The sequence below is a fragment of the Haliotis cracherodii genome, unplaced genomic scaffold (assembly GCF_022045235.1).
Source record: "Haliotis cracherodii isolate W230 unplaced genomic scaffold, xgHalCrac1.p SCAF_2, whole genome shotgun sequence".
NCBI lineage: Eukaryota > Metazoa > Mollusca > Gastropoda > Lepetellida > Haliotidae > Haliotis > Haliotis cracherodii.
In genome coordinates, this window is record NW_027266275.1 from 52621832 (window position 1) to 52739969 (window position 118138).

Below are 118138 nucleotides of genomic sequence, written 5' to 3' on the forward strand. Positions count from 1 at the left end.
TGCCATGCACTTTAGGAATTTAAAAGGATATCACTCGAGTTGTTGAAGTAATCAAACGATAATACGACTGCCAATGGATGTTCTTTAATCACGAAGCAATGGTGAGTACATATTATTATTTAGGTATATCGCATAGTAATGCAATTACTATATAAACGAAGCAGAAAACTTAGAAAAATGAAAAACACTATCAATTTGAATATCGTAGGTCTCATGGGAACATCACTATGAGGGTAATAACGCTAGTTCAAATTAAACACAGGAGGTAGTTCTCACAGTGGCACACTTGCTCTGTTGTATTTACAATATTGTCATCGATCTTCTGTTTGTATTACTTGTCTTGGTTCCAGCCACTAATGCCTACGTCCACTTTTGCCTACAGTTACTATTGCCTACAAAAAATAAAGCAGTGTGGAATAATGCCTACACTATGAAAACAACATACCCATGCTAGGAATGAACTCTTCCAATATTAGATTTCTTTGAGAAGCGATCTTAAGTTAGATGGGCGGCGTACGTATACGTTTTTCAAACACCCATGTGATCGATGGTCGAAATGTAAATAAAGTAATTTTGTTTGGTGAATGTTTTTTTTAATTTGAGAACAGTTTGGTGGCTTATCAGTAAACATATATATATATATATATATATATATATATATATATATATATATATATATATATATATATATATATATATATATATATATATATATTTGAAATAGATCGGTTAATCATATTAATTATTCATGTAATGTAGTAATAAATTACTGATAATACAACAAGTTGATGCGTTTAGTAATTAATATCCAAAGCATGATACATGAATTTGCTCCTGGGATCTATTTTCAACATTAGCATTTTAAAAAAAACATAAGACTAAAATATTATGATACTTCAAACCAAACCAAATCCGACATTATGGATGTCGTAGTCACGTTAATGTTGTAAAAAAAAGTTCAACATGGAAACACATTACAAATATACCTAGAGGTCATCTTGATAAATGTATAACTGCACATGTATAAACATGCATACGCAGACACATAAATTGTTGTATGCAAGTTGTTTAAGACTAAAGCAATACAATATCAATGTGCATGGTATATCTGGCAAAGCATCGGATATCTAACAGATAATGGCAATAAACAACAATCTTCATTTTCAGCATATGCATGACATTATCAACATGCTTATAAACATTGTGATAGAATCAAAACAATACTTGTCTGTGTCCATTCGACATCAAGATCAATACAGTTTCAGAAACAACAATCACAATGTAACCATCGTTCATTGTCACTACATATTTAAACAGCATCATCAGACAGGTAGACGTAAGGGTGAGGGGAACCAGGGGAGTGGCTGTTGGACATTCCAGGGAACTCAACTGCCATGTTCTCGTCATCAACTTCACGAAGACTCTCATAGACTCCCACGCCCACACCATCGTCTTCTCCATAACTGATCATCCGTGAACGTGATTGAGCTGATGCTGTGTTCAGGCTACTGTGGGTTTCGGCAACAGTTACATTCCCACCATCGAGGGGTGAAGGGGAACTAATGACACGCGAATTCTGAGCGGCTGAGGTGCTGTGCATGCTCTTTTCAGTTTCAGTGATGACGTATCCGGGTGGTGCGATTGCCCCTCTGCGGATTGGATCTCCGCCAGGAACTTCTACTCCATAGCTTCTGTCACCGCTCGAAGGAACCAAAGCACTTGAGTTATCAGACTCATCAGTGATGACTGGAAATTCACCTTGGACATTCACATTATAAAACGGAGCACTGGTAGCAGGAAGGATATCTATGGACGTGTCAGGATGTCCATCCTGGATCTCAACCTCGTAATCTCCATCGCCAACAGTGCTGGGAGGAGAACTTTGTTCAAAACCCGCAGGAGAGTTAGGTTGAACTTCAACCTCGTAACCCGGTCCACTGGTACCTGGATCAATATGAACGTAGCTGTTTGGTCGTCCACCATGGATTTCAATTTCGTAGTTGACACCACCGCTAGTTCTTCTTTCATCCACTGTGGGATCGTCACCTTGAACCTCTACCTCGTAGGTTGGGCCACTGGTTGAAGGAACGACATCTACGGTACTCTGTGGTCGCCCGCCATGAATTTCTATCTCATAGTTGACACCTCCGCTTGTCCCCTTTTGATCAACTGTGGGATTGTCACCTTGAACCTCTACCTCGTAGGTTGGGCCACTGGTTGAAGGAACGACATCTACGGTACTCTGTGGTCGCCCGCCATGAATTTCAATCTCATAATTACCACCAGCATGGCCGTCTGATGTACCAACGCTTCCTGAACTTGCAAAGGAACCATTTTGTCCAGTTCCCTCAGGGTAGCCACCTTGAACGTCCACCTCGTAGCTCCCTCCGTCCCCATAGGTTACCACTCTTTCCATATGGGTATAGGCGTCCTGACTAATCCTGACATCCTGGGCATCATGTATCTCGGTATTAATGTTGTCATTTTCCTCGTCCTGTGATTCCTCTTGTTCTGAGTGTTCTGCTAAAGGCTCAAGAGAAGGCTGAACAGAAGGGTATGGATACTTAGACCCAGACTCTGTGTCGGGTTCAGGCTGGGGCGTAAAAAAATATGTATCAATATCTCCTCCTTGCACAACCTGAGATGAAGACGTTTGAGATTCAGATGCCACCGCTGCTGAAAATGCAACAGTGTCTGAGTTTTCGTTGATCAGAGCCTCAATGACGGGTAAGGGCCCATCGTTGACGTCCGGTCCCACCTGGATGGTCACTTCAGAGGACCCAATAGCACGTCCACGAATTACCTCTGTTTCGATGACAGGATTGTCGTCATCAACAAAGGGGTACGGGTCGTGACTGACGGTTGCATTAGGAGCAGGTGTGGTCTTGGCAACAACTGCATAAAGCTCCTCCACTTCTGTCACCACCTTAGCATCAGTCGTTCCAACTATGGAGATGCTGTTATCGAAGACAGGATTAATCTTCTTTTCATCCTGAAACAAATGAATAAGAAAATAATGTTTCCAAATGTTACATTATGTAGATAACATTACATATTCATGGAAGAATGCCACAGAAAAACGTATCAATGTAATGTGTTTATTTCTGTCTTTATTTATGAGCACGAGTGATAATTTATAACGCGAACGCCAGGCAATGATCAGTCTCGATTATCTGCCGAAACAGATTTCACTGGTGGTAAAAGGCAAAACAGCATATCTCAGTATTGTATCCATGCAAAATCTGTGTTTTAAATGTTTGGTATATTTACAGTTCGTTCGTTTGAGTCAGTAAGATCAAGATCCACATGGAATTGTTAAAATAAAAAAGTAAAGTTATATAACTTCTCACTTTACCTTCTCGCCGATGAGATATGTCACTGAAAAAAAAGTCGGTTTGCATTTTAAAATACCGCCAACGCACACTTGCTTGAAGGGCACAGTTTGAGGGAGGCAAAGGTAAGCGGGGTTATCCCTCTGTCAGCAATATTAAAGCGCCTAGTGAATACCCGAATCTGGACCAGACTGAAAGCAACGACCCACCCTGGCGGGATATTATGACACACAGTCAACCAGTTCATGGGGAGGATATGTGTTCTCAAACGAAAGTAGGGAATATTCGAAAATAACAGATGATTACAGAAATACAACGAGGTAGTTAGTGATAGTTATGTATGGATAAGAACAAGAAAGGACGAGATGTAACATGATCAATAACGGTGGCGGTGTAATGTAAGGTTGCAAACAACCAAGGAAGACAGGGTGTGTAGTCAAAACATGAACGTTGACTTGATCATACGGCGCGGCATGGTCCGAATCAATCTCAAAATGACAATTTGATGGAGTCTTGCTCATTCCTCTTGCAGCGCATGGCCAGTACAGCTAACGGGTGGCCTTTGACGGCGTACACGTCACGGACTGAGACGCAGTGAACATATGGGCTATGTCTCGCTGAGTTCCTCCAGTTTGAAGCATGCCAAAAGCCTTTAGACGTTCGTCGAGTAGCGAGTTTACGTGTTACTGTGGATAATGACCACAATAATGGATCAGGCCGATTTGAGACCTTTCACTGAAGTGTCCAGGACAAGTCAAGAATGACCCCTAGCCACGTGAACAGGGGAATTGCATGGTGTGGATGCAGTGTTTATGGTGTGTTGGGGCGTTCTATCTCTGCTAGCCGGTTTTCTGATAAGAAATCATAACATAAATATTTCACAATCCGCTACTATGTTAAGAGAGTATACTCATACGCAAAAGAAACGCAAGTCGTTTTAAGCAAATAGGTAACAAACACGGAACCATAAATTGATATGAGTTTTAGAATGTAGTGAAGCCTGATCTTGGTGTTATCAATATTTTTGGTTGCATTTTGGAAGCCCCGAGTAAAAACGCAACATAAAAAACGAATCGCCAAAACGCACCATTTCAATGAATATGTGGGTATCATGCTCCCATTTCTCGCGAAATCGAAAATGCACGAACTGTCACGAACTGTAGTGGGTATAAAACTGTGGCCGATTCTTGGACCTACCATTCCTTGGTCAACAATACCACGCCTAACACAAATTCAGAGAAACCAGGCTATGGGACGTTTGGAAGCTGGAGAGTCTGTCCAAGATGTTGCCCGTCATTTCAACGTTAACATAACCACAGTTTACCGTCTCCTGCATCGATACAATGCTACACAGACCACAGATGACCTTCCTCGGCGCGGTCGTCCTAGGGTCACCACACCTCGACAAGATCGGCAGATTACCCGTCAACACCAGCGACATCCGTTCCTAACTGCAAATGAAAGTGCTCGACAGACCATAGGAACACATAATCGACACATTAACCGGGACACTGTGATCCGACGTCTCCGTTCCAACAACCTCAGATGTCGCCGACCAGCACGTCGTCCTGTTATGCAACCACGGCATCGAAAAGCACGACTTCAGTGGGCACAGGGTCATCGCAATTGGCGTCATCGTGAGTGGAGGCGTGTCATCTTCTCTGACGAAAGTCGTTTTGTGTCTCCCATGCAGACGGAAGAGTCAGAACTTGGCGGCGTCGAGGTGATCGTTTCGCTGACAGAAACGTTGTGGAAAGGGATCCATGGGGTGGACCTAACGTCATGATATGGGCAGGGATTGGGTTTAATGCGAGACTTGGACCCACGTACTTTCTGAATGTTGGTCAAGGTCGGGAACACGGCGTCACTGCTCAGCGGTATATCGACCAAGTGATCAGACCCCACGTTGTTACATTTTTTGCAAAACATCAACAAAACATTTTCCAGCAGGACAACGCTCGTCCCCATGTTGCCAGAGCTACCGTGGCCTTTCTGCAACAACACAACATCCGTGTCCTACCGTGGCCAGCCCTCATCCCTGATCTGAACCCCATCGAACACTTGTGGGATGAGGTTCAAAGGCGTCTGCACAATGTGCCCCAAACTGCCAATGAACTACGCACAGCTGCTCTGGGTGTGTGCAGGAGGATCCCTAGGACCTTCACAAATCGTCTGATCCACTCAATGTACAGGATATGTGTGGCAGTGATCAATGCTAATGGTGGTCACACAAGGTATTGACTGACATTTTGGGTATTGACCCGAAACTGCGTAAGCCTTTAACATTTGAAAAAACAAACAATTATGTCACCTGCCTTTTACTCCATTAAACTATCTTCAGTCAAATTTTTTTCAATCTTGCCCTATTAGTATTTCTTGTCTTTGATGTTGAAAATAAATAACATGTATACTGCATACTCGACTTGCGTTTCTTTTGCGTGTGAGTAGGTCATGTGAAGAATTATTTTCAACCACCAAGTCAGCAACGTGTGGTGATAAGGTTTGTTTTAGATATTATACACATAAAACGATTGCGCAATATAGTTTGTTTCACGTTTGAGATCTGTGTCATCACAATTACTTACAAGAATAATGCTACTGTAACAAACATTCGTCTACATTTGGTACAGAAGAGAGTGCCATCATCAACTTTGACCGAAGTGCTTAATTGAACGATTTAACAAGACTAGATATGGTGTGTTTGTTGTTTTACGCCGCAGTCAGCAATATTCCAGATATATGACAGCGGTATGGCATCATGAGAATCTATTTACGCAAGTGGGATACGATAACATGTATCAACCAAGTCAGCGAGCTTGACCTTCCGATCCCGTTTGTCGTTTCTTACGACAGGCATAGTCGCCTCTTACGGAAAGCATTGGTTGCTGAAGACCAATTGTCTACCCGGATCTTCACGGGTCTTAACGAGACAAGAAGCCATTTCCAGTGTTATCATCTCACTTGGTATTTATTAATTTATTTTCAAATTTAAAAATATTTTCAAAGTGGGAGCTGTAGCAATTGCTCACAGTCTCCCTGGTATTTTTCAAGAAAACAAAAAATGCATCTACCTGGTGTCTGTGGCTTTTTCTTTCCACTGAAAAATATGAAAAATAAAGTCAATGGTATAATCAATCATGAATATATTGAATAGATCTAGAATATGTCTACCACATGGCTTTTATGTATTGGTTGTTTCTACCAGAGGTTTTTCTATGTTTTACTTAATGAAAATACATGCCTGTGTATATTCATTGTACTGACCACAAGGGATTAATCTGCTCAGACTCCTTAGTATCGATAACGAATAGAGCAATATTTCTACGATTGCTTCATTGCTATATCAATGAGTAAGCCTATGACGGAAGAACAAATCGGGTAATATCTTACAAACGCGTTGCTATGATCTGACGTATCATAAAATACATAATTTGGAATATGGAGACCGAAATCTTTTTTCAGCTACAGCTGCAAAACCAAATACGTTTTGTTAACACTATGAGCCTAAATATTCTTTATTCTAAAACATCTTGCAACAATGTATTTTTGTGGCATATTTTTTTCGACGGCCGAAGCATTATTATTTTTATCAAGCATTTTCTGAGACACTTTGGCAACGAGTAAGTAGCGGAGAAGTCGTTGTCACTCACGAGGCTTTGATGCAACAGCAACAAAACAACAGCAGCAGGATGGCCATGAGAATCAGTAGGATAATAATGATGACAACTGCCAACACGGGGGTCCAGTCCAGCCAGGTCGCCGCGCCTCCAGCAGGCTAACAGGAAGATTGAATGCAATTTTACAAGTGTTAAAAAACAGAGCTTTTGTCTCTGACCGGCCATTGACTATTGAATTGGCAGTTAAACACTTCTTGGCAACGACAAAAGTCTTCTGTTTTTTCCTATCACTGAATTTGATGACAGAACAATTGTCGAAAAACATGTATCGCAAGTGGGTGTTGGCGCCGACAGAAGGCATTCGAGTTCAGTCGGCTTATTCCGCAAGCTAGACGATACATCAGTCAGCAATGAGTACTGATATTGCACAAATTCATTGTAATCAGTGTTGCACCAGGTCCCGATGGTGATATTTCATATAATTCTGAGGACACGCTTTTCGAAGTTGGGTACTTTGAATTGCAGGCAAAAGCTCAAGATCGTTGTACAGTGAAGTTCACGACTGTGTTGTGTCATGATGTTTGTGATAATCACGTGCACGATTAGTTCTAATATGGGTGAGGTGAGGTGAAATGGGGTTTAACGTCGCGTTCAATATTGCTGCACGTATATAGTGACGTGCATGCACGTGTGTGTGGCTTCGCCCCGATTATGTTCCTAGGTTTGTCAGCACCATACCTGTGCACCGAAGGACAACGAACGTCTTCTGTCACAGCGACATGGAAGTTAATTTAACAATAAGCTATTTACAAACATCAAGACACATAGTTAATCTGTTTATGAACTATACGGTACATAAGCCATATCAAGGTAGTAAATGTTTCAAAATTCAGAGCTGCTCTTGCTCAGTTGAGATGCTCCTCCCATCGGCTGCGAATTGAGACCGGTCGATATATTAAGGAAATTAGAGAACAGAGACTGTGTTTGATGTGTAACCAGAATTTTATTGAGGACGAATATCATTTTGTGCTTGTATGCAATGCTTATAATAATTTAAGAGCTGAATACATTCCTCCTAAATATTTTACAACCCCTTCTAAAAATAGATTTAATGCTCTTATGTCATCCACTAACTCTAAAATCATACGAAATCTAGCAGTCTACGTTTACAAAGCTTTTCGACTTCGTTCATTACATACAGTCTAAATATTTATTTGTGTATATGCATGTGTATGAATGTGTATGAATGTGTTTTCTCCCTCTCTCTGTAAATACTTCTGTGTAATAGGCCTACGGCCTAACACTTTTTGTGAATAAACAATATATATAACTTTCATATGCGGATCTCATTGAAGAAAGGTCTTCTTACCCCGATAGACTCAACGAAGAAGGAGTTAAACACCGCCCCTGATTCTCTCCTCTTCTCTTGGAGCAAAAGTAAAAGTTGTGATGTTGACAGCAGAACATATCCTCCCGCTGGAACGGCAGTCGCCGCCACCACGATAACGTCAGATCTACAACATGCACAACGTCGCTGTTAGACATCATCACTGCCTTCATGGATCTGGAAATATCATTAATTCAGATCCAGGGAGTGAGTGAGGGTGGTTTAACGCCGCTTGTAGCAGTATTCCAGCAAAATCACGGACACCAGAAATGGGCTTCACAAATTGTACCCACGTGGGGAATCGAATCCGGCGCTTTAACCACTAGGCTACCCCACCGCCCCTCAAATTCAGAGAACGGTAATCGGACATATACGAAATACTTTGACATGTTTGTTGCATTTCTGCCCTTGACCTTCTGATAACAAAACCATTCCCCCCGATTTGAATATTTTAGTTCGCCTGGCTTGGTCAGTTAACTCAATCGAATTTAGCTTTTCGCCATATAGGCGATGTGCATAAACATTTGTATATAACATAATGTATTTGCAGAATAAATCCATGATGTATCTACCTGAATTGTAAATCAAGTTATCTGTTTGTATCGCATAATTCAAGTCAATACTGGATGCTATGACACTCAGTATAAAGGACGCCCAAATATGGCGCATACGGTGTGCTAAAGCATTGTTCGGTTGTTCGATTATTGTTTAACGCCGCACTCAACAACATCCAAGCTGACGATGACCTGTAAATAGTTGAACCTGGACAAGACAAACCAATGATTGAAATTATGCGCAAAGTCCCACGACCTCGGGGTACAATGACTGATGCCATCAACCAAGACACCGAGACTGACCACCCGATTAATTTAAATCATCCTTAAGCAACCATAGGTCACTGGGGATCAGGATCAAACGCGGGTAGCCAATGGCATTGCAGCAACTGACCACTGAGCATCACAACCTGTCACACTTGCAGAATGTCACCCGGATAAGTCTTGTAAGAAACGCTACAGGTACAAGATACAAGATCGCTGCTACAGGCGTTCAAGGTTCTCGATTTATTTCCATTTAGTTTCTTTTCCTTTGGTTATATAATATTGATACAAACATTTAAAGTTCAACCCCTTGGCGGTTAAAGAACAAGCGGTTGTTCATGTTGATATGAGGTGAGGTGAAATGGGGTTTAACGTCGCGTCCAAGATTATTGCACTTATGTAGCGACGTGCATGCATGTGTGTGTGTGTGTGTGTGTGTGTGTGTGTGTGTGTGTGTGTGTGTGTGTGTGAGAGTGTGTGAGTGTGTGTGTGTGTGTGTGAGCGTGTGAGCGTGTGAGCGTGTGAGAGTGAGTGCGTGTGTGGCTTTTTGTACTAGTCCCGACGGATGTCGTTTAAATGTGGTGGCCCACGGAGATACCATGCCGCAGTTAAACATGAATACCCCACTCAGACACAGTATGCTGACTCCGGATCGACCACTCCTTATTTTAGCCCCTTAATGCCGATCACCAGGCAGGGTAACAAGAAGTACCATCTATTGGGCGGACGCTCTACCACTCTTCATATAGATATGAATATATACAGTAGTTAGGCTTTTTTGAGTGCGTGCGGGCGTGCGGGCGTGTGGGCGTGCGTGTGTGTGTCATTTACCTCGTGGTGTCCACCACTTGTCCGACCACGTGATTTTTGATGCTGAGGATGCTGGCGTGACTTATACCAGGGAAGGACATGAGTAACCTGCAAAAAAAAACAATCGTCAGTGTTGCCACACAACTTGCGAATCCTGGGTAAATTAAGCTAAAGATGGAGGCGAACAATTTTTTGGACAATTTCAATCTTAGGTCAGGCCTTCCGCCCTCCATGTTACTAATTAAAAGATAAGAAAATGAAAACATTTCATGTTGGGAAGCCGCGAATTGTTTCAAAATCCCTGATGCGGCGTCAATCAATACTCACACACTCATTGTTGGCAGTCATACCTGATGATTTGTGACCGGAAAACTTTCACCTCTGATGGTTCTAGGTTGATGACCAATTTAACCTCGTTTCCTGCATTTGTGACGAACACCTGGTAAAATATTTTACATGACAGCCGTCAAGTAATTCACAACATCTGCAGATTGCAAATATCAACGTCTGATATCCACATGGCGGTTACCTTTGGTAGTTAAGCACCTCAGGTATTTGTGACATTTAAACGCGTCCATACTCTGAGAATAACCGAGGAGGAATCACAGATATTCTGTCCCCAGTGAATTAATATTGATGGTTGATAATTTAGAAAAATAGGACTGTTTGTTTGTTTGTTTGTTTGTTTGTTTGTTGTGTAATGCTGCACTCAGCAATATTCAAGCTATATGGCGGCGGTCTGTAAATAGTAGAGTCTGGACCAGACAATCCAGTGATTGACATCATAAGCATCGATCCACGCATCCCGTTAGTTGCCTCTTACGACAAGCATGGGTCGCTGAAGACCTATTCTCTACCTAGATCTTCACAGGTCTCAAGACAATGAAAACGATAGAACAATTGTCATGAACTAGCCACTCCGACGAATAAAAAAGTGCAATGCTCAAGTAGAATTCCTGAATAAAATTGCACCGAGATCCTTGGCCTGTGGGTAATATAAGGTATAAGTAGAATCACATAGATCCATGGTATACTGACATATGTTGTAGCTGTAGAAAGCAGCAGGCTGTCAGACGCTTGTATTGTGAGCGAGTAAATCCTTGTGGTCACTTCGTTTAAGAGGCGCTTATTGGCCACTCTCCCGATCATGTCGACAGTGAAGAAACCACCGTCGTCGTTGCCGCCGATGATGCTGTAGGTGATGGCAGCGGACCCCGCAGCGTCCACATCTGTTGCTGTCACTTGGACAATACGCTGATCATAGGGGGCATTCAAAGAGATAACTGAAAACAAAGATGTGGTTGAACAAAATTTACAAATTGACAGCTAATTTAAGGTTTTAAGCAGACACCTAGATGTAATGTTTCTTCTAGTAAATAAACAGAAATGACACAAGGGATTTATATATATTGATTATTTGACATCGTACTCCAGCAACCTCAGCTTCCTACATACACAGCTTTTAGATAACCCGAATAAAAGGTAACAAGCAACTTTTTTTATAAGGTAAGAATATATTTTCTATGTCTTTTTACGTGCTTTAACGATGTGAATTGTTACAGTTGTTTGTTTGTTGTTTGTTTCAATACCGCACTTAGCAATATTTCAGCTATATGATGGCGGTCTGTAAATAATCAATTATGGACCAGACAATCCAGTGATTGATATCATAAGCATGCTCCATGTAATTGGGATGCGAAGACATGCATCAACCAATTCAGCGAGCCTGACCGCCCGATCCCGTTAGTCGCCTCTTACGACAGCAAAGGTTGCTTAAGACCTATTCTAACCTAAATCTGCTAGGGCGGAATTGTATCAATAATGCTTTGAAACAGACTAGCTGCATCTTAAAGCAACCGTTTGAGGTGAAACACGTAAACAATAATATGCATTGATGACAAAAGTAGAAAACAAAGATTATAAATGGGCTTACATCCGAAGTAGTGGTTGTTGGCTGCATCAAGGCTGTTAAATCCCACAAACACTGGCGCGTTGTCATTGACATCACGCAACGTCACCCTGACCGTGATAATGCTGGTGTCGATGGCGTTACGATTTGTTATTAGGAAGTAGTCGTTGTCCGCATTGGTTGCCCTGATGTCGAAAGAGTAGGTACTTCTTATCTCACGATCTACTGCCTGGCTGAGCCGTATAACCCCTGTATCTCTATCAACCGCGAACTTTCCATCACCTCCAGCTGAAAAGACAAATGTCGCAAACCCGAATTAACTCTCTCTCTCTCTCTCTCTCTCTCTCTCTCTCTCTCTCTCTCTCTCTCTCTCTCTCTCTCTCTCTCTCTCTCTCTCTCTCACCAACAATGTAGTAGTAGATGGTAGTGTACAATTCCGAGTCGTCATCGGTTGCCTTCACACTTCCGATGGCTGCGCCTACGGTGGTATTCTCCCACAACAAGATGTCCATAGGGATTGTTTTCCCATTCTGTAAACATAAATGGAGATTTTACACACTTATAAACAATACTGCACATATGTTATATCTACTCTGTCCATTAAAGGCACCTGTCTTCATTTCAACTAATACTACTGTGTCTATTGTCCATTGAGTACACGTGTCTGTATTTCAACTAATATTACTGTGTCTATCGTCCAATGAATACACCTGTCTGTATTTCAATTAATATTACTGTGTCTATTGTCCATTGAGTACACCTGTCTTCATTTCAACTAATATTACTGTGTCTACCGTCCATTGAGTACACGTGTCTTCATTTCAACTAATATTACTGTGTTTACCGTCCATTGAGGACACTCGTCTTTATTTCAACTAATATTACTGTGTCTATCGTCCATTGAGTACACGTGTTTGTATTTCAACTAATATTACTGTGTCTACTGTCCATTGAGTACACGTGTCTTCATTTCAACTAATATTACTGTGTTTACCGTCCATTGAGGACACTTGTCTTTATTTCAACTAATACTACTGTGTCTATCGTCCATTGGGTACACGTGTCTTCATTTCAACTAATATTACTGTGTCTATCGTCCAATGAATACACCTGTCTGTATTTCAACTAATATTACTGTGTCTATCGTCCAATGAATACACCTTTCAGTATTTCAACTAATATTACTGTGTTAATCGTCCAATGAATACACCTGTCTGTATTTCAATTAATATTACTGTGTCCATCGTCCATTGGGTACACGTGTCTTCATTTCAACTAATATTACTGTGTTTACCGTCCATTGAGTACACGTGTCTTCATTTCAACTAATATTACTGTGTCTACCGTCCATTGGGTACACGTGTCTTCATTTCAACTAATATAACTGTGTCTATCGTCCATTGGGTACACGTGTCTTTCTTTCAACTAATATTACTGTGTCCATCGTCCATTGAGTACAGTTGTCTATTTTCAACTGATATTACTGTGTCTTTTGTCCATTGAGTACACGTGTGTTTATTTCAACTGATATAACTGTGTCTATCGTCCATTGAGGACACTTGTCTTTATTTCAACTAATATTACTGTGTCTATCGTCCATTGTGTACACTTGTCTTTATTTCTACTAATATTACTGTGTTTATCGTCCAATGAATACACCTGTCTGTATTTCAATTAATATTACTGTGTCCATCGTCCATTGGGTACACGTGTCTTCATTTCAACTAATATTACTGTGTCTACCGTCCATTGGGTACACGTGTCTTCATTTCAACTAATATTACTGTGTCTATCGTCCATTGTGTACACGTGTCTTTATTTCAACTAATATTACTGTGTCTATTGTCCATTGAGTACACTTGTCTTTCTTTCAACTAATATTACTGTGTCTATTGTCCATTGAGTACACGTGTGTTTATTTCAACTGATATTACTGTGTCTATCGTCCAGTGATTACACGTGTTTGTATTTCAACTGATATTACTGTGTCCATCGTCCATTGAGTACAGTTGTCTTTTTTCAACTAATATTACTGTGTCTACCGTCCATTGAGTACACGTGTCTGTATTTCAACTTATATTACTGTGTCTAACGTCCAATGAGTACACTTGTCTTTATTCAACTAATATTACTGTGTCTATTGTCCAGTACATATGTCTTTATTTCAACTGAAATCACTGAGCCACTTGCACTCATTTCAAATTCGGGGATGTTGTCATTGACGTCAATGATTTTCACGTAGAGATGGCGCTCTGACCTCAGCGACAAGACTCCCATGTCCTTAGCGATCAGATGAAGCTGAGGAAAGACAGAATAATAACTGTAGTCATTTACACCATAATGGTAACAAAGGATATCGATTGAATTAAAATATTGAAAAAATAACAAATGATCTTTTCTTTTCTTTTTTTTTCTCCATAACTATATGGAGGAACATAACCTTCCCGACTGCTAAATGGTACCCGATGATATGGACTGAGAAGAGATAAATTATGAATATCATCAAACATGTATTTCGAGAAAATGAATTAATTTGCATAACATCTTTGCTGCAGAAAGAAGACTGCAGTAACGGCCAAACAGGATTGTGTTATACATCCTCTCACTTATTTTTGAGGACCCGTGAAGATCTGGGATTGATTTCCTCTTCAGGAACCCATGCTTGTCGGAAGAGGCGACTAACGGGATCCAGTGGTCAGGCTCGCTAATTTAATACTTACGGGACCGAAGGTCAATGTGAACTTGTCATACTTGTGCATTGTTCGTCCATTACTTTAAAGTTTTTCACCGAAACGGTTGCTTTAACATGTATCTCGTCTGTTTCAAAGCAATTTGAAGCAATTCCATCCTTGCAGATCTAGGTCTTAAGCAACCTATGCTTGTCGTAAGAGGCGACCATTAGGATCGGGTGGTCAGACTCGCTAACTTGATTGATGCATGTCATCATTCACAGACCGCCGTCACATAGCTGGAATATTGATGACTGCGGCGTTAAACAGCAAATAGACTTATTTTTGAGGGATTAAACTGTTAGGATTTCCCAATACATTTGGTCCCGTGATGAAATGTCTTGAATACCCATCCTTCAGTTATAAAGAAACATACCGTGTATCGCTCTACTGTTTCGCGGTCATATATTATCTCTGCTCTGATGACCCCAGTGACTCGATTGATGCTGAACTCCCCTGTGTTGGAGACAGTGGTGTTGCCGTCTTGAAAGTAGTATTCCACGATGCCGTTACGGCCGCTGTTGTTATCGTCTGCGTTTGCGTCAAATACTAGCATACCAAGGTACTGGCTCTGTGATGGTAAAATGAACAGAAAGTTATTGTAAAGACACCTTTGACGTTTGATGATTACAAACTCGTTAGCGTGAACATTAATCCACTCTACGGCATCTTGAAACACAATTTTACATTAGTCGTTCAATTTGAGGAATAAATGAGTGAATGAAAGAGGCTTACCTCCGCTTTAAACAGTATTTCTGTCATGACACGGCAATCACATACACATACACACACGCCCACACACTTCTCCACACATATTTTCTCCACAATGAAATACACGAGCTTCGTTTGGCATTTCAGCTCTGCATTATGTTTCATCACTATATTATAGAGTGTCTGCACTGACCTCCAATACAGATAATGACATGTTATTATAGAGTGTCTGCACTGACCTCCAATACAGATAATGACATGTTTTTATAGAGGGTCTGCACTGACCTCCAATACAGATAATCACATGTTATTATAGAGTGTCTGCACTGACCTCCAATACAGATAATGACATGTTATTATAGCGGGTCTGCACTGACCTCCAATACAGATAATGACATGTTATTATAGAGGGTCTGCACTGACCTCCAATACAGATAATGACATGTTATTATAGAGGGTCTGCACTGACCTCCAATACAGATAATCACATGTTATTATAGAGGGTCTGCACTGACCTCAATACAGATAATGACATGTTATTATAGAGGGCCTGCACTGACCTCCAATACAGATATTGACATGTTACTCTAGAGGGTCTGCACTGACCTCCAATACATAAATTGCCTTGTATTATAGAGGGTCTGCACTGACCTCAATACAGATAATGACATGTTATTATAGAGAGTCTGCACTGACCTCCAATACATAAATTGCCTTGTATTATAGAGGGTCTGCACTGACCTCCAATACAGATATTGACATGTTACTCTAGAGGGTCTGCACTGACATCCAATACATAAATTGTCTTGCATTATAGAGGGTCTGCACTGACTTCCAATACAGATATTGACATGTTACTCTAGTGGGTCTGCACTGACTTACAATACAGATATTGACATGTTATTCTAGAGGGTCTACACTGACCTCCTATACAGATATTGACATGTTATTCTAGAGGGTCTACAGTGACCTCCAATACATAAATTGTCTTGTTATTCTAGAGGGTCTGCACTGACCCCCAATACATATATTGCCTTGTTATTCTAGAGGGTCTACACTGACCTCCAGTACTTCTATTGTCATGTTGTCATTAGGTGGGATCGTCCACACGGGTGGAGAGTTGAGGGACTCCACCACAGTGATGACGATGCGGGAATATCCCTTCAAGCCATCTGGACCGCCGTTCCGGTCAGTGGCGCTCACGTTGAAGGCGTATATTCCAATGCGTCCACGAAGGCTCCTTTCAACGAGGATTTGTCCAGACTGGGGACTCACACTGAAGAGGCCTGCAATAATGATGAGTCTACGTATGTTGTGTTTATTAAATGGAAGGAAACATGTTATGTTCGCTCACGCACAGCTGGTTAATAGACATTAAGGCAGCGAGCTGTCAGAAATCAAAATGAACACATGTAGTACACTCCCGTGTCTTAAAGAAGAGGCATAACATAGTAAATCTGCTGTAGTCGTCAACTCGAGAAATGACAAGACAGTAGTGACTGTTGTAGGTTTTACTCTTGGCAATATTCGAGCAATATCTAGGTGGCTGATTAAGGCCATCGCCATATCGTCCTGAGAAATCCACGATACAGGAATATTGTGATACACGAAATAGCGATAACACGCAACGACATGGTGATAACACCACAAGACATGGCGATAACACGACACGACATGGCGATAACACGACACGACATGGCGATATGGTAACGTGATATGGCGACATTGCGTTATGGCGAAATTGCTCGGTTGCTATTTGTGAAATAAGTACACTGAACCGCAAAAGAAACGTCACCATGGATAGATATATGAGAAACCTTTGTCCAAACACTGTAAACATACTTTGAGAGATATTGAAAAGATGAAACTTGGCAAAACTGATCATCAAGGTTTCAAGTTGTCATTTAAATATTTGGGTAATTTTTGTGAAAGTTTCTAAATTTTAACATTACCTTGTCCGGAAAAATGAAATTTGATGATAAAAAAACAAAGCAGATGACAGCGTATAACAAGGATATAATAATTAATAAAGATCATCTAAAATTCTACCAACTTGGTTAGTATATATACATCTATGGATTCGAATTGCCATCCTGAGGTTTTGCCTCCCATATTCATGATTTTGTTTAGGTTGGTTTTATTCTGTGCTGAGAAGGGTCAATATCAGCACTGAATACAGGAGATTAAACGGACTTATACAATTTGTATAACACACTGACATAATAAAACAGTGAACACTAAAAGTTCTCAGTTTTCTTAAAAAGTGAAGACGTGATTGACACTTATTGTAAACAGTTTCCGTATTTCGTGAAAATGTCAGTTTGTTGTCGATGATAGTTTCCAGACTCTTTTGCAAACTCCCTCGTATCTCTAGTGTTTTGTTTTTATTTCTCCCTTCGAAAATCTATTACAAGTTGTCCCAGGTCTGTCATGTGATGTACCATGCTTTTTGCTCAGACAACAAACACTTACTTTGTGTGCTAATTGCGTGAGTGGCGGGTGCTGCAGACATAGCAGGACATATACTTGCCCTTTTTGCAATTGTCCGATTGCGATCAATGCGCAAATGTGTTATGGAACCCCGACCACAAAGCCAGGTTCTGAGAGTTTTAGTTACTATGGCAACGGAATGGAGGGCCTCTGAATTGAAACACTTATTTGTTTAGATTTTTAGGGTCAGGGGCTGACCTAGAATAAGCAGACGTCATTTTGTAAGGTCACATTTTTTATTGGTTGTCAGCTGCATATTATCTGAAAAAGAATCCGTTCTCTTGTTTCCAAAATCTTATGTTTTGGGATGATTGTAATTAAAAGTATAAGTTTAATTTGAATGATGGGTTTTGGTTATTGGAGTGACAACGAACATAACAGAGTGTACTCTTATCATAAACGGTTTTGCGGTCTATTGAGACTTACTATGTGTTTGGTTATCGCTCCATAACCTAAAACACCATTCAAATTTAGCCTTAAGTCTTAGAAATTACTTCACAATGGAACAACACACGGCTGGGTTGTGTGCGGCTTTTCTTTACTCCAGGAAAAGACTGTTGTAGTATTGTTTGCATTGTGCAAGGATTGTCGACCATATGGCAGATATAGATTTGACGCCAAACATATGCCGGTTCGAATTGTAATTGATTATCGTAAATGTATTATGCAGTTTTATGTGAATATACACGGTTATATGTTATACAAGGTTATACAAACACACAGAAAAAGTAGATAAACTGATTCACCTTAGAGTCACAAGTGCGACCTTCGAGAGTGTCGTCATTCAGTACATAGCGACACACAAAACAATGATCACACACAAACAAAGTCCCACTAAACAATGATACACAAACTCACACCAAATACATACTCTGATACATACATACACGGATACATACACTCACACCACATACATACTCTGATACATACATACACTGATACATACACTCACACCACATACATACACTGATACATACACTCACACCACATACATACACTGATACATACACTCACACCACATACATACACTGATACATACACACACCAGATAAATACAATGATACATACACTCACACCACATACATACACTGATACATACACACACCAGATACATACAATGATAAATAAAATCACACCACATACATACACTGATACATACACACACCAGATACATACAATGATACATACACTCACACCATATACATACACTGATACATACACACACCAGATACATACACTGATACATACATAAATCACATACATACACTGATACATACACTCACACCACATACATACACTGATACATACACACACCAGATACATACACTGATACATACATAAACCACATACATACACTGATACATACATACACCACATACATACACTGATACATACATACACATTACATACATACACTGATACATACACTCACATCACATACATACACTGATACATACACACACCAGATACATACAATGATACATACACTCACACCACATACATACACTGATACATACATACACCACATACATACACTGATACATACACACACCACATACATACACTGATACATACATAAACCACATACATACACTGATAAATACATACACATTACATACATACACTGATACATACACTCACATCACATACATACACTGATACATACACACACCAGATACATACAATGATACATACACTCACACCACATACATACACTGATACATACATACACCACATACATACACTGATACATACATACATACATACACATCACATACATACACTGATACATACATACATACATACACACCACATACATACACTGATACATACATACACCACATACATACAAATGATACATATGGACTTTTGAAAAAGCATTACAACAACTGCAGGGCCCTGAAACGTTTGCAACCATAACTGTGAAAGAAATGGAAGTCCGTTAAGCATGGAGCGGCTGCTGGAATTGACACGACCCCTAATAAACACATCATGTATTGGAGAACTTGACTGTTTCATGCCTTTCTACCTTTTATACATACCCCCTTCGATCTAAAGAGAGGTGTTATTGTAACCTTATACAAAGGGGGTAACAAACCCGTCCAAGTCCAAACAGCTATGAAGCCATCACGTTGCTTCCAACAGTGTAAAAGTTGTTTGAGAGGGTATTGCTCAGTCGTCTCGAAAGGTTAACTCAACTCGCTCCCTTGCTGAATTGATTTGTACTTGATTCAGCAATGATGTCAGTTCTTCTTCGTGAATGTGTTTACTGTGCACGTGAGACAATAGCATAATATTTTTTCCCTGCCTTCTGGATGCAGAAAAAGCGTTTGATTGTGTATCTCATTCAGGACTCTTCTTAAATGTTATGCCCATTGGGATTAGGCCATGGTATGTCCATGTATGTGATATATGATTTTGTTTGTTTGTTGTTTAACGCCGCACTCAGAAATACTACAGCTATATGACGGCGGTCTGTAAATAATCTGGACCAGTGACTGACATCATGAGCATCGACCCACGCAATTGGGATACGATGACATGCATTAACCAAGTCAGCGAGCCTGACCACCCGATCCCGTTAGTCGCCTCTTACGACAAACATAATCGCTTTTTACGGCAAGCATAATCGCCTTTTACGGCAAGCATTGGTTGCTGAAGACCTATTCTACCCCGGATCTTCACGGGTTGTGTGTGGATATGAAGAGCTGAACAAGTGCTATTAAAGCAAATGGTTTCCAAGGTTACAAGGAACAACGTGGTGTTTTATCGCCATAGATGTATCAAATCAAATCTACATTGATGGACTACTACAAAAGTCTAGCACCTCACAGGGCTATGATTCATGATCTGAACTGTTCCGCCCTGACACAAGCAAATGGCACCACTTTCAGCAAGTCTCGACCAGATTTATGATGGCCTGTCATGAATATAGATGTAAATGGTGCTTTCGATACAGTGCCAGTAAACACAAAATATTTGTCTTTAACGAGACTACGTCACAAAACACATCACATGATTCACATCACACAGACAGTCACACACATACATGAGCCATTGTGTTACGCCATGTCGTGTAGTGTTATCGCTATTTCGTTTTCGTGTCGCGATATCGCAATATCGTGTCGTACTGCCGTTTGTCGCGATGTCGCGTGTAAATATCGATATCATAATGATAAATATCACAGTGGAGGACTCCAAGCATGGGCTTCATACACTGTATCCAGGTCGGGAGGCCAAACCAGGTCTTTGGCGAGACGATCGAACGCTTTACCCACTAGGCTACCATCTCCTGGACTGGACAGTAGGCCCGATCAGACATGTGTTTCTTTGGACGTTGTTTGTCCTCGTCCTCATCTAAATCTTTGACAAATTTGAAGATACCAACTATACTCTGAGCTGCCGTCATTTTCGATATAGAAAGAATTATGTGAATATTAATACGAGCGAGGTTTCTCTGATAGGGTACTTTTGAGTTAGTGATAATGAGAGTCAACTGTCTATACAAATATGGATCTGTCCTGTTGTTTACCTACCCCCTGTGTCCCCCGAGCCGGCCACCTTCCGAAACACAATCTGTGCGTTGATACCGTAGTCCCTGTCTGTAGCAAACACCTGCAGGATCGGGGCACCTATGTCTATAGACTCGATGATCTCGGCTGACAGGTCTTCGTTACTGATGAAGATTGGCCAGTTGTCGTTGACGTCCAACAGTGTCACGTAGACCTTCAAAAATCAGACAAACTGTGAGATACAGATAATGTAGTCCATGGAAGCAATGAGAGACGTCATACAACGGTGGTTAGGTATTAAAATCAGAGAAAGTGTCAAAACCCACGAAAAAGGGGATGGTGCTCAGAAAGATCCGAACAAAGGATCCTAGAACCTAAAATCCCCAAATCTGTGTTTGGGTGAGTTTAGACGCTCGACCACACATTTAAACATAACTGACAGTTTTATTCATTGTGACAAACCCGTCGAAGAATATAGAGCCGTAGCAACTATCAATATCACTTGACGTTGACTGCCCACAATAACAATATATGGATAGACAAATGGGGTTTAGCACCTGTTCAAACATAGAGCAAGTATTTTGTTTCTAATCATTTGAAAGAGGATTTACCTTCAGGATTAGATCTGCTTTCCAGAAAAACGATTAACTAACTACCTTCGTGATCATGGCAAATAACGCTTCGTACAGCAAATGTGGACTGTGTGTAGTATTCACGTTCCCGTGAATTCAGCTTCACGTGGTGTGCAGTATTCAGATTTTCGTGTGTGGGGTATTAGCTTGGCGTGTTTATACTTTTAACGTTCACGTGTGTGCAATACTAGTATTCAGGTTCACGTGTGTGCAGTGTTCAGATTCACGTTTCTGTAGTATTCAGCTTGACGTGTTTATAGTATTCACGTTCCCGTGAATTCAGCTTCACGTGTGTGTGCAGTATTCAGATTCACGTGTGTGGAGTATAAGCTTGGCGTGTTTATACTATTAACGTTCACGTGTGTGCAATACTAGTATTCAGGTTCACGTGTGTGCAGTATTCAGATTCACGTTTCTGTAGTATTCAGCTTGACGTGTTTATAGTATTCACGTTCACGTGTGTGTTGTATTCAGCTTAACGTATGTAGTATTCACGTACCGGGACACTGTACCGCCTGCGGACAGTCTCATCACTGGGGCTGTCATACACATTAACACGTGTAGGTATTATAGGTTCCACCTCACGATCCAGCTGAACCCCGGGAGCCAATACCATCACACCCTGTAATATAATAACACAATACACAGTCACACGTGTAGCTATGACAGGTGCAACCTCACCATCCAGCTGAACAACTGGAGCCATGGGCAGCACACAATACACAGTCACACGTGTAGCTATGACAGGTGCAACCTCACCATCCAGCTGAACAACTGGAGCCATGGGCAGCACACAATACACAGTCACACGTGCAGCTATGACAGGTGCAACCTCACCATCCAGCTGAACTATTGGAGCCATGGGCAGCACACAATACACAGTCACACGTGTAGCTATGACAGGTGCAACCTCACCATCCAGCTGAACAACTGGAGCCATTGGCAGCACACAATACACAGTCACACGTGCAGCTATGACAGGTGCAACCTCACCATCCAGCTGAACAACTGGAGCCATTGGCAGCACACAATACACAGTCACACGTGTAGCTATGACAGGTGCAGCCTCACCATCCAGCTGAACAACTGGAGCCATTGGCAGCACACAATACACAGTCACACGTGTAACTATGACAGGTGCCACCTCACCATTCAGCTGAACAATTGGTTTGCATGTTGGTTTCATAGTACCACCATACCATGTTAATATTTTGAGATTACACCTTTTACTTCTCACAATGTACCCATGTAAGTGAATAGAACCCGGGCCTTCTGCCTAACGAGCGAACGCTTTAACGCTTTATTTGGCTACCCCTACGCCCCAGGAAAGTATGAGCACAGACACACATATATGTAAAACATTTACATATGATGAGGGAGCGAGTAATGACTAAACGCCATTTTTAGCAGTTTTTAAATTTAATTGCGGCAAGACAGCTTAATATCGGACGAAAGCCGTTGCCGTTTTCTGAGCAAATCTTGAATTCGAATCCTCGAAACCACCAGATACTGGAAACTAAGGGACGTAACTCTTACACTTAGTTACGTCCACTTTGGAATTACTCAACAATTCTGAGAAATCAAACCCGCACTAAACGGAAATAAAAGTAAAACCTGTATAACCAAGAATATAATTCCTCCTCGAATTTCTCTTTCCTCAACATTGCTGATTAAAATATAGGCACTCACCGAGTAGGGGTCGATGGTGAACCTGGTGACGTCTTTCGGCAGCTCGAACCTGATTTCACCATAGTCTCCCTTGTCCATGTCCGAGGCGAACACCTGGAGCAGGCTGGTCCCCCCGGTGGAGTTTTCCGGGATATTCACTTGGTAGGTGTTCTGTATACACACGTACAGGAAACTACGTCGTGACCGAGTGCTATGTGTGACGGGTTCGGGTGACGTTCCACAAAGACACCCTTCTTAACATAACGACTACTGAACATCTTTCTTTGTGTATCTGAGCTAGCTCGTATCATTGCAATAACTTTATCGAACAGGCCCGTTCCAATATGTGTTCTTAGTGCTACAACGATCCTCACTTGCTTCAACTATAATTTACGACGTTCAGGGCGTCTCTACTCCGTTTTATTTCTTATTTCCAATGTTTTCTGAGTGGGGGTCTGTCAGTCGGAAAAAGTGAAAAGGGGAAAAATAGTTTCCTTATTGCAGAGTACCTATTGTACTATATTTGACAATTTAAGCATGGTGGACTATTGAGAGCAAGCTGAACCCAAAAATCGAAATTTGAACACATTGTTGAGAATGATGTATTTTTTTAGGAAGGCACGTGACGCTAAAAAAGAAACTATCACCTTAATTATATGTCATGTTGTAATTATATAATGTAAAATACATTCTTACCATTGGCCTATTTCAAGTAATAAAACACAGGTTCGAATCGGTTCTAAAATCTCTTAATTTTAAAATAAATATGTAATCTTCTGACATGCAGTTTCGGATAAAACGGAACCGGATACTACAATGCAAATTTACGAACAAGGGATTTTTTTCCCGCAGGTTTACGTCTGGATAGTTTCTTAAATATGTTTTTTGTATTTATCAATTAAAATAACAGATGGGCCTGATACAGGATACGATATTGTAAATTTACGAACAAAGGTAAACTTTCTACACATGTTTAAATCGAGCGTTTCTAAAATATATATTTTTTGTATGAAATTAGAATGAAAGACGGACCTGATCTAGTAAAGTTAAAATTTTACAACAAAGAAATGTAAAATATCCTTTCCTTATTGAAGGAATATTCATATTTTAAAAGCATTCGTACAATAAATTCCTACAATATTTACATTTATATATATCTCATAGATATCACGCAAATTCCAGAACTATTTAATATTATAAGCATTGATTAAACTGAGATGTCTTTAAACAAATATGAATCAAAATGTTTTGGATCTTCTTGAAATAAGGAGTAGATCGAAGCACACACTGGTGTTTATTCTTAACAGTGGTAACTGCCCGATATGTTTTAGCTACCGAAAGGTTTATATGTATTTTTATGATGTATGAAATGACAAAATATACGTACGAATACATGGAACCACTGTTACCAAATTGGTTCAATGCGTATAGGTTGATGAAAGGAAGCTTGAACAGGCAGTGTTGGTTGGAGCCTAGCGTTTTGTAGTACAAAGACACTTAACTCTCTTATCGCTAGGAGAAGCACCGAGGGTTGTAGTCAGGGGTTTTTAAAAGTGGGAGTAATTTATGTCTACTTTAACGACAAACGTTGCATCAACTCCGAACTTAACAAGTAACAGAGAAGCCCATCTGTGTGATTGCTACTGTCGCAGGTTTTCATGCCAGGTACTTTATCAAACATCCCAGCTCCCCGCTTTGCATAGTAACTATAGTTGAGGCGAACACAGAAATAACAATAGCAAAGAGCTGCTTCCATTCCAAGTTTCAACAGTTCATTTTAAGAACGCATACTGTTATGTATATATATACGTAAATGGTTTTCAAGCCATTGTGAAACTTAATACTTTTTCAAGAAGCAGCATAAAAATACAGATGGACGGCAATAATTCAGGATAAATAATTGTATTCTTTCGGCAGGAGTGAAATTTGCAGGCGGTGGAAGATGAGGAACACAAATAAGCAGTACTGTGGATAGGAGCCCAAGGCCCATTCCGTAAAACAGCAAAACTCACATACTTAATGTAACATAAATGTAATTCCCACACTATAACAAACGACTTGCGACACGCGAAGCGCTGAGAAGGCTTTGTGAAACGATCAATGATCTTATATCCATAGATATATGCTTTCTCAGTAACTGTGGCCGTATCATACACATGTATATGTTTACGTAGTAAGATATGATGGTATGATAGTAAAGTATATCGTCGCTTCATCAATGTTTCAGCTCTGTGTCTATTGAAGTCAAGAAACTACAGAGTTTACGTAGTAAGATATGCTGGTATGATAGTAAAGTATAACGTCGCTTCAAGAAACCACAGACTTTACGTAATTATCTACATGCGATCAAACGTGATCGTAATCACGGAACTAATTATATCATAAAAATATATCTCGTGTACGAAATGGAATGGAAAATATTGTTGTCATCAAGGATGGGAGATGTTTATAACAAATGTGACATTAGATTAAACTCAGCACGAGAACAACCAATTCCTTCCACCAAGCACAACAGTTCTGTATCAATTGCTACAGAGGGAGGGACTGAGGGAGGGAGGAAGCGAGCGAGTTGAAACTCACCTGGCTTGGTATAGGGCTGTTGTCGTTTGTGTTGATGATGTTGATGAACACCTGTGCTGTGCCAGTGCGCTGAGGCTGGCCATTGTCAATGGCCCGGACCGTGAACTGTGTCCGTTCGATTCTTTCGTAGTCAATTCTACTCCGTACAATCAGTACACCTAATGGATATTGATTAATCGGCAATATATTAAAAAACACCCTGCTGTGAGATGCACGATACCGTATACCCATAACTTAAAGTTTCAGGTACCCATTTAAAACTTTTTGTAATAAAACCTTTTACAATAGCAATATTTTACATTGGAGAATTTATAACAAACTTAGGGTAAAGCTTAAGGAAACATTATTAATTTCATATTTTGGGGATTTCATTTCTTTTATAATGTCCAAGAAACACACACACAACTACCCAGAGAACCAAAACAAAACAAATCGACGAACCATGTCTTCTGAAGGGACACGAGTTGCCAGAACTTGACAATTCGTACTCCTCAATTGAAGACAAGAGCTACAGTATTTGGATCGGCAAAATCGCACAAATCACCTGTTTCCGAAATGATGCTGAACAGGTTCTGGTCCCTCTCGACGATGTCGTACTGCTTGATGGCGTCGTCGGCGTCCTGTGCCACAAGGGCAACGACAAAGGTGCCAATGGGTTGCTCCTCTTCCACAGAAAGATCATACCTGGACCGCTGAAACGCTGGGGACTGGTCGTTATATTCCTTGATTCGAATAATCAGTATACCAGCTGTAAGAGGATAATAATAATAATCATAATCATAATAATAATAATAATAATAACAATATAAAAAAATGATAATAACGATATATGAGGGATGCAGTGATTTGAAAGGCCATTATATATTTCATATCAAAAGACACCAGGGTGAGATTCTCCAACATCATTCTTCCAACTTTTTTAGTTTGTAGACAGTAAAAAAAGCAATGTCTTAAGTCTAAATCGTACTGATAACAGCTTCAGTAGCCATTAGTGATGTCGCTTGATCTCACCCAAGCGATATCTATTGTGAGAGCCATATATCTCCTTTTCCCCTGTCAAGAGATGAGAGAAACATTATTATTCACGAGACATATGGCATAACCTATTTATTATATACTTTTTGTGTAGGTACTGGAAAATTAAATTATTTCATTACAAATGTAAAACCTTGAATCGAAATTCTCCCTACCTATCACACAGGGACGGTTCACCACCCCTTGTATTTGCAATTAAGAAAATAGTTTCGTGTTTGCAAAATCTTAAAAAAGTACAAATTCTTTATCATAAATTTAGATAATTATGATTATATACAAAATCAACTTTAACAAAATATATATTGAAAACTGGGAGAACGCTGTTGAAAGCAAAAGAATACACGCTGGTCAAGTTACAAAAATGGCGTTTTGCGAAACGATCAGTCTCGATTGACGAGTTAAATGAGAATTTGCTTTGTCAATGTGGAACTCACGTAAACAGGACGTCAACAGTTAGACACTTTCCATAAAGGGAGACTATTTAATGAGAGGTAACTCTTGTATGACAATAGTTCCGTCAAAGCGTTATGTTCACTGCAGTGAAATATCAAGTGTTATATTCACTGCAGTGAAATATCAAGTGTTATGTTCAGTGCAATGTTATGTCACACTGAAGTATATAATAAAAGTATTTATCTGTTAAACTTTGGAATGTCTATGTACATGTTTATATTTATCTATATGACAGTTATTTGAATACCACTTCTATTTTGCTAAGTATGTTTATTAAACTATTCTGTACAATGTATGATGTAATTTATATAGGGGAGAGATATTCATATCGGGTTAACCTTGTTTATAAATCCCCATCCAATATACATATGATTGTAGAAATATATATACTGTTTAACTTATATAGTTCAAAATACAAATGCATTGCCTCTTCAACATTCTACGCTATAATATTTTCTGTTAATGTTTCTCAATAAAAACATTACAAATTGGAATTTACATCTCTGAGTCCAAAGTCATGTATACATGCCATACCGGTACACACTACCTGACATGAGCGTTTGAAGTTGTCATGTATGCCTACATTTTTTAAGTTTGGGATAACCCCCAAACCTTCTCGCGCCTCACAAGAAGATTGGACTATATGGTCCCCAGTGAGCTGACAATAAGTGCACGCTGATCCATTGGTAATATGAAGCTCTTTGAACATGCTTAACAATTATAGACTTGATAGAAAAAATATCAAATCAAATCGAACATCCCCCCACAAGTCACAAATTCTGCTCCTGGAAGAAAAATGGCTTTATACATAATTTACCCTTCAGAATTTAAGGGTTACTTCGAACGACAAACATAATAGAACTTGCTTCTACGATGTTTTTATAACAAACGAATTGAACATTTTTTTACATTCATTGTGTTCCTTGCATCCTGGTATTTAGATACAGTAGATGCGTTGTTAATAATAACATCCATTTCCAATTGCGTTTTCTTTTACAGAAATGTTAGGCTTCCAAACCAGGTAACCATCTTCCCAACTCAAACGTGAGATCATCTCGGCCAGAAAGTCAAGGATTGACGGATTTATTGCTAGGCCAAACAACAACACGTTGGTTAATCTTGACAAAAGCTCCATAGTCCTTGTCATAAGAGACAATAACACATTATATTGCACTACTCTTACAACACCTAATTGGTGATGAGTGAGTGAGTGAGTGAGATGGGTTTAACGCTTATTATACCATCCATGTTACAGCGGGAGATACCAAGAAGGAGTTTCAAAGATTGTAGCCGTATCGGGAATCGAACCCGCGCATGATGATGACCTTTTAAATCTAACGCTTACCCACCGCCCACGAAGACATTTCTAGAAACAAAGAGGTTTAGGGCATAACGGTAAACTCACGTGTTCCAATCTGTGGTCCCGTAGTTGGCGTTTGAGAAACGTCGGTGACGGTCATGTTGTATGTGATAACCGAGGTGCGGTCACGGTCTAAACGTTGAGCATTTACGCGCACTACACCGGAAGTGGAGTCCAATTGAAACAAATTCTGCAAGTTAAACAGTGTGGTCAAATGCTCGCTGAAAATCAGCAGGACGAGTAATCTGCACCTATAGTCACTACTAATATATATACACGCACGCACGCACGCACGCACGCACGCATTCAAACACACACACACACACACACACACATGCACGCACGTCGATATATGAATGCACGCGACGTCAACTTGTTTGAGTGGGGTTCCTATGTTAAAAAGCTGCGTCATGGTATCTCACTGGGCTAGCAACCATCCAAAACATTTTCAGGAATGTACATACATATATAAAGAAAACAAAAAGGTTTGAGTGAGCAATGTGAATGTACATACGTTTCTCTATTTCTTTTCTTTCCTTTCTGTCATTTAATTTATTAACTGTGAATAAGCATACATGTAAATCTATGGGAGAGGGCGTTCTAAGTTGTGATAACTTTTGCCCAATCCTTTTCATGAGAATAAAATACGTTTAAACTAAAAAAAGAAAGAACTGGGCTAGCACTATACACTCAGAATAACAGCAGCCCAACACGCATGTGCAGACATGTTGCTACATAAGGAATAATGTCTGCTGGAATTGCTGCTTGCCACAGAAAACACTTCTTACTTTGGTCCTCATAAAAAATATAAGAACAAAAAAAATTATTTTTCACATTGGGCGGCAGGTATTAATCAATTTGTTTTGTTGGTTAATATAGGAGAAAGAGACAAACCATGAGAAGAGCGTAGTGTACAAATCACCTTGAAGGCATAGTCATTGGGATCAACGTTTACTCCATCTGGTGAAATTGCTTTAATTTCTTCAACCAGTTCAAAACTCAGCTTTGCATCTTCGTCCGGATCTTTTGCAAGGATGGTTGTGACATACTCTCCCTTCTGAGCATCTGTATGTACAGGAGAGGTGAAGTGAAACATTACATTATACAGTAGAAAAACAAATGGACGTGTTGGCTGCAACTGTATGTACAGGAGAGGTGAGGTGAAACATTACATTATACAGTAGAAAAACAAATGGGTGTGTTGGCTGCAATTGTATGTACAGGAGAGGTGAGGTGAAACATTACATTATACAGTAGAAAAACAAATGGGTGTGTTGGCTGCAATTGTATGTACAGGAGAGGTGAGGTGAAACATTACATTATACAGTAGAAAAACAAATGGGCGTGTTGGCTGCAACTGTATGTACAGGAGAGGTGAGGTGAAACATTACATTATACAGTAGAAAAACAAATGGGTGTGTTGGCTGCAATTGTATGTACAGGAGAGGTGAGGTGAAACATTACATTATACAGTAGAAAAACAAATGGGTGTGTTGGCTGCAACTGTATGTACGTACTGACAAAGTAAAACACTGAACCACATAAATATATGTCACGAGCAGAAAACAACTGGGGCGTGTTTGCTGCAACTGTATGTACGAACTGACAAAGTAAAAACACTGAACCATATATATATGTCACTAGCAGAAAAACAACTGGGGCGTGTTGGCTGCAGTTGTATGTATGTTTGTGTGTGTGAGAAAGAGAGAGAGCATGTGTGTGTGTGTGTGTGCGTGCGTGCGTGTGTGAGTGTGCCGCACGCATGCCAGTAAGTTAAATTCACTGACGCTTTCACCTGAACCTTTCGAGACGTGCTGCGGAAAGTCAATATGTCTTGCATGTGAAACACATACTTACTCTCACTGATTTCTGCGAATTGCACCAATGATATAAAGTAAGGTAGTTTGTTGTTCTGGTCGATGATGCTGATTGTCACTGTGGTTGTCCCCGTCTTTTGAGGATTTCCCCCGTCGCGTGCTAGTACCTTTACAGACAAAACGTACCTTTGTTAAGCATCACCTGTTTTGTATTAAACATATGTTATTGCCATAGATGGCGTTTCTTCAGATAAACCGAAAAAACCCGCGATGTTACAAAGGCCATGTGCATGTAAGGTCTGAGCATAGATTATGCGATATTTTTTATCATAAAATACTAAATGTGTAAGAGAAATGGGGCTTGTCTTACTCTGAGAATGTACTCCTTCTGTACGTCGTAGTCAAAGGCGGCATTTGTAGCGGTGTGAATAGTGCCGTTGTACATGACAAACCTGCCCTGGGAACCCTCTTCGATGTTGTACTCAACTTGGCCGTTTTCGGACAGACTCGAGTCTTGGTCCGTAGCCTCTACTGTGATCACAGACACATCTGCCAATACACGGTAGAAGAATGAATGTGTGAGCTGGCCTGAACACCTCTTTGAACAGTAAGTCAGGAAGTGACAGCTTAAAATAGGGGGAAGCCAAAATATAAATCGCCTCAGACGATCACTACTTGTGAACGCAACAGCATTGCCGTGGGTGCTGACAAACCATACTCGGGACGGAACTGGAGTTAGAACTTTCGATCAGCGGATCCTGGCACAGTCAAGAGACACAACACTGCACAACGAATTGTACAGACTTCGACGACCACCCGTGTCGATAAAGAATAAGTATGGTTTTAGCTATGCTGTGACTCTTGGTGTGCACTCTTTGGTTTCATAGCGATGAGTCATATCAAGGCATATCATCTTAATGTGGAAGAAAAGCCAGAAGTGATGAAGGGTTCAGACGCTTACCACTTTCGTGAAACCCACGAGCACGGGTATAGCACTGACAATCCTAAAAAAACATAGGTTTCAGGCACGTCTACCAAGTCAAATGTGCCCCTTTCACGGTCATAAGAACACGTTAATCTGTAGCATGCAGACAGCAGTGTCGTTACTTACCTCCCTTTGTCTCTTCTCGTATAGCCGTAAAGTACATGGGTAGGATAAACTTCGGGGGGAAATTATTCTGGTCCTGAAATACACCGAACATGCAATAAACTTACAAGTGGATACTTCTCTATCTAAATGGCCTGCTATTACCAGAAGGACAAACTGCATATGTGATGTTATTACATCCTGCCGTAATACATTATCAATTTCAAAAGTTTTATCTGAAAAACATGAAATCAATCGTCGTGGGCGACGTTTCCGACACACAAAAAATGTTCTAAATGGAGATGTCAGCTGTATTGTGCTTCTTTCCATCTAACTAAGAGTTGGAACATGTTTCCCCAGTGAAAAATACTTGGATATTTGGCTTTTCTTGTAAAATGACATATTTATATCATCGAATGACCTGTCAAAATGGATATGTTTGTGGCACGAGCCATGTCATGTCATTCTTTCAGAACACACAAAACTATATGCAAATGTTTAAAAGTTATGTATTTTCTTACTGATCTTCATGATTTTACTGAGAGAAACATGTTATTGAGGCAGGTTGAAATTAGTTAGGGCATATACACCCTGTGCGAAGCTGCCCGCTTCATATTGCTAATGCCGAGCACTGTCCGACTTATACGCTTGCTTTGAGCTGGAAAACAAACTATAAGTGGTCCAGAATGTTGGTTTATTAGACGTTAAGTCCTCTCTTTTGGCTCATTCATGTGTATTTCACGCATAAGGGTATGTGATTATTGTTTTGCCTACTGTACTGACTCCAAGGCTTTTACCTTGGCCTCAAAAAGAAAGTGTGCAGTATGCAGTGATGTTTTTTTCGACAGTGCTTTATACTATATATAATTTCCAAATAACTACTAGGCAAAGTTGTTTGAGATTTCATATAAATTATGCAGGAGGCCATTTTGTCATCACTAAATACATAACACATTATTTATATTTTGTTGCAAGTCCGTGCATCTAAAGATGTATCACTTACAATGACGTTGATTCTGACGTCCGTTGTCACTGTGTTTACGGTGTCGTTTGCCAACACAATAAGGTTGAACCTACAATGAATACATGGTTCACAGAAACAACAACAAACATAAATATAAAACAGGGTATTCACCAAGAAAAAACGTTTTATTCCATGGAGTAAATTGTTTCAAATGTAAAAAATTGAAAATAATATTTATTAAAAACTTCCGAGGTATATATTTGTTCTTGTCACTGGTGTGTTCCGTATGACTTCAACCTCTGGCATGCTCAAGAACTTTCTTGAAATGATGCTTCAAGCGATTTGATTGTATACGGTTATGTTTGCATGTTACAATAAAGTGGAAGCTTTTCCGGGTCTACTCTGACGTGTAAATAATCAATCAGTTACCATATTCTCACAATTCATTTAGGAATCAAACTCACCATCCTTGATCGCCTGGAGTGAATCGTCTGAAAATCGTCTCTTTGGCAGATATTAGCCCCGTGTCCGGGTGGATTCCCCAGTACTGTGATCCCGGGGACAGGGTGTAGCTTATTTTCCCTACAGTATCTGTATCTTCAGCCTGAGAGATAAACCACAGTTGACAGACGGAACTGATCTGCCACATGCCTAAAGTACAATTTTTACGTAGCTCTCACAAAGTATACTTACTGTTTACAAAAGCCGCACGTTGTCGTAAATGCTTACTGACCGCTGTTCTAGAATAGTAATACTCAAAACGTATGGTTAATAGACTTTGACGGCTGTGATTCTGGCAATTTTACTTCGGTTGGATTTAACACCTCTTGGAAGTGACTTTCTATTCTAATATCAGATGTCCGTTTAATGCGGGGAATTATGTTTGTGAAAAAACGAGGATGAATACAGACAAAAATAAGATATTACTTTTGGGTAATGCCTCCCTTTAAATAAATAGGAACGACAAAACCCTTTCCACATTTATAAAAAATATCTACCAAAAGCTGAGTCGATTATGCGATTCCGACTGTATTCATCAGCATGTGTTTATGAATCACTATCAACTAGTGATGATACCATGTGATCGCGAATATTGCCCCATCCGTGGCACCCGTCACAAACACATGCAAACGAACACGGGAACACATGTCCAAGTCAAAACAGGGAATCACACTAGACATCACCTCTGTCACCGATGCGTCAAATTTGAATGTGTCCTCCATACGCCCAGCATAAAACCCTTCGATAGGTCCACCGTGGGCTCCAAATATTGTAGCCTTGATCAACAGCTTCCGGGTAAAAGTCGTATGACGCTTTTTTAAATCTTGGTAATAAGAGCATGGTCACGATGAACGCAGAGGAACAACCACAGACGTATCTCTCCAGACAAAGTGCGTCACTCTTACATTGAAAACCCCGTGCACTTCATACGTTTGAGGCGCCGCGTTTCGCTGTGCAGTTGCGTCCCTTGGGCACGCCAGAAACCTATGATTGTGGGTTCCAATCCCGGTTCGCCCCAATTATGTTTCTAGGTTTGTCAGCACCATACCCGTGCTCGTGGGTTTCACCGAAGATGTAAACGTCTGAGACCTGCATCACTTCGGGCTTTCTTCCCACATTAAGCTGACATGCCGCGATATAACTGGAATATTGTTAAAAGCGGCGTTAAACCCAACCCACTCACTCATACGTTTGAAGCACAACGAGTGTTACAACTTTGTTATATTATCAATTACTTGTTTGCCTGGCACAGACTCGATTATTTGCAACCCACGTAATGCGAATGTAATATTAGTGAAGGCGGTATTAAACAAGAGCTGCATAAAGGTAACACAACATTAGTAGGTGCGTGTAAAAGTGGTAAACACGGTACATACTTTAACACGAAGTTCGTTCACCAATAGGACTTCCCCTTCTTTTATGTCGCCCACATATGAGTTCAGGGTAAAAACTGGCTGGACATCGTTCTCGTCTATGACATGGATGACGAGCTCGGCCGTTCCTTGTCGCCCCTTGGGTGATCCTAACTCATCACGGGCAATAATGGTGAAGTCGTAACGACGTCGTCGTTCGTAGTTGATGCAGTCCCCCCCTTGACCTGGCGTCCTACAAGGACTAACTCGGACCTCCGCAGATCTTCCCCGGCGTGTGGGCTCTATCTGGAACCTTTGACACCACACACAAACTACACACAGGTTGAAAGATAGTAACGATATTTTGTGTTTTCTCTATGAAAAGCAAAAACGTATCGAAAAATACAAGCTTGCAATATGAGCGTTTTAAGTCTCATAACTTTTTCTGGCTTTCTAAAGATTTCACAGATATACTGATTATTTTAGAAGTGTAGGTTCATACGTACCGCTACATTTATCTTATGGTGCCAGGTTAGGATTAATTTCGTACTTCTGGAGTCAATTTAATTCAAAGTGAAAAAAGAAGTAAGCTCCATTCTTTTAAATTCGAATTGAGGTCCGTTTGGTTGCTATAACTGTCCTGTCGCTGGAGTTGAGAGGAAAACTAGAAATGGAGAGTATGAACAGTCAATGTTTATGTCATCTTGTTATGGTTCAAGAATCACCTTTCAGACTCGCTACCCAGTAGTCTGTATGTTATCCCCGTCGTGCCCATGGGTCCAGAGTCTGGGTCTATCGCCTACAAAGACATCATTCAAAAGTACGACATCGACATGACGGAGTGGGTTGTATTTGACATAAGAAGTGAGGTGGGGTGAAAAGGGGTTCACACAAAATTATTGCACATTTCTAGTGACTGTGTGTGTCTACGTGCGTGCGTGCGTGCGTGTGCCTGTGTGTGTGTGCTGTTACTAGTCCTGACTTTTGCCAGGTTCTGTATAGTGCTAGCTCATTGCGATACCATGCCGCAGGTTAATTGTAATATCCCACTCATTTTACACATTTTACTGACTCCGAGCCGACCAATCCTTGTTTCATCCCCTTAATGTCGAGCACCAGGCAACTTAACAACATCTCTCATCGTGCCCATCTCCCAACTTGTGTGTTTAAATGTTTATATTTGTAATTTACCTTTCACATGCTTACTGTTTGTGTTATATTAGACTTCAATGTCTTCTACGTTAAATTTGAAATCATTATGTTTATTTGATGACTGTATGTTAAAAGGAAATACTAACGTTCCGCAAGAAAATGAAATTGAACCTGGATCATATATATGGAATACTGTAAGGGACATTATCGCCTACTCAAGATTCCCCATAGAGAACTCCATACATATGCCCTTCGGTAACGCTTATCGTTCACTCACCTGGATGTAAGTGATGATGGGATATGTGCCAATGTCTTTCTCCATCACAGAAACGTTGTAAACATTCTGAGAGAACTTCGGAGTGTTGTCGTTGACATCTAAGACATAGATGGACACCTTGGTCGATCCGGTGTTCGGCTGGAAGCCACCTTCTGCAAACCTGTTCTCGTACGCAATTATCTGTGCAGGGAGTGAACAGATGTGAGGGATGAATTAATCCAAGCAATGCTAGGTATAAATATTCCGCAGGAATAAAAATTCATATTTACAAATTGACCGAGAGAAGGAAATACAGTCCTCATTCCGGGTATACTGATCCACAGGGACCAATAACCCTGGTATATAATTTCCTCCAGAACAAATGTTCAGAACATATTCTCACACAAACACACATGAACTTCAACAATCTGAACAAAGAAAATACATGATGTCATATACAAGTCCGCTGAATAGTTCCCTTTTAGCAGTAAACAGAGCGCGGGTGGCCCTATCGTCTGTCACTGCAATTCATCGCGCTGCGTCTCTTAGGCGCGTCAGAGAGCTATGAACGTGTGTTCGAATCCCGGTTGCCACGATTTCCTGGTTTGTCAGCACGACGCCCATGCTCGTCTGATTCGCCAAAGCGGTAAACGTCTGAACCTGCATTACTTCCGGTTTTCCTCACGCATTAGGCTAAAAGGCCGATAAATATCGGACATATTGTTCAAAGCGGCTTTGAACCAAACTCTTTCATAATAGAATACACTTTTCCATATGTGGGATCACTTGTGTGGTTTTACAAACCCATCTACGGTTGGTAGGAATGGTACTTTCAATGAATAGTAGCTATATTGTTGTGTAGATCATATCTAAATCGAGTTATGCCTATATGTGTGTTTTCTATGCTATTTGATATCGGTAAGACTAAATCTTGTCCTGTGATAATTGCACATATATGACTATATTACACCACGGATAATGTTTCTCTAGATTAGCAGTCCAATGACACTAATTAATGTAGACAACATTAGCATGGACTTTCAATCCTAGGATATTTCGTAGGACAGTGGCATATATGACTGTGATGAGCCAACACTTAACTACAAGGCTACAAAGAAAGCCACAATATACGTACTCGGAGTTCGAACAGTCGGTTGCCACTCTCGTAGTCAATCTTCGACGTGTCTTTGACTTTGATTCCCCCGATATTACGACCGGTGCCATTAACTGGGAAGACTTCGAAAACATCTTGGTAGTTGACGAGTCGCACATCGTAGCTGTTGGCTGGATACTGGTAACACAGAACAAACGCAAGCTCCCATAAAATATCTTGACTCTCAGATGAAACCAGACAACTCGTCTGCATGCTGGTCGTACTTCCAAGCAGATTGATTGTACTTACAGCTGCAATGGTTTATTCCGTGTGACCAAATAAATATATACATCTGTATAATGGACCATTTATTAGGGGAGGGGTCTCTAGGGACGGTAAAATATGTAATAATCATATTTGGAGAGGGTCTTGTTTAAATGTACATTTCATAAAGGTGTGGTTTAACGTCGCGGCCAAGATTATTGCACTTACATAGCGTCTATGTGTGTGTGTGTGTGTGTGTGTGTGTGTGTGTGTGTGTGTGTGTGTGTGTGTGTGTGTGTGTGTGTGTGTGTGTGTGTGTGTCTGTGTGTGTGTGTGTGTGTGTGTGTGTGTGTGTGTGTGTGTGTGTGTGTGTGTGTGTGTGTGTGTGTGTGTGTGTGTGTGTGTGGCTGTATGGACTAGTCAGGACTGATGTCGATTTATAGTGCTATCACACTGAGATCCCATGCCAAAGCATGAATAGCCCACTCAGACGGTATACTGACTCCGAGACGACCAATCGGCTGTTTAACGTTTTAACCCCTTAATGCCGAGCACCAGACAGGGTAACAACAAGTATCATCTTTTATTTTGGTATGACGCGGTCGGGGGTCGAACCCCGGACATTCCGCTCTCCGGGCGGACGCTCTACCATTAGACCACGGAGGCGGTCTCATTTCATAAAAGAACAAAATATGACAAGCATTCCTTACTTAATGTCCGGGCGAAAGCGGGATAAATTTGTACCGTTGTATAGCACATATCCCATAAAAGATATAATTATCAAATTATTATCACGATGATGTATTTGCCACTTTAGTTGGTGCTTGAAACAACATTGACTGAAGGTGGCTTTAATGCTGTGTGTCATTCTAATTAATCGTATACATTTGCCATTCATTTGTTAACCCCAACACATCCCTTTTCTCTACCTACTTTGAGTTTCAGTGACTATTTCCATCTGGTTCTTTCTGCCAACGTTATGTGAACGTCATAGCCCAACTTACGCCGTCCAGATCCGTTATTGTGAGGGCGATGCCTGGTACGGCTGTGCCGTCGGGGATGTCTTCATAGATGGAGGTGTTGTAGTTGTCGTTGCTAAAGGAAGGGATCTGGTCGTTTAGATCTTGTACATCAATCTGTATCAATGCCACAGCCGTTGTCTCGGAATTGTTTCCTAGACTAATTGGTATAGTTGTGTTGTCGAGTTCTTGAGCCTTGAAAGAGAAAGATATTCATAGTCAGCGTTATTTGGAGGGAAAGATATAATCTTACACCATCCTATCCCTGTCTATGGGGTTTAGTAGATATATTACAGGAACACGACATGTGCATCATATTAAGCTTACAAGTAATAGATATCAAATAGGATGCTTCACCATCATACAGACTCCAGATCATCCTTCAAAAACCTGACCTGTTCAACACAGTAAATAATTAAAAAAAACACATTATTACTGGGGGTGTTTAAACATGCTCCAAATTGAATACTCTAATGTATCAAGTGTGCATTCATGGTGTCTTTTGTTTGTGTTGTGTTCCTTTGACACCGTGACAGCTGGCCATAAACTGTTTTAGGGGTATCAATTTATTGGTTTCAGTACAGGATATGTTTTAATATTTGCATATTGTTAAGTTCACTGAATACCATTCAAACACCGTTATGTATGCCAAGTATAACAATACCTTGATACAAAGTTTGAGGCCCGCGATGACGAAAGCATTCTCCCGATCAATATTTGTCTTCGTGTATATGGTGCCGTTCAGGAAGTCCACGGTAAAGATGTTGTCAGCATCTGCATTAACAAGAAGCATTACATTGTCATAATTGAGTGAATGAGTGGGTTGGGTTTAACGCCGCTTTCAACAGTATTACAGTTATATCACGGCGTGTCAGCTTAATGTGGGAGGAAGTGATACAGGTCTCAGACGTTTACCACTTCGGTGAAACCCACGAGCACGGGTATGGTGTGACAAACCTAGAAACATAATCGGGGCGAACAGGGATTCGAACACACAATCATAGGTTTCTGGTGTGCCTAATAGACGCAACTCTGCAGATCCAACCGCGGCGCCTTAGACGACCGGGCCACCCGTGCCCCCTGCCATAATTGACGCAGTATTGAGTCCAACTGTGGTAAAACATCTAAAGCTGTATGTCGGTGGTGGGCAGACCTACATAACTGTTAACGTATGTGTTTCTGCCATCACCTTTTCTGGCCGAGGTGTCTTCGGGACACCGGGTGACGTTATAGCGAATCGGGCGCCTATCGTTAGAGTCTCCATCTTCAGCTTGTACTCTTTCGATAACAGTACCCTGAAACACAAACGGTGTCATCAATGAAAAGTGTTCTTGGAGATGAATTTAAGATTAGTCCGTTCAATTTGATAACCATGTCACTTCTGCACTGTTGCATAAGAGTGTCACTTCTATTCTATTAGAACATAGAAACAAGGGTAATGAATGTTGTTCATCCGAATGGTACGGCTTATCTGGATGGTATGATATCGTTACAAATTTCCGACCTAACAAATAACGGGTACAGATTAATGGCCTGCGTATACATGTAGTCATTTCTAAAACAATTGCCCAGGAAAAAGCAGGGTCCACACTAACGAGTTTTCACTTTTCCTTGATATAGGCGGCTTCACTGTAAAGAAACCTTACAGACTTCAATGTGCTTCACCGTTCAGAAAAAAACTCGTTTATTCGGGTGGTGCAAGGGAAATCGACACCAATTTGGTTTTTGATTAACAAAAAATGGGTAAAGAAGGTTGTTCCTTTGTATTTCTACATACGTCTTCAACAATAACGTCCAGAAGGTGGGGTTCCGGATTAAAGAGGTTTCGTTATACATTGTGTATTGTATTCAGTGGAATGAAGGCTGAGACTCACTATGTCTATGTTTTCTTTAATTGGGACATTCTCCGGGATGTAGGTGAACCTCGGTGGTGCATCGTTCACATCAGAAATGGTAATCTCAAAGCTCTGCATACGCGCCAACGTGCCATCCTGTAAACATGGACCTATATGTGAACTTTATACTGGTGTTTCCCACAGTTGGTAATACAAGTAGTATACATGCATAAGGAGCTGGTTGGTATAAGAATATAGAAAGTACCGACGGCTTGGGATATGGGTGTCCGTTGGACCTCGCCTGGACCCAAACAGTATCGGACTAAGTCCACTCCTCCAAACCTCAGCAACAATATACGCTGCATTTAGCAGAGATTTCTAATGAAATGTGTATCTATCCTTCACCACAAAGTCAAGGGTATGGGCTACTACGATTCTATCCTTCACCACAAAGTCAAGGGTATGGGTTACTATGAATCTATCCTTCACCACAAAGTCGAGGGTGTGGGGTACTATGAATCTATCCTTCACCATAAAGTCAAGGTTGTGGGTTACTATGAATCTATCCTTCACCACAAAGTCAAGGGTATGGGGTACTGTGAATCTATCCTTCACCACAAAGTCAAGGGTATGGGGTACTGTGAATCTATCCTTCACCATAAAGTCGAGGGTATGGGGTACTGTGAATCTATCCTTCACCACAAAGTCAAGGTTATGGGGAACTGTGTATTTATCCTTCACCACAAAGTCGAGGGTATGGGGTACTATGAATCCATCCTTCACCATATCGTCAAGGGTATGGGGTACTGTGAATCTATCCTTCACCATAGCGTCAAGGGTGTGGGGTTCTGTGAATCTATCATTCACCACAAAGTCAAGGGTGTGGGGTACTGTGAATCTATCCTTCACCACAAAGTCAAGGGTGTGGGGTACCGTGGATCCATCCTTCACCATAGCGTCAAGGGTATGGGGTACTGTGAATCTATCCTTCACCACAAAGTCAAGGGTGTGGGGTACTGTGGATCCATCCTTCACCATAGCGTCAAGGGTATGGGGTACTGTGGATCTATCCTTCACCACAAAGTCAAGGGTGTGGGGTACTGTGGATCCATCCTTCACCATATCGTCAAGGGTATGGGGTACTGTGAATCTATCCTTCACCACAAAGTCAAGTGTATGGGGTACTGTGAATCTATCCTTCACCACAAAGTCGAGGGTATGGGGTACTGTGAATCTATCCTTCATCATAAAGTCAAGGGTGTGGGGTACTGTGAATCTATCCTTCACCACAAAGTCAAGGGTATGGGCTACTGTGAATCTATCCTTCACCACAAAGTCAAGTGTATGGGGTACTGTGAATGTATCCTTTGCCATAAAGTCAAGGGTATGGGGTACTGTGGATCCATCCTTCACCATAAAGTTCGAATACTTAAATGCATTATTTTAAGACATTATTGATATTACAATGTAACACTTTCTAGAATATCTATATGCAATGTTTTAACACAAGTATTACAAAAATCCAGAACATCCACATCTACATGGTTACTGACCCTAGTGACCAGTGGCAACTGGTAGGTTGATCGTGTCTCATAGTCCAGGGATTTGCGCAGTCTGATGCTGCCCAGCCACCTCTTGTTGCTACTCTGCAGCATGACTGGCTGGAAGGTCTCACACGCTTCCACGTACTGCCAAGTAAATACATTAAATCAGTTTCACATGTTCCAGTTGAAAGTTAATTGAACAAACAACGCTGACTATTGCACCCCTTTCACTGTTATATACATCGTTTATCCAAATATACGTATCTCTGTACAACGTAAGTGAATGTAACGTAAGTATTATCCTGCCACATCAAGCTGACAGGCGTGGTATAACTGAAATGTTGTACAAAGCTGCGTTAGACCAAACTCACTCATTCATCCCTGACGCCACAGACGGCGAGCCAAATCGGTAATCGTCAGCTCCTCACATTACACCACATACACATACACTGAGGGGGGCATGGTGGCCCTGTCTTCTAAGGCGTCGCGATTCTCTGTGCAGAGCTGCGTCCCTTATGAACGACAGAAACCTATGATTGTGGGTTCGAATCTCGGTTCGCCCCGATTATGTTTCTAGGTTTGTCATCAGCACCATACCCGTGCTTGTGGGTTTCACCGAAGTGGAAAACGTCTGAGATCTGCATCAATTCGGGCTTTCCTCCCACATTAAGCTGACACGCCGCGATATAACTGGAATACTGTTCAAAACGGCGTTAAACCAAACTCACTCACTCACTCACTCACTCACTCACATACTCTGAGGGTCTTACCGCTGAGTATGTGTCGTGAGTGTTATTCGGACTGCCCAAGGTTGCGTCAGGCTCACACGTGACCACTATAACGCCGCCCTTGAAGTCTTTGTCCTCGGCCCTGAGATTACTGATGACCTCGTTGCCAATGGCATAATCCTGCAGAAAAATTCATGACGTAACCGACGTGTTCTGCTGCAATATGCGAACGATATGTGCTACCACCAGTAGTCACAATGGTCGTTACACCCGGTTTGTTTTGTTCTGTTGTGGTTTGTTCTTGTTTAACGCTACACTCAGCAATATTCAAGATCTATTAAAGCGGCCAGTAAACAATTAGTATGGATAAACTAGTGTTTGATATTATGAGTGCCGATCAACACCGTCTGGGTACGATGAGAAGAAGTAATGAACCCAACCACATAGCCTGACCATCCCAACCATTAAGTCTCCTCTTAGGAGAAACAATTTGTAGCATACTCCCGAGGCAAGGGAGTTAACTGACTTTAAAAGGGGGACATAACTCCTTATAGCTACTGGCTCTACGATCGAATCCTGAAATTCCAGCCTTGTTCGGCAAGGGTAGAAACTGGACTTTTAAAATCAGTTAACTCCCTTGCCTCGGGAAGATGATCTTGTTGGGGACCAATTCTAATCCGAAATAGATTAGACCACAGGCAACAATGAACAATTAATTGTACGAACAGACAGCGAGGAAGATGTGGTGTTACACAGGAATCGTGTTTCATTTTCCGCCTGGTCTGGAAATCCTCGATTACCCTGTGTATTGTATTTTCATTCTAGTAACAGTGCCCTGGACCCAGTCGCCACCTAGGCTTCGTTTTGAGTAAGGTTTGAATGGCAGAAGGCTAAAGATAAAAATCCAGTTTCCACCCTTGCCGATCAAGGCTGGAATTCCTGGGCTCGTTCGTAGCGCCACTAGTAGCTATTACGAGTTATGTCCCTTCTAAGCCTCTCCTTTGGACCAATCCGATTCCACCTCTCGTTTCACTTGCATTTGCTTAAAAAAAATGGCTGCGCCCAGTCAGGACGATCTGATCGATAATTAAGATCTTTATTGTGATAAAACGGGTCTTGCATCGCGAAATGCATCACATCACGTGAGCACCTTAATTAAAAACATGAAAAGATTTGGAAAATATCTGTTGACAACGAGTTGGCGGTGCACATGTTTTGCAAATCTTGCAGTCGACCGAAATCTGCACGACAGTTTACGAAGCGGATTTTGATTTGGTTGTGCGATTTGGATTGGACTATGCATAGATTCGTTAGTCCAGCCAAAATGTAACTCCATAATACCAGCCTAGTTCGGCACAATCTCATAAAAATCAAATCTTAGTTCTCGCTATCGCTAAACAAAGATCTGAGGACATCCGAACAGGGGTCACGTCAGAACGACCTTTCATCCGACCAATCAGAGCGTCGCTTACCAGATCATGAAAGTGACAGTCGGAATGTGATTTTAAATCATGCATCCTCGAAAACTTTAACACGGGGTATTCCGAACGATAGTTACGGGTTTAACGACTGAATCCATACAATCTGGACCATCTATTAGCGATTCCAGAATGTTCTTTGATTCAGTCAAAGAGAATTTGTCAAAATATGTTTCGAAGGGTAGTCACCAATTAGTGCCGTAAAGCACGAGAAAGCTGCCTTCTGATTGGTCATTCCATCGGTCGGTCAAAGTTCGCGCAAGGTCGGTCAGACGTGACCCGTAATGGGATGTCCTCAGATCTTTGTTTAGCGGCAGCGAGAACTTAGATCTGATTTTAATGAGATTGAGTTCGGCAAGGATGGAAACTGGACTTTTATAGTCAGTTAACTCCCTTGCCTCGGGAAGATGAAAATCGACGACCAATTACACTCTTCTTTCATGGCTTAAACAAGCAGACTTATCCCCAGTACTCGTCTTGAGTTTTGTGTGCCGTCACAAATACAACCTGGGTGCCGTGACAAAGTGATCTACGCGTTAAAGGGTGAACTCCCATACCTAAACATAGACTTACGACAGTCATAGGGCTAAGGTTGATTTCTACAATGGCACCCCGAAAGTATGGTAGCATAAGGACTCCCCTCCTTCGTCTTAGTACACTAAAAAACATAACTTATCATGGTCTTGCGATTCGTCTTAATATATTGAGGGCTCGGTCGGATGAGGCTTCGCTTTGAATGCAGATATATTCTGAATTCCCGTTTAGAAGACTCATTTTAACTGGCTGTTGTTTTCAAGCTCATGGGCCAGAGAGGTTCTTTGGTATTACAGTGATAAGAGAGATGAAGCTGGTGACGTCACAAAGTATGGTCGCGAACGCGTCCAGGGCACTAGTATATATCATAATAGAATGGGGACGAGGTGAAATGTTTGGCGTCGCGTCCAACTTTATTGCATAGATAAACACTGTTAGACTGATCTACATTATTGAGGCCACGATAATGGTGCCATAACGACCTAAACGTGCAAGGACTTCACAACTGATCAAGCAGTGTGTCCCATAAACGTTATAACTACAACATAAAGGCAGGGGAATATTGTCCCGAATTCAAGTTATGTATGAGGTTAAACAAAAACAACACTTTATAAATATAAAACGTCAACGCAAGAGAATAACCAGTCTCGGTTATCCGCCTTTTGGCGTAAAGGTCAAAATAGCTGTGAAAATTATATGAATGGATCACTGAGATTCAGTGATCACATCAAGTGACACAAGTCTCTTAATTTCGGGAATGAGTGTGCACTGCTAGATATGAGAAAGTGACGAGAGTGGCATGGGGTGACTGTGTTATTAAATATATGCTCGGGGGTGTAAGAGAGTCTAAAAGAAATACTACCTCGGGAATACTTTGCCGATATGTTTCTCGGAGAAATTGTGGTGGGTTATCATTGGCGTCCAGTACTTCTACAGTAGGCGAAACCGTTTCCTGCAAGAAAGTTCACCAAAACAAATCTTCAATAGAACGCATTTCAGTATGAAGTTGAATCTGTATGCTATAAACTCTTTGTGTCATTAATATTACGTAAATATTTAGCTGCAGTAACCGTATGTCTGTGCTGTGTGCTGTTCCCTACAAATGATTTTGATATTGACTAGTGGCTGCATAGGGCTGCGGACTGCCCCATAGTGTTTTCCCAATAGATTCGATATTCGGAACATACCCGCACTTACAACCCTTCTAACATGTACAGGATCCCACAACAACTACAACACGATTCGCTTCCTGAAACACTTGCCTTCAAATATGTGTAGTTCTATTTGTGATCAAGCAATTTTCCAAGTACATTACGAATATTTGGCCGCCATTGGATATATTGACCTGTAATGATAATAATAATGCCGGTCCGGTTTCCAACTCGATAAGTAAACATATTGTTGCATGATCTAAAATACAATACTCGTATGTGAAGGCAAGTGTCTTAGAAGGTGAATCATGTTGCAGTTGTCGTTACATAGATCACGACGCATTCACTATGCTGAAACAAATAAAGTGTAATGCTGGTATAAGTTCCACAGTCTCAAACAGATATCATCTACGTATATGATACTTACATCTACCTATCTGATACTTACATCTACATATATGATACTCACATCTACGTATATGCTACTTTCATCTACGTGTATGATATTTACATCTATGTATATGATACTTTCATCTACGTAAATGATACTCACATGTACATACATGATACTTTCATCTACGTATATGATATTTACATCTATGTATATGCTAATTTCATCTACGTATATGATATTTACATCTATGTATATGATACTTTCATCTACGTAAATGATACTCACGTGTACATACATGATACTTACATCTACGTATATGATACTTTCATCTACGTATATGATACTTACATCTACGTATATGATACTTTCATCTACATATATGATATTATAATATACATAGAAGAAAGCACTATATACTATCGAATTATTGACTTCTGTAACAATATTTTCTCGAGTAAACGACAATAGTTCTGGGTCAGTTATATATAACCTCTGGTTTCTTTGACTTCTACCTTGACATGTCTTTAGTGAAGTGCGCCGAAGACCCGGGTTCGATTCCAGACAATGTGGGAAGCCCATTTCTGGTGTCCCCCGCCGTGATATTGCTGGAATATTGCTAAAAGCGGCGTAAAACCTTACTCACTCACTCACTCACTTTATTGACATTAATCATCATCAAGTAATCATCATTTTTAAATTTGTCGAAGCTACTAAAGGATGACACACGCCACACTCTCTTACAAACACAATAAAGATAGTAGAAAATGTTCTACAAAAAAACAAAAACTATAGGTCATTATTCACAATTTTAGCGAAATTATATATCAACCAAACATGGTTTCACCATTACGGAAATTAGGTTTAAGAGGTAAAACATGAACATGAAGGGGTGAGAACCACTCAAACTATACAAATACTATATCAAACCAATACTCGTCATCAGCCTATGACGCACTACAATTCTGCAGTTTGTGTATATATTTTAGCACTAATAATTTCATAACTTGAAATGATCTGAGTTTGTTGTAAAAATACGGAAAAGGTCAAATGAAAATAAACAACCAACACGCTCCCAAACATTTAATTAACAGTACTTAAGTTATCACTCTATTAAAATTATAAATGTGTGTATAAACTTGTATCCGACTAGGGTCGCAACTTTACGAGACAAAATATCTGTCTGAGTTACCATACGTACGATGATGATATCGCATACGTTGATGAAAGTATATTCTACGTAGCTGAAAGTTTCATCTCCGAAGATGTTAGTATTATCTACGTCGATGTAAGTATCATCAACGTAGATGTAATTATTATATACGTAGATTATGATTTATTTTAGAATGTGGCACTAATGCGTTCCAGAGAGATTTCGATCGAAGATTAGTCAATATCAAAATCGTTTATAGGGAGGAGCACAGAGAGGCAGTAAGCGTAGGAAGTAAATATTTTGAAATATTATTCAGAATCTGAAACGTACTAGAAACCCAATGGCGTAGTGCATTAACATATTCTGAAAAATGAGTATATATAGCATGTACATTCAACTACATTATAACGGTAAACCAAATAACAGCAACAGCTACATAGTGCGGATTTGCAAAACGCTAGGAAACAATGGTCAAATATTACCGACGATGCTATTGATTACTTTAATCATTATCGCAATGTATTGTGAATGTATAACAGCGATTGATGTATCAAAAACGCGTCTCGCAATGTGCAACTCTGTGGAATAAACAATGTTTCGAAAAATATTCATGATAGAATCAGATTCGTTAAAGAAAAGTTGACACGGGTGAGAACATTACCACAAGGCCATTGTTGGCAATGGCAATAACCTGCACGGAGAACTTTATTTCCTGAAATAAAACGAAAAATAGATATAAAAATGAAACCATTTGTTAGTTCACAGTATTACTAAACGAATCATTTGACTGAGGCACGGATATAATGTTACTTGGTGTGTGTATTGTCCTGGCAGTTATTAGGAAGGCTCTGTAATACGAGGGCTGGTCCTAACAAACAAAACCAAAAATTGTGAAAATGTTTTTAATTTTATTTTCCAACATAATCTCCCTGCTTTCAGTACACTTCCCATATCGATAGTGAAGCTTTTCAATTTCAGTGAGGAAGAAGTTTTCTGAAGCCCCCCTAAAACAAAAATTCACGGCAGCTTTGAGGTCATCGTTGTGGTCATAGCGCTTTCTACAAAGATGTTATTTCAGTTTAGGAAACAGGTGGAAATCAATTGGTGCCAGGTCTGGTGAGTGTGGAGGGTGGGGAAACTCTTCGAACCCACACTGTGGCAACAGTGGAATAGCTAGGGCCTATACACTTGTGACATGCAGTCATAAATTTCTCTGGGAGTACTTTTCTGTGAAGTCAAAAACGTGATGACTAATCGGTACTCGTTCGGTTCCATTTCTGTGTTTCCCTATCACGTTCAACTGGCTGTCAGTAATATACAAACGGCCTCAACAGACCAAATAGACTTGCAATGAACTACTCAAACAATGTACACTAGTTCACTTTGTTATGGAGGCGGCGGGGAAGCCTAGTGGTTAAAGCATTCGCTCTTCACGCCGAAGGCCCGGGTTCGATTTCCAACATGAGAACAATATGTGAAGCACATTTCTGGTGCCCCCGTCGTGATATTGCTGGATTTTTGCTAAAAGCGGCGTAAAACCATACTCACTCACTCACTCACTCATTCACTCATTCGTTATGGGCCAAATTTGAAAGTTAGTCAGGCTTAGAACCTTTTGACCAGCCCTCGTAATGATTGAAACTCAATAAATATAGATCATATCATTACCAACCCGATTGTCAATATTAGCGCTCATATGACTTTTTATATACTGCTAAAAGTAATATTTAGACAACTATATCAAAGATAATACTAATAATGTTTCATTTACAACTAAATCCGCTTAGCGAGCCAGCTATGTAGACGTCTGTCAAAATATGAACAAAATAGTTGGCGAGAGATACAACGACAGGATTTCTCGCCATATCATGAAATCCATACACGTCTACAAATGTACGTTTAATATTACGTAATGCATCTACCACCCGCTCTTGAAACAACCACGGCGGTGTTGCAGCGAAAGAGTGTAGCAATTATGTTAACGACATTGCTATGGTGACAAGTGTCGTGTTATTTTATGCTGTGAATCTTTTGTCTAAGAGATATCATTTCTTCTCATCTCATATTGATGAACTTGTTGTTAATGTATATAAATGGCGCCAGTATGCTTTCTGTGTTTCTTGTTGCAGATGTTAGCGACGTAACTAACAAAATTATTATGATACTTTGGCGCAAGGGTCGAGTGAGAATCACGCCCTCCACACTTATTCTTGGGCCACACGCAAGACTCGAGTGAGGATCAAGCCAACCACACTTACTCTTGGGCCACACGCAAGAGTCGAGTGAGAATCAAGCCAACCACACTTACTCTTGGGCCACACACAAGAGTCGAGTGAGATTCACGCCCACCACACTTACTCTTGGGCCACACGCATGAGTCGAGTGAGAATCACGCCCTCCACACTTATTCTTTGGCCACACGCAAGAGTCAAGTGAGAATCAAGCCAACCACACTTACTCTTGGGCCACACGCAAGAGTCGAGTGAGAATCAAGCCCACCACACTTACCCTTGGGCCACTGGCATGAGTCGAGTGAGAATCACGCCCACCACACTTACTCTCGGGCCACACGCAAGAGTCGAGTGAGAATCACGCCCACCACACTTACTCTTGGGCCACACGCATGAGTCGAGTGAGAATCACGCCCTCCACACTTATTCTTGGGCCACACGCAAGAGTCGAGTGAGAATCAAGCCAACCACACTTACTCTTGGGCCACACGCAAGAGTCGAGTGAGAATCAAGCCCACCACACTTACCCTTGGGCCACTGGCATGAGTCGAGTGAGAATCACGCCCACCACACTTACTCTCGGGCCACACGCAAGAGTCGAGTGAGAATCAAGCCAACCACACTTACTCTTGGGCCACACGCAAGAGTCGAGTGAGAATCAAGCCTTCCACACTTACTCTTGGGCCACACGCAAGAGTCGAGTGAGAATCACGCCCTCCACACTTACTCTTGGGCCGCACGCAAGAGTCGAGTGAGAATCAAGCCCACCACACTTACCCTTGGGCCACTGGCATGAGTCGAGTGAGAATCACGCCCACCACACTTACTCTCGGGCCACACGCAAGAGTCGAGTGAGAATCAAGCCAACCACACTTACTCTTGGGCCACACGCAAGAGTCGAGTGAGAATCACGCCCACCACACTTACTCTTGGGCCACACGCAAGAGTCGATTGAGAATCACGCCCTCCACACTTATTCTCGGGCCACACGCAAGAGTCGATTGAGAATCAAGCCAACCACACTTACTCTTGGGCCACACGCAAGAGTCGAGTGAGAATCACGCCCACCACACTTACTCTTGGGCCACACGCAAGAGTCGATTGAGAATCACGCCCTCCACACTTATTCTCGGGCCACACGCAAGAGTCGATTGAGAATCACGCCCACCACACTTACTCTTGGGCCACACGCAAGAGTCGATTGAGAATCACGCCCTCCACACTTATTCTTGGGCCACACGCAAGAGTCGAGTGAGAATCAAGCCCTCCACACTTACTCTTGGGCCACACGCAAGAGTCGAGTGAGAATCAAGCCAACTACACTTACTCTTGGGCCACACGCAATAGTCGAGTGAGAATCAAGCCAACTACACTTACTCTTGGGCCACAGTCATGAGTCGAGTGAGAATCAAGCCCACCACACTTACCCTTGGGCCACTGGCAAGAGTCGAGTGAGAATCACGCCCACCACACTTACTCTTGGGCCACACGCAAGAGTCGAGTGAGAATCAAGCCCTCCACACTTACTCTTAGGCTGCACGCAAGAGTCGAGTGAGAATCAAGCCCACCACACTTATTCTTGGGCCACACGCAAGAGTCGAGTGAGAATCAAGCCAACCACACTTACCCTTGGGCCACACGCAAGAGTCGAGTGAGGATCAAGCCCACCACACTTACTCTTGGGCCACACGCAAGAGTCGAGTGAGAATCACGCCCTCCACACTTACTCTTAGGCCGCACGCAAGAGTCGAGTGAGAATCACGCCCTCCACACTTATTCTTGGGCCACACGCAAGATTCGAGTGAGAATCAAGCCAACCACACTTACTCTTGGGCCACAGTCAAGAGTCGAGTGAGAATCAAGCCCTCCACACTTACTCTTGGGCCACACGCAAGAGTCGAGTGAGAATCAAGCCAACTACACTTACTCTTGGGCCACACGCATTATACCCTAGGTATTGCACTCACCACTACATTTATGCCTGTGAACATACATACATTGCCTTGCGTACGTATAACTCGTAGAGACGAGACTACGTCTGGTACAGTCAGCACTTACCCCTAGCTCATAATCCACGTTCCGACTTAGCGTCACCACCCCCGTTGTCGCGTTGACTGTAAACATGTCTGCCTTTATGTCATATGTAATAGGCTCCTCACCCGTTGCGGACAACGTATAAACGGATGTACCTGGAAATATCAAAGCAACAAAATATATCCATATTTGCACTTCAGGGTCACTACATTATGATGTTAAGCAGCACATGGGCTTATCGCACTGTTATAATTCTGCGAATAAATTGAGAAATGAAAAAAAACAGGGACTGGTCGGTAAGGAGTCAGTGAAATGTGTCTGATTGGGGTATCCTTGTTAAGCTGTAGCATGGTATCTCAGTGGGCTAGCGCTGTAATAACGACTAGTATAAACACACACAAAACTAACCTCACCTCATCTGTGTATCGGTCTACAGTATAGTCCTGCAAGAACTCAAATATGTTCGTAACAGTCGAATTAGATCATCACATGAACAATATATTTCTTCTTGATATTTAGAGCCTAGAAATGACAACGTTGTATCAGAGACAGCCTAACACCATAGGAAAGAATAATTTGAATATGTATTACAAATCATAAAAGTATTTCAAGCCTCTAACACATACGTATAATATCAAACAAAACCTTTAGTTTATCATAAGATTTTCTTCTATAATCAGAATTCTTTTTTAAACAGTATATTATGTATACATGTGAAATAATCAATTTTAAACATTTCTATAACTCCTCTACTTATAAGAGCTGTATCACAGGTCATATAACTGTATTAGTCCTATATTACATACCAACATGTAGAGCATCAGGTTACCAACATTTTGAGTGGTCATACTTCACCATATGACTATTGCTTGTAAAGTTATTTCACTTTTTTGTTTCCCCTACCCTGAAATCTAGTCCCGTGGATTCGACTGAGGGGTCCCCCTTTATGTGGTGATTACTAAGCTGTGAGTCCCGGAATGCTTTCAAAGTGTTTTTTTCATCTATGGATATATGACTTTCAAAAAATCATACTGAGATTTTGCCACCCTAGATGGTACCAATATCTGGTCTGGCTCATGGACCTAAATGTTCCCGATTAACTGTGTTCACCTACCAACTTCCGTAGACTCTGATATTTGTAGACCTCTCATGTTGTTCACAAAAACAGGGGGCTCATCCTCGCCCCAGCACGTCCCTGTACAAACAGACAAGTTGTGACATGGTATTAATATAGTACTGAGTGTATATATCAAGTACTATAGAGTGTACACTACTGAGTGCCTATTTCAAGGGCTATAAGGAACACGGAGTGTAGAAAACTGGGTATCCTTATCAAGGAATATTATGAATATGAGTGTGTACAATACCGGACATATATATACCGTGATATTCCTATATATATATATATATATATATATATATATATATATATATATATATATATATATATATATATATATATATATATATATATATATATATATAAACATTAGGAATGGGAAGTGTACACAACTGAGTATGTATCACCAGACATATTAGGAATAGGGAGTATACACTACTGAGTATCTGTCACCAGGAATATTAGGAATAGGAAGTGTACAGTACTGAGTATCTATCACCATGAGTATTAGGAACAGGGAGTGTACAGTACTGAGTATGTATCACCAGGAATATTAGGAATAGGAAGTGTACAGAACTGAGTATGTATCACCATGAGTATTAGGAACAGGGAGTGTACAGTACTGAGTATGTATCACCAGGAATATTAGGAACAGGGAGTGTACAGTACTGAGTATCTATCACCATGAGTATTAGGAACAGGGAGTGTACAGTACTGAGTATGTATCACCAGGAATATTCGGAATAGGGAGTGTAAAGTACTGAGTATGTATGTCAAGAAACAAAGAGCGGGTATCCATGTTACAGAGTATCTTATAGCATTATTTCACATATACTGCCTTTGAATATGCATGGTACATGTGGCAAGCCTATTTTCGTTAATGGGAATACAGATTCAGTTGAGATACATGTCAGTTAAGGTTGATCAACACTGTATCTATTAACAGTTACATGTTTAAGGCTGCACTCACCAATCACACCCAGAAGAAGCGCCAGTACAAGGCTCTCAGACACCATAGCGAAATTCAGGGTATGTTCTATAAAATGAAAAGTATTTATTCTGTTACTTACATTTCAAATTTCTATTGTTATAGATAGTATTTGATAAAAAGAACACGTTGAGCGTTTACTCACGTACCATTTACTTTTAATATATGTATTAAGATATAAGGGATGAATATTCGTTGAATGAACGGTAGGAATGAATCAATAGGAGAATGATATCTAAAATACTCATTCGGTTTGATATACATCATAATCTTAATCGTTGATGGCAAAACAAAGTCCGTAAAAGTATCGGACAACTCCCCCGACAAGACAGCGTGTCTGGATAATATAGCAGCCCCCGTGTACAATCCTTCATTACATTCTTGTTCCGCATGACATACATTCAACGAAAAGTTAGCGTTCGATATCTAACTGATATCTTACCGTAATATACTGCAAGTTTGCGTTAAGTCTCCGAAATGTGAGTTTGAGAGTGGTCATCCATGTTGGATCTCGTCAACGCCCAAGGAGAAACACGTTCTGAGTCGAGATTTGGGATTGTGTTTATGACATGACACCAGATTCCTGTCATTTGTATAGCTTGCACAAACACTTTCAGCGGAGCTCCCAAAGCAGTGTCTGCACAATAACTCCTCTTCGATTAATAGCGGAGGCCGTCAATAGAGCGCTACCCCTAATACACAGCGCGGGTATGACACACACTATTGCTACCTATTCTAAGGGAATGTTTTGTGCATAGTGTATGGGTCTGTACGAATACGAATCTATGTTTACAAACCGTTTGTAAAGCGTATCAATATTCGGTGAAATGGAATGGAAACAACGAATGGTTGTGTCATTATTTCAACACTTTAATGATTCGTAGAACGGAAATGGACTAACACAAATAACCACATGTTGCCGTGAATCAGGTCGCACGCCAAGGGGCTCATTTAGAATCCACGTCGGAGTACAATGGGCTCACTGTCCTAGGTGTAAAATGGAAAATAAATTTACATCTAATTTTTTTTCGTGTTGGAATTTACTGTAGCTTCGAAAGTTATAAGTCAACGACTCGTGACAGCGGGCAGCAGTCCAAATTTGTCATGATGTCTAATAATATAAGACTTGTACAAAAATACGAACACTGATGAAACGTTCATGTAAATCCGACTGAATTGTTCTTGTTGTTTTCTCCAATTTTCAGTTATTTAAATGACGGATTGTACATTGTTTTGTTTTTAGATCTGCCTGTGCAAACTGAACTGTAGGCAAAAGGCATTGTAGGCACTGTTGGGAATAGACAATGTAGGTAATACACCCTGTTTGTAACTCTGAAAGCAATACGTACTGTGGGCAAATTGAAATGAGGAACCCACTCCAGCTGTACAACTAGTAGTTTCATTAAACGCTCTGGAATGTAGGAATAGAACTTTTTATTTGTTGTCATGTTAAAATATTTTCATCTTGATCTACATTTTTGAAAACGCGATTTCGCGTTCTGCATTGTTTTCTTAAATACGGATATCGAAACTGTCAGATGAAAACACGAACCGTAAACAACACTAAGTTGGGAAAGGCCAGTCAATCTGATTAGATCTGTCAATCTTCTTCAGCAATTAAACGTCATTCGAAGGGAGACATACACTTTGGCAGTGTTACATTTCCAGTATTAATAGCAGCTTTTTTAAATAAAGGTAGTATTTGAACTGTCTTATGCTTGATATATTAATGCTTCCAATGGAACATTATTTCGGTACGTTTAATGAAGAACATTAAAAACTTTTCCGTAAATTGTTTTTTTCATTTCGAGATAGTTCTTCTTTTTAAAGATATACTCCCAAAGTAAGGAAGTCATCGAGCAGTACCCAAAGACTGGAAGTCCTGACACTACACATGGCCTACACGACACATGTTGTATACACTTGGCCTTAAAACTACCAGAAGAAAACACATGACGCTGAAAATAGCCTAATAATTTAGGCTACGTTTTGGAACTAACCAAAGCATGAAACGAGCGATCGATTGCTACCTTTAATATGAACGTGTGACTGGCAACCCAGTCCTAATACCATTAGAGTTTCTAATAAGATAAGTCGTTACCTCTAGGAGGCTTAGAAAGTGATTAAAAGTGATTACAAATAAGGAGGAAAAAATACTACCCGCAATGAAGAAGTTTATACTAGTTTATACATTCCTTTAGATGAGGGGCGCGGGTGGCCCAGTCGTCTAAGGCGCCGCGATTCGCTTTGAAGAGTTGCGTCCCTTGGCCACGCCAGAAACCTATGATTGTGGGTTCGAATCCCGGTTCGCTCAATTATGTTTCTAGGTTTGTCAGCACCACACCCATGCTCGTGGGTGTCACCGAAGTGGTAAACGTCTGAGACCTGCATCACTTCGGGCTTTCCTCCCACATTAAGCTGACACGCCGTGATATAACTTGAATACTGTTAAAAGCGGCGTTAAACCCAACTCACTCACTCACGTTTAGATGATTATCATCACTTCATTTTATTCGGATTATAAAGCAGTTATATGTTTGTATGCCCTTGAGTTTTTGTCCTATTCATATATTTTAAAGTATCTATCTAAATCCATCTATCCAACTGAACAAATACTAACATGGAAGTTCTTTCCTGAAAGCTCCAATACAAAAACATTCACGGACCAGCATTGTCTTGTAATAGCCTTGATGACACTGATTGAGATATATCACCATTACGACATGGTTACTACTGACCTCAGTGGAGAGTGGGGTTTCATCATCACAGTGCTCCCATCACTCAATTCTAAAGGTACGTATAAAGGTAGGTACCAATTCTTCTCCATCAAAGATCCTTTAAAGATCGTCATTTACAAAACCATGCATTGTTTCGTATATTCAACAAGTATAATACTTTGATTTTCTTTTTCAGATATAAACTACCAAGGCATGCATCATATCAAAATATGGACTATGTCAGGCTTCATTTCTCCCATTTTCAACATAAATGTTAAACTGAGGCGCGTTTGGTGTGTCAAAATCCTCCCGTGTCGATACATTGGGACATGTATTATACACAGACTGTCAACAGATTCATAAACATTCAACACGGCATTAAGTATCGCTTCACAAAGGCGAGCTATAGCGGCAGACACAATTCGACCGTGAAACCCGTTCTACAAGATTGTGTGTCACAAACAGCCGACCAGGAGTGGGGATCTTTCGTGGAGAAAGAGTGTGCTTCATTATATAAAGTTGGCGTGGCTTTAAGAATGCAGACAAACTCCCGTGGCTTTAAATATGACTCCTTTAGTTTGGTCTATGCATGTTCTCACAATGCAGTATCTGTGCTGCGTGCTGAACGCTTTGCAGCATATCTGGAGCATGTAATTATTTGATCCTTTTCATGACCGAGGGGTACTTGGATGATGGCCATATTCTCTCTCCACTTACGATAAAAGCGTTCATCCCGCCAAGCCTGCAAAACACTAGCGGAAAAAACAGCTACAAAGTGGTTTAAATTATAAGATTTGGTTATTCGCCTGTTCAATGTTTATCATAACAAGTTCATTGACAAAATCCATACCTGGTAACAGGAGACAGAGCTACACGCCCTAAAAGAGGGGTGGTGGAACACCTCAATTAACAATGTCAATATCGGGTGTGATCACCATTTGCGTTGATACAGGCGAAGCAGCCACGGTGCTTTCAAGACACCAGATGGTTAAAAACAGCGTTTGCACAAAGGTTAGAACATGATCTCGAGCGATGTCGTCCAGGTAGCGTACGCCATTCAAATTGTCATTAACACTGATGAGTTGTGTTCTCCCATGAGTTGTGATGCCACCCTATACCATTACACTGACACCCCCAAGGTGAGTTGAGTAACACAAGCGTCGCGAAAACATTCCCCCGGACGCCTGTAGACCCTGCCTGAAACCTGGACTCATCTGTCAACAGTATACTTTGCCAATCTAGTCTCCTGAACCTCAGAGCCTGAAACCTGGACTCATCTGTCAACATTATACTTTGCCAATCTAGTCTTCTGAACCTCAGAGCCTGAAACCTGGACTCATCTGTCAACAGTATACTTTGCCAATCTAGTCTTCTGAACCTCAGAGCCTCTACACCATGCTAGGCGTGCATGATGGAGCCGTGGAAGCAAAGTTTGGCGTATTGCTTGACGTCGGGGCCGGACGTTGTGCTCCCCCAACCGGTTGCAACGATCCTACCACTAATTGGTCTCAACCCAGGAATTGTCCGATCTGTTAATATGACAGTTTGGTATCGATTCCGAGGATGCACCAACTCAATATGGTTGTCATGTTGACGTGACGTCATACGTGGACGCCCGGCCGAGGAACGTTATGAGTGTGATTTTCAGAAAGTGGCTTTGCTTGAAAATGCAGTATATGAACATGATATGTGGGCTTTTGCAAACGTCATGCATGCTAATATCAAATTTATTCCTTACGGGCATGTGGTAGATCCACAATACATTCCTTTCCCTGTGGGGATTCAGGGTAAAATTGATCCCTAGTACCCTGCGTTTGTCTTAAGATCCGACTACACTAATGTTCGGGTGGTTACAATATGAATAATCGTAAAACAACATTCATTCATTTAAGCTATTATGTCGTAATAAAATATAATAAGATATTTAGTACTTGATTGCACGTGGAGCAATTCTTTGAACATCAGAAGAGTAAAATATGAAAGACTGTGAGTTAATACAGATAACATTCAATTTTGAAATAATTTCTGGCGAAACCAAAATGTCATGAAAATAACTTTTGCTAAAGTTATCATGGGGAGTGTGTATTTCAAGGTACACTGTCAATCGCAGTTGCTTGACAACTTAGACTAGCTGGGAGAAAAAGGTGACTTTTAACAAAGGAGGGTCTGTTGTTGCTAAATGATAGCATATGTGATCTATTGTCCCTGCTAAACACATCACCACGTTACAAAGACATTTGGCCGATCCGGACGAAGAGGTATTCATTTCATTGCGACAAAGCCCCTTTCTCAAACTATCCAACTGCTTTTGATACTGCAACAAGACCGAAGAAATAGATGTGAAGTGAAATATGGTTTAACGTCGGGTTCAAGACTTTGCTCGTATGTAGCGTCGAGCATGCTCGTATGTGCGTGCGTGAACGTGCGTGCGTGCGTGCGTGTGTGTGTGTGTATCCTCTGCAAGTCGTCAACTACATATACAAATGATTTCTGTGCAATTTGCAAAATACATATTTCCTGTATTATTTTATTTATGTGTGCTTTTAGTCAAACCTATGTACATGTAAAGTGTTCCGTGTCCGTGACGCTTGTCCGACACCTATACATGTTTAGGTGTTTTATGCGGCCTACTTAATGGTGATTACACTATATTTAACACGAAAAAAACACCCCGAGACTTTAAAGGCAGATCTAAAAACAAAACAATGTACAATCCGTCATTTAAATAACTGGAAAATTGGAGAAAACAACAAGAACAATTCAATCGGATTTACATGAACGTTTCATCAATGTTCGTATTTTTGTACAAGTCTTATATTATTAGACATCAGGACAAATTTGGACTGCTGCCCGCTGTCACGTGTCATTGACTTATAAATATTCTTTCGAAGGTACAGTAATGAATGAATGAATGAATGAATGAATATTCTTTTACGTCGCATCAGCAATTTTCCAGCTATTCACGGCGAGAACCCGTAGGTACAGTAAAGTCACAAACGAGGTGTGTTTCTGCCAAATAAACATAGATGTAAATTTACTTTCCATTTGACACTTAGGACAGTGCGCCCATTGTACTCCGCCGTGGATTTTGAATGAACCCCTGTGGCATACCGTTACCAAAATCACGACAAGCCTCTGTTGGTCAGAAATCATTGTGTTAAATCTAGGGGAGACAACCCTGATAACCTAACTAATGGCGGGAAATGTAACCACTACTTGAGTATCTTGTACTAATGTAAAATACAACCAGATAAGAGAGATAACTCTGGAATGAATTCCATTTTGCTAAAGGTGTTAAAGCATTTGCTTGTCATGGCTTAACTTCGTAACAGGATATGTGATATTGCTTGAATATTGTTAAAATGCATAGAATCATACTTTCTCACTATCACTATATATTTTACAGAACACTCTGGACGAATTCGTGACCGTGACCCTCGAAAGCTGCAGCTCAGAAGTGAGAGTGTGGATCGGAGAAAAAGTTTAAAACGTGGGGGATCAGCCCGATATCGCAGTGAGTGCCTTATTAGGCCCTTTTCTCTATAGTTACTTGGCTTACGGTTGTTGTTTTAAAATTCCAGTTAATCTTTTTATAGCATTTTTTTTTTAAAAAGATGGTAGGATGAGATGAGATGTGTGAACCTTCTAGCACCTCATAAGGCAGCTTGGGTTGAATAAAATTTGAGTGCACAGTGATCCATTGACCAGGTAATAATAGAGCGCTTTGAGCATGTTTAATAGCGTGGAATTGGTGCATTATATAGCTGTGTGGCAGCTTGTACTAGTCCGGACTAATGGCTGTTTGCTACTGCTAGTCCACCGACTTCTATACTGCAAATGTTTGTAAGGTATATACTTAGACATAGCCAAATAAGGTTCCCTTGGAAGCATTTATATACTTACAGCCAAACGCGAAACATTATAGGGACGTGTGAACTTAAGAGATATTTCGAATGTGTACCACTTAATGAGAAACTAACAATCACTCATGTGTTACCACAGTGTCTTTATTCTTATATATATATATATATATATATATATATATGTGTGTTCGTGTGTGCGTGCGTGCGTGCGTGCGTGCGTGCGTGGCTGCTTGTACTAGTCTAGACTAATGTCAGTTTTCTAGTGTTAGCCCACCGAGATACCATACCAAATGTATACCTGACAACAAATAACAACTACAATTGTGCTAATGAACTGATTAACATTCTGTGACGATGATCTGTAAATAATCGAGTCTGGACCATACAATCCGGTGAGTGATATCACGAGCATCGATCCATGCAATTTGGAGACGATGGCAATGGCATGCATCAACCAAGTTTGGAGCCTGACCACCCGATCCCATGTGACGCCTCTTACGACAAATATGGGTTGCTGAAGACCTATTCTTACCCGAATTTTCACGGGTAGAATCTGGTATGACGCGACCGGGGACCGAACCACCAACCCTCCACTCTCCGGGAAGACGCTCTATGGACTAGACCACTGAGGTGGTGTTGGATACTAAACATCCTTTAAGCCAATCCATTTCCATTTCATAGGTATTAACACACAAATAGCCTTTGATATAACGATATAAAATGATAATAATGAAAACATTGTTTGAATATTTCTATTTCATTGAGCACAACATTGTAATAGAAAGCTAATTAAGCAGGTAAAACTGCTATTCACTTTTCAGAAAACAAGGTTTTTTTAAGTAGGGAAAAGTTCCTTTTTCTAAAAGATTGTCAAGCCAACACATGTATTATCTCCAAGTAGCCCACTACGCTAGTCGATCAAAAGCTTAATAACACTACTTATATTCGTTGAAGAGATGGTGTCCACACATAGTAAGCATCACATTTGAAAAGGTGACGTGAAATTTATATAGCGTGCGCGCGTGCGTGCATGAGAGATACCATGCCGCAATTTAACATGAATACCCCTAAGACACAGTATACTAGTCCTTGTTTTTAGCCCCTTAATGCCGAACGCCATGTATGACGCGACCGGGGATCGAACCAACGACCTCTCAGGGCGGACGGAGGCGGTTCATTTGAAAAGAAGGGTAAATGTACCCTAACATAGCTAGTTGAGCTTTGTGAACCCTAAGGCAGATCAGAAAACCCACGAGTAGCCTAAGATGGCTTAGATAAGTTTAATACTTTGCTTAATAAGCTTAGATCGCCTGTGTGTGCCCCCAAAATACACAAAAAGCTCAAAACTTTGTAAAGCGCTAGATAGCAAGTAGAGCTTGTAAGGGCAAGCCCTGAATTACATTTTCAGCTGGGATGGGTTTATTCAAAGCCGAGGCAGGGAGTCTCCAGTAATAATGACTATGATACCCGAGCAAGTAAATGGAGCCAAGAGTCAGCAATATGCATGCATCAGCCACATAACGTTTGACCTACGACAGACACGTTCACTTGTTAGTGGTATAAAATGGTTGCCTCGAGGCTTGCCGTACCCCACACTTCTTGCCATACCCAAAGTTATTGAGAGAAGTAGCACCTACACATGAAAAGCCAGCACCTGGACCTGGACAAGCCAGTTGGAATGTCACCCGGACCTTCCTTTTTGTGCCAGGACCTGAACGAGTCACTTGTAGAGTCAACTAGACCTTCCTTTCTGCACCTTGGCCAGAACAAGCCCGTTGTAGAGTCAAATGGACCTTTCTTTCTGCACCTGGACCTGAACAAGCCACTTGTAGAGTCAAATAGTCAATACCTTATTTGTAGCGCTGAGACCTGGGCAAGCCAGCTGTAGAGTCACCAATGCATTATTTGTAGCACTGGGACCTGGACAAGCCAGTTGTAGTCACCAATACCTCCCCTGCTGCATCTGGGCCAGGACAAACCAGCTGTAGTCACCAATACTTTATTTGTAGCACTGGGACCTGGACAACCCAGCTGTAGAGTCACCAATACCTTATCTGTAGCACTAGGACCTGAACAAGCCAGCTGTAGAGTCACCAATATCTTATTTGTAGCATCTGGACCTGGACAAGCCAGCTGTAGTCACCAATACCATCCTTGTGTAGTATCTGGACCTGGACAAGCCTGCTGTAGAGTCACCAATACCTTTTTTGTAGCATCCCAACCCGGACAAGCCAGCTCTAGTCACCAATACCACCCTTGTGTAGCATCTGGACCTGGACAAGCCAGCTGTACTCACCAATACCATCCTTATGTAGCATCTGGACCTGGACAAGCCAGCTGTTGAGTCACCAATACCTTCTTTGTGACATCTGGACCTGGACAAGCCAGTTGTAGTCACCAATACCTTCCTTGTAGTATCTGGACATGGACAAACCAGTTGTAGAGTCAGCAATACCTTCTTTGTGACATCTGGACCTTGACAAGCCAGCTGTAGTCACCAATGCCTTCTTTGTAGCATCTGGATGTGGATAAGCCAGTTGTAGAGTCAGCAATACCTTCTTTGTGGCATCTGGACCTGAACAAGCCAGTTGTAGTCACCAATACCTACCTTGTAGCATCTGGACATGGACAAACCAGTTGTAGAGTCAGCAATACCTTCTTTGTGGCATCTGGACCTGGACAAGCCAGCTGTAGTCACAAATCCCATCTTTGTAGCATCTAGACCTGGACAAGCCAGCTGTGGTCACCAATACCTTCTTTGAGTAGCATATGTCCCTGTACTAGCCAGCTGTAGTCACCAATGCCTTATTTGTAACACTGGGACCTGGGCAAGTTAGTTGTAGAGTCACCAATACCTTATTTGTAGCATCTTGCCATGGACAATCCAGCTGTACTCACCAATTCCATCCTTGTTTAGCATCTGGACCTGTACAAGCCAGTAGTAGAGTCAGCAATACCTTCTTTGTGACATCTGGACCTGGACAAGCCAGTTGTAGTCACCAATGCCTCCCTTGTTGCATCTGGACATGGACAAGCCAGCTATAGTCACCAATATCTACCTTGTAGCATCTGGACATGGACAAGCCAGTTGCAGAGTCACCAATGCCTTCCTTATAGATTCTGGAAATGGATAAACAAGTTGTAGAGTCAGCAATACCTTCTTTGTGGCATCTGGACCTGGACAAGCCAGCTGTTGTCACAAATCCCTTCTTTGTATCATCTGGACCTGAACAAGCCAGTTGTAGTCACCAATACCTTCCTTGTAGCATCTGGCCCTCGACAAGCTACTTGCAGAGTCACCAATAACTTCCTCACAGCATCTGGACCTGGGCAGGCCAGCTGTAGAGACACCAAAACCTTCCTTCTAGCATCTGGACCTGGACAAGCCACTTGTAGAGTCATAAATACCTTCTTTGTCGCTCCTGGACCTGGGCAACCCAGCTGTAGAGTCACCATTATTGAGTGAGGGGTTATATAACAAACAAACAAACAATATGATAATAGATGTCTTGTGGCCTCACAATCCCAGTCTGCAAGTTACAAGGTCATGACAATTGAAACATAAAGGCATAATACTGGTACTGATTTATTTCACTTGGCACCATTTATCAACAAGGGTAGCAGTCACATAAACAAAACACATCAGCAACAACTGTCAACATTAACAATGAGAACCTCCAGAATGTATCCCACAAACAGGGTGTCGCAACACACATTTGGACTGCAGGTTCACATATCTCGTGATAATCATGTATGTATGTAAGGCAACATGCAACAGGGGTTTATCTAGACCTGTTCTGGGGATGATATCCAACCCAAAACCTGTAGCAAATGTCAGCAAAACTTCCCAAATTGAAATTAAGTGTTCACAATTCATGTTATTGTAACAAATGTAATGACTTTGTAGTGGTGTTGTTTTTTTGTTTTTTTTGGTTTGTTGTTTAATGCCCCACTCAGCAATATTCCAGCTATATGACGGCAGTCTGTAAATAATAGAGTCTGGGCCAGACAATCCAGTGACTGACATCATGAGCATCGATCCATGCAATTGGGATCAATGACATGCATCAACCAAGTCAGCGAGCCTGACCACCCGATCCCGTTAGTTGCCTATTACCACAAGCAGAGTCGCTTTTTACAGCAAGAGTGGGTTGCTGAAGACCTATTCCTTCTTTGATTTATATTATTACATTCAATGTATGTTGAAGTTAATAAAACATGAACTACAAAAATATCCAATTTCAAGTTAAACGACTTTTTCCAAAGTTTCCTGCTTAGCTTGGAATCCTAGATAAATCTCGATACAGGCTACAAGGAAATCACAGAATATTTTGAGTGAATGAATGTATTTTAAAAATAACTTCTATTCTGAATTATGAGTGGTGAGTACTGGGTACCTTGATATTGAAGCTAGTATGTACCAATTGCAATCAGATGTAGCTGATATTTGCTGCTGTCAACATTGTTACATTAAGGAAGCTTAACACTATCTTGAACATTATGCTGTGTAATAATAATGTTGTGCAGAGTTGCATGCCTTAGCAGTGTCAGGATAAGGTAATAGTCGTTCTGAATCACATATTTATCCCTATTACCAGCACATGTCTGTGAATTTTACAAAGTGGATGACATGATTAACTTCTATGGCCTGCATGACTGGGAGGCTTTTTAAAAAACAGAATTTGTCTTCAGGTTTTACCCCCCAAATAAAAGTTGCTTGCAGATGTCCAGGATAAATGTGGTGTGGCAAAGAAATTGGTTCCGCTCCTCTTTTCAAAGAAAAAAATAATAAGAAGAAAATAACAATACTGGTAATCCCAGCCAAGTCCATAACAATGAGTTTTGTGCCACAATTGGAAGCTGAGACCCTTTTTTATGGCATATTTGTAAAATCCCCACCTGCCCCCCTCCATCTCCTGTAGCTACCAGTGCCAATAATACAGATTCAACAATACAAAACTACTGTTACTGGTGCTTGACACCATAAAAACATCCACATGGAATGTTCCATCCAAGAAGCCAACAGTCAATCATGCCCACTTGACATGAGCAACAGTGCTGCCGAGTACAGGAGCTACCACTGTGAGTGAGTGAGTGAGTATGATGTACATGATATCTCTACATAAAGCACACATCATGGTATGTATTAACAAAACAAGCATTCAAAATGTCAACAGGAGAATGATAAAAGTGTATTCATTGATATCATTTACAGTAGCATCGTGAAAACCCTGATCATAAAATCAAAAAGAAATGTCTCAGTAAAACCAAATCAGGCTAACACCCATAGTCCTCAATAGAGCTGTGATGTCATGTCACTCAGAAGCGGGGCTTGCTGGATGCTTCATACCCAACATGCCAACGCTTTGAAATGAAACAGAACCAACCGTTGGTATGACACACAGTTACACAACCTGTAGCTATCACCTGATTAAAGGATTAAAAGTTTCATAATTTGTCAAGTCATCTTTTGTTCAGGAGTAAATATCCAATGTTAGATATATATCTTCAGTAATGCTAACAGGTTGATACTAATTTATCTGATTTGGAACATATTTCATTAATGTTTTTCATGTTAAGAAATGATACCAAGATTCTAAGATTAATCTAAAGTGTAAGTACACAGAATCCTTCCTGAGGCGTTGTATGGCTTCCACATAATCACAACACACAGTTCAGCAGCAGGAAGGCAACATTCCCTGCTTCAATTATTCATCAACAACATTATAAATGTAAACATTCTCACTATTACTCCGAGACTCAGCTATATCATGTCTCAGACTCGGGGCAGGTAACTGATTGGATGTCTGTCTCTTTGCACCAACTTGGCCATCACTTGTACCACATTTCACACAGTCCATTCACACAGGTATCACAGTTCTAAAGCATGGGTGACAGGTCATGTGACCACCTCATCCCGGAATGCAAGACACACCACACTCTTCTGATGTCCGCTGTATTCCCTCTTCACCTCCCCTGAATCAACACTCCACAGTCGGGCCATCTGGTCAGAGGAGGCTGCAAGTACAAAGTTCAACAATGTTAGCAAAGAGCATGAATTGCATTAAGGGGACCGCTGATCTGCACCAACTACCCAAACCAAATCAGTCACAGCTGCAGAGCTACGGATAAGCTGCATTTTTGCGTAAATTACCCCACAAAAATATTCAAAACCCTATTACTTTCAATTAACAGAAACGCATGCATTAAATAAAAAACTCTAATGTATAAAAACAGCATGCGTAAATACCCATTGAAGCTTTTTCAGCATGCACACAATAAAGCTTATTTCCAAAACGCTATTACGAGCTAATTTACTTTCCAAGTCAAGACTTAAGTTAGAACCCTTATATACATCTAAAACATTTTAAAAAAATTAAATCTCAAAATGTTAGCTCATTTTGGGAAAACTGAATAGAGTGATGAATAGATGAGTGAAAAAATACTGGTTACCCAATAATAAAATTGTAATAACCAAATTAAAGGCCTTCAAATTAAAGACTGTGACATTTCCAATCACAGCTTGCCTGCCTTCAATGACCAGCATAAGGCACTGTGACATTCCAATCACAGAATTCTTGCATTCAATGACCAGCATGAGGCACTGTTTACATTCCAATCACAGCTTGCCTGCCTTCATTGACCAGCATAAGGCACCGAGACATTCCAGTCACAGAATTCTTGCTTTCAATGACCAGCATGAGGCACTGTGACATTCCAATCACAGCTTGCCTGCCTTCATTGACCAGCATAAGGCACCGAGACATTCCAGTCACAGAATTCTTGCTTTCAATGACCAGCATGAGGCACTGTGACATTCCAATCACAGAATTCTTGCATTCAATGACCAGCATGAGGCACAGAGACATTCCAATCACAGAATTCTTGCCTTCATTGACCAGCATGAGGCACCGAGACATTCCAATCACAGAATTCTTGCCTTCAATGACCAGCATGCGGCACCAAGACATTCCAATCACAGAATTCTTGACTTCAATGACCAGCATGAGGCACCAAGACATTCCAATCACAAAATTCTTGCCTTCAATGACCAGCATAAGCCACCGAGACATTCCAATCACAGAATTCTTGCCTTCAATGACCAGCATGAGGCAGAGACATTCCAATCACAGCTAGCTAGTATGAGGCCCCGAGGATCTGAACAGCTCGGTCAAAATGAATCTGTCAAAACTGACCTCAGACTAATCCAGATCTCTGTTAATACTGAACTGAATTTATGGTCCCAAATTTATCATGTTATGTTATCATCACATAAAACCAGACAAATGTCGACCTCTTTCCTATTCCAACAATTCAGCAAAAATAATAAATGCTCCACCACAAACACAGCATATTATCTATCGTGTTTACAAATCAAACACATCTTCAAAGTTTGTGCAGATATTTTCATAAAAAAGAAGACTTCTCATAATTAATTTGCACATGTGTCAATCTTTGAAATCCTGCCATAATCTTTTTGATCCAGACTGTTGAAACCAGACTAAATTGTCAGTCACGTACACAAGATTCCAATGTATCTATTAAGATAATTACAATAACCTGTTCCTATGGACTCATTAAACATTATCAGGGATAAAGATATTACATGTAAAACGTCAGAGGTATATGGGTACAAAAAGTGATCTCGTAAGTGTATGCAGATGTTTTCCAAATCTTTTCATGTTTTTGATCATGGTGCTCAAGTGACTTGATGCACTTCAAAAGGTAAGACCATTTTATTACAATAAAGATCGATCAGATCGCCTTGACTGGGTTATATTATATGTGAGTTATATTTTGGCTGGACTAACAAGTCTATGCATAGTCCAAACAAAATCGCGTAATGAAATCAACATCCGGTTTGTAAACTACTGTAGAGATTTCGGTCCATCGCAGCATTTACAATGCTTGTGTACTGACAACTTAGAATTAACAGATATTTTCCAAATCTTTTCATGTCTTAATCAATGTAATCACATATTTTGATGCACTTTGCGAAGTAAAACCCATTTTATTACAATAAATTTCTTGATTATTGGTCAGATCATCTTCAATAGGTCACGCAATTTTGTGTGAAGCAAATGCAAGTAATATGAGTGGTTGAATCTGATTGGTCAATAGGAGGGACATAGAAGTGACATAACCCATAAAAGCCACTGGTGGCTCTATGATCGAACCAAGAAATTCCAGCTAAGTTCGGCAAGGATGGAAACTGGACTTTCTCGGTCAGTTAACTCCTTGCTGCTTACAGTGCCATCACATTCAGTCAAACTGATCCTTCGGCCTATCAGTTTTAGCTACAAACATACACGACAATTACTGTCCCCAAATCCTGACAGGACTAAAGAGCCTCAACGCCTGTGGTACCTGTGATAATGTATTGTGAATCTCCACTGAAGGCGCAGTCCCACACCCATCTCTGCTGACTGTCCTTCAGCTCTGTCAGCTGGGTCAGGTCTGCTGTTCGCCATATCCTACACTTTTGGTCTGCCGATGTTGTAGCCAACAATCTGTCATCAGAAATGTAAAGATCATTGACATCATAAGTTGGGTTGAAACAAAGCAGTGATATATGAATCATTGAAATTGTAACTTACAATGAAAGATCACAATTCTGGATTAAATGAAATTACTATAGAATGATTACCCCCCATTTTAATCACTGTTCATGATAACACCTCCCGACTTACCTTCATCAACATGTGTGGTATTTTCCGTAATACACTTCCTAACATATAGCCACATTCCCAAGTGTACACCACTCAACATTTGCTGAGGCCAAAAACACATTCTGTCAGCATCGTGCAGTTGTTACTTACGTTGAATCAGGACTAAACAAGCACTTGAGGACATATCTGTTGTGAGCCAAGAACTTTGTTTTGGGATGAAGCTGTGTTGGTTCCTCTCTCTTGCCTCCCGTCAGTGTCCAGATGTAACAGTTGCCCTGCAACATGATGGTTAGAACCAGCACGGACAAAATATGAGCAAGTGGTAACTATTCACAACATCAGCGACTGTGAAAAATATTTGAACATAGGGACTAATATCTAGTTTAAAAATAATTTATATAAAAAAAAAAGACCAGAGCAATTTGTATCTTTTCTGGTGAGCACCTACATCTTGCAACAGTAAAAATGTGTTGGATTGAAAACATAATTTTGAACATTCCCTGTTTTGTCCTTACTTTATTAACTTCAATCAATTCAATTCAAAACAATCCTGACAACGCCACACTCAGCAATATTCCAGCTCATGATGTCAATCACTTGATTGTCTGGTCCAGACTCGATTATTTATAGACCGCCGTCATATAGCTGGAATAATGCTGAGTGTGGCGTTATACAACAAACGATGACATGCATCAACTAAGTCAGTGAGCCTGACACCCCACACACACACACGGTCCCCTCTTACGACAAGCATGAGTTGCTGAAGACCAATTCTGACCCGCCTCTTCACAGGGGTCAAAAGACACTAACATCATAGAAGGCATATACAATGTTAATTCATTGTACTATAAAATGTTGTACAAGGAAATACAAATGTGTTCAACTATTTCCTGCCCCGAGTATAATTTCACCTTGTTATTCACAGCAGCCATCATCGTTCCCATTGGGTCAATACTTATTGACTGTATTGCTGCATCTGGCTCGGGGATCTAAACAGAAAACATGTGTCAGAAAAGCATGGTCCTCCATAGTAGCTCTGCATAGATGCATGGATACTTCCATCATTACTAGTCAGGTTACAGGTCCCACTAGAAGTCACTTATTTTCACCATATTCTCACATTAAAAGGGATAAAACATGCTTTTGTTACACGTATTCATAATATTTACTTATCATATTCATCTTACAAACAAAATCATATATTTTTCTCACATAAAACCTTTGGAAAATTGTTGCTGGTGGTTGAATTATTTTGTTTACTTTGAAAAATTGTGTTATCTTACACCAACATGAAATGTTTTCATTGTATTGCCGAACAATAGAAAGACTTTCATCTTAAAACTGAAAAGTCAAAGGATGTAGTTAAATAGAAGTTTTGAATTCTAAATAACTAAAATTAAGGCACACAAATTACATACAAAGTGTTCATTATTGTCTGTCTTCAAGTCCCAGATGTGAATAGAGCCTGCTTGATCACCTACAAATAACTCTCCCTGAAACACAATAGACAATGTTAGAAACTGTCCTAATATGCAACTAATATTGTTTTTATCACCAAATTTTACAGTGAAATAACATATATAATGAAAGAAAAATAATAATTTGATGTGAAAAGAAATAAACATGATCAAGTCACTTCTTTCGAAAGATTTCTGTTGAACATGTCCAAAACATATTCTAAACTTGCTTGAATGGAAGTAGTATTGATGAAAAGGGGAATCTAAGTTGTATTGGTGTAGGTAAATACTATTTTGATAATACATATCAATACATATTCCATTTCCTGAAGAATATTCCTGGTATGAGACAAGATACATATTGTAACAGAGACCCCATGGTAAAAATAGGTCCCCAGCAATGTTAGTCATAATAGGCAACTCAATGGATCAGGTGGCGAGGGTCAGTTACTGGGTTGATGGTAGTGGTGAAATGATACATCAATACACCAGTGCATTGTAAGTTTTCATGCTGTACAATACACAATACGTTTTCTTCTGTATCGATACAAGACGACACAATTGCTAAAATATATTACTTACTACTTGTTTAATGACCCCCAACAATTTTTGTCAGTCAAATATTAGAAAATGTGTAATATTTAGTGTTCAAAGTTCACTACTAAAAATAAAAGCTACGTACATGTGTCTACAGCTAGCTTTTCCTTTAGAACATGCTACGAAATAATTATAGTGAAGAAGTTTCCACACAGTTTGACGTAAACATGTGTATCACAATATCTATCACATCGTTACCTATGTATCGAGATACGTATCGTGACCTTGCTGTCCTTGCTGTTTCATTTCACCCCTAGTTGATGTTGTAACAATGTAACCCTAACTGCATGGACAGTTGTTTTTTTTTCATAATATCAATCACTGGTTTGTCTGAGCAGACTCAACTATTTACTCTTGAGTAAATGACATCATGTACCTGATTCGGATGGAGACAAACACAGTTCACAGGAGCATTTACTTGGAATATTCTCTGGCACTGTAGATTCCTTGATCTGGGAAAATAAGTTACAACCTTATTTACCATTTACTTATTTTTTTACACCAATAACATAGCTACCATTGTTATAAGGCACGCTTTTTTTTTTACAACATAATCATGATGTTTTGATTTTTTTTATTTAAAATTTGTGTGTACAAAACAGTGAGATAATAAATAGATTAAGCTCAAGGTCAGGAAATGGCGAACACAAAGCAGAGACTTGACACATTGATAGTGATGTTGATTTATTCAGTATGTGTCGGGGAAACACTATACCGGTATATCAACACTATTAGTGATCCACCAGGGGAAAAGAGACCTTATGGGTGCTAGGAGACAATTGTGCTGTGGCGTCATAACATTAAAAGACATTTGACGTCAGTTTTCTTCAGTGAAGATCGCCATGTGTTCAGACTGTACAAAAGATCTTATTTTTCTCTTGTTAGCTTGTAATCTAATAAAAACATTATTTCAAAACCTTTCAGCATTAATGTCTACTTTCAATTCATCAGACATTATGACTAAACATGCTAAAAGCTGCAATTTTCACATAACCAGTTATAAGTCGGAAAATGAGTCCAAATATTTGATGTCATGTATCTCTGTAATAAATATGAATTGAAGCTTGTGACATGTGTGAATTGTATTTTTGTGTTCCTAAGATAATGAGAAGTCAAAATATGATTTTTCACCCAAAAGTTCCCTTATCTCTTGGTGGGCTTCTTCCAGAGGCAAGGGAGTTAACTGACTGTTAAAGTCCAGTTTCCACCATTGCCCAACTAGGTTGGAATTTCTGGGCTCGATCCTAGCGCCACCATGGCCACTAGTGGCTGTTTATCCTACAATCAACCAACATCTCCCCTGCAGTTTACAAACTGGATGTCAATTTCTTAACGCGATTTTGATTAGAATATGCATAGACTCATTAGTCAAAATATAACTTCATAATTTCAGCCTAGTTCAGCAAGGGTGGGAACTGGACCTTTACAGCCTGTTAACTCCCATGTCTCATTAAGATGATGGTGGGTCACAGTATTATAACTCACTCACCTGAGATCCCAAATCCTGGCAGTGCAATCCTCACCCCCTGTGTACATCCATTTCCCTTCTTCATGAAAACCAACTGTTGACACATTCTTGGATATTCCATCATAGTTTATTACAGCACTGGGGTTGGTAGAGTTGAGGTCATACATCCGAATATGCTGGTACCCTAAGAAAGACACAAACAAGAACATATAGTACATTTTGCCTACATATGAAACATGAATGAGTATGTTACCATGTTGCTATGTTATTATCATATTTCATATCCATATATCCACAAGACTTATCATGGTTATACACCATTTGATCACGATTTCCAGGATTTCAGTCAGCTCTTACTGTAACAATGAGGTACTGGGGATATTTTCTGTCTCAAAACAAATAATTATTACCACCAAAAATTTGACTTTTAAGTTTATCGTGAAAATGTATGCATGAGTTAAGTAGGCTGGAATCATATAAGACACTGACATCAAAAGCAATGAGAGTGTTTCCTATTTCAAAGTAGACACAATTTATTACTGTAAAGCGACTTTTCAGTATGAACCTATTTCAGCACATTGAAAAATAGGGTAGGTAATACTAAGCATGTCAATTGTGGAAATTTCTTAAAGGGCAAGTTCACACGGAAATGAACCTTTTTTTCTTGTACTTTTTCCACATTAAAAGTGTTAACATAGAAGTGTCATAGACAAAAATATAAAAACATCATATCTAATTAACATATTTTTTGCACTAAAACGATTTATATTTTTCACATTTACCAAGTGTTCTATTTCCATAACAAAAACACCATGGCTTATGTCCCTTGCAATATGACGTCATTGGTGCCAATTGATAAACATTATGACGTCATCATGCTTTGATAGAGCCGCTTCACGTGGTGTAGGTACAGTTTTGTGATTCTAGCATCTCAGATGCCAGCCAGAATTGTGTTATGCTGAGTCACCACTGCGCCGGAGTGTGTCGTAGACCATGTTGTTTTACCGCAAACTGGTCCTTGATATCTTTTGCGTTGAGAATAGACAGGGACCCAGTTGAATTGGCACCAATTACGTCATAATCTAAGGGGGATAACTCAGGCCCATTTCGCTCGTAAAACGAAGGCCTCATAACGGCATATCACTTTCACACTATTGTGAGCTTCCTACTTTCACTGTGAAAAAAAATGAGTGTATATTTTCAAACACAAATACTAACTAATTCTAAAATTGCGTTTTGTTTAGAAAAAGAAAGAAAGTGATTTTTGCGTGTACACTTCCCCTTTAAATGTTTTTTTTCTTTTGATCATATTGAAAACTGTAATTTGCAGAATGTCTGTAAAAGCCTGTTTACAGGGAAACAATGCTCCAACTCTTAGATGTCACATGATTACGGGATGCCAATTAGTGTCAGCTACCCAACAAACTGGGCTTTAGACCATGGAGGGGGCCATTGGTGGAGTTCCCTTGAATCCTCACACTTGATTTGATCATGCTTATTATAACCTTTCACCTTGCAAAATCCGTCTGCATGTGTAAATGTGTATGTACAATTATGTAGTTTAGCATACAGCAATTATGTATTACTTTTGCAACAATGAAGTTCAGTTCATATACTCAAAACAGCAACGACTCTTATCATGCTTATTTTCCAGGCAAATTGTGTATAACAAAAATTACTACTCCTTTCATGTTTCCATGTTTCATGGTATATATCTACACCTGTGTATTTGTTGTCATTCAATCGATGCTCAGTAAATGACTTTATGACAAAGACTATGAAATATAACTCAATAACGTTCACCACTGCCTCTGAGAATGTGAAGGTTATAAAGCAAACAGTGGTTCGCTTTGGCATTTTTGTCATCTGGGGTAAGTAATCAATCTAGTATTGGGTTAAACATCCAGGTCTGATGTGGTGAATGTACCGTATTCAACGTTATAAGCACCCCGCTATAATAAGCACCCATGGCGATATTTGATAATATATTGGCTAGTGAACAATCACCATAAGCACCCTTCCGATTGATCAATGTACTCAAGACTTATTTATTCGTGTATAATACACACTCATGTGTTATATGCACCCTTAATTACAGGCAATTAAATTCTGGAAAAATATATCTATCATGTATAATACGCACAGACTTTTCTTTTGTATCATTTCAGGCTGTCAGCATAAACCACGAAATTTATGATCTTTCAACTCTTTCACCCAAATTATATTCTAATAAGAGCCCCCTATTTCTAATTTTGAGAGTGTCCTGGGCGCTTATTGCATCGAATACAGTATTACATGTTATGTACTACCGGGTATGTGTGTGGCAGCATAGAAGGAGAGGAATGGTCAGTTGAGTTACAAAAAACATTGATCATAGGATTAACCAATAATATGTTGATTGTTTAATTACTGTTACCTTGCACAGTGGATTTGTCAAAAGTGAGTGTATATATCAGTAGGTTTATTAAAGCAGATGGAATACACCCATGTGCCTATGTAAAAACAACATACTTTGTTCAAAGGATTAGTCAATAATATGTTGATTGATTGCACATTACTATCCAACTCAATGGACTTTTTTGAAGAGTGAGTGAGTGGGTGAGTGAGTTTTAATCCTGCTTTTAGCAATATTCCAGCAATATCACGATGGGGGACACCACAAATGGGCTTCACACATGTTGGGAATCGAACCCGGGTCTTCGGTGTGACGAGCGAACGCTTTAACCACTAGGCTACCCAACCGCCTAAAATCTGTAACTAAAGTAACTGGTTATTGGAAAATATACTATGCAAAAAGAAAGAAACACAAAAGTGATTATAGATGTATATTTTATATAACATATATAATCAAGAGATTGTAATCAACTGTTCAAAATTGGCACACACCATTGTCATTGACCCAGGTTCCAAATTGCACACATGGAACAGTAAATTTCACATGTTTATTGACCACATTTGTAAACACCCGTTTGTTTACCTGAATTCACTGACTGGATACTATGTAGTTATTTATAGTCCACTCATTATATGATGTTGACCAATAGCTTCACCCTTTCAAGTATTGTATGCATTCATCAACAAAAATAATGCATGTCAGTTTGGCTGCAGCTTGTTATTGCATATCCTTTGGTATGGTGTACCGCTTATCATGCCTCAATCCTCCGATATGAGGTGAGTCGCGCAGTGAGAATAGCACCAAACACAAATCAAACTAGTCAAAATTATAGTCCATAACAAGCAAATATTGATTCCGCAAAGAAAACAATGATCCATATTTCAGTACTTTCAAAGCTGGAGCAGTTTTTCCCTTCAAAATGTACATTAGTGGCATAAAATAGGGACAATACCAGGATGGTGACAAAAGCGGTGGACTTACAGTTCAAGCGCAATTTTGCGTTTTAGTTAGCTGTGAAATGTTGATAATATATAATCTACAAAAAACTAAACTATTCAGAAAGAGAAATGGCGTAAACATGATATTGCTAAATAATCTGGCATGTCATCTTCATGATCTTGAACTTCTGACAAGTACTCTATACATCACAGCCAAGGATAAGTTATTTTGGCTTCAGCATAATTACACACACAAAATGTAAAACATACCTGCAGCTGCAATCAGTTGCTTGTCTGGTGTAATTTCCAATGCATTTACTTGCTGAGAATGATGTAAGGGAAAATAAAATACAGCATAACTAACCATTTGCTAACAGAAAAACTATGAGGTTCGAAAGAGAGATCATGCAGTGAAGAACGAGCCACAGATGAAGCCTATTAATTAGCTATTTTCCTGAACCCAGTAAGCTGCAGTCTTGCTTTAATATGTTTTTGGCTCAAACCTTTACATGTACTGAGGATGCTCCTTGTAAAATATATTTGCACAAGGCCTATGTCATATGTTGGAACCTATTGTCTCAACATTTTGCTCCGCTAATAATTAAGTCATTACAAATTTATCAACATGACAATTAACATGTTTAAATGAGCTTAGAAATGCATGATCATTGATCTTTACATTTTGACATTGTCATGTTAACTTGAGTCTAATTAAGTCTAAATTAGAATATTTTGACAGGATACTGAATCTGGGTGTTGCACAGTGCGATTACAAATGCCACTGTATGCCTGCCAGAATCGAATAGTATGGTCATAACCAGCTGTCGCTAGAATGACAGGATCTCCTCCATTACTTGAAATGCTCATGGTGCCAAGTCAATGGCTAAAAGAGTGCAAGAACAAGAATCAAATTTTCCAAAGTCACTCTTAGTGTCGAACTGATTTACCGGAAGTAATCACCGGAACCAGAAAACCTCATCCCAGCAGTAAAACATACGAACCCTTTTTATTGGTTGAAATACTTTTAAACATTCGCAAAAGTAGAACTAATTACCTTCATTCAAACATTTATAATTCGTTTATCTGGCTAAGGAATGCATGTTTTGTAAATTATCTATATATGTTTTTAAATATATCACACAGATGCAACATCAATACAAATGTGAAGTTATTCTGTCTATTTTACTAACGAAATACAATGCAGATGCTATGGCACTAAATACGTTGTCATCTAACTAGCATTTACACATTTATAGAATATCAACATGGCCTCCCAATTCAGTGGAGCACTTCAGCTAACTGACCTAGACGATTTCATAACCCCATCACAGGTTGTTGACAGTCATATTTAGTTTGTAAAATATATGTGTATATGCGTGTTTAATATATTGATATCTTAACAATCGATACAATGATCTTAGCATGGAAGTTGGAGGCTTATGTCACCAGAAATCATGCTTTAGTGTTAGCCTATACCAGCTGATTACCCACAGACAACAACTTCGCTAAAGTTGCCAGTCGAACAATTTGGATAAGCCTGTTTCGTGGGAAAATCGAGAAATCTTTTCCAATGTTTTGGAGTAATCTAAAATACCTAAAGTAAAAAATATTGTCGATACTCTAAATTTTCAAAGATAAAAAAATATGATCCCAATTGTCTTTTTATTTGGAATTCCCAAAAGTAAAATGCTTTTGAAAATGTAAATACTTCACTTTGTCATCAAAATAGGTCGTTATCATAATAAGCTCGATAGTTTTAGACATTGTTGGCATTAAGTTCATTGTGTTGGTCAATTTAGTCGAGACAATACATGAAATATCTGTTAAGAGCATGGTTTCTATGTTAACAGTGCCTAGTTTACTTATCTACATTTTCAGACTTCTGTCAGAGAAAGCTCTGTTGTCATGAGGTTTTTGTCATGACCAGAGATTACATATGTAATGTATCTAGCAGCTTGCAGGGGATGTAGCTAAACATGTTAAAAGATTTTATGTGGTAGGCCTAATGTGCTACTTTGAAGTTTGATGGATGAATATTTGAAACTCTATTGAACTGAGGTAATTGGTTGAAAGAGTGTCACATTTTGTACTTTTTTGTTTTCACTCATAACATGTCTAATGAGTCAAATTCATTGTCTGTTTCAGGAATGCATAAAGCCAGTCAAAGTGGAAAGAAAAGTAGGCAAAGTTGGGAAAATAAGGATAGGTGATGATGGAAGTTATTCATCAATCACTGACGTAAGTATTACTGACTTTCATAGCAAACATAACAGTCTGTGCCATACTTTTTCAGTTTGATAGGCAGAACATGTCTTTTTACATCATTTTCAGTACATTGAAGTGTAAGTGTATGGTCAGTTATTAGATGGTAAGACAGAAAGAAACTTGACTTGTCACTTTGGACTAGTGGCTCTAGTTGTAGGCTGCCATAAGATTATTTGAAAGAGCTGCAAGTCTAAGTTTTAAAAGGGAAACAACACTCCAAATTTGAAAGTCTTGAAATATGGATGGGTATTTTCTTTGTGGATTCAAAATCTATGTTTTCGGTAACTCTACTGATCATTCCTCTCTTGCTGCGGTGCCACATGCATATTACATAAACTGTAATACATATAACACATCAGACCTGGATATATAACCCAATCGTAGATTAAATAATTACCCCAGACACAATTCGAACAACTAAGTGCTTTATTACCTTGACACCCTCTTAGGCAGTGATGAACGTTTTTTAAATATTTTTGCAGACTTTGTTAAGTAATCTGAGTAGTTCTACCACTAATTATACCTGTAATAAAGTCATTAACTGAGCATCAAGTGAATGACAATAAATACACAGGTGGAGAGTTATACCATTAAATATGGATGACAAGAAGGGAATGGTAAATGTTGTATTATATGCAATTTGCCTGAAAAATAAGGGTCGTTACTGTTGTCTTTGAACTGAATTTCATTGTTGCAAAAATAATATGTACACATATTTTCTGTATACCAAACTACATAGTTGTACATACACATTTACACACGCAAATAAATTTGCAAGGTGAAAGGTTATAGTAAATCATCATCCACTCAAGTGTGAGTATTCAAGGGGATTTATCTTCGATGTCAGCAAGGTTTTCCAGTTGGTCCCTCGCTGGTCAGAAACTCAGTTTGTTGGGTCGCTGGTGTTAATTGGCTTCTGGCGATTACACAGGCTAATTAAACTGGTGCTGGCTGGACGACTGAAAGTTTTAGTGTTGTTACCCTTTAAATAGCATCCTTGATGCAGGGATTTTCAATGCATAGAACAATCCCTGACCATGGTAAATTGTGTGCGTGTGTTTTACATATTTATAGTTCAGTTATCATGTTCATGTAAATTAAATGTTTAGGACATTATTTAGGTTTGGCAATGTTTGTAAAGTAGCTAGCATGGTTAATAGATTCAATTTTCAAAAGTAAAAAATAACCTTATTCATTCCACATTTTCATTTCAAGGATGGTGTAGAAATGAAACTGGAGAAAGCGAAGATAACCCTCAATGATTGTCTTGCCTGCAGTGGCTGCATCACTTCTGCAGAAAGTGTTCTGATCACACAACAGAGCCAAGAAGAGCTTTTCCGTATACTTCAGCAGAACAACACACTACAGGAACAGGTAAGTTTCAGCGGAACTGTTGGAACATTATATTTGACTCAGATCAGCATTCAATAGTGTTGACTCACAATTTATTTTAGACTGCCTGCATGGTCTTTTGGTAGAGCGTCCACCTGGAAAGCGTAATGTCAAGGGTTCAATCATACTTAAAGACGTTAAAAGATGGTCCTTGTTGTAACCCTGCCTGCTGCTCAGCATTAAGATACTAAAACAAGGACTGGTTGGCTCAGAGTCAGTATACTATTAAATCGGTATCGACTAGTACAAGCAGACACAAACACATGCATGCACGTCGCTATATAAGCACACAAATCTTGAACGCAATGTTAAACCCCATTTTACGCAGCTATTTCTACATAACAGCTATACTGTTCAGGAATAAAGCGATAAATCTTGTATTGTAAACTGATCATGTTTGAGTGCAACTTATTTTTTGGCTGAATCTGTTTAAGGAGTAACAGTACCAATTTATTGGCAATTTAATTGCAATAGCAATAAATATGTAACCATTTCTTTCTCAGGGCAAGGTCGAAGATGTGAAGACCATTGTTGTGTCCGTGTGCCCCCAGGCCAGAGCATCCTTGGCAGCTAGATACAAGCTAAATATGCAGGAAACTGCTGTAAAACTCACAGGTTTCTTCAAAGGCATAGGTACATATTGCATGGTATATTAATGTATATAAATTTTGATGATGTAAATGAACAGTGGATTACGGTTCAATATAAGATGTGTTAGAGCACCATGTCTTTGCATGTATCCTACTCAAAGTCACATAAATGTGCTTCCTCATCAGATTTCAATATGGCCAACACAGTAGCCATCTTGGACCATTACTTAGTTGGTTGTAGGTGGTGGGGTAGTCTTGTGGTTAAAGCATTTGCTCATCATGGGTGTTTAATATGTGAAGCCCATATTTTATGTCCCCAACCAAGAAATATTGCCAAAAACAGTGTAAAACGATACTTTTATTCACTCACTCACTTAGCTGGTTATGCAAATGTTTATAACTTGTATTTGAGGTCGGTCGGGTAGCCTGGTGGTTAAAACGTTCGCTTGTCACACCAAAGACCTGGGTTCGATTCCCAACATGGGTACAATGTGTGAAGCCCATTTCTGGTGTCCCCTGCCATGATATTGCTGGAATATTGCTAAAAGCAGCGTGAAACCATACTCACTCACTCACTATAAGTTGTATTTTGTAGGTCTGAGCATTAATGTAACATGTTTTTCAGTATTTTGGTACCATTTTGACCTTTGAAATGTTTGTTCTTTTAACATGGTTAAGTCTAGGAATTTAAGCAGATTTCTGAACTGGTACAAAGAGGTATGACAGTTTACATTATGTACAAGGAATACAATATTATGTAAAGTTAAACATTTCACATCATCCATCCAGAGTAACAAAGCAAATAATACTTGGCTTGCTAATTTTATACATTGAAATGATATGTCTGGTTATTTGTCAGGTGTTCACCATGTGTTTGATACCTCCTTCTCACGGAACTTCAGCCTGATTGAAAGCTGCCATGAGTTTATACGACGGTACAAGGAGTCTGAACTGAACAAGAAGGCAGTCCCGATGTTAGCATCTGCATGTCCTGGTGAGGAGGTTTTAGAGGGACCCCAGTAAAGATTGATTTATTGCTGTGTATCATCATGATAATGGGGGCACGGGTCTAAGGCACCGTAATTTGCTGTGCAGAGTTGCATCCCTTAGTCATGACAGAAACCTATCATCGTGGGTTCAAATCCCGGTTTGCCCCAGCTATGTTTCTAGGTTTGTCAACACCATGCCTGTGTCCGGGGATTTTCCCAAAGTGCTAAATGTCTAAGACCTGCATCACTTAGGGCTTTCCTTACACATAAAGTTGACACACCTTGATATAACTGGAATACTGTTCAAGGTGGTGCGAAACCAAACTCACTCATTATGCTCATTATGATAACATGACTTACGACACATGTATTTTACTGAAACATTTATTTTTTTATTAAATATAAATAGATATAATATTTCCATATTTTAGTGATTGAGTGACAACTTAAGGGACGATCACTTGGTGTAACAGCTTCTGTAGTGATTAGATAGCCTTGATCAAGTCCCTGAGCCTTCTCTACATACTTCAGGTTGTATTGTACTGCAATCAGTAACAGACAGAAGCTTAATAAGGGACTGCTTGTAGCTGTACATAGACTGTTGTACTGCATTTAGTAATACTGCTAAAGCATGGGGTGAAGAAAAAAGCAATTTTTATAAATTTATGTCAAGACTTTGTCGCACGCAATTTCGTCCCTCAGGCCTGCCAGAAATATCTGATCTTGGGTTCGAATTACAGATTCACCCTGATTTTGCTTCTTACTTTGTCAGCACCATACCCGTGATCGTGGTTTTCACCAAAGAAGAATGTCTAAGACCTCCATCACTTTAGTTTTGTTTGTTTGTTTGTTTGTTGTTTAACATCGCACTCAGCAATAATACAGCTATATGATGGCGGTCTGTAAATTAATTGAGTCTAGACAAGACAATCCAGTGATTGACATCATGAGTATCGACCCATGCAATTGAGATCAATGACATGTATCAACCAAGGTAGCGAGCCTGACCACCTGATCCCGTTAGTCGCCTTTTACGGCAAGCATGGGTTGCATCTCTTTAGTCTTTCCTCACACATGAAGCTGACATGCCATGATGTAACTGACAACTGTTCAAAGCGGCGTTAACCCAAACTCACTTTTTTATTGTAGGCTGGATCTGTTATGCTGAGAAGACACATGGCTCCTACATCCTTCCATACATCAGCTCCACCAAGTCACCTCAACAGATCATGGGGTCACTGGTTAAAGACTACTTTGCCTCAATGCATAAGTTGTGCCCAGACAAGATCTATCATGTGACGGTGATGCCATGTTTTGATAAGAAGCTGGAGGCATCCCGTTCTGACTTCTACAGTGACATGTATCAGACCCGCGACGTTGACTGTGTCATCACGTCAGGGGAGGTGGAGAAGATGCTGGAGAAGGAGGGAGTAGCACTGTCAGATGTAGAGGGCCAGCCGATCGATACACTGTAAGCCCCAGTTGCCCCTCCAGACAATGGGGCCAAATTAATGATACAGATGTAGACCTTTCTTTTTTTCTTTTTTTAATTTCAAATCATTCAGAATACACATTAAAAAATAGCAACTGATTATAATTAATAATTAAACAAACTGATTGACCAAAGTTGTTCATGACTAAGTTTGATTATCAAATCCCAATAATTTCTAACATGCGGTCACTTTTATGTCTTTTCCCCAATTTGTTCATGGGTTTAAAATCTTTTTCTATGTAAACTTATGACTGAATTTCACTTGATATTTCAGTGGTGGTATTCACATGAAATTCATTATGTTGTCGCCCTTTTCCCCAAAAAGGATGCAGTGAATACTTCTGTAATGATTTAGTTTGATAACATTTCGACATGTAAATGTTCAATATTTGAACCAGTATCACATGTTTGCTGCCTTTGATACAGATGAGCATTCCAGTGTTTTACTTCTCAGGCTCAGCAACAGCCTGGGTGAGGAGCTGGCAAGTCATCGTGGAGGGGGTTCTGGGGGCTATCTGGAGATGGTTGTGAGGCACGCAGCCCGGGAACTTGGCAACGAGGAGCTCCAGCAAGTGGAGTACAAGGTGCTCAGGTAGGTGGGGTACGAGGTGTTCGGGTAGGTGAAGAACAAGGTGTTCTGGTGGGTGGGGTACAAGGTGCTCGGGTAGATGGGGTACAAGGTGTTCGGGGAGGTGGGGTACAAGGTGTTCGGGGAGGTGGGGTACAAGGTGTTCTGGTGGGTGGGGTACAAGGTGTTCGGGGAGGTCGGGTACAAGGTGTTCGGGTAGGTGAAGAACAAGGTGCTCGGGTAGATGGGGTACAAGGTGTTAGGGTGGGTGGGGTACAAGGTGTTAGGGTGGGTGGGGTACAAGGTGTTAGGGTAGGTGGGGTACATGGTGTTCGGGGAGGTGGGGTACAAGGTGCTCGGGTAGATGGGGTACGAGGTGTTCGGGTAGGTGAAGAACAAGGTGTTCGGGTAGGTGGGGTACAAGGTGTTAGGGTGGGTGGGGTACAAGGTGTTCGGGTAGGTGGGGTACAAGGTGTTAGGGTGGGTGGGGTACAAGGTGTTAGGGTAGGTGGGGTACATGGTGTTCGGGGAGGTGGGGTACAAGGTGCTCGGGTAGATGGGGTACGAGGTGTTCGGGTAGGTGAAGAACAAGGTGTTAGGGTAGATGGGGTACAAGGTGCTCGGGTAGATGGGGTACGAGGTGTTCGGGGAGGTGGAGTACGAGGTGCTCGGGTAGGTGGGGTACCAAGGTGTTCGGGTAGGTGAAGAACAAGGTGTTCTGGTGGGTGGGGTACAAGGTGTTCGGGGAGGTGGGGTACAAGGTGTTCGGGGAGGTGGGGTACAAGGTGTTCGGGGAGGTGGGGTACAAGGTGTTAGGGTAGATGGGGTACAAGGTGCTCGGGTAGATGGAGTACAAGGTGTTCGGGGAGGTGGGGTACAAGGTGTTCGGGTAGGTGGGGTACAAGGTGTTCGGGGAGGTGGGGTACAAGGTGTTCGGGGAGGTGGGGTACAAGGTGTTCGGGGAGGTGGGGTACAAGGTGTTAGGGTAGATGGGGTACAAGGTGCTCGGGTAGATGGAGTACAAGGTGTTCGGGGAGGTGGGGTACAAGGTGTTCGGGTAGGTGGGGTACAAGGTGTTCGGGTAGGTGGGGTACAAGGTGTTCGGGTAGGTGGGGTACAAGGTGTTCGGGGAGGTGGGGTACAAGGTGTTCGGGTAGGTGGGGTACAAGGTGTTCGGGTAGGTGGGGTACAAGGTGTTCGGGTAGGTGAAGAACAAGGTGTTCTGGTAGGTGGGGTACAAGGTGTTCGGGGAGGTGGGGTACAAGGTGTTCGGGGAGGTGGGGTACAAGGTGTTCGGGGAGGTGGGGTACAAGGTGTTCGGGTGGGTGGGGTACAAGGTGTTCTGGTGGGTGGGGTACAAGGTGTTCGGGTAGGTGGGGTACAAGGTGTTCGGGTAGGTGGGGTACAAGGTGTTCGGGTAGGTGGGGTACAAGGTGTTAGGGTAGATGGGGTACAAGGTGTTCGGGTAGGTGGGGTACAAGGTGTTCGGGGAGGTGGGGTACAAGGTGTTCGGGTAGGTGGGGTACAAGGTGTTCGGGTAGGTGGGGTACAAGGTGTTAGGGTGGGTGGGGTACAAGGTGTTAGGGTAGGTGGGGTACATGGTGTTCGGGGAGGTGGGGTACAAGGTGTTCGGGTAGGTGGGGTACAAGGTGTTCGGGTAGATGGGGTACAAGGTGTTTGGGTAGGTGGGGTACAAGGTGTTCGGGTAGGTGGGGTACAAGGTGTTCGGGTAGGTGGGGTACAAGGTGTTCGGGTAGATGGGGTACAAGGTGTTCGGGTAGATGGGGTACAAGGTGTTCGGGTAGGTGGGGTACAAGGTGTTCGGGGAGGTGGGGTACAAGGTGTTCGGGTAGGTGGGGTACAAGGTGTTCGGGTAGGTGGGGTACAAGGTGTTCGGGTAGATGGGGTACAAGGTGTTCGGGTAGGTGGGGTACAAGGTGTTCGGGGAGGTGGGGTACAAGGTGTTCGGGTAGGTGGGGTACAAGGTGTTCGGGTAGGTGGGGTACAAGGTGTTTGGGTAGATGGGGTACAAGGTGTTCGGGTAGGTGGGGTACAAGGTGTTCGGGTAGATGGGGTACAAGGTGTTTGGGTAGGTGGGGTACAAGGTGTTCGGGTAGGTGGGGTACAAGGTGTTCGGGTAGGTGGGGTACAAGGTGTTCGGGTAGATGGGGTACAAGGTGTTCGGGTAGATGGGGTACAAGGTGTTCGGGTAGGTGGGGTACAAGGTGTTCGGGGAGGTGGGGTACAAGGTGTTCGGGTAGGTGGGGTACAAGGTGTTCGGGTAGGTGGGGTACAAGGTGTTCGGGTAGATGGGGTACAAGGTGTTCGGGTAGGTGGGGTACAAGGTGTTCGGGGAGGTGGGGTACAAGGTGTTCGGGTAGGTGGGGTACAAGGTGTTCGGGTAGGTGGGGTACAAGGTGTTTGGGTAGATGGGGTACAAGGTGTTCGGGTAGGTGGGGTACAAGGTGTTCGGGTAGATGGGATACAAGGTGTTTGGGGAGATGGGGTACAAGGTGTTAGGGTAGGTGGGGTACAAGGTGTTCGGGTAGGTGGAGAACAAGGTGTTCGGGTAGGTGGAGTATGAGGTGTTCGGGTAGGTTGAGTACAAGGTGTTCGGGTAGGTAGAGAACAAGGTGTTCGGGTAGGTGGGGTACAAGGTGTCCGGGTAGGTGGGGTACAAGGTGTTCGGGTAGGTGGGGTACTATTCCCCTGAACAATATCAACCTGGCAATTAATCGTGTACATGACCTTAGATCATCGTTTATGATCTCTGTATATTTTACTTTTCTTGCTCTCCTTTCAGGAATCAGGACTTTCAAGAAGTAGTGTTACAGGTACCAGACAAGCCACCACTGAAGATGGCCTTGGCGTATGGGTTCAGGAACATTCAGAATATTGTACAGAAAGTTAAGAGAGGGAAATGTCCATATCATTTTGTGGAGATCATGGCATGTCCATCAGGGTGCACTAATGGTGGTGGACAGATCAAACAAGAGGGTGACAATGTAAAAGAAAGCCTAAACAAAGTCAATGAACTCTACAACTCGGAAAAGACTATTGATCCTTTCTGTGAGGCGAGTGTAAATCAGCTGTACACTGAATGGTTGGGCGGTAGGGACACGGAGAAAGCCAGACATACGTTACATACCAAGTATCATGAGGTGGAAAAAATGACGAATGCTTTGGCAATCAAATGGTGACATGACACAGGTTTTGCTTCTAAGCATTTTAAGTCCTACCATCATATTCTTGTATGCCTAGTCTTTCATTTACATCAGTGCTGTCTAGGGCTGGGATAGGTAACTCGGGCATTCAGGTTGGATGAGTCCTGAGTAGGACCCAGGTACACACAGGACTACCCGCACAATTGGTTAGTCACGTGATATATTGTTTAATGAAAATAACAATAAAACACTATGGTTACACTACAAGTTGCTTATCTTTGGATTCTTTCTGACTTTCATCCAAATCTTCAGTCAAGTTTAGTGTACGTGTATGATGAGATCATTATATATGTGCATCTAATTAGTTTTGGCTAGGGCTGCAGTAAAACAGTTCCCAATCAGAATTTTCTTCCCAACTCTTGAGCCCTACAATTGGTACCCAGGTACGGTCAGGTACCAGGGTACTAAGTTTGGACTTGTCACAGCCCTAGTGCAATCTGTCAAAACCTATAGGCACTGGGGTATCCTAGTAGCTTTTGTAAATGGTTGTTGTGTTACGATGAAGACTTGGGTTTTATCTCATGGGTAAAGTTGTGAAGTGGAGTCCAGGTGTTTATATAAATCAATATTACTGCTGTCGTCTCATGGATCTGACGCCCAAGTCACTCACTCACTCTACATCTCTACACACACTTGTTATTAATCAGAGTTATAGCTATTTATTGATGATTATGAAGTATGTATTCCATTGTGAAAATACAGTTTTTACTCAAATAAGTTTTCATATTGTTTTTCTCTGCATGCAACTTAATATATAAGTCACCTTATGAATGAGCTAATTTAACGTCCATGGCAAAGGTCAGATAAACCTATATGGCTATCTTCTGATCAGCAGAGTTTGTGCACGAAGCCTTTGAGAATGACAACCTTGTCCAAGGATGATAAATATTAATAATGCTATATTATATTGGAGAGTGAAACTGTCACTCCAAAACAAAACAGAACTTAGACCACATTTCATGTTTATTGTCTCCATTTCATTTCACACACTTATAGTCCTGAATATATTGAATCCACTGTGAGCTGTGCTTAGGATAACTCCAGGCATTTGCGGGTGCCAGTGAATCTCCTTAATGTCTGTCTGACCTTGGTGGATGAACAACAACTGAGGGGGTACATCCGGCTCCCCTGGCTCCCCTGGCTCCCCTCCTGTCGTCCCTGCAACTTCCTTGTCACGCTCCACACTCAAGTCCCACAACGACACCTGGTCATCCGACCCTGACGCAGCAAACACAGAACTGTCTTTTGGATGCCACTCGACCGACGTGATTGGTGCCGAATGGTGTTTGAATGTTGCAGCTGCTTTACTTTCCTGCATTGCAATGATGAAGGAATTATGTTCCTTTATGTAGTCAGAACCGACATGGATATCATAGATACATTTCAGCAAAGATAATATTATCAGGGTCCATCAAACACACTTATTTGTTGTTATGTCCTTAAGTTCTCGCTAACGGGCAAATAAGAGATTTACTATGTGACCATACTAACAAATAAGGAAATACAAATTAATAGCTACAAACTAGGCTTTCTTTGTTAAGTTACTGATCTTGCAAATACTCCTATGAAGCATCTTTACATTACAAAACAAGTATTATTGACAAAGGCAATAATTAACTGTCAGATCTTATTGATCAAAACACCTTTGAACATGATTTATTACCAACTCTATGCTAAGACATATTGTTGCTGCAACACTTAAAATGAAACTGTTGAATTGATAACAGACAGATGTATGATACAAGGATACAAACCTGAATCTGTCGAAGATCCCAGACCTTGATCATCCCATCATCTCCGCCAGACACAATGAAGGGCTCGTGCTGGTTCCAGTGGATCACATTGACGTCCCGATCATGGGCATCTGTAACTGTCATCATGCAAGCCTTACCCGGAGCTGCCCGGGCGTCCCACACTCGGATGGTTCGATCAACAGAACAGGAGGCGAACACCTGGAAAACAATGCATGCAATGTCCATCAGATACAGTCAAACCCTGTCTGCTGAATCCCTCTTTTAAAGCCACACTCAGCAAATGGCAAGCTATATGACAGCAGGTTGAACACAATCTGGACCAGACAAACTACAGTGTTTACAAATATATGTCTACAAAATAAAAATAAAAAATCTTAATGGAGCCCAGAACAATCCTTAATTTCAGGGACTATCCAAATCTGCAAAGCTCTTATTTGTTTAATTTTCTGTAATCTTGTCAATGTCAACTTTTATTTCTGTTTACATGTCACTCACTCATTTTTCTGACCATTCCCTGCCACCTCCCTTGATGTCCCTCCTCTCTGCTTTTCTTTTGTTTTCCAGCTCTTTGTATATAAATGATCCAATTTCAAATTTTAGTGACTTGCCACTTCCAGTTTATGTATAAAATAACACATATTTTCCTTTCAAGTACAATACAATAACTCTTTTCTGATTCTGACGGATCTTAATATTAAACTTAAAAAGTGCAGTCAGAATTGCTCTTTATATCTTACTGGATTCAATTGCAAATATATCTGTGAATGTTTAATGCAGGGACGCTTCCTCTTCACAAAGCCCAAACCCAATATATTGTTTAATCGGAAACTCACAGTTGGCATTCATTAAATTTAGACTAGGGAAGAGAGGGTTCCAGAGGTGTCAGTGGGTGTCAACCACATCAGCTGTAAACACCAGTGGAAAGTACAAGATTTACTGTTTATAAACAAGCCAGAATCCTGCTTGTGAGCCCTGCAGATTTGGACAGACCCTAGACCTGAGGCAATCTGAACTTGAGTAGGACTTTTTTTCTAAAATCTTTCTCTTATGGTCTGGGAGACAGACAAATGATGCGGGGTACAAAGACACATGATCAACCCAGTCACCAAGCCTGACCACCCCATCAGTTTAGTTAACTTCGAGGACAAGGTTGACCTGGGAACCAATTTACAACCCACAATCCCATGGGGCAGCTAAAATCTTATCCTTTTGAAATTTCCAGTGAAGTCCTGAAAAAAAACTTGGGTGCGGAGTTATGTCCCTTTGTATATGTCAAAGTGCTGAACTGTATTACTGTGTAACCATCCAGTATGCTGACTTTCTGGACTCTCACTGTATAGAAACATTAGCTGCAACAAACTGAACTCCTTCAGTAGTCATTATCAACATTTGATAAGGTCCCCGTTGTATCAAACTTTAATGATCAATTAAGGACTTAAAGTAGCCATACGTGAATATTGGACACAACAAAGAACTTATCGGTTTTCTAGATATTACATGATCATATAATGATATTTTGCAGGTCTCTTATTTACAAAACATTTATAAAAACAAATTTATAACAGTGCATGTTCATAAACAGCTTGTGCTTAGGTTCTGTGTAACAAAATCAGGACAGTACAATGATTACTGCAATGAACTGTTTTGTGAGATACAAATACCTAATCAAAATGTTTACAGCTTAAAGTGATAGATATCAGTATTGTGAACAACGAAATGATTTTTTTTACTACATTTGGGTTATTGAACATCACTCTGTGCTAACAATGCTTGTTCATGAAAGGTATTTGATCGTGTCTATTTTTAAAAGATGATAGTTCCAGGCCTACACATGGACATTAAATAGACACAAGTAATCCTCACATTATCTTCATTCGGTGACCACTGCACGTCCTCAACAGATGCTGTATGGCCAATGAATGGTCGCTGGTCAACCAACCACGTCCCATCTTCCTGCGGGGTCCATAAGTGGATGTGTTTGTGACAGTCACCACTCAGCAAGCGACCTGTAATAAAGTGACAAAGTTAACAACAATAAGATTGAGGTGGTGTGTCATTGTGACAGAATAGTATTTGTTTTATCGCAGTATGTCTGCTTAAAATATGGAGGGAAAGCCCAAGTAATACCAGTCGAGCTTTTTTGTTGTTTGACGCTACTGATGGTCACCTGTAAAGAATCAAGTCTGGGCCAGACAAATCAGTGAGTGATATTATGTCCCACACCATTAAGTACTCAGTGGGGCACGTCACCGAGCCTGATCAACCCATCCAATCAGTTGCTGGGACCTATTCTGAAATCGCCAAAAGTTTGAAAAAGTGAATCAAGCTATTAAACAACTATAAGAGTGAAGTAGTGAGTAATCATGGTAATAGTTATAGTTATTACAGTAACTGAATAGTATTACAGTTGCATCACTGCATGCAAGCTGAAAATATGGCATATCAGTTTATCATTAATAAAAATTGCAAATACAACTACAATGTAATAACAATCTCCCATTTCACTGGACACATGTTTGAACTAAAGTTTCTCGTCAGCAGGATTAGAAGTGAACCTTAGGCCCAAAAAAGATATGTGTGTTTCCTATTTCAGACAATCGTAAACTAGGGGACATAGGTCGTTTGAGGGGGTTGTTTATTAACTTTTGCCTATCTTTGAAAAAAGCTAACTTGCAAATGTCAGTATGGGGGCTCCAGATCAGCTTTACCTGTGATTGTTGGAGACCAGTCGAGAGCAAAGCCTTCTGTTTGGTGACCAGTGAATGTGAAGAGGGGAGGTGGAGATTCTTGATTCCTTGTGTATGTTGCCATAACACCAGGATCATTCACCGCATTTAGTGGCCGACTCAAGTCCCAGATATGAACTTTACCAGTCTCTGACCAAGACGCTGCAATTGACTTCTGTCCAATATTGGTTGACTTAAAAAAATAAAAATGAAGCTACAGTAAAATTCAATCTCATTAAAATCAGATCTAAGTTCTCGATGCCGCTAAACAAAGATCTGAGGACATCCCATTAAGGGTCACGTCAGAACGAACTTTGACCGACCACTGAAATGACTAACAAGAAGTCGACATCAGCCAATTAGAAAGCAGCTTTCTCGAGCTTTACGGCACTCGTTTCAACCTGGCAACTTCCACTTCAGACTACGCTTGAAAAATACACTGACACAGTTCTCGATTAAAATTTTGAAAACTGAATAACTGAACATTCCTGAATGTCTGAAATATGGTTGAGATGGTATAGCAGTGCTTTCCACATACTGTGCAATTCCTCCTGTGTTCAAATGTTTATCCAACAGAAGCAATAGATAGACGAGAATTTTGACAGAATCAGTCGTACTGGCCGTAACTGTCGTTCGGAATACCCCGTTTTAACATTTCATGGTTTCATGATCCGGTAAGCGACGCTTTGATTTGTGGGATGATAGGTCGTTCTGATGTAACCCGTATTGGGATGTCCTCAGATCTTTGTTTAGAGATAGTGAGAACTAAGATCTGATTTTAATGAGATTACAGTAAAATTTGGATGACTCTTGAGCATTCTATAATACATTGGACAATCAAGGGTGTGTTAGTGTTTAATCAAAAACACATTTTGCAGTTATCAACTATGAAATTTAACAAGAAAGATGAACTATTTCTTGATAATGATATGCAAAAAAACACAGGATATGTAACAAAAACAATATTGATCTGGAACCATAAGTACATAACCATAACAACAGCATAACAATTCTGAGAATTCAGTCATTGTTTCATAAACACAACTTACCCGTATTCTGTTAACATTGCCACTGTGTTTCATTAGTACTGTCTCCAGCTCTGGTGTTTCTCCATCTTCCTCATCCTTCTCATCATCACTTTCTTCATCCTCTTCCTCTTCCTTTTCTTTCTGCGTTTTATGTAAATTACCCATCTTCATCACAATCACATGATTTGTGTGGCCTCTCTCTGACTGGGTCCCAGCAGCACAGTAGCAAGTTAGAGGAAACGTTTCTCTGTCATCACCCAAGTCATCCCGCAAAATATCAAAACTTAAGCATGGTGCACCTGTAAACATACAGGAATCAAGAAACATTAAAAGTCATTAACATCACTCTTTCATGATTGTCTTCTGAGTCTTTTCTAGAAGTGTCTCAACCATATCAACTACGTTCAGTGACATAAATGGGGTCTGCATAAATAGTTGTGGCAAATAATATGGGTATCAAATCACAATATTGAAATAATATGTTGGCATGATCGTGTACGTTTAATGAGTTAGAGGAAGCTCTATTTTTGCTGCTTCTATTTTTCATTTGCGTTTTGACAAAAATAGAGTCATGACTGAATCAGTATTTACATCATAATGTATTGGCTAAGATGTTTAATGGGTACTGAATTAAATGAGTTTCTCTTGAAACATAGGGCCAATAACCTGATTCATAAATATTACTAAAGGGATATAATTACCCATTTTCAAGACCTAATAATGGAAAATAAAATTAGCATATTTAGCCAGTGAACAAAAAATATCATTTTAATGTCATAGTGACATGAACCACCACAGAACATACAATCAACATGTGTTCCAAAGTGTGATCTTCATCCTACTGTACTGCGGTTTTAACAGAGTTTCATTATGCACCTAATTGTGACCATAGCCTATAGCATGGATTTAAATGTAGTGATGATGTGTATTCGTGATCATATTATTAGGACTTAATTTTGATAGAACATGTTTTTTTGTTTATTCAATCAGTCTTCATATTTTTGTAACATAATTAAATACAAAAATAACATATGACACAATTGGGCTGTTGTCGAAACGCCCTCATGTCATAACAGCCTCAAAGTCCAACGCACCACCAAAAAGTCAAAACAGCCACAACAAAAGAGTCATAACGGCAACACATAAAAAGTTGAAATACTACATAAATTTAATAATAAATGAATATCCAATGTGAGCTGGATGTGCACAGTATACATGTTAGATGTTATTATTACAATGTAATCTCTACCAGTAGAGGTTACATATTGCTTTAACCAATCTCATCAAATTACTTTTTATCTCTGTACTGACCAGTGTACCAATCTAGCTGTTGTGAAAACTCGAATAAACTTTATCCTAATGATCAATCATTCAATCTTTATTCTGGGGCAATGGGGTAGCCTGGTATTGGAAGCATTCGCTGGTCACGCCAAAGGCCCGGGTTCGATTCCCAACATTGGTACAATATGTGAAGCCTATTTCTGGTGTTTCCCGCCGTGATATTGCTTGAATATTGCTAAAAGCGGCATAAAACCATACTCATTCGCTCAATCAATAACTTTATTCCAAATCAGCACTCACAGTGGTACATGGCATGTAACAGATGATAGTGACACAGGCAGTTCTTAATTTTCATCATCGATCAGCCCCTTGGATGAAAGTGTTTTATCACATGATAGTATTCTTGAATAAACTGGTTTCAGAGCTGACTTTCTACTGGAGAGAAGCCAGGGTTTACTGCATGCCGTACTTGTTTATCCAAACAAAACTTGGTCCACAAATATTAGATATATCAAGAATAAAATTTATCCACTAATGACTTTGAACGACATGGATTTTTAGATGAGTTAGGTTATTATCATTGGTATTCGATATAATTTTATACCAAGATGCAATGACAATAGAAATTGGCAATAAGGAAACCTTTCATTGTTTTTATCTGTATCACTCCATTCGTGATACGTTAACAAATTATGCGACACATTAACTGTCTGTCGTCTAACTCGTCTATATTTTTACTTGTGGTCGTTTCGACATTTATTGATGGCCGTTGTAACTTTATTAGATGGCCGTTTTGACTTTACCTTTTGAGGCCCTCTTGACATGAGGCTGTTTTGACCTGCTCCCCAACAACTTTAAGCGAAACATATACCAAGACGATGTAGAAATCAGGTGGTAATAACTAAAGGCTACATTGTATCCACGATATTTTAAATGACATATCATGATTGTCACTGACATACCAGTTTGAGCTTGGTGATACATAATGTATGCCGATTCATCGCAGACTAATTCTTCGTCATCGTCCATTTCCTCCCCCGGAAGATAAACTTTTGGTTCACCGTCCCCTCCTTCGTCTTCTTGCATATCATCGTCATTTTCTTCTCGTACCTCTTCTTCCCCTTCCATGTTTACATCGTCCTCGTTATCCGACGCCATTGTGGAACATGTGCTTGTTAATCGACCTTCACCTTTTTGAGCGACCCTCAACTTTGACCCCATTTTGCACCCAATCAAAACAATAGAATCTCGCATCCATTCGATACACATAAACAATATGGCCGGCGTCGGCTAATTGACACTGAAAGGTAAAACGTTTTACTCGAAAGTCTTATGCATGGGATTCGTGAAAGTTATAAATAATAAGTGTTACAATGCAGGATTATGTCATGTATCAGTTTCTATAAAAACATGTCACTTTTACAGTGTGTATATTTCAGAAAAATAGTTTAACTTATAGTATCTCCTAATTTCGTTATGGCATGTTTGTTCATGACGAGTCGTTTGGCGTTATTTTGTACCACAAACAAATACACTTAAGCCTAAGAGAAATATGTTCATGCCTATGAATAAAGTCGATTGTAAACCTATTTTATGTAAATGATCCTATTCATCAGTGTTCTTGATGGATTTGGTTTTAATTTACCGTATGTTTTGCCTATTCCCGTGAGAGTGAAGAACATCTGCATCAAGTCAAAGAAAGGGTTTGAATATCTAAGAATTAAACTTTAATTGCCCTATTTGTTTTTTTTAATTACATTACTTCCACGCACATTGAATTATTTAGTGATTATGGTGAAAACAAGATATTCTGGTACTCGTAATAATGCAGGGATGATCACTTCATGAATTTTTTATGATTTACTTGAGTCCCCTGTAGTTTTTTAACCCCAGTGTCAACAAATTTCATCAGCTAAAATAAACTAGAACGTTAGAAACACACAACAGTCATGATAATATTGAAGAAAACACCATTTGGGCATATTTCATTAGAAATAACCCTTTGGGAATTATGTATTAGATAAGGCCCCCAGCAACTTATGTTTGTCGTACTCAGTGACTTGGCTGAGTGTGTGTCATCATACCCCAAGTCACTGATTTGTCTAGTCCAGACTTGATAATATCCAGGCCGCTGATAAGCTGCGTTAAGCAGAAAACAAACATTAGAATTAATTGTTTTTACTGATCATGCTGATGAAACCAACAAAAAGTTTTTGTTTCTGAAAAGTTTTGCAGGGTCATCAAAGTTAAGATGTTTTATGGTTGCCAGAGGACAGTATAATTTCTTATCATAAACTAAAATATCATTTCATGACTTTATCGTTGACATGTTTAATGAATGAATATATTTCTGAACGGCACAGACAAACTGACTATGATGATTAATAGATACATCAACCCCTATTTACCATGTGGACACATCACATTGAAAGACGTCAGGTCAGCATGATAGGTGTTGATGAATAAAGCCAAGTTCAAAATCATTCTAATAAGAACTATGAAAATAGATGTTGTCCAAAATGACCCAAAGAGCCAAGGTTAGTTAATGTCATATCATGCCCATCTTCCCTAGGCAAGAGAGTTGGCTGACTTAAAAGTCCGGTTTCCACCCTTGCCGAACTTGGCTGGAATTCCTGGGCTCGATCATAGCGCCACTAGTGGTTATTTTACGGGTTATGTCCCTTCTAAGCCTCTCCTATGGACCAATCAGATTCCATCACTTGCATTTGTTTCAAACAAAACGATGGCGCCCAGTCAAGACGATCTTGTCGATAATCAAGATCTATGTTTGATAATACGGTCTTACATCGCAAAGTGCATCAAATCACACGAGCACCTTTATTAAAAACATTAAAAGGTTTGGAAAATATCTGTCGACAACGAGTTGGTGGTGCACATGCTTTGCAAATCCTGCAATCGACCAAAATCTGCGTGACAGTTTACGAACCGGATTTCGATTTCGTTGCACGATTTTGATTGGACTATGCATAGACTCGTTAGTCCAGCCAAAGTCTAACTCCATTATACCAGCCTAGTTTGGCAAGGGTGGAAACTGGACTTTTATAGTCAGTTAACTCTCTTGCCTCAGGAAGATGTATGATGCCTTGTCTGGTACCATCGACAAACTTTGTACATTTTCAACTTCTTTACTTCTTTATGATTGATAAAGGTGTTTGTGAAAAGATTTGGGAGCCAAGATTCTTCTAGAAATTGTTGAAAAGATACAAAATTTATAGACTTTTAACATGGATTTATTCACCATATTATTTTCATGAACATGATGAAGTCAGCAATGTTTAAGATTAAACTCACATATGATGACATCTGTATTTTTTTGTGACAAAGAACATGAGATCGTCATGCATTTAATTTTCTACTCTCCACATGTACAAAAGTTCTGGACTGAACTGAACATATTCCTTCATGAGTCTGTGAGGAAATAGGTTTCTTTTCACCACTTCTGCCAAATTATTTGGAGTTGAACCAAAACATACCATGATTAATCATATAATCCTAGCATCAAAGAGATATATCTATATATCAAGTATAAAAACACAAATTCCATGTCTCGGCCCATTTCTTTGAGGATATATTGAGGATTGAAAAACACATAGCAATAAAAAATACCCTTTCCTATTTCAACAATAAGTGGCAAGAACTGATGAACAGATTATAATGTTTGGGTATATTAGGGCTGGGACGAGTCCAAATTTACTTCCCAGGGACCCGACCCCCTATTACCCGACCCCCTATCACCCGACCCTACCCGGGTACCCGACCCCCTATTACCCGACCCTACCCGGGTACCCGACCCCCTATTACCCGACCCTACCCGGGTACCCACTGTAGGTCTCAAGAGTTGGGAACAAAATGTCTGATTGGTAATTGTTTTACCGCTGCCCTGGTTAAAAACTATTTAGATACATATATCAAACAATCAGATCATGAGTTTTATCAAACATATACAAGTCAAAAGGAATGTGTGCATCGTCAGAAAGAAATGTGAATATTAGCGATTTGTAGTGTAACCACTGAGCTATAGTGATTTTTTTGGTCATTAAACAATATATCATGTGACTAACCACGGGTCCAGGTAGTCCTGTCGGTACCCGGGTCCTACTCAGGACCCACCCGACCAGAGTACCCGAGTTACCCGTCCCAGCCCTGGTACAAAACAACACCCCATCATGCTTTAACATAAAATATATTGCATTAAATCTTATGATGTTTACAATGTACAGTAGTACATGCCATGTATTTTCTTTATATGTGAAATATTGCTGGAATGAATGAAAACAACAGCATAAGAAACAAAAACACCTTGTACATTTTCAACCTTTTCACTTATACCATATGATTGATATAGGTGTTTGTGAACAAATTTGGGAGCAATGCTCTTCAAGAGAGTAAAATGCAATATGACCTTACTACCAGGCTACATCTTTGAAGTTCTAAAGAACTATTTTTCTCAAAAATAATATTCCTCCTAAGAGCATCTTCCTGAGGCAAGGTAGTTAACTGACTGTAAAAGTCCAGTTTCCACCCTTGCCAAACAAGGTTGGAATTTCTGGGCTTGATCGTAGTGTGACCAGTGGCTATTACGGGTTATTTCCCTTCTACGTCCCTCCTACTGACCTATATCAGATTCCACCTCTCATATCACTTGCATTTGCTTCAAATAAGATGGCGACGTCCAGTCAGGACGATCAGATGGTGATAATCAAGATCTATATTGTAATCAAACAGGTCTTACCTCGTGAAGTGCAGCAAATCACTTGTGTACCTTGATTACAAACATGAAAGGATTTGTAAAATATCTGTTGATGCCGAGTTGGCAATACACATGCTTATTAAAATCTGGCAATCGACTGAAATCTGCACAGCAGCTAGCTGATAAACCGGATGTTAATTTCATTATGCAATTTTGATTGGCCTGTGAACAGACTCATTAGTCCAGCTAAATTATATCTCGATAATTCCAGCCTAGTTCGGCAAGGGTAGAAACTGGACTTATTTAGTCAGTTAGAGCTTAGTTACTGGTGATCCAGTCACTAAGGCGCCACAATTCGCAGCTCAGAGTTGCATCCCTAGAGTGCCCAAGAAACCTCTGACACCTGTCAATACATATTGACGCTACATGGTATAATAGTGATGTGTATCTGTATAATTTTGTCAGGTTATGAAGCGAGGCTGTGTAAAACTTGCATGAGCCAATGTACATGAGCACATTATCCATGTATCAATTTTGTGCAATCTTCTGCCTGATATTGAAGCAATAGGTAGAGTAGACAGCAAGGCTAGGGTGCATGCTGCACAAGAAATATTGCCAATGTAATTTTTGGGTCTGAGCACTAAGCTGGTTTCCCACTGGCTAAATGAAGCATACCCTGGCTTGAATCATTGGTAAGAAGAGAGTGACTGCACCACAAACTGTCTTAATGTATTCTTGGTTGATAGAGGAACGTAATGCATACAAATGTGTGATGTATAGTTGAATTGTTTACTTTATTTTGTTAGGAATTGTTTTGTTGATGTCAACTTCGAAAAATAATTGTTATATATATAGAGGTTCATTCATATTTCATACTGGCTACACATTTGACATCACAACTCTTGGCATATGTCAGTGAATTGCAGTGGGTATGATTAACATATTGTTTTGTATTGTTATGGATATAAAGGTTCATCGATATCTCATACTTTGTCCACACAACACATTGACATCACAACTCTTGGCATGTGTCAGTGAGTTGCAGTGGGTATGATTAACATATTGTTTGGTTCTTGTGATCTATTTTTTAAATCAGTTTTTTGCAACATACTGTGGTTATTGTTCTTTTTATTAACACCAGATATTTTTTGCAAAGGGCTAGGTAATAAATGAAATTTTCTGGGATTTGTGTACCAGGGATTTATTTAAGGAACTTGATTTAACTTGCACCAGGTACATGTTGACATGAAAACCAAGTTGCACCAAACAAACCTATGTATTCATGTTCTCCCAACTGCTAAATGCCTATCAAAAACTTCAGGCAGCACCCTGGACCCATACATTTATCAAGTTGAAACATAAGTTGGTATAAATTATTGGCGCATTGCTGTAAAACGTAATAGGAACATGTGCACATAATCTTGAAGTACCTCCAGTTGAAGACTTCGAGTCTAAGAAAGCGTAACAAGTTACATGTAACACAGGGTTTAGTGATGTAGTATGATAAATAAACTTTTGAGATATTGAGTGTGTTCAAAGATTGACTTTGTGAGGACACATAAGGGTTCGTCAAAGGCAAATTTGAATTGTTATTTTACATGTTCTTGGTGCATGTAGACAGAAATATGAGGTTACATTTTTCAATAATAGGTTGCACTTGTGCATGTTTTACATTAGTAAATCGAGCCCAGGGGACCAATATCAAATAGGCTCAGGAAGGAAAACAAGAAAAATCTGAGTCTCCTTGTTATTATAAGGTAGAAACTAGGATAAAACCATCCCAAGCATGATTCTTGGAAATCTTTTCAATGTGATATGTACCAGGCACCAGACTTGAGAATGGTCTCAGCTTTGACACAGGCACCAGTGTTTGAACTTGCAGTGGATCAGCGAAATACATTTTCTTGTTTAGATATATTGAGTGTTGGGTGGCACACTATTCTAAATCACCATAATTTGCTGTGCAGAGTTGCATCCCTTGGTAGTGCCATGAAGTAGCTGAAAACAGCTGCCTGCCTGCATCCTGTGGTTGGTAACATTTCTGTTGGGATAGGTAAAATGTCAGCACTTGTTACTGTATTTGCTTTGACAATCAGTGTAGATTTACAAAATCATTTCCGAGTTATGTTAACATTGCTTGGTTTTTAGCTTCCGTGGTTTGAAGCATGTATCTGATTGGCTCATCGTGAGAAGCAATCACAGTAGAGTTTTGGCTCCACTGACATGCTGCTATAAAAGTCGCTTTATTTATTTTAAGCATGTTGTTGCTGGGCCCATCGTTTGGGTGATTATTTTACGAACTCAAGCTTGTGTTTACAAATACAGTTCTGCACCTTTCAAGAGTTACTGTTAGGAGTTGACAGACCTTCTCTCATAGTTGGATTATAATGTATTCATACATTGTATGATCATGTCCAGGGTTCAAGTCCTCAAGCTGATAATGTTTCTAGGTTTGTCAGCACTACACCCGTACTCGTGGGTTTCCTCCAATGGGTAAATGTCGAAGAACTGCATGACAGCGTAATTTCCTTCCACATCAAGCTGATGCACCTTGATATAATTGAAATACTGTTCAAATTGAAGTGTCTTTACACCAAACTCACTCATTATATCCACCGGGATACTGCTGGAATATTGCTTTAAGCAGCGTAAAACTATACTCACTCACTCACTCATGATATATTGATGCAAATCTTTTGAATTGACAAGTCTGTAGATGACTCTTAGAATCCTTTTCAGTAGATTTTAGTATTATTATAGGCTCCTTTTAGTTGCACATATTAGACCAAACAGAATTTTAGTACTGATGGTGAAGAGCTATAAGACAATTGGAAACAGAACCTTGTGGCAGAGACTATTTCAGGGGTACGTAGAGAGGCCCTTCAATTTCTATTGGAAAAAAATCAATTACACCATTGCATTATATAATAGCGCTTGAGGTTATTTACTTAATGTGTGCTTCAGTAGGTTCTAAGTGTTATTGATATTGAAAGTAAAGGGAACAAAATGCGTGAACCAGCTGTCTATGAGATACTATCTATTTCAATTAGTAGTACTGATATTTATTGTTAACTTGTACTATTGTTTTTCTTGGTATTTATGTGAAAACAACAGTATGTTGCTGATCACATTAAGCAGACAATATGAAGCCGAAATAGTAATGGAAAATGTCAATATTCTGTCTGTTACATTTTTCAGCCCCAACACCTCAGAATATTTGGGAAATGTTTTTCTGACACATTTGTAAATTTAGATTAATACACAACAAACCGGTACAGAATATGTAATGAGTATGTGCTGGTTGAGATAACAATGGTTGACAGAACACAGTATTGATGTTCAGGATGATATATTCTGACGTCAATGCCTTCCTGCCTCATCCAATGATGAGACTCGTTCACACAAAACAGTGAAAACAGTCTTAGTTTATTATGGCAACCGGCACCACCAGTGCTTACTGCTTAACCACAAACATTCCCCAATTTTCGATATTGACATTTTTCAGTCGTGATATTTAGAGACATCCATGTTGTTTCCTATGCTTGCCACAGTTGTATAGCTTATTGATTAGAGCATAGCGCGGTTCTGTGTATAAGCGCGCTGCTTATTTTAATCAAGCATTCAATGTGTTTGCACAAAGCTGGGCAGACAGTCTGTTTCTAGGCAGGAATGACTGTTTATCAATAAACTTTATCCAACAAATAGTTCCTCTTTCATCATCAACATAGTCCAGTATTATCCAATCCAAGGGGCAGTTTGCAGATGGTTGATACTTGATATATCATTGTAGAGTCTACATCAAGTTAGTTATCTTTTTTGATAACCGTGTACTTTGAATTTTGTGGTGTAGTTACTTCATTGAGCTCTGTTTGTCAGCTCAAGTTTAGGATTTGTGTGTATATATTCTCTTTGTTTTCTTTGACCAGTTCTCGTTATTGATGAAGTTCACAACAATTTTGAGGACAGAACCGTGATCCATGGTCAAATTGAAAATGATGCAGACAAAGGAAAAGTAAGTATCATAGTTGCAGTACTTAGGAAGATAGGACATGTTGGCAGCCATATTTGGTTGTCTGCCAGATGGTATTGTTCACAGCAGCCATTATAATTGTTTGTCAATATGGACACAAAAGTGATCAGTCAATCGATCCTACTTAAATTCTTGTGCATGATGGTGAGGGGGAGATGTATAGCTTGCTTTACAGATATTGAAATATACATTTTTGATTTGTGAATATCCTATCAGCTCTTCTCCTAAAGGTCATGAAGTACTGATCCCATGTGATTAATGTTTGATTGTAAGTCATTGTAGGAAACAAATTATACACCATTAAGTTTTTATGCTAAAAGAAATGTCATACAATATGGCACATTGTTCACAACTCTTTGAATGAAATTTTTATTACCTTTTTTAGCGTTCTTTCAGTGTAAGACAGCAAGATAATTTTCCTATGTGTGTACTAGTTGAATTGTTTCATAGGTATTACTTAGGAGTTGACGGATGACAAAGTAAATTATGGTTAACAATTTCGTTAATTACCTATTGTCTTGTGTGACAACGGTATAAGGATCTATGCCGAAATGTCACCGAAGCTGTTTTCTGTAAATTGTGTCTACTTTGTGTACTAGTTTACCAGTTTTTGAGGTTAGTGATAACTTAGACACGACTAAACCTGAAGATATTTCTCTAGTTCTGTCAATACATTCTGTAAACACATTAGTCTACTGATTCTTGATGTTTAGTATGGCTTGAATGTATTCTCTCCATAGCTTTGTTTGTTATTTTAAGATCAGGTCAGCTGGTGTTGTTTGTTATTCACTACGCAACTCGAACGGTTGTTTCAGGAGTGCTTTATGAAGCAATCACAAAGTAAAAGTTTAATCTACAAATCTACAGTGTAATATACTATGGAAAAACATGACTTTTCATATACGGTGAAATATTGATTTTGGTAAAATTGAATGGGTTGTGCCCTCAAGGTGAAAAAATGAAACTATGATGTCATTGCATTGTACTCATTTTGTGCGACGTTATACCACTGTACGATGTCATCAATGGAATGTCACTGTGCATTCAAAATGCCTCTTCCCGAAGCAAGGGAGTTAACTGACTATAACTATGCTGGAATTCCTGGGCTCAATCGTAGCGCCACCAGTGGCCATTATGAGTAACCCCCTATGTACCTTCTATGCCTCTCCTATGGACCAATCAGATTCCAATTCTCATATCAGTTGCATTCGCTTCAAACAAAATGGCTGCACCCAGTCAAGACGATCTGATCAATAATAAAGACCTACATTGTGATAAAACGAGTCTTACATCGCGAAGTGCATCAAATCACATGAGCACCTTGATTAAAAACATGAAAAGATTTAGAAAATATCTGTTGACAACGAGATGGCGGTGCTCATGCTTTGAAAACCTTGCAATCGACCGAAATCAGCATGACAGTTTATGAACCAGATTTCGATTTTGTTGCGCGATTTTGATTGGACTCTGCATAGACTCATTAGTCCAGCCACAATATAACTTTATAATACCAGGTTGTTTGGCAAGGGTAGAAACTAGACTTTTATAGTCAGTTAACTGACTAGCTTTGGGAAGATGTAAAAATGAGGGAAATATGTAAATGCACGCAATTATATCTATTTGCTAAGAAAATGTGCGTCTTTTCTTGTAGATTTGTCTAACTTTGACACAATACATTTTTTTAACATTTTATCAGCATTTTAAAATATCTTAAAATGTTCAATGCTATTAATTGTACTTTTTTTGCAGACTGTTAGGACGGTGGTTGATGTTCTTTTATGTCTCTATAAAAAGTGTGAATTTGACATTGTTTGTAACAAGTGTGCCTTGTGCAATAAGCTGCACACTAACCCATTTCTTTCTTTAGTTGGACAGTGAGGTTAATTAATTTTTTTAGAAAAGTTAAATGCTCTTATTACAGACCAGCTGACATCATTAAGCATAAATTTACCCAATGTATTTATGCTTGATGTGTCAGTTTGCATTAACCTTTTTCAACACCAGTCAACCAGAACTTTTACTGCTGTTACATTGAGTTCCCAGACACTCTGGGGTGATAGATGAAGCCTAGATTTATCGAGGAAATTATCTGTTTGTAAAACATCTATGCTACGACATGTAACATGAGAAAATACCCGGAAATACCTCCGTTTTCGAGGTGTTGTATGAAAAACACTAACAAATGTGTTTATTCGTTCAATGTTTGGCATCATTAGAAAGCTTTTGACTTCAATAATTTGACAGTAACCTTCCCTGGAGTATTTCCGAAGCTGTAACATGCCATTTTTTTTAATAGAAATTGGTTTCTTATGACACTTTCTGCTGCAAGGATCATGATTGGTCAAATTTTAGCATGTGACCTGAGGCAGCCAATCTAATTACAGCAATGGATATCTTCCTCATGTATGATACATTTCAAATTTAGATGAAAGGTTTTGGTTAAATCGTATTATTCTGAACATTGTAAACAGGAAATCATAACCTATACTAAAAATTTAAAAATGTTACGAGCAACAAATATTTCTCATAAATATATTTTTTGGCATTAAACATTGTATCTGAACCTAGAAATCAAGGCGATGAAAGCCGAGATGTCATTTGACTTACATAACACAAGATCACATGAAATTATGGAAATAATAACTAAGGTGTAAGTTTGACAACTTTTGGATATGTTTTTAATGATTTTGTTTATTACTTTATAATTTGTTTATAGATTTGCTTGAAATGTCTTTATTTTGCTCTTTGACATGTTCGATATGGAGCCATTGCCTAACATGTGTCCAAGAACATTTTTTTCAATAACATTGCGGGAAATGGTGAATGATTTTTTTTTATGTATCAATATAATAAGATCAATTGAAATGAAATATGTACTTCATACGTATGCTGTCTTTAACAAGTGAATTTAATCATTCTAATGATTCAAATCGGATGCACATGAAAAGTTTGTTGGGATTACTAATTAATGAGTACCGTATTTTCTTGAGTATAGTGCGCACCCATGTATAATGCGCACCCCCCTCTAGCGGGTTCAATATTTTGGAAAAAAAGAAATTTGAATATTATGCGCAGAAAAAATTTACACCGTACCCTTTCAGCGAAGTCCGGCAAACGAACGGGTGCTGAGAAACTTCGTCAGTACAAATTCGAAATTTGAGATAAAAAATCACCAGACATGTTTATTTACCGTTTAAATAGTATTGATTGTTCTGCTAGGCATTGTTTTATATCTAGGGATTAAGATTACCTTGTGTATTTTCTCGTAAACTAAGCCGGAAACAGCAATCAGCTGTACACACGTTTCTTGGAATCGACCGGTGATTCGGTCAAGACACACCCAATGACATAATTTTATAGGATTCTTAATGCAAGGATCGGCAACAATTGTATCTGAAACTATTTTATTTAACAGGAATAATATATTCCATTATTTTCTTAATTAAATGCAGCCTTTACTAAACATATTTAAAATAATAATAACCCTAAGCGAAGCAGCTGATCGCTATTCCCGGGTATTATTTTTTACATGGAACATGTCTGACCAGTCACCGTCAAGGCTCACGCGCACGGGATCACGTGAGCGCGAGAATTTCATGTTGACATAGAATCGTCAAACAAAAACAAATATGACTTTTAACGAGTCAAAGTATGTCATTTATGATATATGTATCCATTCTCTGTCAACTAAAGTTCGTTTCAAGGCGTCAATAGCGGTATTCTGACTGTGGTTGCTGTTAATAACGGTGAGTTGTGCGATCTTCCGATCGCTTCACACACGATTTCGCCGAAATTAATAAAAACAATATTATAAGGAATTTTGAATAAAATTAATAATGTAAGTTACAAACATAAGTCCAGAAATACAAAGAACACTTTTTATAGACAGACAGTGTAATTACATAATTATTTGGCGTACTTCAGTATGGATTTGTTGACATGGTATTTCCGGTGTTTCGTGCTCACGGTAATGTCTTTCCATGGGGGAAAAAAACATCCAAACTCATAATTCGTGTATAATGCGCACCCCCTTCTACACAGCTGTGTTTTTTCGAAAAAAAGTGCGCACTATACTCAAGAAAATACGGTACAACAGGCATGCCCATCTCAGAGTCAAACACTGTAAGATCAGAGAAGCCTTGTGCTTACAGTCTACTAATGAGTCATACATGAGATCAGAGAAGCCTTGTGCTTACAGTCTACTAATGAGTCATACATGAGATCAGAGAAGCCTTGTGCTGACAGTCTACTATAGAGTCATGCATAAGATCAGAGAAGCCTTGTGTTTACAGTCTACTAATGAGTCATACATGAGATCAGAGAAGCCTTGTGCTGACAGTCTACTATAGAGTCATGCATAAGATCAGAGAAGCCTTGTGCTTACAGTCTACTATAGAGTCATACATGAGATCAGAGAAGCCTTGTGTTTACAGTCTACTAATGAGACATGCATAAGATCAGAGAAGCCTTGTGTTTACAGTCTACTAATGAGACATGCATAAGATCAGAGAAGCCTTGGGTTTACAGTCTACTATAGAGTACGTCATACATAAGATCAGAGAAGTCTTGGGTTTACAGTCTACTATAGAGTCATACATAAGATCAGAGAAGCCTTGTGCTTACAGTCTACTATAGAGTCATACATAAGATCAGAGAAGCCTTGGGTTTACAGTCTACTATAGAGTCATACATAAGATCAGAGAAGCCTTGTGTTTACAGTCTACTATAGAGTCATACATAAGATCAGAGCAGCCTTGTCCTTACAGTCTACTATAGAGTCATACATAAGATCAGAGAAGCCTTGGGTTTACAGTCTACTATAGAGTCATACATAAGATCAGAGAAGCCTTGTGTTTACAGTCTACTATAGAGTCATACATGAGTTCAGAGAAGCCTTGGGTTTACAGTCTACTATAGAGTCATACATAAGATCAGAGAAGCCTTGTGCTTACAGTCTACTATAGAGTCATGCATAAGATCAGAGCAGCCTTGTGTTTACAGTCTACTATAGAGTCATACATAAGATCAGATCAGCCTTGTGCTTACAGTCTACTATAGAGTCATACATAAGATCAGAGAAGCATTGCTTTAAGTTTACTATAGTCAAACATGATACAGATCAGAGAAGTATTGTGCTTTTAGTTTACTATAGTCAAACATGATAAAATCATAGAAGCATTGCTTTAAGTTTACTGTAGTCAAACATGATAAAATCTGAGAAGCATTGCTTTAAGTTTACTGTAGTCAAACCTGATACAAATCATAGAAGCATTGCTTTAAGTTTACTATAGTCAAACATGATAAAATCTGAGAAGCATTGCTTTAAGTTTACTATAGTCAAACATGATAAAATCAGAGAAGCATTGTGCTTTAAATTTACAATAGACAAACATGATAAAATCATAGAAGCATTGCTTTAAGTCTACTATAGTCAAACATGATACAAAAAATAGATTGGTTTAAAACTTTTGCTTATGGGTTTCACAAGAGTGGTAAGCATCTAAGCCCTGCATCACTTCGGGCTTTCCTCCCACATCAAGCTGACATGCCGGAAGAGGAACTTAGGCATCAGTGAACCCATCATTTTACCTCCAATGACATCCCAGATGAGGGGATGCAGTATCATGAATAAATAATGCAAATGCTAATAGCTATTTATACTCCTTTGCAACATTTTTATTATTTTAATTATAGATAAGTACGTACCTGGCAGGTCTTGTCTGTACAAGCATCTTTTGTTTACGTTCCATTAAATCCTTGATACCAAGAACAACATTTATGTGGTAGACATGGCATAAATGTTCAACTGAGATGAAGATGTCAGAACACATCTTTAGTCACTATCAAAAAGATATTCTACCGTTGAATTCGAAAAATAATTTATTCTGATTGGACAATCAGAAGATTAAAATCACAATTAGATGCTCTGACCTACGCAGCTGTTTTTGAAATCATGACATGCACAATTTTGTTTTATAAAATACAGATTAGTGGTAATTACATAATTTTGATATGTGTTGTGCAGAAAACACTTAGGAGAGTTTTAGAGACAACAGAGAACTTGAAATTTGCCCGTTTCATTTAGCAGACTCACAGTTGCATCCTATCTGTAACTTTGCAAGACTTGCTTTATTTTTGTAGTGGTTTCTACTTCATGATGGCTTATGAAGTCACTGTAGCAGTGCTACACACTTTCAATGCCTGTGAGATATGCGAGTCAATGATGATGTAAAAAACAATGTTCAGTCATATACTTGGCACCATACTTTGTTTAAAGGCTATTGTCACTGTTTCCTTAATTCAGATTGACACACTTTAAACATTGTCACTTCACTCAATATCTGGACTGCCTCCATGGTCCAGTGACAGAGCGTCCACCAGGAGAACAGAGGGTCTGGGGTTTGATCCCCAGACGTGTCATACCACATGACGTTGAAGGATGGTAACTTGTTACCCAGCCTGGATCGGAGTCTGTATACTGTGTCTGAGTGGAGTATTCATGTTAAACTACAGGATAGCAGTGGGCTAGCACTATAAAATCGGAATCAGTCCGGACTAGTATAAGCAGCCACAAACAAGTGCATGCACATCGCTATATAAGTGCAATAATCTTGAATGCAACATTAAAACCAACTCACCTCACCTCACCTCACCTCGCCTCACCTCACCTCACCTCACTCAATATCTTCGCTAACACCAGACAGTTTGCGTTAAATTCCATCAGGGTAGAATAGAGATAAACATTCCGTTCAGTACCAACTTCAGTTAAGTGTGGTTAAATCTACAGGACAGCTAGCTATATACATTGAAAACACAGCATGTTTGTATCCTAACTATTCACTTTCTGGCTGGAGAAAACTGATTATGAATTGATGATTATGATTATGAAATAGTTTAATGCACTTCTGCAGGACAATATTGTCTTCCAACAGTGTACAGTGAATTAGTATCTTATTTTTATCTCATTGACAGATCTGAAAAAAGGGTTGCCTTTTGGATGGCAAAATGGCTTAGTTTTACAATTATAATTAATTATTCATAGGATCAATATATGCCAGAACAATTTCGATCTAGTTTATCCAGGTGGGTTCTTGGAAGCAAAATGATGTCATCCATAGTATCGTGACATGGTGACAGTTTAATTAGAGAGCGAGTGCTATAGACAAATGCTGATAAAATTTGCATTTCACAATGTTGATAAACATGTATTTTTTTTAATTTAGGGGTACTAGTGAGGATTTGATGCTGTAAATTTTATCATTTCAAATGTAATTTTGGGGCATAATATACACAATAACATCTGCAAATCTGAAAACACATAACTATATATTTTTTTAATTTGAAGTTTACATGATATGCAGCATTTTGATTGGACGAGAGGCCTGTCACATGACCGCAAAACTGTTGCAAGCTCTGACATTCATACAGTTTGGCCCTCACACCATATAGGTTCATACGCCAATGAACTCACACAAAGTGAATGTCAATTCTTAAATATCTCCTATGATGTCATTATGTTGTAGTTTATCGCATAATAGATGCAGTGCTTTCTGAATGACATTTCAAGATCAGACCAATTAATGTTCTTCTGTTATGAACAAGTATAAATCTTTTTGATAAAAACTTCTAGTTCAAGAGGTAGGACATGCATGTCCAATCCACCCTGATGACTTTTGAGGTTATTTAATTCATGTTCTCTTCCTGTCCCTTGGCATATTGATCAAGCTGTATCTAATAAAGACAAATACATGCCAATCGCATTAAAATAAGATCATTTGCACTGACATGATAGATCTGTGTGGGGAGATCTGACAACCCAAGAATAGGAGGTTGCCTAAGGTGAAGACAAGAAAACCTCACTTCTTTCCTGTGTGTGTCTACTGTGTCTTTCTGTTACGCAACAGCCAAACCCGTGTCATGGACACGAGTCATGGACACAAGTCATGGACACTGTTAGATGATGACCTGCATGGGCATTACATGAACCCTCTTAGCTATCTAGACTCTAACCGTTTAGATGACCAGCATACCCCGGCCTCCCACGTCCTTCTGATTCTGAAGTTGGGGAAGAAGTTTAGGAAGTTGAGACTTCTCCACCACAGGAATTTGGAGCTCCTTTACCTTTGTGGATTTACTAGGTACTCTCTACCATTACATGCCAAGCTTAAGAACTATGCAAGTATGGACATCTTCTCAATTTATTTGGCTACAACACCAACAGCTCTTATCTCAGATTAGATCCAAGGCTGTATCTTCACAAGCAAAGAAGATGTTGATGAGTTAACCTATCACATCCCCTACGATGTTTCACAATCAACTTGGGAAGGTCATAGATGAGGTTAGACAAGATACAGCAGAGAGATTTCAAGTATTGACTATCAACCTCGCAGCCCGAGCTCATGAAGCATCTAAAAGACCAAGAGATCATTCAAGAGATGTTCCTTTCCGTGAACCACCCTAGAAGAAGTATGTACCTTCTGGCAAAGAATCATCTCAACTATTCAGACGAACCGATCGTTCAAAGTATCATCCCAACTCTTTTCATCGATCAGACGTTTGGGATCCAACAGGAAGAGCTCCAAGTCAGGAGGTCAAGGGGACCGCAGATGCCTCCATTCCAGCTCCTCCCACAGTTACCAACCCTATTGATCTGACTATGTCTATGGACTACGATCTACGATTACCTCTCTTCAACATTTCGCCAACCCTGGGTCCAGTTGAGGGATGTTTATTATCCTAAGGCAAACTGGAAATTGATCACCGCCAATAACTGGATCCTAGAAGTAATCTCTCACGGCTACAAACTACCGTATATCGCTGTGTATAAGGCGACCCCACGTATAAGACGACCCCCCTGTACACGCCTTAAAAATCAACCCAAAATCCTATACTCCGTGTATAAGGCGACCTGGAATGAAACACATCACAAGTCTGACTGATATACCGGTAGAAGATTTCACGTGCTCTTGCCGACTGTAGCGTATTTCGCACACGGACATCAGAAATTAGTTAGTTAGTTACTTTGGAGATTTAATGTGCGCTTTCCGACTGATGCGTATTTCGCACACATCACAAGTGCGCACACAAACCTTATATATGCAATAAAAATATGTTTATCTTGCGTTGTTTTTTTTCTACAATGATAGGTCGCGTGTGTAACTCCGGAACACGTCGCCATTTTGTGTTTACACGGTACGACACCAAATTGGTGCCCATAAAATAAAATTCATTTATGAAGTAATGACGTATAAGAGACAATGGTGAGTAATTTAATTGCCAATTAACTATGTTGTAACTAACTAGGCCTATGTTTGCTTCACATTCAGCGTGTCTATTCCACAATCACTTGTACACACCGTCTCCAACACTTGTTAATACAACTGTAAAAACAGCGGGAATTGATTTCAGCTTCACCGGTTATCACATGTTAGGTCACATGTGCAATATGCAATTGATTACCGGTACTTCCGGCTCTCTACTCACGGATGTTGATTGTTTTACCGTGTCAACTGGTTTGACAATCTGCATCGAGGAGAGGGTCATTTCAACTTTATTTGCAGAAATTATTAAACTTTATTCAAGGAAAAGAGATACAAATCATGTTTATGTATGGAAATAGTTATTTGAACAGTTATTTAGGACGAAATGCGAAAGTTTTATTGTCAAATGCTGGGCTGGCTATCGGACGCCGGTTGACATCGCCAGTGGAAAAAAATGTGAGATATTCGACTCCGTGTATAAGACGACCCCCCTTCTTAGCCCCCTCATTTTAGGTACGAAAAACTCGCCTTATACACAGCAATATACGGTACACTTCCAGACCTGACTCCTTATGTCTCAACCCCGAGGCCACAGGTCTCATCTGGAAGGCAAGAAATTAAGGACAGCCATTAATGACATCAACACATTATGTGGAGAAAAGAGCCATATGCATACTCCAGGACAAGGATGTTAGTCTCCTGTATTTGCTCTAACAAAGAATACCACAGAAATAAGAATCTGGTAGATCTTCAGATACAGGACTCATGGACGGAAACAGAGAAGAATCTCCACATAAACCGAAGGGAGATGAGGGCTATATTCTATGTGATCCAGAATTGGAAAGATCTACTCACCAACATCTCAGTTCTTATCACCACAGACAACTCCACAGCAGTGGCGTATATACAGAAACAGGGAGGGTCCAAGTCTTGCTCTCTGATGATAGAAACCTCACTTTTATTCGACCTGGCCAACTCACACAACTTCTGGATGGAAGTGATACATATTCCAGGGAAGACTCTGGAGGATCGTTTCCTCAGAATGGACTCACCATTTAGACATCTTCACCTGGATCACATCAATATGGGACAATCCATACCTGGATCAGTTTGCCACTAATCTTGTCTGAATCATCAGCTCCCAGTCTATGGCAGTCCAGTACCAGATCCGAGAGCTCTCCAGATCAACACTCTGTTTATGGAATAGACCAGCCTATTTCCTCCATGGTTTCTTCTGGGCAAGGCAAGGTGATACAGAAGATAGAACTGACTGCACTATCTGGCCCAAAAGACCTTGGTTTCCCAGACTCCAGACCCTTCTCATGAAAGATCCTCTCCTAATACTGTTCCACAGAGGTCTTCTGCATCAACCGAGATCAGACCTTGTCTATAAAAACCTCCCCAATTCTAATAATACTACCTCTATGGGTGATCTTTTTCAATTTATCTTCCCTTCATTAACCCGCTTGGTGCACTGACCCGGACAATCCAATCTCAGACTGACGGCGCACATGGTATGCACGATATGACCAGTACACATGTTACTATCACACCTATAGACACTTAACCAGTATAGCCTTCACCTCCATCGGCAACAGTCATGCTGGTGTATGGACAGTATATCTTTTCGTCTAAACAATGATCTATCTATTGTCATTTCCGGAAATAGATGTTCCGAAATAAAATGATACATCAGGGATGACCGTGACTACTTATATTGTATAGTTAACCACTATTCCAGGTCGGTGTGTTGACGTTTTGCAATACGTAGTGAAAGTGTTGCCCTTGATGTTTGAGTATGACACTTTTAAAAACGAAGTAGATTTTCATTGTCTACATACCCATATCTATGTTGTAGTATCACCAAGCAGGCTACATCATATGCATGCATTTCAGCACAGAGGTTATACAATGCGGTACGTGAAATGTGAAGGTGTTATGCCATGTCAATTTGCCAGTAGCCTAAATGAAGTGAATTTTGACAGCATCACATATAATTATTTAACAGGTGTATAACTTAGAGAAGTGGGAAATGTTTTCAAGAAATTGTAAGAGAAACTGGCACTGACAAATCATGTCATCAACTAAATATCTCAATACAATGTTCAATATAAAAGAAACTGAAATCATAATCTATTTTGATATTTAAGGGTTAATTTGTGCATGTTGTGTAAAATGTGACTGTTATTATTTTATTTCATATCTTGGTACTAGTATTAGATTACAAAATAAGAAATATTTGACGCATTAAATAAACATTGGTCATTTTCGTATACCTTAACAGATATTTGAAACCATAATTGGGAAAGTGTTGCCATTCTGGGAAACTGACATTAGACTAGACATTTTCGTTGTTGTGCCTTCCCACTTTTTTTTAGTTTTAGCTTCCCTGAACAATGTTCATTGCATGTTGAATGTCATTGTAAACCTACCCTGATCCACGTTTAAACATGGCATTATCACATTTATTTAAATAATGCATTTACAACTTAATTAATGATTTTGGGCAAATATAAGATTTCATAAAATCCACTTACCTATTTCTTTTTAGTCTATCTTTTGTAGACCCTCCCCACATGCTTGCCATATTTGTCATGACCCTTTGCAAATCCTAAATAAGTTAGCAAACAAGATATGCTATTTTAAAGAGTTGGTACAATATGCTACTTTTGAAAATGTTAAATTGTTTCCATCACCTCCTTAGTGTGGATTTTATTATTCATATAGTTTACCTGGATCATATCTGATACATATCTTTGTACAGAAACTGCTGAAGTGTTTTGAAATTGTTTCTTGAAGTAAATGTATATCATTAAATATAATTATATATTTTTAAATTTTGAAGTTTAAATTTCAGCAAGAAAAGTTCAGACAGACAGACAGACAGATTTATTCAGTAATCAGGCCTCCAGCCCATAATACATGTTAACATAATGTAGATCATACATGCTTATATACTATGGCGTTATGTTAAGACAAATATTTTTAGAATATGTTAGAACTGTCATGAGTTACGTATATTCATAACTTTAGATAGAAATAGTCCAATGTGTTTTAAAGTTCTTGTGGAGTTTGTTGACATAAGGTTTAAAAACAGTTGAAATGTGCTTAAGTTGATTTCAATTTTAGCAAAGCATTCTCTTCTTGCAGTTCGGTATGTCACAGATTGACAATACATGATACTCATCCTCAATTAGAGTTAAAAGTTCAATAAAGAAGTAACAGAAATAAACTAATCACAGCCCTCCCCCAAGTTCATAGAATGTTTGTCATGACTGTTCCCTAAGCACTACCATATTTTTTATGTCCCTCCCCAGATATTCTCTGCCCTCAGTAACTGTTTCTGAAATATAACTGGTCCCTAATGTTGTTTGGGTTTCTTGTTAACTGATTGTGGTAATTACTCTGTGAGTACAGAGTGCTCTCATGCTCTCATCATCAATACTTAACAGGTGTGCAAACACTATGTTCCTCCATCCCTACTGAATACATACGACCATAAGAGGCGACTAACGGGATCAGGTGGTCAGGCTCGCTGACTTGTTTGATGCATGTCATTGTGTCCAAATTGCATGGATCAATGCTCAACGATGTCAATCACTGGATTCTCTGGTCCAGACTCGATTATATACAGACCGCCATCACATAGCTGGAATATTGCTGAGTGTGGCGTTAAACAACAAACAAACAAAAAACATACAACCACTTTGAAGTGTAGTTACTGGTGTTTATTTTTAGTCAGCTAATGAAATATGGCCATTATTAAGTCAAGGAAGTTAGGTTGTATAGCCCTTCTTCATGCACGAACTTTGAGTAGACACTAATGATATAAAGGCAATGTGTGGAGTAGATGACCGCAAGGCACATGTTGCATGAGAAATATTGCTGTTTGTACTATGTCATCCGGGTGCTAGTTGGTCTGAGCACTCTCTGGCCATGAAAATCTGTGAAACATAGATGATGGCATGATGTTTTTTCTCTTGAATTAAAATGCTATTCCTAATACATTTAACTCACCCGAAATGGAAGTACTTATGATCTTATATTTACATATCAGGACAAAGTGCCAATAGTCCATTCATATTTTATATTTTCAACATCTCCTCTGAAGCCTGTGATACTTAAACTTTACGCTGCTGTTACCTGGAAAACAGATGTCTTGTCTGAGTTTTTTCAAGGCCGCAATGGCAGCCATATATGAAATGTCATTTGGCCCATTACAATGATTGGTATTAATGTATATTAATGCGAAATTGTGTTATGTTTGTTGTATTTCATTGCTTGGATGACCCAATTTTCAACTAAATAGGCCTACAATTGGAAAATATTCCTAAATATTTAATGTGATGTGAGCTACAGAATTTGTCTCTCTCTCTATATATAACTACTATCATGTTAACATGCATAATTGTCTTATAAACTCCTTATTAATTTGTATCAACTGATAATCATCTTTAGGTTTTCATTCATTGTTCATGACCTCACATGCTTGTTGTAAGAGGCAATTAACGGGGTCGGGTGGTCAGGCCTGCTGACTTGGTTGATGCATATCATCAGATAAGATTTGTGTGGATTGATGCTCATTATATCAATCACTGGATTGTCTAATCCAGACTTGATTATTTACATACAACCATGATATAGCTGGAATATTGTTGAGTGCAGCATTAAACATCAACAAACAAACCCAAAATCATGATGTTACAAATGATTTTATGTGATGTTATTAAAAGACGTTAAAAGATTGTACTTGTTGTTACCCTGCCTGGCACTCATTTTTAAGGGGCAAAATCAAGGACTAGTCAGCTCTGAGTCAGTATACTATGTCTGTGTGAGGTATTCATGTTAAGCTGCGACTTGGTATCTCAGTGGGCTAGCACTATAACATCAGCATCCGAACGTCACTATATAAGTGCAATAATCTTGGATGCGACGTTAAACCCCATTCCACCTCACCATAAAACAAAGAAACCAACATCTTCTACCTTTACTCAGAAAAAAAACTTCCTCTCCAAGGCTCACACGTTACAAAATAAGTTTACTTGGGACACAGAATCCCAAGATCCAGAACTTACGATTTATTCATTTTGGACTGTTTATCCATAACTCATTGTAGCTTATGAATTTATAATTCTCTACATAGTTTATGCATACCGTGAAGAGGGTATTCTGGCCACAGCTGCATGTTATCACTTTGCCTCTCTTTTACCGGAGAGGTGATGGACAAGAGAAGATTAAAACAAAGTTACTCAGCGTTTAGAGACAATTTGAGACCTCAAATATTTTTGAAAGACTCCATTAGTAGGATATTCTCAGAGCTCCAAATAAGCTGCATATCTGCATAAAATATGCATCAGAAATGCAGAAATACTCAGTAAAATAAAATCCGAGCGTATCAAATATGCAACGAACATTACAGATATGCTACAAAAAAAAAAAACTTGTGCGTATCATCAAAATATTGTGAAGTAACCCTTCGTATTTCATTAGCAAATCAGCAACTTAATTTGAAATTATAAACGGGCATTCCGTCAACCTTGCCAAACTCCACAATTACAGTTACATCATGATCATTTGCAATCACACTTTCTTGTGGACGTATCATGGTATTTTTGAGTCCTATGAAGCTCTCGAACCCACATGACACCAGTTTGCAGGGACTAGATGATTTGTGTTTTCAAATATTTAACTTAAATACCCACATGTATAAAAACTAGTGGGTAACAGAAATTTGAATACCCAGATAGAATTACTGATACCCAATGATTTTAAAATGCATGGATAAACTACCCACAACACCTAAAGCTTATCTGGAGCTCTGTATTCTACAATTACAGTCAATTGGATCTGCTTGTGCCAATGAAACATATTTAACTAATCTACTCTATCGATTAGATCTGGTTGGTTGGATGGTTTGTTTGTTGTTTAATGCCTCACTCAGCAATATTCCAGCTATATGACAGCGGTCCGTAAATGTTTGAGTCTGGACCAGACATTCCAGTGATAAATATCATGAGCGTACCACACAATTGGAATCGATGACATGCATCAACCACGATTAGATCTGGAGGAAAATCATGTGCTTTGCAGTACAACAGAATTATTACAATACTAATTGTTTCATAAAAAGGAACAAAACAAACATCATGTAGTTTCATGTATTTACTTTTATTGCGAGACTTGTGTTAACATAAGTTCACAAGTTCACAGACAGGTAGGTGCCGTCTTGAAGTACGATGGTTATCCTACGCGTTCTTCCTTTGAGGTTTTCGCACTGAGAGTTGTCGGTCAAAGTTCCTGTGGTTGGCGCCGTGTATGTCATTGCTCTGTGAGAGACCAATTTCCTTGACTTCCTTTGATTTATACTGTCAACATGAGAAGTCAGGTGATCAGAGGCTCTCTGTACAAAATTAAAAGCATTTTAATGTAACATTTTAAGTTGAGAAATAAAGTGCAGTAAACCACATTTATAACGAACTCACTTAAAACGAACTGAAGGATATAACGAACATACTGTTTAGTCCCAGCCATTTGCTGTATATATGCTGTATATTTATGCTTATAACAAACTACGTTTTTATCGAACGAAAATCAGTGGTCGCCTTGAGTTTGTTATAACCGTAGTTTACTGTTATATGTATATATATGTATACCCTACCCATTTGAAGCATAACTATTAATGTTAACGAATGACATGTACATTGTAATTAAACATTGTTAAAGTTTGACTTAATAATCCTCAACTAAGGGTCAACTGTACAGTCCATGTGCGCACATGACAATTTGAAATACATCATGAAGTCATCATTAAAGACGTTAACACAAAGAACACAACTGCTGATCTTTGATTCATCTGCTACTATCTTTAGAATGCTTTGAATAACGATAGAAAACAATCAATATGTATACAAGGAAAATGTTAGTTTCGCTGCAGTTACAGATGAAATTATGACGTCATATGAGAAGTTGGATAGATTTACAACAGATTG

At 39.8% G+C, this 118138-nt stretch overlaps 4 protein-coding genes across 4 annotated transcripts; 1 reads left to right on the forward strand and 3 right to left on the reverse strand.

Annotated features, from left to right (window-relative positions):
- Positions 1 to 733: 733 nt before the first annotated feature.
- Positions 734 to 54415, reverse strand: LOC139468218 (cadherin-87A-like). Its single transcript, XM_071250038.1, has 41 exons — positions 54178 to 54415; positions 53718 to 53783; positions 52742 to 52822; positions 51652 to 51782; positions 48024 to 48074; positions 45530 to 45619; positions 42698 to 42835; positions 41937 to 42071; positions 40423 to 40539; positions 39738 to 39843; positions 39213 to 39322; positions 38534 to 38743; positions 37308 to 37463; positions 36194 to 36373; positions 35490 to 35563; positions 34789 to 35077; positions 33376 to 33515; positions 32951 to 33020; positions 31972 to 32044; positions 31231 to 31409; positions 30901 to 31027; positions 29966 to 30108; positions 29089 to 29233; positions 26740 to 26943; positions 26196 to 26353; positions 23637 to 23786; positions 22447 to 22569; positions 21340 to 21529; positions 16376 to 16599; positions 14979 to 15173; positions 14064 to 14171; positions 12277 to 12403; positions 11898 to 12161; positions 11003 to 11247; positions 10315 to 10403; positions 9986 to 10072; positions 8319 to 8463; positions 6983 to 7107; positions 6404 to 6429; positions 3356 to 3378; positions 734 to 2992 (listed from the first exon to the last, which is right to left on the reverse strand). Exons 2-41 carry the CDS (start codon positions 53761 to 53763, stop codon positions 1310 to 1312), a joined length of 6957 nt encoding a protein of 2318 aa, XP_071106139.1. The 5' UTR covers positions 53764 to 53783; positions 54178 to 54415; the 3' UTR covers positions 734 to 1309.
- Positions 54416 to 63905: 9490 nt separating this feature from the next.
- LOC139469248 (target of rapamycin complex subunit lst8-like) lies at positions 63906 to 76793 on the reverse strand. The gene is made up of 9 exons (XM_071251385.1): positions 76584 to 76793; positions 76110 to 76161; positions 72528 to 72690; positions 71415 to 71490; positions 70403 to 70477; positions 69896 to 69973; positions 69135 to 69259; positions 68683 to 68825; positions 63906 to 66333 (listed from the first exon to the last, which is right to left on the reverse strand). Exons 1-9 carry the CDS (start codon positions 76704 to 76706, stop codon positions 66215 to 66217), a joined length of 954 nt encoding a protein of 317 aa, XP_071107486.1. The 5' UTR covers positions 76707 to 76793; the 3' UTR covers positions 63906 to 66214.
- A 277-nt stretch (positions 76794 to 77070) lies between these two features.
- Positions 77071 to 87029, forward strand: LOC139469249 (cytosolic Fe-S cluster assembly factor narfl-like). Its single transcript, XM_071251387.1, has 8 exons — positions 77071 to 77170; positions 77985 to 78077; positions 79320 to 79478; positions 80000 to 80129; positions 80946 to 81080; positions 82225 to 82546; positions 83022 to 83159; positions 85939 to 87029. The coding sequence occupies exons 1-8, from the start codon at positions 77105 to 77107 to the stop codon at positions 86333 to 86335; spliced, it is 1440 nt and encodes a 479-aa protein (XP_071107488.1). The 5' UTR covers positions 77071 to 77104; the 3' UTR covers positions 86336 to 87029.
- Positions 87030 to 87315: 286 nt separating this feature from the next.
- LOC139469250 (glutamate-rich WD repeat-containing protein 1-like) lies at positions 87316 to 94327 on the reverse strand. Its single transcript, XM_071251388.1, has 6 exons — positions 94111 to 94327; positions 91889 to 92166; positions 90822 to 91032; positions 89977 to 90119; positions 88114 to 88311; positions 87316 to 87671 (listed from the first exon to the last, which is right to left on the reverse strand). The coding sequence occupies exons 1-6, from the start codon at positions 94304 to 94306 to the stop codon at positions 87342 to 87344; spliced, it is 1356 nt and encodes a 451-aa protein (XP_071107489.1). The 5' UTR covers positions 94307 to 94327; the 3' UTR covers positions 87316 to 87341.
- Positions 94328 to 118138: the final 23811 nt, after the last annotated feature.

What these genes read in the sequence shown, in the direction of transcription:
- LOC139469248 (XM_071251385.1), bottom strand. Translation starts at nt 76,706, where the DNA reads ATGAGCATTTCAAGTAATGGAGGAGATCCTGTCATTCTAGCGACAGCT. An exon ending in GCCAGGATTTGGGATCTCAG is followed by an intron (nt 71,491 to 72,527) that starts GTGAGTGAGTTA and finishes TTATTTTCCCAG; the next exon opens with ATCAAGGAATCTACAGTGCC. An exon ending in TTTGTCTCCATCCGAATCAG is followed by an intron (nt 70,478 to 71,414) that starts GTACATGATGTC and finishes ATTGTGTTTCAG; the next exon opens with GGAGAGTTATTTGTAGGTGA.
- LOC139469249 (XM_071251387.1), top strand. Translation starts at nt 77,105, where the DNA reads ATGGCCTCCCAATTCAGTGGAGCACTTCAGCTAACTGACCTAGACGAT. An exon ending in ACAACACACTACAGGAACAG is followed by an intron (nt 79,479 to 79,999) that starts GTAAGTTTCAGC and finishes TTTCTTTCTCAG; the next exon opens with GGCAAGGTCGAAGATGTGAA. An exon ending in GGCCAGCCGATCGATACACT is followed by an intron (nt 82,547 to 83,021) that starts GTAAGCCCCAGT and finishes TTTACTTCTCAG; the next exon opens with GCTCAGCAACAGCCTGGGTG.
- LOC139469250 (XM_071251388.1), bottom strand. Translation starts at nt 94,306, where the DNA reads ATGGCGTCGGATAACGAGGACGATGTAAACATGGAAGGGGAAGAAGAG. An exon ending in GTATCACCAAGCTCAAACTG is followed by an intron (nt 92,167 to 94,110) that starts GTATGTCAGTGA and finishes GTATGTTTACAG; the next exon opens with GTGCACCATGCTTAAGTTTT. An exon ending in GCAATGTTAACAGAATACGG is followed by an intron (nt 91,033 to 91,888) that starts GTAAGTTGTGTT and finishes TATTTTTTTAAG; the next exon opens with TCAACCAATATTGGACAGAA.
- LOC139468218 (XM_071250038.1), bottom strand. Translation starts at nt 53,763, where the DNA reads ATGGTGTCTGAGAGCCTTGTACTGGCGCTTCTTCTGGGTGTGATTG. An exon ending in ACGTCAGAATCAACGTCATT is followed by an intron (nt 32,045 to 32,950) that starts GTAAGTGATACA and finishes GGTGTATTTCAG; the next exon opens with GACCAGAATAATTTCCCCCC. An exon ending in CAACAACCACTACTTCGGAT is followed by an intron (nt 11,248 to 11,897) that starts GTAAGCCCATTT and finishes CTTTGTTTTCAG; the next exon opens with TTATCTCTTTGAATGCCCCC.